The 124923-nt window shown below is 40.8% G+C and overlaps 1 protein-coding gene across 1 annotated transcript; it reads right to left on the bottom strand.

The window, feature by feature from the left end:
• Window positions 1-49993: 49993 nt before the first annotated feature.
• On the bottom strand, window positions 49994-122727 carry MALT1 (MALT1 paracaspase). Its single transcript, XM_067545465.1, has 17 exons — window positions 122355-122727; window positions 119014-119180; window positions 104961-105082; window positions 103284-103434; window positions 94108-94286; window positions 93353-93449; window positions 92504-92536; window positions 90832-90858; window positions 88462-88494; window positions 84366-84569; window positions 72895-73072; window positions 63532-63606; window positions 61605-61732; window positions 58179-58328; window positions 56471-56628; window positions 54294-54419; window positions 49994-52863 (listed from the first exon to the last, which is right to left on the bottom strand). The coding sequence occupies exons 1-17, from the start codon at window positions 122513-122515 to the stop codon at window positions 52396-52398; spliced, it is 2457 nt and encodes an 818-aa protein (XP_067401566.1). The 5' UTR covers window positions 122516-122727; the 3' UTR covers window positions 49994-52395.
• Window positions 122728-124923: the final 2196 nt, after the last annotated feature.

Below are 124923 nucleotides of genomic sequence, written 5' to 3'. Positions count from 1 at the left end.
CAGTTCCCTCAGCCACGCCTCATAAGTCATGTGCCCCAGCCCCTTAATTACTTTTGTTGCCCTCCACTGGACTTTCTCCAATTTGTCCACATTGTTTCTGTAGCGGGGGGCCCAAAACTGGAAACAGTACCCAGATGTGGCCTCACCAGTGCCAAATAGAGGGGAATAATCACTTCCCTTGATCTCCTGGCACTGCTCCTAGTAATGCAGACCAATATGCCATTGGCCCTCTCGGCAATAAGGGCACACTGTTGACTCATATCCAGCTTCTTGTCCACTGTAACCCCCTGGTCCTTTTCTGCAGAACTGCTTCTTAGCCAGTCGGTCCCTAATCTGTAGCAATGTATGGGATTCTTCCATCTTAATGCAGGACTCTGCACTTGTCCTTTCTGAACATCATCGGACTTCTTTTGGCCCAATCCTCTATTTTGTGTAGGTCACTTTGTATCCTATACCTACACTCCAGCGTATCTACCACTCCCTCCAGCTTAGTGTCATCCACGAACTTGCTGAGGGTGCAATTCACCCCACCATCCAGATCATTAATGAAGATGTTGAACAAAACTAGCCCCAGGACTGACCCTGGGGCACTCCACTTGATACCTACTGCCAACTAGACATCAAGCCATTGATTACTACCTGTGGATCCTGATGATCCAGCCAGCTTTCTGTCCACCTTATAGTCCATTCATCCAACCCATACTTCTTTACCTTGTTGGCAAGAACACCGTGGGAGACCATATCAGAAGCTTTGCTAAAGTCCAGGTATATCACATCCACTGCTTTTCCCACATCCAGAAAGCCAGTCATTTCATCATAGAAGGCAAACAGGCTGGTCAGGCATGACTTGCTCTTGGTGAATCCATGCTGAGTGTTCCTGATCACCTTCCTCTCCTCCAAGTGCTTCAAAATGGGTTCCTTGAGGACCTGCTCCATGATTTTTCCAGGGACTGAGGTGAGGCTGACTGGTCCGTAGTTCCCTGGATCCTCCTTCTTCCCTTTTTTAAAGATGGGCACTATATCTGCCTCACATGCATGAGTTACCTTCAGGTTAAAAACACACCTTTTTAGCAGTATAAATAAGACCTTAGTGGGAAAATGTGGCTCATTTTAGTGTCTTCGGTTTGCAGATGATACCCAGCTTTACATGTCCATCATTTCTGATGGGCCTGTTACTGACAAAAGGTGTCAGAAACAGGCTCAGCACCATTTAACAGCTACAGACAGTTTAAATATAAGTGCAGATGAGGACAAACTGTAGCTAAAACCAATACAGAGAAAATCTGAACCAGTTTTCTGAAATTATGCTAAATGAATTTGCAGTTAACCTGTGCATTGCTGAACCTACTGTTGAAACCAACTGTCAGCAACAGGTACTTCTAGTATAGATCAGGCTTTTTGACAAGGTCTTCTCTAGTAATAGCCACTGCCCAAGTTCATCTATCTAGTAGGAGATGGAGTGGAGGACATAGAAGGCAAGAAGAAAAGAATTATATATAATAAATAAATAAAAACCACAGCACACACACACACCCCTCAGTCAAGAGAGGCTGTAAGAATATAGCCATTAGGGCACACTCATTGCTTCTTTAATGTGTTGTCTGGTGCTTAAATACCATGGTGATCAAACTATAGATAGATTAGATAGATAGTTGAGAAATACTTTCTAACCCTTAGAGGATGCTTCTTCAAGTTACCTTGGTATAGCAGTGGTGAGTAGCTTGAAGTGCGGCCACTGCCTAAGCTGTATCTAAGCAGCACTTCCTGTACTATAGGACTTAAATGTCTAAGACTGTCCCAAGCAAACTCCAGAAACCTTTGGGGGTTTTTTTTGTTCTCTCTTAAAGGCTGGTGGCTAAAAAGAAATATGTATTCCTTTGTTATACCCACCTGCAGAAGAATCACTAGCTCCACAATATCAGAAGTAACCTGAAAACTACTATTGAGAAATGAGAAACACAAACATAGAATCATAGAAAATTAGGGTTGGAAGGGACCTCAGGAGGTCATCTAGTACAACCCCCTGCTCAAAGCAGGACCAACCCCAACTAAATCAACATTTTTCAGGAATTAAAGTCTGGAAAGAGGAGAACAAGAAAAAGCCCTGAGCAAGAGAGTTCTGGAGAAGGTTTTTGAATAATTTGTAGAATATATTCTGAGTTCAAGTACAATACGAACAGGTAAGATATGATAGTGCTTAATAATGTTTCTGTTCCAGTTGCTAACAAGAATGAGCAAACTAGCCATTACACTGAGAGATTATGCTTCGTTAATGAAGAATTGAGGACTAAAACAGCTTTACAAGGAATCCTAAGCAATAATAACTCTGCTTTTCATAATACACTTGTGACAAATATGGAAATTTCCTACTATAGCTTTGAAAAACCTGATTGAATTAAGTTTAAATATTTTTGGAGTCCAATGTATTAAATACAAAGTTTATGTATTATTGTGAGCCGGGATCAAAGGTAACCTCTCTAGAGGGGAGATGGGATGTGAATCCTGGAAAGATTCAGAAGACTATGTTAAACAGTGTGCCAGACAAGAATGGACTTTGGGGACAAACAAGGTTAAGTGATTTTCCTGGAAATCTCTCGGGAATGGTGAAGGCAGATTCCCTGCCATCAGTTATGCAAAACCCCAGCCTTTTGAAGCTACATCCTGAGGAGAGGCCCATTGCCTGCTGATTATCTCTTCCTGGAACCTGAAGATCAAAGACCCAAGCTGTATAAATGAAAGACTAACCTATTCATGGGGGTGTCAGTGCTGAGCTACGGCTGTTATGAACTTGTAACCACAAGAAAAATCCTTTGTGGGGTTTGAAGGACCGACTCCCACCAGATTCCTTGTTGGAGTTGGGGAGTGATCCCTGGTTAGCTTATTAGCATGTGTGTAGGTTCTTTTATTGTTTTTATAATGCTCTCTGTAATGCTTTCGCCTTAAGCATAAATGTTCTTGCTTACAAAGGGCTGTATGGTAACATAACTGCTGGCAATTATAGCAAAGCTCAGATGTTGGCCTGGTAAGGCAATCTGGCTTGATGGGGATATCACAGTGTAGGCAGGGAACTGCGCAGCCTGGAAAAAACCAGGCTGGGAGAAAGAGAGAGATGTGAGTCTCCACCCAAGAGAAGTGACAGCTGAGGAGCCAGGAGCCTCAAGTGGGAGCCCTTGAGGGACTACAGAGGAGGAATACACTCAGGTGCAGTTGCCCTGGACTGTGACAATACTTACCAGAGATATTAGCATTCAAGCCAACAAATGTGCTAAGCACCCTTCTTTCAGGCTAAATGGAAGGAACAATTAAGCTAATTTATGTAATGAGTTAACTGCAAACAATAGAAACCACTGCCCAAGGCAATGGGCTGCATGGCACAGCCTGATCAGAGGTTAAAACATGTGGGCTCAAGGGTTCCCTGATTGAAACACAGGAGTTGGGGGATTGTTTGGCAAGCTGTGTATATGAGAGAGGCAGAAAGCCAGCAGACAACAAGAGAATCAGTCAGGAATGTGGTCCTGCCAGGAAGCCAAGAGACAGAGCTCTTTGGGCACAGAATATGTTTTGATTGACTGAAATGGAAAAAATGGTTTTTCTGTGTGTAAATATTTCCAAGATTTCAACTTTTTGTCCTGAATCAAGACAGGACAAAATGTTGAACTTTTGAAATTGTTCTTAGGACATGAAAACTGTTTCCCATCCAGCTCTGACCATAAACACATTTAGACAGTTTGGGTCAGTGCTTTTTAACCTGTGCTTCACAGATCCATGGGGATATGCAGACTACATCTGAGATTTCCAAAGGGGTCTGCATCTCCATTCAAAAATTTTTAGGGGTCCGCAAATAAAAAAAAGTTGAAAATCACTGGTTTAGGTGATAATAATGGCATATAGATCTGTACGGTGTGTCTGATGCTAAAGCCATGCTAATAATGCTGTTCTGTTGGAAATGTACCACAGCTTTACCTATGCCAGTGGAAGGAGGCCATTCACATAACCCCAGCATTTCTGGACATAAAGAAAGGGAAAGGGATGAATTTTGTGATTTATCTACACTTAAATAGGCATTTAATCTGACCTGGAATATAACATTCGGAGTTTATTACAACATTACAGGCATTATAAAGGATTGCTAGACCAGTCATGTGATCGGACTATGACAGAACTATCTGTGTTCTATTCTATCTATCTTCTCTCATGCACTTAAATGGCCCCTTTTACTCCTTAGGCCCCATAGTACCTGAACACTTCACAATCTTTAATGTATTTACCCTCACAACACCCCTTTGAAGCAGGGAATTACTATTTTCCCCATTTTACGGATTGGGAACTGAGGCTCAGAGAGACTAAGGGCTTGTCTTCACTCACTGTAATGTTGACATGAGTTATCTACATTCAGAATAACCTAGCTTGAGTGAGAGTGGACACCCCGCAAAACAGCACTGAAGCTGCAGAGAGTGATTGGATTTGCCAGCATATAGCAGCTGAGTCCCCACAGCTCAAGCATCCATAGTACTCGAGCTTCAGCCCATGCTCCCTACCAGGCCAGCTAGCTCAAGTTTAATGCACCACTTAGGTCAAGATCGAGATTTTTGTATGTGGATGGGAGTCAGGTAGCAGCAACACTCAAGTCATACCTCGAGCTAATACTTTGGCGATGACAAGCTCTAAGTTATTTGTGTAGCATCACACAGGGAGTCTATGGCAGAGCAGGCAATCAAATCTGGGTGTCCCAAATCGCAGGCTACTGCCCTATGCACTGGATCATCCTTCTGCTAGCATCACATGCTGATGACATGGCTCCAACCACAAAGTGCAGAGCTAATGTATCTTCTCATGGGTTCTGTAGTTCTTTCTGCTTACTAATGCCTACAAATGCTGGGTCACCAGCACCTGACTCAAACCTCTGCATGGGTATCAGGCATGCACATGATTAATGCCTAGTATAACCAAGCTTTTCAGACTGGGAAATTGAAAAATGCCTTTTCTGGTCCCTTAATGTGCCATGTGTATGTTTTTGCTTCTCTTAATATTTATTCAAAGTAACTTGGATTATTGCTAAATTATTCATCATACAATATCTGATTACACTGTGGCTCACACTGCTTAATGACTGAGCCATTAGCCTCTTGCAGATGGTGCTATCATCAGCTATTTGAATGCTACATTTTCACCTGCATTTACACAGGCGTGTAAAGCGAAGGCTGCAGTTGACCTTTGTATACAGAATTAACTATTATTTACTTTAATGTCAACTGAGGCATCATATCATCTATCGAATGGTGATAGACTCACTGTCAGGCCCCTACTGTATTGCATGTGTGGTAATTATCCTGGCCACAAACATTAGAAGATGAAATTCTCTGAATCCTCTTCTCTGCCAGTCTGAACTTTTTATCCTCTCAAAATGGAGAATTCCATAGTTTGGACAAGTGAAGTGGAAAGTAAATCAATGGCACTTGTCTTCTGTTATAAACAGTCCCTGATACCTTTACACTGAAATATGCAATCATTTTGTGTGGTAGAACATGTGCAATGCTGTTCTTCAAAGAAACTGCTACATCACCTTAAACAATAAAATGGTCAAAAGTGCTAATAATTATGGTCCCGTGCAAGTATCATACCAAGCCTTTCATCTAGGGTGTCCAGATGTCCTGATTTTATAGGGCCAGTCCCAGTATTCAGGGGTTTTTCTTATAAAGGCGCCTATTACCCCTGACCCCCATCCCGGTTTTTCACACTTGCTATCTGGTCATCCTACTTTCATCCCAAAGGAACCTAAAGTGTCTTATTAAAATTTGGGCTCTTTTGTGACTTTCAAAGCCATAGTTTAGCTGCATTATGGGGAAAGAGGAGAGGACCACATCAGAAGCAGATTCCAGCTGCATTTTGGCTGCTGCTGCTGTGCTGAGACAGGCAAAATGCTTCCAGGAGCATGGCTGGAATGGCCCCCTGAGTGTTTCTTTGGAAGTGCAGTGTGTTCTTCCCCAGAAATACATGGTTTATTCTGAAAGCCAGTGCCAAAGGAGGATGCCACCCTCATCCCTTCCTGCAGCTTTTGGAAAGTCCAGAATCACTGGCAGAGCTAAGACTCCCCTCCCCTTCAACTCAAGTTCAAGGACTGCACTTGGCTTGGCACTTGTCCAGTGTTGGGGTTGGAGTCATTGTACTGTCCCTTCTTAAGATTACTCTCCTTCATTTATAGCAATCACTTTGGTATCTCTAGTAGCATTGCACACTAATGGAATAACTTTTTTAGGTTTGAGCACCTGCAACTTCCATGGATTTCAGTGGAAATATGGGAGCTAAGCATTTTTGAAAATCAGGCCTCAGTTTAGGATAGGAGCTAAGAATGTTCATACCTGCCAAACCACAGGATTTGTAGGATTTCTCAGGTCTGCCTTCATAATCTGAGGACTTTCAGTGCAGTAGCAGTGAAAATGAAATTGCATAGAATAATGCAGGGATATGGAAATAAGTCTTATTAAAACAGGCTGCAAAGAAGACACCATTTGAACTCTTGAAACATGCTGTTGTCTGAAGTCAATCAAAGTACATTATATATAATATTTTCCTGATTAGAAAAAATACCTTTCTTTTATGTCAATATTTCTTTATGTATGTCTAATGGCAAAGAAAAGCCATAGGGACAGGTGTGCAGGAACAGTCAAGATGAAAACCTCAGGCTTTTCAGTTGCCCACTTTAGGCCGGTGTGGAAATGCTGCAGTTAATTGAAACTGCAGGGATAGTTTAGGTAGGATGATTATAGTCATACATATTGGAATTTGGTCAGGAAACCAGGGTTAAATTCCTCCTGTTCTTGCAAAACAGTACATGGAATCTTAAACAGCCACACATGATCAGGACAGCTCATCCTAAAAACAAACACCAGCAGTCCCTCTACCAGTCTACATGAAAACTTGAAGTGCCTGAGTCAATTCTGTAGCTGTCTTAAAGCTAATTTAGCAATAATCAGACCAGTGCACTGGAAAAAAAGTATCAAATTAATCTATTGCATCTTGGAAGCTGGCCTGCTGTACTACTGCTTATTGCAAAAAACTATGAACACTTCCTCTAAGGCAGAGCAGGAAATGGAACAAGGGAACAGCATGGCCTGGTGTCAAAGTAAAATTAATCCTAGAAATGAAACCAAGCAAACCAAAATCCTCTGGCCATGTGGAGAGCTGTCCTTAATCAGAATGAATTATATTTTTTGCTGAGAGACTCTTTCAAGCAAATGTGCAGCAAACTGGAGATTCATCAAATTTAGGGCTAGCCTGTGATTTTTAAGCCACAAACCTGCATAGGGAGCAGCGCAGAGCTATTAGGATGTTGCAGGTTGGTCTCTCCTGCATATTAGCTCTGCCACCTTTGCTTCTGTGAGTGAGTGGAAAAAAGGAGGCTGAAGGCTGAGTCCATGAACCCATTTTCTTTCCACCCTTTTTTACAGCCTAGCTTCTCCCAGCAAGAAGTGGCCAGTGAGCAATTGTGCAGAGGGAAGCTTCTCTTGCCCGTATATGGCCATGCAGGTGCCTCACACATTTTAATCCTCAGTGTGTACTACCAACATACAGCTCCTGATAACATGAGCCACCAACAGATGCGAGAAATACACTTGTATTTTCCAAGTGCTTTTTATGGCACAAATCTCTACAATCAGGAAATAATCTGATTAGGAAGTGGCAAACAAGCAAAATGGACCAGCAATTTGGCCTAATTGCACCTACTTTACCTTTTGAGTGACAAATGGTGCAATTAGTTCTCAAATCCAAGTTCCCCATTGTTCCCAAAACCTGCTGATCCATATGGAATGTGTGATGGCTTGAATCCTGGGAACGTAGAGTGGACTCTGATTATGCAGGGCTCAGTACTTCATTAATTTCTTATCCTGGGAGAAAGGAGAGAGATAGAAGAGAAGGCATTGTACTAGGTGTAGAGCTGAGCTAATAAATGATTTTTTTTTTTGATTAGGGGGCCAGTGATGGAGTATCGAAAACCCACACTTGGTCCTAAGCGGTTACAAGGCTATGCTGGGCCCAGGTAGCCCTGCCTAGCATGCTGCAGTTGGAGGAGTGAGTTAAAAGGAGCTCAGAAGCCCAGGCAAAGGGTAATGGACAGGCTGCAGAAGAGAGGAATCCTTTTCCAGGAAGCCAGAGAGAAGGTGGAGCCTGAGAAGGGACCTCAGAGCAGATAAGGCCCTCAGGCAAAGCCTTCTCCAACCACCACTTTAAGAGCCAGCAGGTCTTGTAGGGCACTGCTCATAAGGGCTTTGTGAAGTTATCGATAGTTTGGACTATGGGGGCCATGCCCCAAACTGAAGGAGCACATAGGGAGAAAGGAGCCCAGGACAGCAGAGGGTTCCAGAGAGGGAGGGCCCAGGCCCTTCTACCATGTCTTACTTAAGGGCAAAGGCCCAGTTGGAGGCCCAAACACTCCCAACCTAGGGTCAGGAACCAGGTACTGCTACCACCACCCCGACAGAGAGACAAGGGTAGGCTAGTGGCCCTCCAAGTTTCCTATCACAGGGCCACATTTTTTTAAAAGGGGTTTTTTGATTGAGAAACGACCACAATGAAATGGAAAAAACCTGAAACAAAACATTTTTTGGAGGTGGGGAAGTGAAGGAAAAGGCTATCAGTTTGGTTTTCACCCTTTTTCCCCCCAAAAATAAATGATAGCTAAATTTTTACATGAAACGTTGTTTGAAAACAAAAAGTCTAAAAGTCGTTGTTTCAAAACAGTCAAAACAAAGTGTTTCAACTCCTTTTTTTAAAAGAATTTTCTTTCATCTGAAACTATTTGCCAAATTTGACCTGAATTCTCAAATAGTTTTGGTGCCCCAAAAAATAAATTTTTTGCACAGCTCAGTGAGATAACATCCTACCACTATATAGAATGGACACCATTAAAAGACCCAGGGTCTTAAACCGAATGACAGTATGTACACTTATCCTGGGCAGATCCTCTGACAAATACTCGAGGAGCCTGTCTTTTTTTTTTTTAAACCTTTTGGCAAAACTTGCATATCTTGTGACGCCAATAAAGCCTCATGGAACTGAATATAGTCAGGTAGCATGCTCACCGGCGTGCAGCACTCCATTAGAGATTCCTTAAGAGCCGGCTAGAAAGGCTGCCTGGCACAGAAATTGTCAGGATAAGACAACAACCTAGATACACAGAGGTCATATAGGTTACAGAGATCCTTTTCAATATGGGGGCATCTAGTATAGCCAAAACTAACATGTGCTTACTCTGCAGAAAAAAAGCTACATTTTATAATCCCAAAGTAAATGTTGTGCCTTTAGGTGATCTAGGTTTCCCTTAAAGCCTGGAAAAAGCCCAGCTCATTCATTCTCAACATCCATTTCAATAGGACATGCAAAGAGTGACATTACTTCAACCTCCTTCATACTGTTTGCCTTAGAAAACACTTTCTTCACAGATAAAGATGCCATTAACAGTCGAGGATGTCGGTGGTCGCTAATTTAAGGCTGCATGTTATGTTCTTTCTAAATTGAGAAAATGTAGAAAGAACATTTTGAAAAAAAAAAAAGGAGTTTGTCCATTTACAGCCAGAACTTCTCAGAATGATCAGAAACTTTCTTTTACCAGCATTATCTAGTGTATGATGCTAGAGGAGGGTCATCTGATTCAGCTCCCCCAAAGGTTATAAAGGATCAATCATCTAAGCTAAATGGGATCTGTGTAGAAGTACATGAGTTCTGTATTAGAGGACTTCCTTTTCTGATGCCAAAAGGATACTGCCTGTCCCTCTACTGAAACAAAACCTAATTACATAGTTTGGCTAAATACCAGCAAAGAAGGGGGTAGGGAGAATGTGATAACCATCTAAAAGCATCTGAAAACTTTAAACACCAAGAAAGGAATGGTAATTGTTTAGGAGGGGGACGTAACTAGACATAAAATAAATGATATTAAGGAAAGGAAAATGTAATTGGAATGTCAGGAAAAACTCTCTGGCAGGGACATCTATTAGGATGCAGAAGTGCCTTCCAACGGAAGTAGCTGACACCCTTGCACTTGAAACAGTTTAAACTAGGGACAAAGCACTGGGGAATCAAGATGTTGCAGGGGTTAGGCCTTCTCTGGGGGTAGGGGAGGGGAGAGGGACAGATTAGATCAGAAGTTCTCAACTTGAAGTGTGTGGACCACTAATGATCCATTAGGTACATACTAATGGTCCATAGAAAGCCTGCTGGTCAAATCATACTGGCTCGCCTCCTTTTGTCAAAATCCATAAATATTTTCCTAATATTACTTTTCCATGTAAGTGTAACCCATGCTAACACCCTGGCTCTTTGTCACTGACTAAACCACATATAGAGGTTTATAAGTCTGCTACTGCTTCTGAGCTGATGCACCTGGGGTGAGGTTCTGTGCTGCACCACAGAACTAGCAGGCCAAGAGGAAGGGGATGGAGGGAAGTGGCTTTAAGTCCCCTTTACATTTTCCCAATCCTGGGCTGTTCTACAGACCCTAGCATAATTTAGCCACCCTGGGGCCCTTGTGTCATCTACCTACTGCCTGCCAATCCCCCACTGCTTTGTATGTGTGGTGATTCTCCTGGCAACAAACATTAGGAGATGAATTTCTCTGAATCCTCTTCTCCGCTAGCCTGAACTTCTCATCCTCTCAAAGCTAGAATTCCATAGTTTGGACAAGTGAAGTGGAAAGTATATTGATGGCCAGGGCTGGATTCAGGGGCAGGCAATGCAGGTGACTGCCTGGAGTGCAGTGGTTGGGGGTACCGGGCTTGGGGTGCTGTTTTTGTTGTTAGCGAGAAAAGGGAAAATGAAATGTTAGAGGTAAAATGTTCCAGGTATTCTGTATGTGGATTCATTTTTCACTAACCTCCTAGAATGTACCGGACCTTTGTAGAATCTCATGGAGCCTTCCAGACTTTCTGAGAACTACGTTTTCCTTGAACTGCCTAAAATGTTGTCAGTATATGAAGGGGCAGGTATATGAAGGGGCAGGGCATCGCCAGTCAGTCAGTGAGATATAAGAACAAACTGAAGTGATGTGAGAGCCCAGCTGCGATATTGTGAACCTTGTTTTATCGTGTAATTGTGAAAGTGTACTTGTGTTTTAAGACTTGAAGCATGTAAGTAGCAACTAATAAAGGACATATTTAATGAGATGCCAGAGACATCTATCAAACCCCTAAGCAACAATATAAAAGAAATACCATTACTTCGTTTGCCATACTTAACACATAATGTTTGATGACTTTCTAAGACTGCAGAACATAGATTTTTGCTCTCCCTAATACTGCCTATTTTCCCCTATAGAAAATAAAAGATTCCTCCAAAGAAGCCTTCAGGAGCTCAGTATAGGAAGCAAAAAGTTCAATTGCAATCTAGATATTCAAAAGTTTAACAAATGGGGGGATGCTGAAGATGCTCCTAGCCTGGGGTGCCATCTGGTCTAGGGCCAGCCCTGTTAATGGCATTTGTCTTCTGTGCTCTGTTCTGTACTGTACCTGAAACCTTTACACTGAAATATGCAATCTTTTCGGGTGGTAGAACATATGCAATACTGTTTCTTCAAAGCATCCACCGTAAGCAGGAGAAATAAGTCCAAAATGCTAATAATTATTATCCATTACATGTGTCATACAAAGGCTTTCACCCCAAAGGACCTAAAGTGTCTTTGGGCTGTTTTGTGGCTTTCAAAGCCGTAGCTTAGCTGCATTACTGGGACAGAGGAGAGGCCCCACATCAGAAGCAGATTCCATCTGCATTTTGGCTGCTGCTGCTGCAGCACTGAGGCAGGCCAAATGCCTCCGGGTGCATGCTGGGAATGGCTACTAGGCTACCTCTTTGGAAGTGCAGCGTGTTCTTCCCCAGAAATACATGGTTTATTCTGAAAGCCAGTGTCAACGGAGGGCGCCACCATCATCCCTTCCTGCAGCTTCTGGAGAATCCGGTGTCACTGGCAGAGCTATGACTCTCACGTTCCCTTTCAACTCAAGCTCAGGGACTGGGCCTGTGCCCATGTATTGAGGGTGGAGTCATTGCCCCATCTACCACCCTGCAACATCACTGCTACAAGCACCCCAACACACTCCTCTAGACGCCCCTTACATTAGGACTTCCGAGGGAAGCCTTAGCAGGCACCTTATGTCTGTCTTCCTCAGTTTCTGACTGTCCTCCTTAAGCCCGATCTGGGGCTTTTAGAGCCCCCTTAAGTCACCCTGACTCTTTTATCCAGAATAAAGGGGCCAGAGCAGGCGTGAGGCTTTCGCCTGCCTCTTCAGCTCAAACAATAGAGGCACAGACTTTTAGATTCAGAAGACCTGGGGTAGAGCTAGTTTAAAATACACACCAGGAAATTTGTTCCTGACAATTTTAGTGCAACATTTATCCCTTTGTTTGTCAAATAAATTTCAAAATTTTTCAAACAGTTGTAGTCCCTGGTTCAATGACGATGCCTTCCTGGGATGTCACTAAATAAGCAGTTGCTCTAGTTGCCACAAGAGTGTTATGATGAAATTACGAGTGTGAAAGGAGGTGGTCCACAGACACTCTCTCTATTAAAATGTATATAAGGTTTTTGCATAGTGCCTAGCACCACTGAATCTAAGCATGTGGTCTACACTACAGAAAAGTTAGAGAACTCCTGAACTAAGAAATATAATAGACCTTTCCCCTGAAGTTCTATGATTCAGCCAAATAAAAGGTTAAATTTATGTATTATTTATTTATATATTACACTCAATGTATATTGACTTAAAACAAGATTAATCTAAAATATTTGAAATAATTTTATGTAAATGAAAAACTTAAAAGCTTTGATATTGCAAGCACCAAGTTTTTCCTAATGATTTTTTTCAAAGAAATGTAATTTATAAAATGGGTTCAGAGACATCTAATCTGTTTCAGCAATGCTGTAAAAATAAATGAGTGCTCCACCTAATACATCACATTCTGTTCTGGGTGTAAAACCTGATCTGTCTCCCCCTAGCAAACGCTAACACTAGTGTTTCAGAAAATCCAAACACTGCTGTCCTCATTGGTGTTTCTTTTCTTGATCTTTTCAGAATTTAAAATGGACTTCTGAATTGATTTCAGGATTTACATTCACTGGAAAGTGTAAACTGCAAACTCGGAATTAACTGAGACCCAGCTGTTTCAGTAACATCTGTATTGGTCATAAGAACTGCTGATAACATAGATTATAAACAGAAACATATACAACAGGGTCTTGTGATGGGGTGCATAGACCTCACACAGCAGCAAAGGATTAATGAAGAGAGCAATCACTCCCCCAGATGTGGCTGAATGACTGGTTAGCAACAGCTGGGATAAAAAGCTGCAACCTAGATAAAGTAGGGCAGCTACTGGAGAGGCTAGAAGCCACTACAGAGATGTGGAAATGATACAACCCTGAAACTGACAGGAGGAGACCTTCATCCCAAGCCCTGTCAAAGAAACCCGCATAGGAAGTTCATGACCGGCCATGGGTCACCATCCTTCCCCAAAGGGAACCAATGTTCAGTGCAGTTATCCTTAAACATGCCTACCAGTACAAAACATCCCTTACTCCCCCAAAGCTGAGACATAAACCACCTTGTCTGCTAGGATAGACTCAGAAAAGGTAGTCTGCTTCTACTATGGCAAGGAGGACCATATCAGGCAAGCCTTCCCAGAGGTTGAATGCATTTATGCCACTCACTAAGTTAGGACTGATGTAAACAGTCTATAGGGGGCTCACCAAAATGAAGATGACCAGGAACCTCAATGGGACCCCAGTGGATTCCAGCTGTGAACAGACACTGATATGTGATGGGATTCTAGCACCCAGCAACATTCACCCAGTTGATGTTCTGTCACTGGCCTGCCTCCTCAGGGACGTAGGGAAATACCCAGGCACGGAAGTCCAGTTAGCAGAGGAAGGACAAATGAATCGTGTCACCATCACAATAGTGATGTGATTACAACAGTCATGCATATTGGAAAATGTAATCCCAACTATACATACAAAAAAATGGAGTCTAAATTAACTATTACCACTGAAGAAAGAGATTGTGGCATCATCATGCATATTTCTGTGAAAACATCTGCTCAAGGCCAAAAAAACTTACAATGTTAGGAACCATTAGGAAACGGATAGATAATAAGATAGTTAATATCATAATGGTGCTAAATAAATATACAGTACACCTACACCTTGAATACTGTGTGGAGTTCTGGTCACCCCATCTCAAAAAAAGATATATTAGAATTGGAAAAGGTACAGAGAAGGCCAACAAAAATGATTAAGGATATGGAACAGCTTCCATATGAGGAGAGATTAAAAAGCCTGGGACTGTTTATTTTAGAAAAGAGATGACTGGTGGGGGATATGATAGAGGTCTATAAAATAATGAATAGTGTAGAGAAAGTGACTAAAAAAGAGTTAGTTATTTACCCGTTCACATAACACAAAAACCAATCACCCAATGGCATTAATAGGCAGCAGATTTAAAACAAACAAAAGGCACACACACACAACACACAGTCAACTCATTGCCAGGGAACATTGAGAAGGCAAAAAATATAACTCGGTTTAAAAAACATTAGATACGTTCATAAAGGCTAAGTCCATCAATGGCCATTAGCCAACATGGTCAGGGATACAATCCCATGCTCTGGGTATCCCTACCCTCTGACTGCCAGATGCTGAGACTGGATGACGATATGGATAACTCAATGACTGCTGTGTTCTGTTCATTCCCTTGGAAGCATCTGGCATTTGCCACTTTTGGAAGAGAGGATATTGGGCTATACAGAACATCCGTGTGGCCCAGTATGGCCATTCTTGTGTTCTTATGTTCAATAACCAAGAAGGACCGTGCCTGGGGCTGATTGGTTGAGACTGGCTGGATTTTTGTCAGCTCGCACAAATACTGATGGAACAAACCAGGGAAACTCTCTCGACAGTGGAGAAGACCCTGGAAGAACATTTCGCATTTACAAATGAAGACTTGTTCATACCTCAGACGAAATCCCATAAAGCCAAGCAGGAAAGGAGAGTCACCAGGCATGAAGACAAGGACCAGAAGTGGGCAAACACTGGCTCTTGTGTGGGAGAAAGTGCTAGTCCAACACAAGTGGAAGCAGGGGCGCTGGAACAATTTTTATAGTGGGGGTGCTGAAGGCACAAACCTTGTTTTTCGGGTGTTATTACTATTTCAAGTCAGAGGGAGTTGCAGCACCCTAGTTCCAGCACCTATGAATGGAAGACAACTTGGCCCAACCCCATCCAGACACCCCAGCTGTATTGATAGGTTGGGCACAAGATCCCATAGATCAGAGGTCCCCCAAACTGTGGGGCACGTCCCCATACGGGGGCATAGAGGAACGTTTGGTAGGGGGCACGGCAGGGCCCAGGCCAGCCCCCACAGGGGTGGGGAGGGAGCGCCACCAGGCCTGCTCTGCTCCGTCCCCGTCCCCCAGCCGTGGACTCGACTCCCAGCTTGGCTGTGGCCTCGGCGTCCAGCCCCAGCTCAGCTTCTGGCCCTCACCTTGGTGCCTGGCCGCAGCCTTAGCCCCCCAGCCTCTACCTCGGTGCCCAGTCGCAGTCTCAGCTCCCAGATCCCAGCCCCCACCTTGGCACCTGGTCGTGGTCTCGCCTCCCAGCCATGGCCTTGCTCCCAGCCTCGGTTCCTGGCCCCAACCACAGCCCCCCAACTGTGGCCCCACTGCCAGCTGCAGCCCCTAGCCCTGACTGTGACCACACCCTTAGCCCCATTAGTTTGGGGGGGAGGGCGCTGATAGGGCAAGGGGGTGGCACGGGGTAAGAAGTTTGGGGACCACTGCCATAGAAGTAGGGAAACTGCTGGGTTCCTCTAATCTGAGGGTGGAACAACAAAGCGAGGACTTCTTCTGTAGGACGTACGAAGAAGGAATGGCCCTCAAAGATGGTGAAGTGATCCAGCTTGGCTGGGCAGATTGTCCTTGAGCTCAGAATGGGGTATGTCTCATACTGGGTGGCTAAGGAGACTTAGAAGGCGAATTTTACACTCAGGTTATGCTGATGGACAGCTCAGACTCCCTATAACAATGAGTGCTATGTGCATGCTCCTTTCTACTCCCAATCCACCCACTTCCACCTGGCCATGCCTCCCAGCTCATCAGGTCCTGACAGGGTGGGAAGGATTGGACTGATTACATAGGCCCTATGCTGTTTCCTCTGCTGGGGGAATTGTCTCACTGTGGTTCCCTCACAGCCCTTATACACTACCAGGACAGTGTATAGAGACTGGAGCCAAGGCCAGAATCCAGCATCCAATGATTTGTACTCCCTCTGCTGGTGCCACAGCAACACATATAATTACATTTCAAAAGGAAACTAAGCAAAACAAAATAAAACAAAAAAATCTCTAAAACAAATATTATAACCCAAACGAATCCTTTTTTTTTTTTTTTTTTTTCAAAATTGATTTTTAGACTAATTAGGGTCTTTTTGAGTTTTCCAACAGGATCTTTTTGAATCATTCCATTAATATTTGATATGTTGCCACAGCTTTAAAACGGATGAGTAATTTGAGAGTTAGAGGTATAAACAGCTGACAATCATCTCGATCAGACTGCCCAACAAACTGGCAGTTTAGCACCACAGTTGGGCCGACATCCTCCACAGAGTCATGCCCAGGTTACAAAGATAGTCTTGCAACTTATCTGAGAATATTCAAGTACCACGTAGGAAGCACCAGTTCTGCCAAGTGCAGCAGGACTGAGAGTTGCTAAAAGGTGCGAAGAGGGGCTCAGTATGGTGCAGAGGTGTGAGACTAAACACAACACTGGTTGCATGCCAACAAGCAGCTGCGTTCAAGGTCTCAATCAGATTCTTAGTGCAATAACAGAAAATACTCTTCCAACGGTCATTTAATTCTTAGCAAAATTCAAAAAGGGACTGAACTTTTATATGGATAACAAGATTTTCCAGATCTATACAGGTAAATGCCAAATAAAAATATTGGAAGGGAAATAAAACCTCAATTTTAGGGTTTAAACCAATTTCTAGCTCTTTTTGGGATAGAATAAGATTATCCCACATCTGCCTTCTCTGGCATTTTTATCCCTTCCTCTGAAGCATCTGGTGTTGATCACTGTTGGAGACAGGACCCTGGACTAGCTAATCTATGTGTCTGATCCAGTCGGGCAATTACTGTGTTCTTTCCAAAACACATTAAAAGTGGGATTTTCAAAAGACTTTTGAAAGTCCATTGAACATAAATAAGAGCTGGACACCTAATTTTACATGCTTTTGAAAATCTCACCACAAAAACTTTGGGTAAGAGCAGGCACCTCAGGCTGCCACTTAGCTACCTACACAGCTTGCCTATTTTGTAGAAGAAAGCAAAAGGAAGCCTCACTGAATTAATGTATCACTGAGCCTCTGACATAAACAACAAATGTCAACTGGCTGCTGTAAATGGCCCATTAAATTAACCTGCATCTATTATCCTTCCCAATGAGCCCATCTCATTACTGAGCATTGGTTTTTAACTCCCTTTGCCTGTTCCCATCTCAGACAGGGCCAGATTTAGGGGCAGGCAACTCAGGTGACCACCTGGGGTGCTGGATTAGGGGGTGCCGGATTTGGAGTGCTGTTTTTGTTGTTAGTGACCACAGGGAAAATAGAATGTTTCAAGTAAAATGTTTCATGTATTCCGCATGTGGATTCATTTTTCACTAACCTCCTAGAATGTTCTGGACCTTTGTAGAATCTTGTGGAACCTTCCAGACTTTCTGAGAACTACATTTTCCTCGAACGTCCTAGAATGTTGTCAGCCAGGCCCTCATGAGTATATAAGGGGTGGGGCATCACCAGTCAGTCAGTGAGATATAAGAACCAAGTGAAGTGAAGTGATAGCCTAGCTGTGATATTATCAGTCTTGTTTTCTTGTGTAATTGTGAAAGTGTACTTGTATTTTAAGAGTTGAAGAGTAGTTTAATGAGATGCCAGAGGTATCTATCAAATCCCTATCTATGCAACAATATAAAAGAAATACTGCTACTTCTTTTGCAATACTTAACATGTAATGTGTGATGACTTCCTAAGACTGTGGAACACAGACTTTTGCTGACCCTATGCTGCTTATTTTCCCCTGTAGAAAATAAAAGATGGCCCTGAGGAAGCCTCAGTTATTCTTAAAATTAAAAAGTTTCTATAAGCTTAGAGAAAGCAATTTTTATTTTCTTGTATATGGCATGAATATATAAGGATTCACAGATAGTAGCGTCCAAATTTATCATGTTAAATCACGCGTGCAAATCTTGCATCAAAGTCGTGAAATGGGCTACAAATGCAATAAAAATAAGGTATTCAAAAGTTTAACAAATGGAGAGGGGTGGGGGTGCCATTTGGCTGAGGGCCAGCCCTGATCTCAGATATTTATTTCAATCTTCTTAGTGTATGCTCAACGTGCCTCGGGTAGCATGTGACAAGGATTCATCGCCAAATTTGGTCTGCTGGTTGGATCATTAGCTTCCCCAGTGTTGGCCGGGTACTAACAGGGAGTGTGACATAAACGCTGATCCATGTTCCTTTTATTTTGGTTAGTCCTACCATTACCGCTTTTGAAAAAGATGCCACGTGATGCAGTAAACATAAGCGGAAATCAAGCCCAAAACCAGCGGAAAGGCAACGAAACAAGCCAAATTTGTTGATGAGGACTCAGTGGAGAATCAAGCCTAGAACCATTTAAAATTTCTAGAGGCACGACACATTTCTTATACTTCTTTTAGTCCTTTATCAACCAGTGTTAGAACTCTGTGACTTTTTCTCTTCACTGACATAAAGGTGTTGGTTTTTTCAGAAGGAGATAACAAATATAGGATCGTTACCTTGCTGTAAAAGGCACTTGTAGTGTTTACCATACACATGCCACCCTTGGTTGACCTCACCTAGTTTACCTCACAGTAAAACTACAGTGCTTTAACTCCACCATGCTTTTACAAACAGGTAGCTAACATGTATTAGTTATCCTACAGTAAAAGCACACTGTTATTGTCAAAGCCTGCTGTGTTAGTGATTAGATTGTGTGTAATGTCCAGCTGCCTTTGGGAAACTATTGGCATACTGTGAAGATTGGTTCTTTCAGCACATATACACATTTCATATTGGTAGCTAGTCCCCTGGTTCTCAAAACAGGTCTCTTGTCTCCTTGCCCCTTTCTGCTCCCAAGAACCTCTCTATTTAGAAGCTCTTTTCTCTTCTCAGCCATGCTTAATTTGTGCCAGGGCTTGCTAGGGTGGAGGCCCAGTACCTCTAGGCTTGGCAGTTCATAGCCCTGGCACCTCTGGGAAAGTCAAAAAATTGCACCAACACTGGCACCTAATTGCTCGAGCCCTGGCCCTTTTTCATTACAAATTAAGCACTGCTTCTCAGCCACTGCTCCCTGACTAGCCAACCTCCTCAGTACACTTCACTGCTCAGTTACCTGGCTCTCATTGGATCCTAAAAAATCTCACTATTTTACTTCTTGCTCCCTCTTTTTTCCCTTGCAATTTTATTACCTGGATGAGGCAGCAAGGGAACAGACAGGCAAATGCAATCATCTCTCTTTATGTCCCAAACTATTAAGCACAAACCCTATCCAAGGGTTTGATTCCATTAGGAAATGTTGAAGCCACAGTTTTTGAGGGGATTAGAAGTCTCCACAAACACAACTCTGAAGCCTATAATGTTGGATTATTGGAGAACTTCAATTTTTACCCACATGGGGTAGGAAAAGAAAAACATCAGTTACCCAAAATAGCTTTATACAGATTTATATGAACACCTTGCCCCATATCTCTACAGAAGTACAGTGACACCTAGTGGCCAGTTTATCTAATTGTACATATGATGATTTTGGAAATCTTAAAAATAGTACTTGATGGATATAGAAAAAACCCTGTCAAGTTTCTAATAATCATTGAGAGCCAAATGCTTTGCTCTTGATTTACTCAGATTGAATTTCAAAGGAAGTTTTGTTTGACTTAGTCTTGGATAAGGATGAACTTTAGCATTGGAACAAAAAATTTTAAAATAAGAACATCAAACATTAGCTCTGCATGTGCATGCACATGCACGCACATACTTTGAAGAACATTGGAGATAGAGATACAGTTTCTCACAGATAGAACTGGGCTGAATACACTCAGACAAAACTCACACTAATATCAAAGGCTCAGGCCTGAATTTCCCCCCTCCAGCACTGATCTATCTGCCATTGAAAATGTTACTTCAAAATTCCTTCCTGATGAAAAGTACCTCTTACGCCTTTTGAACTTCATGCTTTCCTTTAATAAGTTTGTCCATAGTGTACCTACACTGATAGAAGAGAGATCTGAAGAAGATACAATACATTCCCAAGGGAGTGTGCTACTCTATATTAAAACAAACAAAAGAAAGTGTAAGTTACTGAACAAAAGAGCCATTTCAGTCTATTTTCAGGTACTCACATTCACAATCCCAAATTGCACTATTTTATTTTCTGGGTTTGCTTGAAGTAGTGATCTTAACCATCAAAGACCCCTATATGAAAAGAGATCTTTATGTGCCGTGGATTTTTTTGTTTTGTTTGTTTGTTTTTGCTACTAGCTATCTACTCAAAAGCTCCCAGTTGGAAATGGGAGACACTCAGATTCTACATAGACAAATATTATAGAAGAATATGATAAGGTTAAGATTATAATTAAATAGATTTAGATAATAATTATTTGTGTTATGCTAGCATGTCAAGATACTGAGCAATACTGAAGTCTTCATGTGCTAGGACTGTACAAACATATGGTAAGAGTCCTGGAGGCAAAGAGTTTACATCTAAATAGGCAAGACGGACAAAGGAAGAAAAGCAGGGGCACAGAGAGGTAGAGTGGCTTCCCAACATCACATAGCAGGTCAGAGGCAAAGTCAGAAATACAATATCTCATAGATTCTAGTCCCATGCCCTTATCCACTAGAACACTCTGCCCTTCTGGAAAGACAGACATCTTTGCACTCCACCTCATCTCTGCATATCATTTGCTATCAGAAATACAGCAGCCAAACTCTGAGGATACAGAACACAATAAAAGATCCTACACTATAGTTTCACTTTGATTTGTGTTTTTATTCTATTAGTTTTTGTTAGTGTCATATTATTTTGGATTAAAAATAAAGTTGAGAAAATATAATTTGCTAAAATCATATAAAATCTGTGTGGCTCAAAAGTGGTATTTTCCACCAACAGAAGTTGGTCCAATAAAAGATATTACTTCATCCACCTGTTCTCTCTAAAATCATATTAATCGGTTTCCTTTGAATATATAAATATGTAAACTATCAAGACAGCAGTGAGATTGTTATTGGCATGTAATATTTGCAGATTGATAGTAAAGGAGTACAAAAAAAATCTGAAAGGAGCTGGGTAGAACTGGCATTGTGTAATGGGAGAGTGATTAACTTGTCATTTGGTGCAAGCAGCATTTGTTTGCCAACATTTAAAAATGTCAATTCAATTTAAAAAGCATGAATCTAAGTTTAGAAACCTTTTATTTATTTATTTGTTTATTTATTTTAAAAAACCTTATTTTTGGCATTTCTGTCCATTAAACAGAGGTGAACCATTGAATTAGCGAGTTCTTCAGCTATAACAATAAAATGGTAAAATGCAGAGGACTGACCTAAATCCTATTTAGCTTATCACATCTGCAAACACATTTAAATGCCATAATATAAGCTTTTGCTAGTAGAAAAATTGGACCGACCTTTTATAAAATCGACTTCCTCTAACACCCTTCAAGAGAGGCAATAACAATTATTACAAAGTCATGGAATACAAAAAAGAGCTTGGATTCAGATAAGGCAAATTTTACAGCCTTTCTTATCTCCCTTGCATGCATGCAATAATGTATGTAACAAAATGGTGTGGACTTATAATTTCCATGACCCACATTTCTGATGACCATATTTTTATGCTACTTCTTGTTACAACTGCTTAACATTACTTTAGCACTTTAAATGGTCTTACCTAATTAACACAAACATTGCTTTGTGTTGTGTTGAAATTCTAATGACGCTTTTCGTATACCATAAAGGAGACTCTCACCCAGAGTCTAGACATGTTCAGATGTAGTGGGTTGATGGCGTTTGAAAAGAAATATATTAACAAATATTAAATTAAATTAGCCCTGTTAACTAAGTAGTTTTGGTTAGTCTGGGAATAAATTGTGAAGGCATCAAAACATATCTTCCTACTGAGCCACCTACTACTAATTAATGTGAGGAATAACTCTCTTTGATATCTCAGTATCATTTGGGTAGGTAAAAATGCTATTGATAAATATTCTTAATATATCTTTGTATAGGTACTGAAATCATTATAACAAATGATCATCAAGAAGATAAATGCAAACTTTCTGAACACTTAATAGTTTTTAATGGAAAACTCTTTTTAATTATCACTGGTTGAATCATAACAATTATTTTTCAACCAGTGCCAGTTAAAAAGCTTGTTTAAAAATTTTTAACCAAAAATTGCTTTTTGAAAACCAAAAATGTTTGGTTTTTTGGTTTAGAAATTTGAGTTTTCGGTTTCTGAAAACCAATTTTTCCACCTAAAATTCCCCCCCCCAAAAAAAGCATTTGGTGTTTTTTTAATTAAAAAATAACCTGGATCAAAATAAAAAAAATTGATTTGAGTTGCAAAGCCACTTTTTGCTCAAAAATTTTTCATTAAAAGTTTCAACCAACTCTTTTTATCACCTAGAAGTTATATAAGTTTGTTTGCATAATTTATAAAAGGACATTTCACAATTCAATTACCAACAGATAAAAATTATAAGTGAATAATTTCAATTTTCTAGTTTTATAAAAATCCACTAAAAGTTCCTAAAAATATTACATTGGGCATCAGTGTTTAAAACCAAAGGATTGAGGTGAAATCCTGACTCCATTGAAATCAATGACAAACCCCCATTGACTTCAGTGGGACAGGATTTCACACTGGGTCTTCTCCTATATTTGTAGGATAATGAATGCGTGGTCAAACCTCAGTAATTTGTCTGTAATTAGCCAGCCTTGAAAGGCCCCTACACTCATCTTGATGGCATTTCTCTGGTTGGATGTAACATGACAACTTTTGACCATCACATCTGAGCAATTTCAAAGTTTCAGGGAATCTTCTAGGCATCAATGGGCAAAACCCTGTTGATTTTGGTAAAAGTTGGAAAAACCAAAAAAGGGGAAATGGCGCCGTGGCATCTGGTTAGCAGAGCCAACAGCTTGAACCATCTCTGATTCGCTGTACAGCAAAGAAATAGTTGATGGCAGAAATTAGCACATTCCACATAAGAATACTTTTCATTTTAGCTCTGCCCATTTTCCCTCTTGTGCTTAAAATGTTAACACCCTGAAAAAGAAAGAATGGTGGGGGAGCAGAATGGGAAGACTTTAGGGGAAGGGGAGAAGGGGGGGAAGGGGGTACACAGACCCCTAAGAGGGGGAGAATGCGAGATCCTGGTATGAGGGGGAATGGAGAAGCCCTGGCATGGAAGAGAGTATGCTGGACACCCAGAACCCCTGCCATATGGGATAGAGTGGGGGGATTGCAGTGAGCCTCTGAAATAGAGGGGGTGGGAGGCTGGCACATAAGCAGTGTGTGAGGGGTGGTATAGAGAAATGCACATGAAGCCCCTGGTGTGTGCAAAAAGCTTGGCCAAGAGAAGCAACAAAGCGAGCGACCCCCCCGCAACTGGCAGATAGATTCCAACAGGGATCACATTCCCCAAATTCCATCTGAATCCCAGGACTAGTGAAAATTTCCACAGATTGCCCTGGCTTTGTACTTGTTTCTAGGTTACACTCCAGGACTTGATTCCTAGCTAAAGACTGCCTAAATCTACCCTCAGAACAATGAGACTTGCAAGAAAAATGTTAGGTAGCCAAGGATACATTTGATATGGCAAAAATGGGTCATTCAGAAGCTGCATGGTGGTGTAAGGACCTGGTGTGTCAATAGAGTGAGGAAAACACACCTGTAACCAGGAAAACAAAGCTCCAGGAAAGACTAATGGCAGTAAAGGAATACTGGCAGTGAGACGTGCCAGGAAGACCTGCAACAAAACCAAGACTGAGTAGCTCAAAAGACATGACTTTGTAGACAGTAACATGGGGCCCAATTTGGGAAACACTCACTCTCGCATGTAATCCTTACTTCACACAAGCGGCTCCATTGAAGTCAATGGGGCTACTCACATGAGTAAGGTCTGCTCATGGGTGAGGACATGCAGGAGCAAGCCCTGTGTCAGGGTGCTCAGATGGATGCTGGATGACTCCAGGAGTGGCAGGGTAACCTCATCAGAGGGATGTGGATGCAGGAGCTACCATTTCACTTGTATCAGATTCACCACGTGACAGCAAGTTCATTCATCATCCTCTGCAATCAGCTTTAGTTACGCTTTAGGCATTGATGGGGAAATTAGGGACCATGCTGGGTATTATGGAAGTGATGGCTGAGCTCCACAGGCAAACAGCTAGGCTGCCCCTATCCTTCTTGGCCGAAGGCTTGAGGATCCTCCACCCTATCAGAAATGTTTGTGGCTAACATGGCCACAAGCTGGAAACTGAGGCTAGGTAAAACAGCTCGAATTCTGACTCCCCTTTTCTGAATTTCAGCCCATTACTCTTAGCTCTACCACCCCAAATAGCTTAATCTTCACTCTTGAGGGTTACACCTTCAAATATTTGTTGTGTAATGTCACCTACACGCCTCCATTTTATCTCTATGTGGGTTGAAGACATGTGGTTGCAAATCATTAAAAAGCAGGAAAGATAAGCCCGTCATTTTAAAACCAGGCTAGAAAATGTAGATCGTATCAGCTATTGTCAGTTTGTTTTCTGTTCCCATAATGATCAATGTGCCTTTTAATTATTGAAAGTTGTGGACAGATTCACAAACCCTGGTAGTGACAGGCTCTTGCATTCTGCTATACGTCTGGACGCGAGTAAAAGTGCTATGTATCTGTGCCCATTGGAAGAGTGGGTTTAAAAGTTAATGTTTTAATCTGTGAATTTAAATGGCATGTCCCTGTGCAAATGATCAAGCTCATTAAAAAGTGTTTGCACAACATTTATGTTATGAGAAGAAACAAATAATAAAATAAATGATAGAGGGCATATTAAAAAGCAGTGAAGATGAATCAATAGGTAAAGACCGCAATCATGGGTTCCATATTCAAGAGCAGTTATAGGGTGATGATACGTACAGCAAACGAAGAGTGCTGTCATTGAACGCGAATGGCTGTTTATTTCCTATAAGCATCAGCAAATAAATCTCCAGCCCGGAGGAAAATAATCAAGTGAGTGCCCTATCCCATGCAAAAGTGAGCTGTTCTTGGGGCTATGCACCAGAGGGGTTAAACGAAAACAAATGACATTTCCAGTGACCAACCAAGTGATATTTATCAAACACTGCAGGGCACACACCTGCCATTCAGACTCAAAATGCATCTTTCCCTCTCAGAAGTCAGCCTTGTTGCTTTCCACACAAACTATGCTACTGGTGCAAGAGAAGAGCATTTTCATTTTTGAAGAAGAGATTGTGGTGGGAAAAAGAAAAGGTGCATGTTGCATAGAATTGAAGCCAGTCAGGAATTTTTCATCCAAAAATGTCAACTGGCCAAAACTAAAGAGAGCGGGAGGGAATGAAAGAGAGACCCACACCCAGAATAACCTGGTGGATATAGGAGATCCTGATCTGGAGCAAGAACTTGAACGTGGGTCTCCCATACCCCAGGTGACTGTCCTAACCAGGAGGCTATTGGCTACTGTAGGGTGGAAGTGGGGGTCTCTCAGGGTATGTCTTACAGCCCCATGGAAATGAGCCTTCCAACTTGAGTCAATGGACTTGGGCTAGCAGGGCTCACACTAGTGCTCTAAAAATAGCGGCGTAGACAGTGCTCTTACATTACAGCTTGGGCTTCAGAGCCTGAGCCCAATGTCAAGGCACTGCCTACACAGCTATTCTTAGAGCACTAGTGAGCCCCGCTAGCCTGAGACCCTGGCTGCAAAGCTTGCTGCTGTGGGCTGTATAGACATACCTCCAGTTCTTCCTGTTGGCACTGTTCCACTTTTATCTGAGTAATTAGATACTCATTGGGTGAGAGAGAGAGACTGACTCCATGGCCCTGTAGTTAGGGCATTCACCTGGGATGCGGGAAATGAACCTGGGTCACCTACATCCCAGGTGAGTGCCTAACCACCAGGCTATAGTTGGCAGGGGGAAGGAGGAGAGTCTCTCTTTCAAAATTTTCACAGGATGGAAAAACCATTTCCTGCCCAGCTTTCTATATAGTAAATAAATAATAGGCGCATGTCTTCGAAGAAGACCTTTCCAAGGCTGATGTCACTTAGATTCTATAAAGAGCACTAGGGGAAACTAGTCTAAATATTTAGGTGGTTGGGGTTTTTTTAACTGGAAAACAATAGGAAGGCTGTGCCTTGGAAGTGAATACCTTGTTTATCTATCTAAGGTACTCATAAGGCCCTCATCACACTGATAGGGCCCTGGGCTGGGACACAGTGGAGTTGGGTGGGCCTGCATCCCCCTTCCCTCTTCCCTAACCACCCTGGGAGTACTTGGCTCCTCTGAACCCACCTGCCAGAGGATACCAAGCTTACTAGTCCCGCCTGCCTGAAGGCTGGGGGCTACCGACTGCTTTGGCCTGCCCCACCCTGCTCGTGGGCCAGGGGCTACAGACTACCTTCGCCTGTCCCGCCCTGCCTGATGCCGGGGGCACCAAACCGGTTGCTAGCCCACCTGTTGGAAGGCCGGGAGCTATAGATTTCTTCACCTGCCTGAGGGCTGGGGGCACCAGACTGCTTAACACCCCCACCTGATGGAAGGCCAGGGACTATAGACTGCTTCGCCTGCCCTGCCCCACCTGAGGGCCGGAGGCAATAGACTGCTTACCAGCCCCACCTGTTGGAAGGCTAGGGTGATAGATTCCTAATCAGCCCTGCCCTATGTGAGGGCCAGAGGGCTACAAACTGTGAGGGAAGCCAGGCCCACCGGGGGCCAGGGCTAAAGACCTGTAATCAGCACTGCTTATTCCCCTTAACCAAGGCGCTGTGGCCTTCCTCGGAGCCTGGGCCCGAGGAAGGGTCGGGACGCCCTGACTGGACCATGCTACCAGCCTACAAACTCATATGTGTGTGTAGAAATCAACAATGCCCACTGTTGCATACGAAGCAGCCAATGGTGGAATCCCTGTGCGTGGTCCAAAAATTGATGTTAGAGGTCGATAGTCTGCAAAAAGTGTCAACTTCCATCCAAACAGGTACTGTGAATTTCCGAATTCCAAAAACGATACCAAATGCTTCACGTTTGATTTAAGCATAGTTAATTTCTGCCTAGCTTAAGGTGCGTGATGCAAAAGCAATGGGTCTCTCCTCTCCAGAAGGCATGTGTGGCATGAGCACTTCCACTCCTTAAAGAGAGGCATCGCAGGCCAATTGTAGAGGTAAGGATGGGTCAAAATGTGTCAGAACCTCTGAAATTAGCAATGCATGTTTAGCCTTGTTAAATGCAACATCACAGGCTTCAGTCCACTTCCAGACCTATTTTTGGCAGAGGAGTTCATGTAGTGGTTTTAGTAGTGTTGCTAACTGTGGAATAAATTTTCCAAAATAGTTCAATAGCCCTAAAAAAGAACAAAGTTGGTTCACGTTTTGAGGAGATGGAGCTTCCACAATAGTCTTGATCTTTGAAGGAGAGTTACAAAGACCAGTAGTGTCAATGACATATCCCAAATATTCAACAGAGGGCTGGAAGAATTCACATTTGTCTTTGAGGACTTGTAGGCCATACTCTTCCAGTGTTTGCAGGGCAAAATCCAAGTTCTTAGGGTGATCCTCCTCATTCTTGCCAGTGACCAGTATGTCGTCAAGATAGCACTGGACTCCTGGCAAGCCACTCAAGATCTGGTCCATAGCCCTCTGGAACAAAGCTGGAGCAGATGTTATTCCGAAGGGCAAGCGACAGTATTGGTACAGCCCTTTATGAGTCACGATAGTCAACAGCTTTTGGCACTTCTCATCAAAGTGCATCTGTAAATACACCTGACACAGATCAATCTTGCTGAACTTTTCGCCAAGCCAAGCCAGCGAAGAAGTCATTGATGCGGGAAAGGGAGTATTGCTCTGCACACAACACTGGGTTAACAGTAATCTTAAAATCCCCACAAATCCAAATGGAGCCATCTTTCTTCAATGCTGGAATGATTGGTGTTGCCCATTGGCTGTAGGTAACAGGTATTAGGACTCCATTCTTAACCAGGCACTCCAAGTCGGCTTCAACTTTTGGCCTGATGGCATATGGCACAGTTCTGGCTTTCAGACGTTTTGGTTGACTCTCAGGCTTAATGTTCAATTTCACAATGATTCCTTTCATACTTCCCAGACCCCCTTCAAAAACAGCAGCATGTTTCTTTAATACAGCTGTCAGACCTGTTTCTCCTTCAGCCATCATGTGCACTTCTGCCCACTTCAGGCTGACCCTGCAATGGGCGGTGGGAGTCTAGGTATTTCAAACCTGAGGCTTAGACCATAAGGCTATCACTCTCCAGCTGGGGGAAATCTATGGCTGAGAAGGAAAACCAAGATCCACTGCATTAAATAAACAAGCCAAGCCAAAATCTATCAAGGTTTCTTTCATTTAAAAATATAAGTTGAATATATGTTAGACTCTCACCCCAAACCATGCTCTCTGGATCAAGCTGCATTGTTCCTTTGTTTCCTGGTCTTAAAAACACCTCATTAGTTTTCTAAAAAGCCATCTCTCCATCCCCATCCCCCACCTCAGGAACTGACTATGCAGTAGATACATGTGTGTACGTATGTACATACGCACACGTGCACACACACACTCTTTATTGCTTCCCGTTCATAGCAGCTGGATTCTATTCTGACACATAATCTGTCACATTCTATTCTATTCTGGATTCTATTCTGACACATAATCCATAATCCCCTGTCACATAATCCTGTTCAGAGGATAGCTGCCTCCTATGCCAGCCGCCCACTTCACTCTTAGAGGGAAGAGAGGGCCTGTTGGAAGCAGGAAGAGGCCATGTAGATCAAAGTGCCCATTAGACCTGATCTTCCAGGGGTGTAAAATGCCACCAGTGGTGAAAGTTAGAGCAGACCCCCTGCTGCTGTAATTTCCACCAAGGCCAAGTGTCTGAGGATCAAGGAGCTTCAACTGGCTGTCTGTGGTCACCACTCTCCACTCCACCCATCCAAGCACAGCTCAGATGTAGTAGAGAATTGGGGTTTATGCATTTAGAGCAATCTCCTTTCTCAGGAATCCTCTTAGTGAACAATCACCACCTTCAACACATTTCAGGGTGAAGCGGAATAACATTCGACACAAACTACAGCTGTAACACTAAGCTGCCATCAGTCAAGAGTGGCATGCAAAAATATAACACTTGTATGATAGCTATGGTTTAGAGGACATACAGACTTTACAGAGACATACTGAAAGACGTCCAGCTCAGAGAGCAAATTATGTGAGTGCACTGCCCTCTTGTGAGCAAGTAGGAAATACCATTCCAAAACTATGTTTTGCGGAGCATTTTCCATACACGTGGCTCCAGCATTAAACAAAGCACTGAATATTTGCTTGACTTCCCCTCCTCAAGACCCAGCTGGCCTTGGAGATGCTGGAACACCAATCTTCCCTCAGGTATGGGGGATGACAAAATGTATCAAAGACTCAAAAGACGTTACAAGCTTAAAATTCTAAGTTTTAGCAAAAGTTTTGAAAGAAAATTAGATTCCCTTTAATACTCGGGGGGAATGGGGAGTGGGATAGTGAGTTAATCTTCCCTGCAACAGTGCTATGATAACAAGGCATGGATCACACATTGATTGAGAACATGCAATGAGTCAGCAGAAGAACCAAGCAATAGAACCCAAATCTTCTGTCTCCCAAGCCTGTGCTCTAAACATTAGATCACACTTTCTACATGGGTTGTTATTTTGTTTCTTTGGTTTTGAGAAAAGGAAATTCATTATTCTAACCACTAAAACTTGTTGCACCAGTGAATATATAAAGTTAGGTTCCCTTAGCCTATATTCAGACAGCTGGTCTGATTTTCAGACGTTCTTTGAATTGAATGGGAGCTTGATTGCTCTGCACTTTTGAAAATCAGACCACTTATATTTAGGAGCCTAACTTTAGGCATCAAGTTTTTTAAATCTTAGCTCAACTCTTCCCTCAGCAGCCTTGCATGAGAAAATAGCACGTATGGGAATACAGTCCAGGGTCACAGACTTAGTCTCCATTGTATTCACAGCAAATATTTTTTAAATTGCAGGCTTAAGGGGGGGACTTTTCCAAGTCAATGCAAGCTAAGGATTATCCCACTTAAACCTGATTGGACCAAGTTGCATGGCTGCAAGCTAGGCCTCACACCTCATTTGTCTGAAGACTCACCTTGTGGGTAAACTGGAAGAATTACCTGGCAGAAAATTGATGTTCCAGGATCTCCAAGGCCAGTTAAGCCTTGAGGAGGGGAAGTCAAGTCATCAACAAACAGGCTATGCCTGCTTTTGACTAGTCTCCCTGCACCTGAAGGAGGCCCACTAGTGAAAAGAGCTGTCTCAGCAGATCATCATCATCTGGCTCCTTGATCACAGTTCCTGTTCCTGCTCTCCTAGAAACTAGGAGACGGAGAGCTGAAGAGTTTGTGAAATCTCCCCCTCCCCCCCCATTATCTTAAGAATCTTATTTTACCTTTTTTTCGTCTTTTGTTTTTATAAGCGGGAAGATGTCCCAGCCTTCTTATAGTCTTTAATTTTAGGGTGTGAAGCTATGTGTATCCACGTGTGTAGGAGCACGCATAAAACAAGCATAGGGAATGTGCCAGAAAGAAAGTTTCCCAGATTTACACATCCCCGCACATTGCCTCATCAAAATATTCATTAAGGCGTGTTTGCTTTCCTGTTTAAAAGTCAAAAAAGTTGTCAAACTTCTGCTTATTAGATGCATTTTGTTAAAGTCTGGATTTGAACATCTCTGTTCTGGGGGGGGAGAGACGGTTCGCTACCACACAAGAATTGAAATCTAAAGAGGAAGCTTTATAATTGGCTCTGAGGGTGTGGTTCAGACATTACATAATAATTTGATTTCAGTATTTTAATCATCTTTGTTTTATAGGTTTGACTGACTATAGTAAAATTCTTTAATTGGGGTTCATAGTTACATGGGCTCCCTTAGAGCCCTTCTTATAAATTCTAAAGATTGTTTGTTTCTTTTTATTAATCTTAAGATTAAACTCATTTAACTTTTTAATTCCAATCCAGTACTGAGACTAATTTGCTGATGTATTGATTTTATTCTGATTTGATAGTTGTATTGCTTTATTCTTAGTTTAGTTTAATAATATTAACAATAGCTTAGCTTTGGTGAGGCGATTTTCTTGATTTTATTTTTGCTTGTTTAATAGTTTTAACAGTTTTATAAAATGGATAGTGAGGCACATTTCTTTCAGTAATTAATGGCAGGTGAGGGACCATTTGAGGACTTCTGTGGCTATCAGCTGATCAACTTAGAAGCCTGGTCTGCTCCCGCTAATTAGCCTTTGGTTCTCACACCTTTAACTATCAAAGAAAGAAGAAAACTCATGAACTGCAGGGATTCCGAGGCGAACTCCTGTACCAAGTAGTTCTTATTCATCTATCAAGCAAGAGTCAGGCACAAACCGGTGTTACGTTTATATGCCTCTAAATTGGCCCCAAAGATTATGTAAATTTATATGTAAATTAGACAACCCTCAGGCTTCTGGCAATTTGCCATCTCAGTGAGTGGCGTCAAAGTGCATGTGCTGCTGGAGTGAATAGCCACCAACTGTGCTTTTTAGATGGCTTTCAATAGTGCTCTTTCTCAGCATTGTTCTTCAGGATGTAGAGGATGCAGCTGCGTGCTCAGATCGGTGTAACTGTTGAGTTCTATGGAACTGCCCCCAATTTACACTGAGGTAGGTGAGGGCAGACTCAATCTCAGCATTTCTACTGTTCATTGTCTACCCCTTTTGCTTTTTTCCAGTTTTCATTCAGAGATTTTTCTATCCCTCCTCACTCCTTGGAATCTTGAAATCATCCTCATCCTCGATGTCAATAGTCCAGTCCGGGTCACAGCCCAACCCTGGAAGTTGGGTACCAAACACCTCTTGTGAGACGCTGAATGCCCTCCTCAATGGGAATAGACCTTACGGCATCAGGCCATCAGTTAGTAAAACTGCTTCTATTTAGCCACTAGAGGGAGCATGAATGTACGAAACAGCTTTAGTCTTTGTCCTACACACACAAACCAAAAGTGGCTATTATTTTATAGGAGGTTTACAGATTTGTCCCAGGTTACCCAGGAAATCTGTGTCAGAAATAATAGAATTCATACTTCTTGCCTCCCAGCTCTTTAACTGCATGACTTTTCTTCTAGTCTTGGCCTAGGTGTTTAAATGCTCAAATTTAATATTGGACTTAATATAGAGCTCTTTTGCTGAAGATCTGCTGAAAACAATGAAGCTAGAAACTTATATGATCTTGATATTGGAATAACTGGGCAAATGACAATGAATGGCAGCATTGTGCCAAAATTATGCCTTGCTACACAGTGAGAAGCAATAGTGAAATCTAAAGTTAATATGTATCTAAATTTGCTGCCTCTATCTACATTATTTGCATCTAACTTCCTTTTAATTTGCTTATATGCATACAAAATATACAGCTTTCATTGACATTAAAAGCAATATCAGAATGTGAAAATTAGGTGTTTCAGACAACAAATGCCAAAGAAAAGGATGGGCTGTTAAATTATACATTAGAAGATATGGAACAAAATAAATCTTTTATAGCATGTTTTTAGTGCTTGTGAAGTGTGTCAGATTGGCAGAAGGAAAAGAAGGTGCTCAGTTTAAACTCTCTGCAAATTAGACAGCGGCATGAGCTCCCCCACACTGATTGGCTCTGAACTCTGACCTGGATAGATCTGATCTCCACTTCCAGTCAATCCTTTTCCTCTTTCCTGGAGTGCCAGTTGTGGATTCTGTGATGTAGAAGCCACTCAATTAGGGCATGAAAAGAGGAAACTTACATTTCAGACAACCCACCATTAGAGCTGTCAGATGATAACTTTTGATGGCTAACAACATGAACCAGTTGTATAGGAGAAAAGCTCTGTGCATATGCACCCGTGCCAGTCCTCAGAAAATGTAGATGATTCAAGTGCGATAGTTCTCATGTTCTTTCAATTCCTTACAGTGCAGTATGCTCCAAGGCCCAGATCAGCATCAGTGCCCCATTATGCATTAATTGTACAGACTCTCAGGAAGACATGATCCTTTCCCTAAAGAGTTTACAACCTAAATAGCTCAATGCCCCACGACAATATATGTTTTACCTGAGCTGCTATGTTACCTATGTAGCTTTGCATTTCAGATTGATAGAATCATTACATGTGTTTTTCTTCTGCTACCAAAGGCTGCCTTTCAGTAGCTCAGGGAGCAAGTACTGTTTTGGGAAGCTGCTAACTTGTTCTCCAGGATCTCAGCTTTCACTGGGGAAAGGAGCAAAGGTTAAATACTAGGTTCTCCACCATGTCCAAGCTCTGTGAGAGCACAAGCGGACTGCAAGGAGGTGGCTGATGGCTTACACACCCATCCCACAGTGGCTTGCCCGGTTGTAAGTTAGAGCAGTCATTGGAGGACAGGCACAGTAGACTTCCCCTACTCCAGACACTGGGGGGAATGCAGCTGGTGCAGAAAGGAGATGGTGTGTCCTCTGCCAGTTTTACTCTAACTGAGAGTTTCCTCCACAAGAAGAATTCTCTGCTGGCCACAATACAACTACTTAGCACTGCCTGTACCACGCGAGCACCCATAGCAGACTAGAGAATCCAGCCCTAAGCCTTTAGCCTATAGAGTTGCAAACTTGATCTGTGTGTAACTGATGCAGTAACAACTTGCAGTGTCATCTCATTAGGGTCTCACTAAAGGCCAAGAACCGTCATTTAAACCTCAACATTATTAACTATTTTAATGCTGACTGAAGCACAAGAAACAAGAAAATCTGCCTAATGTACTGAGAGTGATCCCTCACTTTGGTGCCACAAGGGGGTGGAGCCTGTGCTTGTTAATAAAGCCCTTGTGAGAGCACCACAATCCCTGGCCCTCCCTTCCCCTAGATTGACCATTAGAGCCAGCAAGTCACCATGGGGTAGTCACGCTCAAAGAGCCCAGTCAAGCCAGAGAAGCATTCAAGTCTCACCATGGGGTACTCATGTTGTTAAGGACTTAATTTCCCTTCCATTATCATCCAGTGAGGAAAGAAAATGGACTGCCAACAACTTTGTTACACGAAGAACAAAGGGATAAATTTAATTTAAATCAGACCCCTTGGAGGTAAAAAATGATTGCCCTCCTTGCAGTTCAGAAACGAAGCACACTAAGAACAAGCACAGAAGTGATGGCTGTATCCATTGCAAACATAAGATTGTAGCCAGGATATAGACTGTTAAAATGTCCTGCCCCTGTAATTGAATACCACGTTGTTGATGTCCTCCAGCAGTTGTGATCATGGATCAAGACTAGGTAGCTGGCAGTTGTTCCTGTTGAGTTTGAAATATAATTTTAACACATAGTGTGAACCTCATACCATGATGCATCCTTAAAGAGAACAAATTGCTGGGCACATACACTGCATATTACTGCTGCATACTTTTCCTCTTACTGATTTTTGTTGACCACACGAACACATCACATTTTAATTTTGCTAAACACTTATAGGTGGGACATTTGCCCAGCCATTTATCTTCATTTCTAAATGAAAACTCTCAATCATCCAAAGATCCCATGCAATATCAGTATCATATTGTGATAAATGTGGAGCTACATAGGCCATCTTGCTGCACACCAGGTAACTCAAAGCAGGAATGAGGATGGAACTCAAGTCCTCCTGTTCCGAGAACACAGGCTCTTATGACAAGTAAAGGAGAATCTCTCTTTAGCAGTGTGAGGACTATGAAACACAGATCAGCAGTTCTGATTCTATCCATACACACTGCCTAGCTCATTCCAATATGGAAAATTAAGCGACACATTTCCAAAAGATTTGAGGTAAAATGTTGGGATTCTTTTTACTCAAGACGCCAACATATATTTGATGCAACTTCAAACGCTGCAATGTCAGAGCAAGCAACGCCTCAGAGAGCAGCAAATAACTTTTAAATTGAATATCTTTTTAGGCTTGCACTCCTGGAAGTCCTGGCAACTCTCTATCTTTCCCCTACAGTCCACTGGCAAAGCCAATGTCACATACATTAGAGCAGCACAGTACCCTGGAAAATAAGAGGCCAACGTTGCTATCTGTCTCTGTCTTTCTCTTGTAAAGCAGAGGAAGAATGTGCTTTAACAATAGCAAGTGTAGTATATGCAGCAATTTACTCTTAGACCAATAGAGGCACTATAACACAACTCAGCTTAAAGGTTTATCATTTTTCCATAGCATGCATTCTGTGTAGTTGGGTAGAGAATCACTGAATACATGATGGGTGTCTTATGAGATATTCCTCCCTCTCCCCCACCCCATATATTTTAATAACTAAGTTCCCATCTATACTTAGGATTCTATGGCAGCAGTCACAGCAGTATCTCTGGACATAATTATGCTGTAACTAACAGCATGTGAAGGACACATTTACCTCACTGTCGCCCCACAATGTTTCAAACAGTCCCATCTTGGGGAGTAAAGAGGGATCAAATTGTGTTTTAATCATGTTCCCAAATCATGCTATAGACTTGCTAAAAACCAACGTTAATGACTCAGAAACTCAGTTAACGTGTGGTTCACACCTGTTTATACTATCAGACCTAACCATGTTAACATGTCCAAGCAGGGCCCAAGCATAATTTGTTTGGGCCCACTACAAACTTTTAACATGGGCCCCCTCCTGTAATGGGGGTTGCAGCTTTGGCCGGGCCCCCAGGGCCTCCAGTCCCCGGTAAAGTGTACCATTCCCCCACCCCCATGGGGGCCATGTGTCCAAGGACCACCATGTTGCAATCAGGACACAGTGGATTTCTCTCTAATATACAACAGGAGTCCAACAATTGATTTTTGTGTTCCCCCCATCCTCCCTTAATCAGCAAAACCATTGCTATGATTACAACTCAGTGAATCAGTCACCTGCTGTACTCTACCTGCTGGCACAGATAAATGGCTTGGCATGAAGCATTGCTATTTTCTAATCAAAACAATCACATTATTTCCATTCAGATCAGTTCTGATAATCAAAGAGCTCTTTTGAGCAAAATGTTTTCTTTATATATGCAGTGTTGAAGTACAGTATACAATGGTCCTCCATATGTCTCACAGATAAAGCAAAATTCACAAGGCTCTGAGGATCAGCAAGGCCATATTTTATGGGCTATAGTGTTCTGTTTAAGGGGCTGTAATTAATAGTCCTTGTAAAACAGATTTAACACTTGCTGATAATCTCAATGCACTCTTCAAGCATTACTGGACTAAGCCCTGTGAGGTAGATATTGTGGATATTTCTGACATTCTACAGAGGGAAACCAAAGCATGAGAAACTAATGTCAACATTTTCAGAAGTTGCCTCTGATTTTGGGTGTTTTGATTGCCACCTTTGGACTCTCAAGGGCTGATTTTCAGAGGTGCTAAGAACTCACAGCTGCCACTGACTTCAGTTGGAAAGAGAGGTGGCTCAGAACTTCTGAAAATCAAGCCTTGGATGTCTCAAATAGAGCATCCAAAAAACTGTGGCCACTTTTGAAGATTTTGGCCTTTGTGACTTGCCCAAGGTCACACATTATCTCAATAACAAATCTCCTGACTCCTAGTCCCATGATGTTTCTTCTAGCTATTGGTTTGCCTCTAAAAAAGTAGAGCCTTCTGTCATCTTGGAAACATAACACATCGTATAAGAACACAAGCCAAATAACAGCTAACATTTACCACTCTTACAAATGGTGGGAATACGGAATTTGAAAGTTCATTAAAATTGACGTGTGAGTCTCTACTCCAGACATTTCATGTTGAATTTTTATTCAGAACTGTTGCTAAAAATAACAAGATAGAGTGTCTGGCAGACTCCAGTAGTGTGTCATCAGGAATCCATAATTTTATCTTTATTTCTTCTGCCATCATTGTAATGGGCCTGGGCACTGAAATTACTGGGTCCAAACTCATACCTGATGTATCTCAACTGAAGTCAGGAGTTTTACAACAGGGATTAATCTGGATCATTGAGAGCAGCCTGGACAGTACCTTCCAATTCTTAGTTCATGTAAAGGCACAGTCACTTGAGTGAGGTTAAAAAATTATCCATGCAACGATGCGGTCAAATTCTGCACCCAATTTCACTTAGCCTTGGTCTACACTTACCTGGCGATTCGGCGGCAGTCGACGGGAGTTACGCAAACTACGCAGAGTAGCTTGCATAACTCCCATCGACTGCTGTGCTTCACTTCTGTGCGCTGTCTTCACTGCACTGTGCCAATGGGAACCACGTTCCCGTCGACGCAGCGCTATGCTACTTGAGGGGGTGGTTTTACTCAGTTGACTTCCTGATCGATTGAGCGGGTCTACACTGACCGCTCAATCGATCCAGAAAGATCGACCTGGCAGTGGCAACTTTGCCACTGTCAGTGTAGGCATACCCTTAGTGACACCCTGGTTAACTCATTGGGGCTACATGATGTTCAAGTCAGTGCTGATTGTGTTCCATAAAGAGAAGCATTAATGTTTAAAAATGAAGCAGTAAAAAAGTACTACAGAATATTTAAACTGCTCTTGCAATGTGAGTTCTGCCATGCAGCATAGTTATATATAAAACTATAATACAATGTAAGAACATTATGAACTACTAAGGTGGGGGAGGGAAGAATATCTGTTGAAACTATCAACTCTAGTGGATGTTCCCTGCACCCACTTAAATACACACATTGACCATATGCCTGGAATAAGTGCAGAACTTCTTGGATTACAAAAGGAAAGATGAAACTAAGTAGAGGTGCATACTGCTTAAGAGACTCTTCCTCCCTCTGGCAGGCTTCCCTCCCCTTTGTGCTCAAAAGCAGACACTATATCTCAAGGCAACCTTGAAAGATGCCATATATTCAGACAGCACTTTCATTGGTTAAGAAGGGACCTGGTCTCAGAATGCCCCGTGTTACATTTTCCACATTCAAATAGCAGCCATATAGTTTCAGTCTAAACAAATTATTTAGACCAAGGGAAAACAATAACAAAAGAGAAATTCAAAGTCTTATGAGGGAGCCCTTTGCGCATGTCTCCTCTGCATGAGGCTGCATCCAAACCAAACAAAAAATGGAAGATGACTAGCAGATAACAGCCTTGTAGAAATTAAAAGGTACAGTGCACAGAAAAGCAACTAAATCCTAGTTACATAGTTATACACATCATACTCAAAAGGGAATTTGGATTCTGAGAAATGTAGCTGGGCAAGAAGTGGTTAACACTATGAGACACTGGGCCTAATTCACCTGTTACCCCATTTTATGCTGGTGTAACTCCACTGGAGTAATGCAGTCTTTTCACATTTTGAACTATTTGTTGTTTTAAGAATAATATTCTACTGAAACATTAGCAAAGCCCAGTGGTGAATGCAGATCATACAGCTCATCAAAACTTAGCACAGGAAACAATTTAAAGCAATTAGGTTCAAACACCAATATAATCATCAAATATAGCTAAGAAAAAAGGTGGAAGAAGATTGTATTATACTGTAGCAGCATCTCTAACTCTGCTGGAGTTAAATTTGTCATCACTGCCTTTAATAAATCCTTGTCACTAAATGTTCTATTTTTTTTTAAATCATTCTTTAGTTTTAGATTTAAGTAATCGTTATTTTTCCTTCACCGCATTCTGCCCTGTGGTGATCTTGCTTTGTATGTCAGGGCTTGTCTAAACTTGAAATGCTGCAGCTGTTCCAGTGTAGCTCACTGATGGTAGGGGGTTCTCTTGTTGGGGTAGGTAATCCACCTCTCTGAGAAGCATGAGCTAGGTCAATGGACGAATTCTTCTGTCAACCTAGCACTGTCTACACAGGGATTTAGGAGAGCTTAACTATGTTGCTCAGGGGTGTGGATTTTTTCACACCCCTAAGTGGCATAGCTGAGCCAATTTAATTTTCTAGTGTAAACCAGCACATAGAAAGTCTGCTTTGCTATTTGGGCATACATCCCCTATAGAAATTTCTCCATGGAGATGTTCAGTTTTGCATCTCCAAGGCACAGTCTATCTCACTATCTTTGATACTTATATGGCCCCTATCACCCAAGTATTTGAGCACCTCACAATCTTTAATGTATCTAAAATCACAACCACCTTGTGAGATGTGTAAGTGGTATTATCCCCATTTTACAGATGGAGAACTAAGGCACAGAGAGATTAAGTGACCTGACTAAGGACTGCTCTACACTAGCAAATTAGGTCAATCTATCGATATCACTCATGGGGTGATTCACACCCTTGAGAGATGTAGTTAAGCCTCAGTGTAACTGGTGCTATGTCAATGGAAGAATTCTTCTGTTGACTTAGCTACTGCCCCACAAAGGGGTGGATTTTCTACAGTGATGGAAGAACCCCTTCCATTTGCACTACAGTGCTGCAACTGTGTCACTGTAGCGTTTCTAGTGTAGACATACCCCAAAATCACAAAGGAAGCTTGTGGCAGAGCAGGAATTAGGAGACCCAGGTTCATTACGCAGGCTACTGCCCTAACCACTGGATCATCCTTACCCGCTGCCATTGTCACCATGCAGGCTTCTGTTATACTGAGCAGCAAAGATTGTCACTTGGAAAATAAACTACTAACCATACACACAATTTGTGGCAGCGACTGTAATCTTTTTCACAGCACTTCAGCTTGCTGTTCAGGGTGAGATGTTACAATGGAAGGTTCAGCCTGAAGCCTTGCAAACAGAAAATCCACTGATAATAAATAATGCTAATACTTCGGACTTGTGTAGACTGCAAAGTGTTCTACAAGGGTGGCTTAATATTACACAGATAAACTCTATTACGTGAGAAAATAGTAACTTTTTGTTTACAATCTAACAGACAACAAGGGCATGTCTACACGGGAACACTCTGGAAAGCTAAGATGAATTAACTGAAGGTGTGAGGTTAATGCGTGTTGTGTGATGCACATTAAATTCCCATGGAGGTGCATTCATTCACAAGTAAAGAGGCCTTAGTTCAGTCCTTCTTCAAAAGGGATTTAGTGCACTTTAACTTCAGCTTTAGTTGTTGTTATTTTGTGTATTACCATTGCACCTAGGAGCCCTAGTCATAGACCAGGACCTCACAGTGCTAGGTGCAATACAAACACACAACAAAAAGAGGACCAATGGGGACTACAAGCAAACAATGAGACAGTCCTGGTCAGCATGACAGGCAGTGGTCTCAGCACATCAGCTGTCAAGTGTTTTGTAGGCATAACAGAAAAGAAAAGTCTTGAGGAGCAGCTTGGAGGAGGATAATGAAGTAGCTTTGCGGATGTTTAAGGGGAGCTCTTCCAAAGCCTGAAGGCCAGCCTGGGAGAAAGCGCAAAGGTGCTATGATGCCAGCAGACCAGGTGCAACCTCATGCCATTATCCGCATGTCTCAACTGAACACTGACAAATACATAGCTGGAAACCTGCTAGTATTGTTTAAAAGGTATTAGAATTATAAGGAAGTGTTTAGACTATATTGAATGCTTGTGATCTGCTGCATGCATTAATCTCACTTGTAACATCTGGATCCCATATAGTAAGGTAGTATTTGAACAGTTGTATTTTGAGCCTTTGTGACTATGTAAGTCACCAGACATGAGAGAGGCTATTAGTGTGACAGGCTGATCTTCAACAGAAGATGTTATGCCTTGCCCAAAAGGAAAGGTCTATTGATACCAGATGATCTATTGTGGGACGTTGCAACTGGAATTTCCCTATATACCATCAACAAGAGGACAAAAGACTTTTGTTGCTCTGCCCTCTTCCACATGAAGATGAGTTGTGCAAGTGGACACCTCCCATCAACTGAGCTTGCAGGTCAGAGCACATGACAGGAGAGGAATAAAATCCCAACAAGGAAGAAGAACTGATTATGTTGCTTGGGCGCTGCGGAGCAAGGTGTTTCTAGGCGTAAGAGAGAGATCCCCAGCTGCTTAGCATGGGCTAACCCTAAAGGACATATAGAGCTTGCTGATTATAGACCCTTCTATTTTCTTTTGAAACTTAAGATAGATACACAAATGAGTTACAATGTTTACCTGTTTTAGGCTTGTAAATAACTCATTTCCTTTTCCTATTTAATAAATGGTTATGTAGTTTTATTATAGGATTAGCTACAAGCATTGTCTTTGGTGTGAGATCTAAGGTGCAATTGGCTTGGGGTACATGACTGGTATGTCACAGCCTCCCAGCCCAGGTAGACAGACTTGCACTAGCTCTGTTCAAACTAGTGCACTAACATAGCAGTGTGGCCATTGTGGCGTGGGCAGCAGTTCATGCTCGCTCGCTGAGCCCAACTCCACCTGACCCCATGGCTCCAAGCTCAGATGACAGTCCAAGCTGCTGCCCATGCTCCAATGTGCACACTGCTATTTTTAGCACACTAGCTTGGATGTGTATATCTACCTGGGCTGGGAGGCATGCTGAGAAGCAATGTAAGCAAACTTCAATGCCTCAGTTCACCCATCAGTAAAATATAATAAGGGGGGTGGTCAGGCTTAATATTTGCAATGTGCTTTGAGACCATCACGTGAAAGGAGTAACCAGTGCAGAATATTTTATTATGCCCTTTATAAGACAAGTATAGCATTACACTTCAGCTATTTTAATCCATCATCTATTTACTCCATCACCAAGCACACACAGCAAAAGAAAAGAAAATTGGAGATACCTAGGGACAGTAAGTGTTCAGGCTTCCTTTACAAGAAGGCAAATGATCCATCAAGCAAGCTGTGTATATTAGACCCCAGTCTATGCTCCCTCATCCAGTTAGGAAACTGCTGGACACACATGGCCCAATTATCAGACCCCCTCACACCACTTTGACACTGCAAAGGGGCCTTAAGGTGGGTGTTTGTTACACTTCTGTGAAGGATAAGCAGGCCCAAAGAAAAAAACTGAAAGAATATAGAATACACATGGCCCAGCCACCTCAAAGAGGAGGAGGATTAGATGGAGTGTGGGAAAGGAGTAATTTTTGCTTGTCATATATCCATCTTCTCCCCCCTTACAGAAAGGTATTGCAGGAAAGAGCAGATCCCCTGCAGAGGTGGACTTGGGCTTAGTATCCAAAGAAAACATCCCAGGATGCAAAGCCTTCCAGGTGCAAGAAACCTTGAGGTGGTGTGGAAAGCATTTGCCACCTTGTTTACCTAAGATGTAGAAGCTCAGGCCTTGCTGCCCTCATCCAGCACGCAGCTGTAGTTCAAACTCGTGAGTTGGAGATTGGATCCTCAGCTGGTATCAGCTGTCAGTTCCACTGACTTCAGTTGAGCTACAATGATTTACACAGTAGTAGTCAGGCCCTGCTAGAGTTAGGAAAAGTCAGGCTGTGAGCAGAAGTCAGGATGTTACAAAACATGTCTGCTAGCAAATTCACAGAACCTGGCAAGGGTAGGGCTAGTATTGCAAAAACACATACATTCCTAAGAAGTACTAGGCACAGGACACTCATGTAAATACATTCCAGAAGGGTGGTACCAGACTTCCCCCTGGCCCCTGATGAACTCCCTTATCTCAGGGAGTGACTGCAGTCTCCTTCCCCTGCAATCCCCTTTTGCTTTCAGCCTCTCAGCTTTATATTGCTGTCCCAGCCCTTCCCCAGGGGGGCTTCACTCTTAATTAACCCTGGCCCTCCTCCTCGCAGATGACACCAGGTAATATAATTGGTCTCTCAGGCCCTCAGTAACCCCATCAGGTCTGGTGTGGGAGGCACAACCCATCACAACTAGGTAATAATGTTTTCATTAAGATCAAAATCTGTTTAGCCAAATGGAAAACTTGAAATTATATGAAGTGCACAGGACCAAATTTCTTCCACCAAGCAGCTGAACAGAATAAAGCTCTGGCCCCAATGCAGTGAAATCACTGGCAGATTTTAAACACACACAGAAAACATACATAGGAAAGTTGATGTTTAAAAGCTTCCGATCTATGAAGCCAAGAAAATCCTGAGTTTGTGGGTCAGAGTTTGTCACTTTGTCCTTAACTTACTAAACTCTGCAGGCCTCTTAAATCCTTGTTTAGTGATCTGTATCAAAGACCCAGTGCTATCTAGTAATGACAGGATGGCTTAATTAACCAGCTAACTAGCTCTTAAGCATGATTTGGTCCTTCCATGAAAACACGTACAGCAAAGTCCAATACGACAGTTCAATCTCCAAGGCTTTCCAAATTTGTAGTGGGGTCAAGCAAGGCTGTGTACTTGCCCCAACTCTATTCGGGATCTTCTTCTCCTTGCTATTGAAACAAGCTTTTGGTTCCTCAACTGAAGGAATCAGGATCTGATAGAAAGCAGTCCAATCTTGTAATACTTAGATCTAAAACCAAGACTCGGGAAGTCCTTATCCAACACCTCCTCTTCGCTGATGACGCAGCCGTGACAACCCACATAGAAGCCCATCTCCAAAATCTCATGGACAGTTTTTCCAAAGCCTGCCATGACCTTGGGCTTACTATAAGCTTAAAGATGAACACAATATGCCAAGGAGTTGAAGAAGCACCCTCCATCAACATCAATAATTATGAACTTGAAGTGGTGAATGAGTTCTATCGCAGTCAACCTTTCAATTGAAACAGAATTCAACATCCGCATCAGAAAAGCTGCCACAACAATATCTAGACTGAGCAAGAGGATATGGCAAAACAATAAACTGACAGAACACTGACAGAAAGATCTGTGTGTATTGTGCATGTGTTATCAGTACACTTTTGTACGGGAGCGAGACATGGACCTTATACTCTCATCAGGAAAAAAGACTCAACAGCTTTCATATGCGATGTCTTCATCAAGTTTTTTGAATTTCTTGGAGGGACAGACTCATCAACACTGAGGTAGGTGCTCAAGCAGGCCAGCATACTCAGCATGAAAACACCCCTTAAACAGAGATGCCTCCACTGGCTTGGGCATGTGTGCCGAATGAATGATGGGCGCATCCCTAAGGGCATCCTCTCTGGTGAATCGGCATCTGGAAAAAGACGTAAAGGATGCCCAAAATTGGATTTCAAGGACATGCACAAGCAAGACCTCAAATGGACATGGATATGGATAACTGGGACGATCACACTCAAGATCGCAACCTTTGGAAAAAAAGAGCTCAATAAAGGTCTCCAAAGCCAAGAGAGGAAGCAGTCCAGCTTAGCAGAGGAGAAAAGAGCTTGCGGAAGGGAGAGCCCAGAGGGTCGAAACCAGGGCCCAAGCATAATTTTTGGGCCCAGTACAAACTTGTAACATGGGCCCCCACCCACACACATATCACAATCCCTCATCCCATACATACAATCTCTCATGAGACATGAAATTTTTTTTCCTCATGGTAATGGGGGTTGCAGCTTGGGCCAGGCTCCCCAGAGCCTCCGGGCACCAGTAAAGTGTACCCTTCCCCCCCCATGTGGGGGCCCTGGTCAAAACACCACCTTTAAATGTGACAAATGCGGCAGATTGTCTCTCTTGAGTAGATCTCTTCAGCCTCAGCTGCCATAAAACCAACTGAACAAATTTATTACCTCTCAGGGGCGCATACACATGGTCTCTCAAGACCGAAGGATGCCTACTACTACTACTAGCTGGTGTTCTGCACTAGTCAAAGAGACTCCCAGGTCCATAGCCTTATTCCTTGAGGGAGTGTAAATGGATGGGAGGTGGGGGAAGAAAGTTTTGCATCACTCTGCATCAGCACCTTTGGCTGCTGTGAGGCCTGGTCCATGCTGGGAAGCCCTTATGGGATCCTAAGGCCTAGTCTTCATGTGAAAATAGGGTTACCCTACATCCTGGTTTTCCCAGGTATGATGAGCAGTGTCCTCTATTTAGGAACTTGATGTATGGTAACCCTAAAGTTTTATTGGTATAGCTATACCAGCATAGCTATACTGTCAAAACCTTCCTAGTGTTTAGGTGCTTCAGCCAGTATAGCTAATACCAGTTCCCCCATGCAAAATAAGATTTATGCTGATATAACTGCATCTACATCAGGGCTTTTGTCAGTATAGAAACATTTCCCAAAAATCACACCCCTCACCAACACAACTATGCTGGCAATTGTTTTTGGCCTCAAAGTTAACGTAGATGCTGCTTGCAGCATAAGGTCATGTGATTTGGGACCTTGAAGGAAGGGACAAGGATGAGGGCAATCTTCTGTAAAGAGAGCCACTTCTCATCAGGGATCAGCTTAGAGCTTACAGGTAACTTCACTTGGCTTTGTATTTATTGCATTACTTTCCCACCTACATTCATGTTTTGGCCTATTTTCCACCCTCAAGAATAGAAGTACAAAATCAGTCAGAGCTATGCCTATTCAAGGTAGGACTGACTTAGCAAATTCAGTTCATTTGAACTGTGATAATTTTTGCCAGCTGAAGATCTCCCCCTCAGTGCAGTGGGCATGGCTCTACTATAATTTTGCATAACAATAAGCAATAATAATGATAATTTGTTCTATTACAGCATTGTTCCTCTGAGCATCTCAGGCCCTTCACACAATACTTGGAGGTAGAGAAATATTTTCAGATACACTGTGGTAGAGAGAAAGTGCCATAAAGTGCTTTTCTTCCACAAACCATATGCTGTTAAGATACAATAGTGACTCTTTCACAGTGAAGTCAAAAAGGGTTTTGACACTTGATCTCAAAACTATATCACGATTGTTGGTGCTTCATTAATACATATTACTCTAAATATACTATTACTATTTCATATATTTAAATACTTAGCAGCTGGAAGCACATTTTATAAATCTACTTAATTTTCATGTGGTATGTGCAGTATGGTACATTAGATACTGGATTAGTGACTTGTCATACTTGTTTCAATTGACGAGAAAATCGCAGTTGCCAATATGATGACTAAAATGATTTCTAAGTAAGATTGGAGGAGGAAGTCATAGTCATTTCCTCCCGCATTGTAACTCCTCCGAGAGGTAAAAGTATGAGTGGAGAACGGTTGCTGTGGTAACACAAACCCCACACTAATTGTGGTCTCTCGTGTTGGCTGTTCATGGAAACAAAAATGATGGGAAAGGGTTGTGGGTTTTTTTTTTTAAATGGCTTTTAAAATAAACCTGGTGCAGAAACTGCAGCAGCAATACAATATAAATAAGAGCCATGTAATACAACTAAGATAGAAACATGCTTACTGTATCCATAGTCAACTGCACTTAAACTAAAATAGCTAATAAACCAAATAAAAAACAGAATAAATAAATAAAGCCCCAAAGCCTACCACCATTCAGAGACAAGCTGACACATTTTATAATGTATTCTTGGAATTGGATAGATTTGACTTTGTACTATTTAAAACTGGGAGTTTTACACTGAAAGACAATATGCCCATAGTATTCAGTAATTAATGACAATATAAATATAGTTCTGATGCTAATGCATGGAAATTGCTACAACTGTTAATTGGCTGACCACAAGATGAACAAAAACAGCATCAGCAATACAGTGGAACTTGGCTCAAGCAACACAGAGGGATTTCTTAATGGAGGCAGCCTACTAAAAGGTAAGACAAAATTGTACCCAGGTCTGAGGATATTTTGGGGTAGTCTCTAAAGGAAGGAAGTTGATTAATAGTAGTGGTCACTTGCAGAAATACATAGCCAGTAAATATGAAACAAACATGCAGCTGAACCACTTTTTGCAGAGATTCAGATCAGTCTCAACTAAAGTAGGGAGAGCACTTGGATTGCAACAACTGGATGCTGCGGGAAATAGTATCAATGATTCAGAAGGCGGTACTCTGTCCTCTGACTCACTGCAGTACCAATATCCCACACTGCTGGAAGTTGTTATCTTTTGAACAAGACATAAAACTGACATCTGATCACCTGCGGCCACTAAAAATTCATAAGGTCAATGAGTTACATGGGCTTAATTGAGGACAGAATTTAGCACAATATACTTTGCTATTTTCTTCCCACAGTTTCTTTTTCTGTTTTTCAGCATCTCTAATATTAATTCATACTTAATGGTTCTGTGGCTGTGTTCTACACTGTACCATTAACTGATGCCTGGAAGTCTTATGTAAGAAGCTTCCTGGTCTCAACTGGGCCAAAGGTGAGATTAAAGCAATTCCTTAATCAGTACTTGTAACCAGACTCAACTTGAAAAAATGGGTTTTGAGTTCTAATAAAACATTCTGGATATTCAACAGATTTGCTGTGTGACAACTGTTTTGCCATCTCTACTGTATGTATTCAATAGTTAAAACCACGGTAGGAGAGATTTGTGAAGGGCAGAAAGAATCCTTCCTGTTAAACCTTCCTATAGCGCTAGAACCTTAGATGCTACTCCACAGGGGTTACAAAGAGACACATCCCATGCCCCAGAGAACTTGTCTGACTTAGAGAAACATTAAGGACATTAAGCCGAGTGACAGAGAAAGAGGCATATATAGGATTAGATGAATGTCTAATTCAGTGCTTGTATTCTGAGTTGTTATGGCCTCCGTTGGCTATTCCTCTCATGTATTAATATATACAGGAGGAGAACACTTAGTGCTGCCTCTACTTTTAGGTAAGTGCCAGCATTCCCATCTGTGGATCAGTCAAGATGTGGCCAGCATCATGAGCAAAGGCTGATGATACCTACAGTTAAAAGCCTAAACTTCATAACTCCCTAGCCATTCACTTCCAGAAAGGAAAGGAAGAAAAAAATATTCTGAGATATTGGGTTTGCAGAGTTTATGAACTCTGTCAGCTTTGCCCAAACACACTTGGATTTATTTGGTTTTCCTTAAAGCCCCTATTCTAAAACTCTGGGTGCTTACAGAAATATATATAAAATACACTTTAAAAATTAAAAAAAAAAAAAAAGCAAATACTATGACAAACTAGCCATACAAATCAGTTCCAGCTAACAAATACTTCAAGCTGAAAATAACTACCCTCTCCCCCCAATCACCAGATTGCTGAGAGTGTGGGTAGAAGCTAACAAACAAACAAATCCCACCAGAAACCCTGATTGAGGAATACATTCCTATTTAGGAAGGGGACTTAAGCACATGCTTAACTTTACATGTATACTTCGCTCCCAATTAAGTCAATGGGACTTGCACACGGATTCACAATTAAGCACATGTTGGGGATTTTGTTGTTGTTTGGGGGGCCCTTCTGCATTGTTCACTTTGAGAATCTCTTCCACTTAGCTAAGGATGTGGTCCTGGTGGATGGTTTTCTGCTGCCAAGGAAGACTTCTTTAACAGGCTTTGAGCATGTTGACTCTGTGGGGTTTAGCCATGAAACTTCCATGCTACAAGGGGGAAAGACTCAAGGCTGGTATGCTGGAGGCAGCCATGGTCCTGGGTGATTAGGTCCTGCACCATTAGAAGGGCAATTGGAGCAGCCACCAACAGGTCTGGTAGCATTGTGTACCAGTGTTGCCGGGGTCAAGTAGGGGCTATCAGTATGATAGATACTCTTTCCCTCTTGACTTTGAGAAGGACTTTGTGAACAAGCAGAAAGGGGGTGAACGCATACAGCAGGTGGTCTGTCCATGGCAGGAGAAATGCATCTGTGATTGAGCCCGGGCTGTGGTTCAGGAATGAACAAAATTGCTGATGCTTTCTGTTGAGTTTTGTCACGAACAGATCTACTTGGGGAACTTCCCACCCTTGGAAAATGCTGTTTATGATGATTTTATTGCAACAGTAGAAAACAATTTAAAAATTGTAATATGAACAACAGAACTATGGCAAACTTTCAGCTAAATACCCTACTGTATTAGATTGTATCTCAAGCTATAATTTTCATTTAAAATCAGTTACATACAAGAATCCATGTACAAATATATTTAAAAAATCAAAAAATATTTCACTATTTTATACTCCTCCAGAGGAGACTAAAAGCTCCAGTCCATTTGCATTTATGTTAAAGTTACATGTCATTTAGTAAATAAATAATATATTAATACAGAGGTAAATGCCACGAGGGAATATCCATCTTTCAACACAAGTGAATTTATAGATTTCCATTGCTTTTTCTTTAAACAGCTACACACAATAATGCCATTAACCATTTCCAAGTAGAATTAGAGACATTCATTAGTTCCATCATCATACAGAATTGCCACATGTAGAGTCTATTCAATATTCCAGCCAAAATATCAGATAACAGAAGTTGTTTTAGAATAGGACCACAGAATTACAGGACTGTCACTCCTCCCCTCTAAACTATAGCTTTGTTCAATGACCACCTCCTATCTGAAAAGCCTGGATGTGTTCCACATAAACCTGTGCAGCATTTTAAATTGAATCCTTAATGTAGCTTCCCAAGACCGATAAGCATTTATTCTTACCAGCTGTTCATCCTTTATTTTTTCCTGCCTTTTCATTTAGTGTGAAGTTCTGCAAAAATTGTACTAACAGAAATTATTTCATAATTGCACACACTGCGTAAGGGAAAAAACAAAATGCACAGTCACTCAACTTTTTAGCAACATTATTAGAGAGGGATGAGGCTCATTTATGTTCACAGACAAGAATCCATTTGAACAGCAATTTTTTGTATGTAGTTTCAAAGCACCAACGTGTTTTATTAAAAAACAAACCGAGAGTCCTGTAGCACTTTAAAGACTAACAAATTAAATTTCTGTAGGCATAAGCTTTCGTGGGCTGCAACTCACTTTGTCAGATGCACGCTTCGTCTGACGAAGTGGGTTGCAGCCCATGAAAGCTTATGCTTACAGAAATTTAATTTGTTAGTCTTTAAAGTGCTACAGGACTCTCGGTTTTTTCTGTATACAGACTAACCCGGCTATCCCTTTGGAAGATATGACAGCTTTAAAAACCTATTGCTTTAGTTCTAGGAATGTGCATGAAACCTATGACCCTGATCATACAATTCACTGAAGCAGGACACGATCCCATTGACATCAACAAAGCTACACACAGGTGTGCTAGTGCATTGTAAATTTCAAGATTGGGGCCTAACATGGAATGTTCGTGCAGTGGTGCCTCTGCAGATGTATCTCACACCTTCTGTAGCCAGAGTTGAATGAAATTCTTATCCTTCATATCACTTGGATGAGTTTGCATTAGGTAGCTGGGGATTTCACATTTGTAGGTAAGGTTTTTATTTGGAAAATAAGAAAGGAGCTAGTTTTGGCCTGGAGGGGAATGTGCAGGGCTAGTTTTGTAAAACCACAGCAGGAGTATGTATGATTCCAGAGCAGAGCCTGGAGCATGATTCATACAATTTAGCTCAAACCCTCACCCAGCCATTATACATCAGGCACAAATGACTTCTGCTTTTACCAGTTTTTGCTAGACTGAATAAAGGCCTATATGTTATATGTGTGCTCATATTAATGCTAAACAAACTTAGGGCTTAAATTTAGCCTCAGATCTCTACTCTAAAACAACAAATGAGTTAATGCTTATTTTAAAAATTTAAACTTAGACTGGTACTCCTGCAGAGGAAAAGATAATCTCTTCAGAAATCCGTTACCAACACAAGTTGTAACACTTTGGAAGAGCTTCCAAATATATGATCCAAAGGTGAAAGAAGGAGTTTCTCACCATTGTAACAATCTGTAGTGAACCATCCAGCATAATTCTGTAGCTTCATTCCATCTCAATGATTTGTGGTACAGTACCCTTAATAACTGGTGATGCTACTTTATTTGCCCTTTCCTGAAAACATTTCTTGCTTTCCTACTAACATTTCTTTTGTCTTTCCTGCATTGAGCTTGAGCCTACTGCTCTTCAGTCATCTGCTGATTTCTTCCAAGCACTGGATATCAAGGTTTCACAGAGGGATGTTCATAAATTGGAGAGGTTTCACAGAAGAGCTATGAGAATGATTAAAGCATTGCAAAACATGCCTTACTAAACTAAACTGAGCTCCTTGAGAAGGTTAAGAGATGACTTCATCACAGTCTATAAGTATCTACATGGGGAACAAATGTTTGATAATGGGCTCCTCAATCTAGCAGACAGAGGTATAACAAGATTGAATGTTTGTAAGTTAAAGCTAGACAAATTCAGACTGGAAATAAGTTGTACATTTTTAAACAGTGAGGGTAATTAACCATTGAAACAATTTATCAGATGTTATGGTAGATTCTCAATCACAGACAAATTTAAAATCACTTTTTTTTTTAAGACTACTCTAGTTCAAACAGGAATTATTTTGGGGAGGTTCTATGCTTGCATTATAAAGGAGGTCAGACTAGAGGATCACAATGGTATCCTCTAGTCTTGGAATCTATGGAGGGTACTACATGCTTTGCTTGCACATAAACATTTTAAAGAAATGGACGTTTCAATGTTTTAAATAAGTTGAAAATTGGAATGTTATACTTAGCTGATGGTGCAGGTTAGAACAGGAAAGTCTACAAAGCTATTTATCATTTAGTGATTACTATGCTATTTTTAATTACATTGATAAATTACACATATAGCTTAGTTTCATTAATGTGGACATTCCTTTTTACTGCTTTCCCTCATTACTGTTTGTCCCTTTTCCTCTCTTCTCCTCTGCTATTTTTTCCATTTTGTTTTTGCATAAGAAAACTGATCCCTTTGTCAACTAAAAATCAAGATTAGAAAGAGGTACATTATGTAAGCCTTTTTAAGACTATGTCATTATAGAGGCATGTCAGGAACAGCTGAGGAGATCCAAAGCTTCAGTATTCCTTGAAAGCCTGTGATACATGAACCAGACCTCTGTGCATTTCCCCATTTCCACAAACATGCAACCTCGTCTCAATGCTGTATGCTTGCTGCTCTGCTCTTTTGCTGACTGGAACAGTTGCAGCCAATAACTGGATGCCTGTGGGTTAGTTCCTGTGGGTCTCCCATGTACCCAGCTCACGCTTCTCTCCACCCCAGCTCTCCTGCCACCAGCTCCCCATGATTACCCCACACCTGTCTTCACTGATGAAAAAAATTCAGGAGTGAAGAGGAAGTTTATATTTCATTCTTGTCTCTTCAGATCTGTGAAGTTTCCTGGGAGAGAATATACCAATCCACACCCACCCACAATTCCCAGTACTGCATTTGTACTTTTTAACCCCCTTCTCTCAAAACACAAACACACTGCAGAGAATGTACAAGCAGCGCTGGAGTGCCTTATCCCAGGAATGATGCAGAGATCATAACTACTGCTTTTTAGATAACCTGAGGCTGTGGGAGAAGTTGATTCCCAGTTCAACAGTATCATCAGTCGTCTCTACTGGCATATTGTTCTTTCTTATGTGGGATGAGTAATTCCATGCTTCTTGTCTTGAAGTTAGCATATTCAAAGACACATTGCAATGGCATGCTTCTGACTGCCTGAAACGGTTTGAATGAGTAGAGTTTGGAAGATGAACACCTGGGTAGGAATTTGGTTGACGATGATTAGGAGGAGAGAGGTAGTATTCAGCTGCCACTGGATTGGATGCTTGGGTATGGAAAGGACCGTTACCCATGCAAAAGGTTTGGATGCTGCTATTTTTCTTGAATCCATGATGAATCCCTAATTTAGCAATAAGAGGCTTCCCAACATTAACCTCCTTCCTTTCATCCATGGAATCGTCTATTCCTGGATACTCATAATGCAGACAAACTGTGAAGATCAAGTGCTCCTGTGAATGACAGACAATAAGATTAGTTCTTCCTTCAAAAAAGCAGTACAATAAAAATGTTAAGAAGTGATTATTTGTCTGAGGTGGCAATTAACACATTTTTAAGTACAATAACTAATAAACATATAATAAGCATAATTGTTGAAGTGCTATGAGCCTTGCAGTTAAATGTATACTACACAGCCAAAGCCAAATTCTGTGCTGATTTACACTCAGTACACTCTCACTGGAATCAATGAGGCTGCAAAAGATGTAAACTCATTGCAAAATTTTCCACACTCACTTCATACTGTGTTTAAAAACATGTAAGCTTAACTCCCAGAGACCTCGTCCCAAAATTATTTTCCTGTGCTCTTCAAGATTATTTCTATCCTCTTCCCTCAACCATGTGTCAGAGCACTAGCTGCTTCTGTAACGGAAAACACTTTCCCTTGTCACTCTATGGGTGAAATTCTGTTCATGAAACAATTACAAAAGCACTGTGAGGAGTATTTCTATTCATGGATGATTTCTCTCTTCACCTCCAAGTTTCATTTGAATTTTTAGGTAATCTAATTCAGCAACATATTTCCACCACACAGGATATAAGAGTAGAAGGTGCCATTTGCACCTTGCTTGAATTAATATATGTTTTTGGATAACACTAACTCATTGGTTATCTTGATTTATAAACCTGGTGGCAGTAGGATAAGAAGGCACTCTTCAGTATGGCATTCTTCATTCCACCCACCTCCCCAAACACTCTAATTTTTTGCAGTTTCTAGAAGTGTTTGTGTTACCCTCTGGCACAATGTTTTGGAAAGCAGATATGGTAAATCATATACAGTAGAGATGCTAAAGTCATGAAGATCCTATAATACATGTCTGGTCCTTTAACACCAACATTTAACTATGCAAAGTGAGAGTGCTTTAGAACATGAAGGGTTCAAAGGCACAGGCTAGATTGTAAAGAGATTATTTATAGCGTTTCCACTTCTTACTAATGACCTCAATTTATGGCTCTGCTTTAAGGCATCAAGCTTAGTGAGCAAATAGACATGGAAACGCGTTCAGTGATATGTACAAGGTGCTGTGATTCCTTCAGAGAAGGCAATCAATCTTCTCAACCTATAGGGCACATTTTCCCGAGTTGTATTGAAAAGGGACTTGTGGAATAATATTTCATATTCTTTGGCTCTCTCTTTGGAACATATTCGTAGTCTGCCAACTATAAAACCAAGTCACTGAAGTTTGCTCTTAGCCACTCTCGCTCTAAGCAGCTAGAATAAGTGTTTAAATGAGCAATAATGCTTTGAGCAACTACTGAAAATACACATTATCCATGATATCAATTATATAGAATCTAGCTCTTTTAAAGTTGTTGTGAAGCAACACGATTAACCTGTACTGTATAAAGAAATGTGCGAGACAAAAAATAATGTATTAGCCACCTTTAGTTTCTGCAGTGAACTTAGTCTAGTGTAGAGGCAGTGTTTAGGAAGATCCTTTGATACTAAATAGCTGCCAGTTTCCTCAGGAGTCCCTTTATTTGCTTCTTTAGGATCTACATCCAGGTCCTGTTGCAAAAAAAGTAAGTGAGAACTGAATTTTAGGTATAAAAAAGTAGTTGAATATTATGGAAAGGAAAATAAAAAGGAACATTTGAATTTTATGTGAAGTAGCTTAAGATTTGAGTTCAACTTATAACTTTTAATTCTACACAATTTATTAAAAAATTTAAAACTAAAAACATTCAGTGTTTTCTTTTTCTTAACAAAAAATAATTATACATACAGATTCAGCTGATATTAGTGAGTCACCTAGGCTGCCTAACTCATCAGCAGTCACAAGTAGGAGTGGTTGTTTGTGCTTCATCTCTTGCCTTCCTAAAATATGACACAAGGCAGATTTCTTCCACATTTCTGACAATGTGTAAATTTGGTTCCCCCCGCCCTTTTCTTCTCCTTTCAAGTATTTCCTCTTCTCTCTAGTCATCATTGTTCCATTTCAAACCAAGACATAAAAACTTAGGGTGTTCTTACAAGCAACTGGACTGCTGCCTAATACCAGAGCTAGCAATATAAACAATAGAGCTTTCCTCTTCTATATTTGAGTACACTAAGATAGCATTAGAATAATGTATTAATTTTCCTTAAATGTGTCATTTTCAGAGTACAATCATGCTGAAGCTGCTATACAAATAGTAATTTTGATTAATTCAAATTAGAACACTATTGATTCCAAGATGCTCAGGTGTCTTTGTGCCCCTCTCAGGGAAGTAACAATAATACTGCCATGATGAAATAAACAAGTCAAAACAAAAAATATGGATCCCAATTAGATACACAAACTTCATTAATTAATTATCTTGGCTTTCAACTGTACCCCACTCTCTTACTTTCTTTTGTACTTTGCCTATTAAGGCCCTGATGTATTCTTTGGATCTATACAGGCAGATCCCAATGCCCAAGCTGAGCCACTGATCTCTATGGGGTTCTGAGCATGCCCTTCTGATTGCAGAATCAGGAACTTAGATTATAAGCTATTTGGGGCAGGGAACTTGTCTTCATACTCCTATAATACCAGGTGTTCTGAACACTTTGCATTATTGTATATGGTGGTACTATAGTAATAGTTCTGTAGGAGAGAAATATTTATTGTTAATTCACAAATAAGTAATTTTATTTACAATCACTATTTAGGCAGCACCAAAAGCACACCTAGGCATTTTGAAGGAATAAGAAAACAAAGCACCTTCCCTAAGGATCTTATAATTTCGGATTCCAATCCTGCAATTTGCTGCACTCTAGCTACAGTGATTTCAGTGCGGCTCCACGAGTGTAATAGGACAGTGTTTCTCAACCAGGGGTATGCATACCCCTGGGGGTACACAAAGGTCTTCCAGTGGGTACATCAACTCATCTAGATATTCACCTAGTTTTACAACAGGCTACATAAAAGACACTAGTGAAGTCAGTACAAACTAAATTTTCATAAACAATGACTTGTTTATACTGCTCTATATGTTATACACTGAAATGTAAGTGCAATATAAATATTTCTAATCAATCTATTTTATAATTATATGGTGAAAATGAAGAAGTAAGCAATTTTTCAGAAACAGTGTACTGTGACACTTTTGTATTTTTATGTCTGATTTTTGTAAGCAAATAGTTTTTTTTAAGTGAGGTGAAACTTGGGATACAAAAGACAAATCAGACTCCTGAAAGGGGTACAATAGTCTGGAAAGGTTGAGAACCACTGTAATAGGGCACCTGATAAGTGGTGACTTGTAGGAGGATGGCCTAAGGGACTGATCCTGCAAGGTACTGAGTGTTCTCAGCCCCCTCTGATTTCACTAGGAACTGCAGGCATTCATCACCTTGCAGAATCAGGCCCTAATTTAGATCCAACAAGTAACAGAAGTCAGGATTTGAAGGGAAGGGGACAAAGAGAGTTTCAACAAGATCATGGGATTTGTTTTATATATGCATCTTGCTTGGTTCAGAATTCAAATTTTAAAATTCTCCCTCCCCCCAAAAAGGTGCAGTCTGGCACAAGAGCAGAAGCAGACAGCCACTAACTTAAATAACAAGTGATCACTGAAACACAGAGAGGAAACACTTACAAGTGGGAAGTCTGTAACATAGGCTTTGCAAACTAATATTTCAGGTGGTTTCTTTACTATCCTTGTGTAGATGATCATGACGTTGGAAAACTCAGCTGCGAACCCCAGCTGAATCTGAACACCACACTTAAATTCAAGACACATACTTTCTGGAAGTTCTGCAAATAAATAGTTTGGATAAATAGGTTTAAAATATTCTTGTCAAAGCCTAACATGCGTCTGCCATTGTTTTAGCTATCTAAAAGGACATTCTCCTCCCTTCCTCTGACTATTGTTAAACATTTATATTGTGCTAGTGACTAGAAGACAACCAGGCAGGTATCTCTTTTGCTAGGTGCTGTAGAACAAAAAACAGCAAATGCCAGACCCTGGGCCGAAGAGCTACCTCTTCAACCCTCAGTTTCTGGGCTCCTTTCCAAATGGGATGTAACAAGAGAAACAACATTTTACATGGGTAGAGTAAGAATATGTCTATACTGGTGACTTATGCTGACAGCAGAGGTTTTTCTGTCAGTGTAGGAACACCACTTCCCCAACCCTTGTTGATGAAAGCCCTCTTCCATTGATGTAGCTGCATCGACACTGGAGATGCTGTTAGCATAGCTACATCAGTCATACACCTGAGTGACACAGCTATTTCGATTCGGCCTCTATACTGAAAGTGCTTGATCCAGCCAAGTTAGCGCTTAATGGCTTGTCTACACAGTAATGCTGTACCAGTTTAACTACACCATTAAAGTTAAAGCAATACAGTCCCCCTAGTGTAAACACAGTTATACTGGTATAAGCCTCCTTAGCACACTGGAAGTAGAATAAGCTTTATAGGTGTATAACAAATATATCAGTTAAAAAAGAAATCACAACCCTAACTGAAATAGGTATGTCAGCACCAAAAAAAACCACCACCAAAACCAAAAAAAACTGTTTAAACCAGGCCTATGTCTTTGTAGCTCACAGGGCTTTGTGGATATTTTCCTATGGATGGAGCAAGGCTTAAAATAAAAAGAGAAAAAATGCAGTGGACTGCCTAGAAATATGCAGAGTGACTATGAAAAAACCTGAAATCCTTGGTTCTGATGGCAGAACCAGCACATTTCTCTATTCTGGGCAGTGATTAAAAAAAAAATAGGCCCAAGAATGAAATCACTAAATCACAGAAATAAAAAGGGGAAAATTGTGAAGGCACAAATAGGAGTTAGGTGCTCAACTTCCATTGATTTTCAACAGGAACTGGGCATCTAACTAATCCGTATGCTTATAAAAGTGCCTAAGGGATTAACAGTCTGATAATTTTTTCTTTCATCTCCAATCTTCTCTTAAATGCATTACAGACAATTCAGTACCACATTCAAACCTATCAGAAAAAAAATAAAATTCTTCCTTAAAAGTAATTCAGGGATAATGTCTGAATGCTGCTCATGAAGTTACTTCACATGAAGTGAATTTAGCATTCCCTATTTTTCATAACAATTTTGTCCAGAATAAACCCATGCAAAAACCTTCACAATCTGAACAGTCCTCTGAACTTTATGCCTTGAGTCAATTTTGACTCATTATATCATACCCAATGAAGAGAGCAATACTAAGGACTAGGCACTGTGCCCACATATATTTTCAACTGAATTATTTAAACAAATCAAGTGAGATAAAGAATAATGAAATTCCCATCTTGAAAGGGATATTTTCTGGAAGAGACAGTTTACTGTACCATGAGCTTTGGCCCACTGTAAATTCCGTGCCAGGGACTCTGCAGATGATCCTGTTTGTTGAATGGGATCAGTTAATGCTCTCTTCTCAGACAAACTGCTGCGAATCTCCAAAGCTTGCTTGCCTTTGGTAAGATGACACTTGCCCATATCTAAAGACAAATGCAAATAGTTTTCTAGGAATCAAAGCTGCTGAAATTCTAATTAAAGCAGCTACCTCATTGTAGTGCAGTCATGTTATTATGGTTACAGTTGCATCAGCATTTCTATGATGAACTCATTTTCAAGGATGTTTAATGATTGGCTATTCAAATTCACTCTAGGCTGAAAGGAAGCATGCAAGATGTCTCAGGAGAACAATTTTTTCTGTAATGTGTATTTTTCAACATGCCTCCATATTTACAATAAAATTCTTCAGTATACCCTGATTCAGCAAGGTACTGAAGAACATGACTAACGTTAAGCTTATCCAGTCACATTCTTCAGTATCTTGCTGAATGAAAGCCTATTACATTTAAAGTTTGCTTTCCCCCCCCTCCAGCTGTTTTTGCTGTGTATAAGATTAAGACCAATAGCTAAAGAGTGATTTGAATTAAAATCAAGGTTTATAAATCATGAATTTGTAAATTTGAACTATTTAAGATTGGGATTAAACACACACACACACACACACACTTGAACAGTGGTCAATGTATTTTCCTTTGGAATGTAACATTTGCCACACCCGATCAGCACATCAATACATCTAGTCCAGTATGCAATCTCTGTTAATAATTAATGGCTCTATCACATTACCTGATGACATCTTTCACAGGGTCTTGACCCATACATAACCTCAGAAAAGACAGACCTCATTCTCCTCTCACTTACATGAATATGAACCCATTAACTTCAGAATAGTTATAAATTCCCACCAGCGTGAGAGGAGAACCAGGCTCTGTATCTTCATTCTATGCACCGTGTCCTCCTTTGCAGCCATATACATGTTAAAATAGTAAGTAGTAGTAATAACATTTCTGATGACAGTTAAAGCCAATCTATGATAGCGCCTTGTCAGTTGTGAAATGCTATACATTGAGACTCCTACATATTCCCCCCTACACATGCAATCAACTGCAATCTTGAAGTTTGTGATCATCATTTTAAGATTTAATAGCTAAAACTCTTATTTGTTTTGAATAGTGGTCAAGATTGTCTTATAATAATAGTCCTGTGCATGTACAAAGCTTGTGATAAAACTTAATAAAAATATTAAAACAATGACCTACCATTCCATATTTTCATATTTAGTTAAACAGAAGATAAGCCACTTAGGGAAAAAATGCAAGACAGGCCAGGAAGTAGCAATTGAAAAGAAACTATCATCTATGAATCCACACTCTAGTGGCATGGGTGAGTCATACTCAATTGGTGGTGTTAAAATTGTTAATCCTGCAGCACGTGTTTATGGTGCAGCTAGTCACACAATCATCATCATTTCCATTTTCTCCCTATAGCACTGACACGTTAAAACTGAACTGTTTTAACTTTTGTAACACCTTTTCAACAGTCTTTCTTGTCAACAGCAACCCAATTTGGCTGCATATTTAATATGGACTTTGGACTTTTGGTTTGGACTTTTCTGATTTATGAATTCTTGTCAGATACAGACACTGAGCCAAATTCTGTCTTCACTTACAACCCTGCAGCCTCACCGAGTGCAATTCACAGGTGTAAGTGACAGCAGAATGTGGCCCATTATCCAGATTTTAAGTCTCAGGCTCTAGGACATTTGGACAATATTTTTATTGAAATTTTATTTTATTTTTTATTTATTGGATTTACCTACAACTCATATCCAGCTTCTTGTCCACTGTAATCCCCGGGTCCTTTTCTGCAGAACTGGTCCCCAGGCTGTAGCAGTGCATGGGATTCTTCCGTCCTAAGTGCAGGACTTTGCACTTGTCCTTGTTGAACCTCATCAGATTTCTTTTGGCCCAATCCTTTAATTTGTCTAAGTCACTCTGTATGCTATCCCTGCCCTCCAGTGAATCTACCACTACCCCAAGCTTAGTGTCATCTGCAAACTTGCTGAGGGTACAATCCACCCCATCCTCCAGATCATTAATGAACATGTTGAACAAAACCAGCCCCAGCACCAACCCCAGGGGCACACCGCTTATTACCGGCTGCCAACTAGATATCGAGCTGTTGATCACTACCTATTGAGCCTGATGATCTAGCCAGCTTTCTATCCACCTTATAGTCCATTCATCCAACCCATATTTTTTTAACTTGTTGATAAGAATACTGTGGGAGACTGTATCAAAAGCTTTGCTAAAGTCAAGGTATATTACATCCACTGCTTTCTCCACATCCACACAGCCAGTCATCTCATCACAGAAGGCAATCAGGTTGGTCAGACATGACTTGCCCTTGGTGAATCCATGCTGACTGTTCAGATCACTTTCCTCTCTTCCAAGTGTCTCACAATGGATTCCTTGAAGACCTGCTCCATGATTTTTCCAGGGACTGAGGTGAGGCTGACTGGTGTGAAGTTCCCCAGATCCTCCTCCTTCCCTTTTTTGAAGATGGGCACTATATATGCCTTTTTCCAATCATCTGGGGTTTCCCCCAGTCACCATGTATTTTCAAAGATAATGGCCAATGGCTCTGCAATCACATCAGCCAACTCCCTCAGAACTCTTGGATGCACTGCATCCGGCCCTGTGGACTTGTGTACGTCCAGCCTTTCTAAATAGTCCTGAACCTGTACTTTCAGCACAGTGACAAGACATGACACAGGTGTTTTTAGTGACCATATGATCATCATGATACGACACAGGTGAATGTGAAGTGACCATATGATCATCTCAGAACTGTGATGAAAGTTGCATTCTCACAAAAATTCAGAATAAGCAGTATGAAAGCCATATTCTAATGGCACATCAACAGCAGAGGTATTATGTTAAGGGGTGTTTCAGAGATCAATAGTAAATATATATGCTCTGTCTCACTTGAAATAGTGAAAACGAAAGCACAATTAAATCCTAACCACATTAAAAATATTGGATATTAAACATGCTTTTTCCTTTACACATTAGATTTTCCTGAGGGAAAGCCTTAAACATGCCTCAATATGAAGCTTTTTAAGCAACAATTGAAATATAAATTCCATCATACAACAAAGTACATTTGAATGAGTAGCACCCTTCATCCCATAGGAGCTCAAACCAGTTTATAGCAGGGGTCTTTGTTAAGAGGTTTCAGCTTTTACCCAAGAGATGGCTGCATTTTGATAGTGAGTTTACAGAGTGTAGTAATAAGAATATAGAGAAGGAAGTGAAGAACACTCAGTGTATCAGAGGACTTTAGATAGGGGGGAAAAGTTTGTTTGGGGTTTTCTGTAAAATGGAAGCTAAGGAAATTAAAATGTAGGTTGGTTTCACCTTCTGCAACTTCATCAAGTAGCACAGTAATCTTCTTGTCCTCTAACATGCGTTCTTTCAAGAACTTCATGAAAATCCCATTGGCTAACCCAGAGTGCTGAATTTCAAAAGCTTCTGCTCCTTGGCATCTTTAAAGTATAATAAATATAAGAAGAAAAAAAGACAGCGATAAATTACTAATATTTTATAAGACCTGTATATAATATAATATAATATAATATAATATAATATAATATAATATAATATAATATAATATAATATAAGATAATATAATATAATATAAGACCTGTTGCTCCTTGAACAAATTATCTTGGGGGACAAAGTTCTTCAGGTCTGCCCAACAGAAGTTGGTCCAATAAAAGTTATTACCTCATCCACCTTTTCTCTCATGTCCTCAGACCAACATGGCTACAATCAGACATGACACATATGTCATAGTTCAGGGTAATTGAATCTATAGTCCAGCAAGGGCACTGACTCTCAGACTCCCCTGGCAATTACATCTCTTGGGTGGAAACATGCATCTCACTCCCTTCTGACCAGGCTATTTCCAGGTTGCACAGCTCCCTGTTTATACTGGGAATTCCCCAGCAAAGACAGATTGTTAAGCATACCTGATTTGCCTTTCTCCTCAGAGATGGTGAACCGTGCAATTGCCACAGTTCTGAGTTACAACACAGCATTTCCTAGGCAAGCCTATTTTATTTAGGTATAATCATTAAAGAAAATGTTCAGTACAATAAAAGAACTTACATGCATTTTAATAAGCTTACCAGATATCCCCCCAACTGTCTCCAACATGGGCTCTAGCAGGTGAGTCCTTGAAGTCGCCTCCCCTCGCCCTCCCAAAGGAGTCTCTTTTGTGGTCACAAGTTCATAACAGCCTTAGCTCAAAACTAGCACCCTCATGAAAAGTTTATTCCATCCTTTATATAATGCAGGGGGTCTTTGATCTGGAGTTTCCAAGAGGAGGCAATTTATAGGCAGTGGGTTTTTCTCCCTGGGTGTAGCTCCAATAGGTCTCCCTGGTACCTACTAGGAAACCCACTTCACACATGTTGCCCCAAACAGTTCTTTGAAGATCCTAGCATTTAAATTAGTCATGTCCCTAGAAAAATTGCATATATTCCTACAACACAAACAACTGCATTTTTAATACTATACTCCACGGTATAATTCAATAAAGTTCATTTTGATTCCTGTAGGAAATTGCTATCTGTCACAAACAAACATAGCAGACATTATAGGCATATGGAGTAAAATTTACTATTCTCCATAGTTTTTAATACCAAATTATTGTTTATTAGAAATAAACTGGTGCATCCCTGAAGTTGACTATTAAAGTAACTGCAGGCAAGTCATTCAGCAGTTTAGGGAGATGAGCTGTAGTGTCTACTGCTCTTGACAGGAACAGCTCACATCCGAATGGGGAACATCAAATCAGCCTATGAAAATATACATTTGATATGTCTATACTCAGGCTATGTCTACATTTAAAACGCTGCAGCTGCAACACTTTAGCAACAGGAAGGGCTCTCCCATTGCTGTAGCTAATCCAACTCCCCAAGAGACAAGACAGAAGAATCTGTTTGTCAACCTAGCAATGTCTACACAGGGTGTTAGGCTGGCTTAACAACAGTCGCTCAGGAGTGTGGATTTTTCATACCCCTGAGTGATGCATCTGGGTCAACCTAACTTTTTAGCGTAGACCTGGCCATAGCCAGTACATTTCTGGAATGTCAAGTCAGAATAGTGGCAATTTTAATCATTCATAAATAGCCCAGGAATAGCATAGGGACATATATTAGACATGAGTTACTTGTGCTCTTACACTACTGAATAGGCTATTTTTTAAAAGGTCAACTAAATGATCTTAATGGTCCCTTCTGGCCTTGAAATCTGGTGGGGTGAAGGGAAGCTTCCTTACGTTGCATATCCAAAAACGATGTTAGCTGTAACCTTCAGGGCATCCAAGATTAGAATGGTATCATCATACTCATTTCTATAATAAATGGAAACAAAAGTTTAGAACGTGACTCTGACAACGCAATCAGACAAGTGCACCAATATACACCATAGAAAACAGATAATTTTCCCACCTCAGGAATGAATCCATTAATGGATAAACAGACAGAATTAACTGCATCAACATTTTCATGAAAACAAGACTTAGACATAGCCAAATATTATTCATTGACTGTGAGGGCACCTCTTATACACTGCTGTATAATTTGGCCTCAGTCCTAGCAAGGAGAGTCTTGGAAACCATTAAAAACTCTCAGTCATTTTAGGCTAATAGAAACTTGATGGGTTTTCCTTTCAAAATGTAGCATCAACAAGGTTGAGATGTGATGCCATATTTCTTAGAGACATATTTTATACTCAGCCAATGAAATGTGATGTTAAATTGGGTCATTAGTAATGAAGTTCACAGCCTCTGGAAACACTGTAGCAGTCACGAGGAATAATCTCTCTGGTAATAACTCAGCAGGATCAGATGATATTCACTTAAGAGTTCTGAAGGAACTCAGATGTGAAATTGCAGAACCACTAATTGTAGTATGTCACCTATCGGCCTCTATAATAGCTGACTGGAGGATAGCTAATGTAATGCCAATTTTTAAAAGAGGTTCCAGAGGTGATCCTGGCAATTACAGGTCAGTAAACCTAACTTCAGTACCAGGCAAATTGGTTGAAACTATAATAAAGAACAGAATTATCAAACACACAGATAAATGCAGTATGTTGGGGAAGAGTCAACACAGCTTTCGTAAGGAAAAAAATCAATCTATTTGAAGGTCTCAGCAAATGTGTTCAAGGATGATCCAGTGGTGGTAGTGTAAGAAAGCCTTTGACAAGATACCTCATCAAAGGCTCTGAGCCAAATTAAGCAGTCATGGGATAAAAGGTAACTTGTTTTCTATCTCTTAACCAATGGTAGGAATACAGAGTAAGTTTTCACAATGGAGAAAGGTAAAGAGCGGGGTCCCCCAAGGATCTGTACTGGGACTAGTCCTGTCCAACATATTCATAAATGATCTGGAAAAGTGGGTCAACAGTAAGATGGCACAGTTTGCAGATGATACAAAATTACTCAAGATAGTTAAGCCAAAGAAAACTTCGCCACCTCACTGTTGCCCAGTCATCTAGTTTTGTGAAACAAAACGGCAGATGAAATTCAATATTGATAAATGCACAGTAATGTACATTGGAAAATCCCAACTATATATATGAAATGATGGGATCTAAATTAGTTGTTAAAATAATGAGAGTCCTGTAGCACTTTAAAGACTAACAAATTTAATTTCTGCAGGCATAAGCTTTCGTGGGATGTAAGGAACAGAAATCACATAGGAGGTATATATATACATATCCAAGGGTAAGGAACAACAATGGGGAAGGTAGATAAAAGCAAAGTCCATTCAGTTAGAGTAGTTGAGGCCTATTCACAACCATTGATTAGGAGGTGAGAATGTGTGAACAGTGACAATTACTTCTTGTAATGAGATAACCATTCCAAGTCCCTATTCAGACCCAGTTTGATTGTGTCAAGTTTGCAGATGATTTCTAGCTCAGCAGTTTCTCTTTGAAGTCTGTTTTTGAAGTTTTTTTTGTAGAAGTATGGCAACTTTCAAGTCAGTGACACAGTATCCTGGGAGATTGAAGTGTTCTCCGACTGGTTTATGGATGTTGTTATTTTTTATGTCTGATTTGTGTCCATTTATTCTTTTGTGTAGTGACAGTCCAGTTTGGCCAATGTACATGGCAGAGGGGCATTGCTGGCACATGATGGCATATATTACATTAGTAGATGTGCAGGTGAATGAGCCCCTTATGGTGTGGCTGATGTGGTTAGGACTAGTGATGGTGTCACTAGAGTCGATGTGTGGGCACAGCTGGCAATGGGGTTTGTTGCAGGGGTAGGTTCCTGGGTTGGTCTTCTTGTATGGTGTACGGTTGCTAGTGAGTATTTGCTTCAGGTTGGGGGGCTGTCTGTAAGCCAGGATAGGTCTGCCTCCCGCAGCTTGAGTGAGTGACGGATCATCTGCTAGGATAGGTTGTAGATCCTTAATGATGTGTTGGAGAGATTTTAACTGGGGACTGTAGGTGATGGCCAGTGGTGTTCTGTTGTTTTCTTTGTTGGGTCTGTCCTGTAGTAGGTGATTTCTGGGTACCTGTCTGGCTCCGTCAATGTGTTTCTTCACCTCTCCAGGTGAGTATTGTAGTTTTAAGAATGTTTTATGGAGATCCTGTAGGTGTTTGTCTCTGTCTGAGGGATTGGAGCAAATCCGGTTGTATCTTAAGGCTTGGCTGTAGACAATGAATCGTGTAATGTGTCCAGGGTGGAAGCTGGAGGCATGAAGATATGTATTGCGGTCAGTTGGTTTTTGGTATAGGGTGGTATTAATGTGACCATCATTTATTTGTATTGTAGTGTCCAGGAAGTGGATTTCTTCTGTGGTTAATAGTGGGGTGGAAATTATTGAAATTCCAGTGGAATTCTTCGAGGGACTCTTTCCCAGGGGTCCAGATGATGAAAATGTCATCAATGTAGTGTAGGTAAAGGAGAGGTGCTTGGGGATGAGTTTTGAGGAAGCGTTGTTAAATGATCTCTGAGTCATCGTGGATAGTTCTCTGAAAAAACATTGTCCCAATGTGCAGTGGCAGTCAAAAAAAAAAGCCAAAAGAATGTTAGAAACCATTATAAAAGGGATAAATAAGACAGAAAATATCATAAAGTCGCTACATAAATCCATGGTATACTGCATACACTTTTGGTCACCCCATCTCAACAAAGGCATAGGTTTTGTAGGCCCTTAAGGAATCATTTTGTTATTGGGTTGGTAAATACCAAATGGTCTTCTATCTTAGAATGGAATGCAGTAATGGCAGTCAAGTGTACACGAATGGAGCTTGAAGAGTGTCCTGAACTCTTGAGTTCTAGGATGTAGTCCAGAAGGAGTGGTAAGAGAGTATTCAGAGCTGAAACATGTTTGGTGTAGCACCAAGTCTGGAATCTTTTCCATTAGTGTAGCTAAGCATGGTAGGTGGTCAAATGCCTACTACTTAAAAGGATCTCCTTTATCTCATCCAAACAAGTCATCTCAGGAGCCTGGAATCATGAAGAAGCCATGCCTTCAGATGGAGAAATTCCAGATTCGGGTGAAGAATTTGGCCTGGATCCTGAGAAAGGAGGTGTGGAGTCAACTCTAGGGTTATTGGGGGACAAACCACCATGCGCAAGAGGTAAGGATACCATATCTGCTGGGGCTACATTCGAGCTATTGGTATGACTCTGACTCAGTCTACTTTTATCTTCTGCAGCACCTTGAATAGTAGGGGAAAGGGTGGAAAGACATAAAGGAGAGGTGCATTCCATGTGATAAAGGAGGCATCCCCCAGGGATTGATGACTCAGACCCTCTCTTGAGCAAAATCATGGACATTTGGTGGTTTTGGGTGTGGTGAATAGATCTATGTTTGGGAATCTCCAGTGGTTGAATGTTATTTGTAGGATAGCTGTCTCTCTCCCACTTGTGTTCTTGTGAGAACTTCCTGTTCAGTGAGTCTGCCGTAGTATTCTGGTGACCAGATAGGTATGCAGCAGAGATATTGATGCCATGCTGGATTCACCAGTTCCACAGTTTTAGGGCTTCGATACACAGAAATTGAGACTTTGCTCCACCTTGTCCGCTGATATAAAACATATAGGCGATGTTGTCAGTCATTACTCTTATGTCTTTGTTACTAATTACCGATAGAAAGTGGAGACGTGTTGCGGACTGCCTGTAATTCTAGAAGGTTGATGTGCAACGGGGACTCTGATGGGAACGACTTGCCCTGTACTGTGTAGTTCTGTAGATGTGCTCCCCTACCAAGGAGGGAGACGTTGGTCATCAATACCAAGGATGGTGGTGGTTGGAGGAAGGGAACTCACCTGCAGACATTCTGGGGTTTTGTCCTCCTGTCTAATGAGTCCTTGATCTCAAGTGGTATCAAGAGATTTGTTGAGGCTGTGTCTGTGTGGCATGTAAACTGTTCGAATACATCCCTGAAGGCAGCACATACGAAATCTGGCATGTTTTACCATGAATGTGGTTGTTGCCACATGACCAAGCACTTGCAGACAAATTCTGGTGGAGTTCTGTGGACTGGTTCGTATGTTGGAAATTTGGCTGACTATTGTCAAAAATCTGTAGGTTGGTAACAAGGCTTTGGCCTCTATTATGTCTAACAGTGATCCAATAAATACCAGTTGTTGTACTGGTGTCAGTATTGAATTGTGTGTTTATTTCAAGACCCAGACTTGAGAAAAGGTTCATTGTCCTTCCTTTGGCTTTGAGCGCAACACCTTGGGATGAAGCCTGTTTTAGGCAGTGATCTAAGTGATCTCCTTGTTTACAGCAGTGTGCTGCCACCACTGCTAGGACTTTGGTGAAAACTCTGGGTGCTGTGGAAAGGCCAAAGGATACTACCCTGTATTGATAATGGTCTGTTCCCAGGACAAATCTGAGGAATCTCTTGCATCAAGGGTGTATAAAGATGTGGAAGTGTGTGTCTTGGAGGTCAAGGGCCGAGAGCCAGTCCCCCTGTTCCAGTGCTGGGATTATTGTTGGTAATGTGACATCTTGAACCGTTGTAGTTTCACGAACTTCTTGAGTTGCCTCAAATCGAGGATAGATTTCCATCCACCATTTTTCTTTTGGATTATGAAGTAGTTAGAATAAAAGCCCTTCTTTCTGTGTTGGTGTGGGACTGCTCTACAGCACCCAGTCGCAGAAGGTGGCTTATTTCTTCTCATAGGAAGTGTTCGTGAGACTGATCCCTGAATAGAGACCAGGGCGGCAGGCTATGAATGGGATCAAATATCCTTTGTCGATAATTTCCAACACCCACTTGTTGGAAGTGATTGTCTGCCACGTAGGGCAGAACAGGTTCAGATGATCACCGAACTGATGGAGTACTGTTGTTTGTTGCAGCACCTGATCCAAGGGGACACATCTCAGGGCCTTGACCAAATCTTCAAAACTGTTGTTTTGAGATGGATGGAGGAGGTGCAGCTGGCTACGTTAAGATCTGCCTATGTTCAGGAGGGGGCCTCTGATGCCTCCATTGCAGATCATATTGCCGTTGGGAGCCGAAAGATGGAGGTCGAGATCTCGGGTTAGGTTGTTATCACCTTTGTCTCCTTTTTGGCACTGGTGTATAAATGCCGAGGGAGCCTTTGAGTCCTTCAGTGAATGAAGGGACTTGTCAATATGCTCAACAAAGAGCTTGGAGCCTTCAAACAGGAGATCTCCACCATGGTCTGTACTTCTTAGGGGAATCCTGATAGATGTAGCCATGAAGCCTGTACCTTGTGACTATGTAATACTTAGCAGATAGATCACATATGAGCTGAAACATTTTAAGAGTATGTGTTTTCATTTCCAGATATCAAAATGTTGCAATAATGAAGCCCACAGGTCAAAAAATTCATTGATGGAACCTTGTGATTAAATCTGTCACTATGGATCAGGCCGCTGTTGGCAGCATCCAAGGACTGCAGCGCTATACATGCCAGTAGTTACCTTCAATTACGAGTGCCTGGAACTGCTCATTCTCATCTTCTGGGATATGTTGAATAAAATAATTGCATTTGGAGTAGTTTATGTGATTATATTTAGCTATGTGCGCCTCGTAGTTAGTGATCCTAAACTGTAGCGTGACTGATGAGTATGCCTTGCAGCCAAAGAAGTCTAACCGCTTCCATTTTTTGTCATATGGGGTTGTCCTGGAATAATATTGTCTCTCCTTCTCATTGACTACATTGATGACATGGGTATTTGGAGTAGGGTGGGAGAAAAAGAATTCCATGTCTTTTGCGGGGACACAGTATTTCTTGTCCACTCACTTGAAGATAGGTGGTATAGATGCAGAGATCTGCCCACTCACCTTGCGTAGGTCTAATAAGGCCTCATTGATCAGGAGCACAATTTTTACTGAGGTGGAAGTCTGCAATATGTTGAGTAATTTATGTTGCTGTTCTCAAACTTCCTTTGGGATCTGTAGAGAGTCTGCTATTGTGTGAAAGAATTCTTGAAATTGCTTAAAATCATCCACAGACATAGGGGGTAGTGGCATGATTGCTTCATCTGGGGAGGATGAGGAGATGTTGGCTGGTGGTGTAACTTCTTCCTCCAGTTCTTCCTCATGTTCTTGAAAGGTTCTACCTCTGGGTTGGGGGGCCTGCAGACCAATGAGGAAGGATAGTGTCTGTGTCAGCCCATCAGTGGGCAGTTGAGGGAAGTGTTGCCTACATGCCGCCCACGGGTCCCTACAGGGCCAGTGCAGGGGAACAGGCATAGGGAGTGGCATCCCCAGGTGCCAGTACCAAGCACCTGTTTCGGTTCTGGTATTCTGATATCAAGGGTGCATATAGGATTCCCATTGTGCAGTCCCTCTATAAGATGTGGGGGGTGCATGGTGTAACCAAATAATCATCCTCCTCACTGGAGAAGGGGGGGCAGTTCTAGGTGGTGAGAGAAAATGTGGTGGTATTTCCATCTCTGCAGGAGAGACATGTATTATTGGCAGCTCGGTACGGAGGAACGGTGAATCCGGGGTTTCCAAAACGATGAGGTCTCTTTGGGAACCTGACCTCTGATGGTACCAGCATGATCATGATCGGCACCCTGTTGTTGTGAGTGCATCAGTGCTATAGAAAGACTAGGCCTGGGTGCAGATGTTGTTAATGCCGACGGTGCCAAGTTCAAAGTGCAGTGTGCCATGTAACCAGTAGATGACATTGAAGACTTCATCAGTGCTGAGGCACTTGGAGCTGTGTGTTTAATTGAGGTAGTCAGTACCGACTAAGATTTTTTTTTAATCTGTCTTTATCAGTTTCATGTGATGGTACCTCTTTATGCAGTCCTGCCCTCTTAGGATCCTTGGACCTATCAATAATGCCAGTACTGGAGGTACTAAGGCAATCAAACGACCCAGGACTCACTCCAAAAGATGTGTAGGCCACCCTCCTTGCTAGAGATGCCTTTTTTGGAGGTGGTTCCTTAATGGGTGAGCTCAGCTTCTGTTTCTTGTCATCCTGACAAGAGACTGTAGAGTTTCTCTAGCAGCGCACAGTGAGTGTGGGGAAGTAGATGAAGGTGCTGATGGAGACTGCTGTGCAGGAAAGGTATTGAGCTTTCCGTCATGATCAACTTTAGTTTCACTTCGTGGGCCGTTTTCAATTTGAGACAGTGGGTGCACTTCTGTGGTATGTGCCCACCTCCCAAACAACGAATGCACTGCAAGTATCCATGCTCAGGGGGACAGCCTTGTGGCAGGAGAGGCATCTCTTATATCTGGGGGAGCTGGGCATAACCCCGAGTAGGGAGAACTTCCCTGTAGGGGAGAGAACAGGAACCTATACTAAGCTAAGAAGTAATGGAGAGGGAAGAATAAAAAAAAAATTATTTTTTTTTTAGGGAGAAGAAAAATAAGGGGAGAAAGCGACTACTAACTTTCTACTTAGAATGGAAAAATGCTATTTCTAAAGGCACTAATGACCGCTATGAAGGGCTCTGCTAGAGATTCCGTCCCAGACTAAGGTCGGTTAAAAAGGAAATGAGGATGGTTGGACCGCACAGCGCTATATAAATGTCGCTTAGGGAGTGAGATGGAGAGGAGTGCATATGCGGCCCAACAGGCACTGCTTCTGAAGATCTCTGATCCCAGGTGCAGGGATGCTAGTGCACCTGAAATGGAGCACCCATGCAGATACTACTCAAAGAACTGTTTTTCAGGAGGCAAGAGAAAGCATCATCCAGTATCACTGGCATACAAGGAGTCAACAAAAATCTATTTGTCTTAAAAAATGTCAGAAATAAAGAACTTTGCATCAGTTCTATATTATCAAAGGTTTCTACATATTAACTGAAATGGCCCTTAACGCAAGATCTTCCAGCCAACTCAGAGCATTCTTATGATACAGCAGGCAGCAGCAATCTCTGCTGACTTAAAACTCTTATTCTTAGTTTTATCTAGCTAGTCTGATGCTTTAGTACATTTCTCTTTTACCTGTTGAGCGGATAGGTTGTATCCCTATCCAAAAATACAGAGTAAGCTGAATTACCACCTTCATGTTTTCACATGGGGCCTGATCCAAACCCCAATTAAGTCAATTCAAAGATTCCCAATCACTTCAATAGGCTTTGTAACAGGCTCTAAGATCTCTCAGAACCCACTGAAGCTAGAAATTCTCACCAACCTCCATCCACCTACGACTAGTATTTACAAAAACATTCATAGCACAAAGTCCAACATGTTACTCCAGGAAAAATTCTGCGCCACTGAGCTCATGCAGAATTCATGTACCACACCTTTTTTTTTTCTCTGCAGAAAATACATTCTGTCGGAGAGGCACTGCATTTACACCTTTCACTCACCAGAGTCTGAAGAGAGAGCAGCCAGCTCATGGGCCAGAGCAGCCAGCCACGGATAGGGAGGAGGAGAGGCTGCATTCCTCACAGTGCTCTGTTCCTAGGGCCAGGTGAGGAGGCCCAGGATATGGGGAGGATGGACAGTGGGACATATGGGGCTGCTGGGGGGGGGAGGGAAGAATCACACAGACTAGGATTCAGAAGGGCTGGGGGGAGGCTGAATGGGAGTAGGAGTGCAGGGCAGCAAGGGGGTGGGGGAGTTGCTGAGGGGAGATGAAAGGACACATGAGGACGGGTTATGGGAGTGCAGGGACACATGTGCCTGATTGACTGGGAGAGGCTAGGGGTCAGACAGGGTCTGCATAGGCAAGCTCTCCACCTACCTAACAATCTCCCCCTCCCCCCACATAAAAATGTTCCATACTTCTCCCATCCACACCCAACAACCAAAATAATTGAAACTGGCATGATTATATTGTGTTATTTTGACAAAAAAATATGCAGAATTTTAAAATATTGCGTGCAGAATTTTTAATTTTTTTGGCACAAAATTTCCCCAGGAATAACATGTGGTTCTAGCTTCTCCCTATTCCCTGAAGGCAGTTGGTTATTTGGGGTGTTTTTGTTTTTTGTTTGTTTTTTTTCGGTTGGCTGGTTTTTGTTTGTTTTTTTGGTTTTTTTTTTTTAAGTAGGTTCCTCCTTTCTCCACTGTTAATTTGTTGTTGCTGTGGGAAAGTTAAACTAAAGAAGAGCATTTCACACTTTATGCCTGAAAGCAATAAGATCTGTGGTCGCCCTAATCTTCTTCACCTTCCCATGAAAAAGAAACTGATTAATGCAAAGTAAGCATTTCAAGACTAGAAATCCTACCTTTTTCTACACATATCCAGTAAAAACACATTGAGCCCAGTCTCTTTTTCCTGCATCAATTTGAGTATATTTTGTACACACAGACAGTTTGCAGAACGATAGGGATTTGGAGCATCAATTGGAACCATGAAACTATTCCCATAGTTTTCATAGCCATGACCAGCATAATATAATAAACCTAAAAGGAAAAAGCAGAAATTATGATAAATATGCTATAAGCACACATTGGAGAGCCACCATTGACTGCACTGGGGCAAGAATTTAACCCACTACATCTACAGGGTGTGTTTTTGGGAGAAATTAACAGACATTTTTGCTAATCCAGGTAGAGTTTTGAATTAATATAATCAATAATTAGGCAGAAAGTCAAAATAAAAGTAGGTAATTATCAACCCTAATATGTGCAAACATAACATGAAAAGTTTGGGTAAGTAAAATTGTTTGTAAAAAAAAGACAGTAGGTTCTCATGAAATAATGTCACTTTAGATTTACAATGTACTAGAGAAATATGGTCTAGATGAAATTACTATAAGATGGATGCACAACTGGTTTAAAGACCATACTCAAAGAGTAGTTACCATTGTCAAACAGAGTATGTATCTAGTGCGGCCCCACAGGGGATCAGTCCTGGGTCATATACTATTCAATATTTTCAGTAATTACTTGGATAATGGAGTGGAGTGTATGTTTAGAAAATACGCAGATGACACCAAGCTGGGAGGGGTCACAAGCATGTTGGAGGGCAGGATTGGAATTCAAAATGACCTTGACAAATTAAAGCACTGGTCTGAAATCAACAAGATGAAATTTAATAAAGACAAGAACTATAGGTAGGAAGGAAAAATTAAATGGACAACTACAAAATGGAGAATAACTGGCTAGGTGGTAGTACTGCTGAAAAGGATCTGGAGGTTATAGTGGATCACAAATTGAATATGAGTCAACAATATGATGTAACTGCAAAAAAGCCTAATATCATTCTGGTGTGAATATTAACAGGAGTGTCGTATATGAGACATGGGAGGTAATTCTCCCACTTACTCGGCACTCCTGAGGCCTCCAATTCTGTCCACCACACTTTAGGAAAGAGGTGGACAAACTGAAGAGAGTCCAAAGGAGAGCAACAGAAATGATTAAAGGTTTAGAAAACCTGACCTCTGAGGAAAGGTTAAAAAACCAGAGCATGTTAAGTCTTGAGAAAAGACAACTAAGCAGGGAGCTGATAACAGACTTCAAATATGTCAGGGGCTTGTTTAAAGAGGATTGTGATCTATTGTTCTCCATATCCATGAAAGGTTGGAGAAGTAATTGGCTTAATATGCAGCAAGGGAGATTTAGGTTAGATATTAGGAAAAACTTTCTTACTATAAGATTAGTTAAGCTCTGGAATAGGCTTCCAATGGACGTTGTGGAATAATCATCATTGGAGGTTTTTAAGAACAGGTTGGACAAACATCTGTCAAGGACAGTCTAGGTTTATTTGGTCCTGACTCAGCACAGGGGGCTGCTGGACTTGATCACCTCTCAAGGTCCCTTCCAACCCTAGATTTCTGTCATTCTGTCGTTTTACTGACTAGCATAACAAAGATGCCCTTGAAGTCTGAATATGAATACTTGTAGTTGCTAAATGGATTTTTGCAATTATGGCTTGTCATGGGAGTTTAGTGCATAATCTACACCAGTGGTTCTCAACCTTTCCAGACTACTGTATCCCTTTCAGAAGTCTTGTGTACCCCAAATTTTACCTCACTTAAAAACTACTTGCTTACAAAATCAGACATAAAAATACAAAAGTGCCACAACATACTATTACTGAAAAATTGCTTACTTTCTTATTTTATAATTGTATGGTAAAAATGAAACAACTGAAATATAAATATTGTACTTACATTTCAATGTATAGTATATAGAGCAATATGAAATTTTAGTTTGTACTGACTTGGCTAGTGCTTTTTATGTAGCCTGTGGGAAAACTAGGCAAATATCTAGATGAGCTGATCTACCCCCTGGAAGACTTCTGCGTACCCCCAGGGGTACGCGTATCCCTGGTTGAGAACCACTGATCTACACAAAGAATTAAACCGTGCATGGGTGACCAAGTATCTGTGCTAACTTGTATAACCAGCTCTTGTGCATGCACACCTGCATATCTGAGTAAGTTCAGATTTCATATTAGACTGAAAAGGATAATACTGAATTACATAAACATACATTAAAAGTTACAAACATATTTAACGTTAAAGTGATATTGTCAACTCAAAAAGACATTCTTGTCTGAAAACTTTCCACACTACCATAAGAAACCAAAATTATATAACTAAAAGATTAGAGGAAAAATATTTCTAATTTTCCAGCTTGCTTACTCTTTGCATTTGACAACACTTTGTGTATTGTCAGTTTCACTGTATAGCCATCTTCTCCATTTGTATTTGTGAGTTTTTGTACAGTAATAGGAGAGAGAAATATTTGTAAAGTTTAGAAAAATGCAATTGTTTCATCATAAAGACTGGCAAGACTCAGAACTCGGTTTCCATTGTTAAACTATTTTAACTCTTTTTAAAACAGATCTTGTCTCTAATTCTGTTTACAAGTTCAGAATCCATGACTGCTCTGTGTGTGTCTGTTAGATAATTAAAAACAACTTTTTTCAAGTTAAATTCTTACTAGACTAGTTAGGGCAACATCTTAAAATATTTTTAAATCAAATCTGTAATAAATATTCACTTAAAATACTTTGTCTTCAAAACATTCTATAAACATTTAATCATTTTAATAGAGAAAATTTTACTATACAGTTAAAAAAAGAAAAATATTTTCTGACTGTAAAAAGTTAACTTTAGTTCAAACCTTAGATTTAGCCTATTATGAATACAAATACTTGATATCTTGCCTTGATAAGACAACCAGTTAAACCAATTTACAATAAAACTATCTGATCTCAGTATCAAAGACAAATTTTATGACAGTGAATATGATTTCTGCCTCTTGTAAATTTTTAGAGTATATTTATTTTTTATATAACTCATAGTTACAGGTTTATATAATATCGGAATTTCCCCACTGCCTCTTCCTGGTATTTCCCTAGCTTATCTATTGCAAGATCTGGTTTTGAAAGGAACTTTAGTCAGCAGTACACTATAGCCTCCAGGTCAGATCCTGAGTTGTTCTAAGTTATTGTAGGTCAATTGAAGGCAGTGGAGTTATGACAATATATGTCAGCTGTGGATCTGGCTCATAGCCCTTATGACTGGGGCTATATCCACATAAAATAAATAACTAATAATTAACGGAATTATGAGCAGTCGGAAGGTGAAATAGCATAGGTGTGTTTAAAATACTGAAATCACATATATTTAAGTCAGCTTTTATATTTAGATAGCTAAATGTACATTTTAGTTATGTGTAATGAAAGAAAAGCAACGTCAACTCAATTACAGTCCTCTGTGTTTTATCCTAGAAAAAACATGAAATTGTGAGTTTCGCTTAGAAGTGTCGTGTCAATTTCAATTATTTATAAGCTTCCAAGTCATTAACAACTATACAGAGACCTTGAAAGTTGCTGCATGAAATAAGCACAGCTCACAACTCTTAATTGAAAACCGTAAACCTAGATTCAGAGTAAAGGTAAGTGCATGAAAAGCAAATACAAGGTTATTTAGAGCTAAAAATTGTTTAAACGCCATTTGAATTGTGATGCCATTCACACCTGGCAGCATCTCAGAAACTCACAATAGCATCACTTGATTAAAAGATACATAGCTAGATAGATTCTAAAGGGTTTACAGTTGTTATAACATCTAGTTAAAACAATTTACAAAATAAACTAAATTAATAGTAAGACAATTATAAGATTCCTGTGGTTACAGATGACTGGTGAGTTCTGAGAAGTTAGAAAGCAACTTGAATGCCAAGCATCTGATTAACAGGCACTTTGGCACGATCTAAAGGGCCTGATTCAAAGCTCACTGAATTCAAAGTGACCCTTTAAATTGCTTTCAGTGTGCTTTGGTTCGGACCCTAAATTAGTAAGAGTGCATATTTAGACCTGGTTAAATAAATAATAATGTACCTAGATATCCACTCACCCCAGACCAGAAAATAATAACTGCTGAAGTACTAGTTAAAAACAGCTTATGTCCCTAATGAGCAGAGTTAGAGGAAAACCCCCTTAAAAAGAACATTGTCCCAGACTTTTCTACCCTATTGTATCAACCTATACCACCATGATAGCGGTATCATCCAAACCATTCCACAGTTTACACAACCCCCGCCTGTAAGCAGAACAAAACAATTTTAGTAATGGTCTTTGGAACAACCCTAAGAGCATATCAGATGTAACTGGGGATGGAAACATTACAACATTTCATCCCTCAACCATAAATAGCCTCCCAGGATCAAGATGTATTTTACTTCAATATTGAAAATAGCACTAATTCCACACAGACATGCTATTGAGCCTATCAATTTCCTAATCCAGTCCCAATTCAGGACACCTTCAAATTTTACTTAAGACCATTCATTAGCAGCCTACTGACTTCACTGGGACTGAAGCACATGCTTAAGGTACTTTCCTGAATAGGGACGTTTTCCTGAATGATGGCCTTAAATTGTTTACCCAACTGAACTGATAATTATACTCCTTTGTCTAGCCAATGTTACCAGTGGTTTATAAGCACCCTCTCACACTCAGCCTACTCCTACCCAAGACCAAATGGAAAGCTGAAAAATGTTCCTTGGAGGACAACTCATGGAAGTAGATATTGCTCAATATAAAACACAATCCTTGACACCACCTCATCTAGGTTCAATTCAACATAAAAATCTTTCATAGCTTTTTCTGGACACCAGTTAGATTTACAAACATAAGTTCCCAGAGATATGAGCACTTGCGTGCTTCCCATTCTCTGGTAACCTGACCACACACACAGGAGATTTTTTATTTTATTTTTTTAAATTAATGAAATTCAGAGCCTGGCATGGAAGAGAAGACACAAGAGGTCTCAGCCTTCATTAGCTTGAAGAAGCGTATCAGTCTTAGAGAGTACAAGATCACATATGGCATTCGACCTTGATCTTCCACTTGAAGTAACACAGTAGTCCTATGAAATGATCTCTGCTGCAACATACTAACTTATGTATTTAAAAGATTATTTTTAATTATGCAAATAAACATACTAGAATGAATCATTCAGTTGTGGCTATGCATGTGTACATACCAAAACTGCAACACAATAACTGTTGTGTAGGTATACATTTAAGTAAAATTAATTCTCATGATAGTTGATTAAAATACTTCTGTATATTTAAAACCAAGAGTGACATACAAATAAACCTATGTCTAAGGCTCTAAATTAATGCCTTCCTAGATTTAGGCTAGCTATATCATTTTGCAAATGCTCTCTCTGAATATGGCTGGGACCCCACAGTTAATCTGTCTGGTTTAGTAACTGATCACCAACAATAGGCATTATCTACAAACTGGCTTCTAAGGCAGAACTTAAATCACTTGACTGTGTTTGTTTGCTCAATAGACTCTGCCAGTTTATTTTGGATTGTCTTATTTTAACCAATCACTATTATGTTTATGCTAGTTGAAATGTCGGAAATTGAATGTTTGACCTTGCTTTTACAATGAAGCTGAATACCTTGATATTTGTTGCAGCATCTGTGTGTCCGATTATACTCCTGCTTTAAGGATCACAAGGTCAATGTAGATGTAAAAAAGATTAGGGGCCAAATTCTGCTCTTATTTACACCAGAGTATATGAAAGAATATCTTCTCTGATGTCAATGAAGTTACACCGTTGTGTGGAGTAAGATCAGAATGAGTCCATAGGTTTATGAAGTCTCTTCAGTTTGCTGGTATCAATTAAAAAATCAGAGCTGGTATCAATTACCAGTCACACTAGAAAGGTCTGAAATAACTGCAGAATTAGCAATTTAATTTGTACTACTTAGCCATGGCCGTGATGCAGAATGGTATTAAAACATACATACTCACTTTCAGCATCTAAATAATCCCAGTGAAGTCAATGCTTACACAGTCACAAATATGACAATATTAACATCTTGGTTCTTGGTATTTCTGGGCCAAATTTAGGCCCTATTCTGTTTAAAGGCAGTCAGCCATTTATTAATATTGGACAAATCATCAACATAGGGTTGTATTCTAACCATAGCACAGTACAAAACAGAGCATTTTATGTAGATTAATCTTGCCCAGAGCTGGGGTGATCAACACTAGAGGAGGGGTGACAGGATCAAGCAGCATTTGCACTAAAATATAATGTCTACTCACCTCACACCCTGTTGTGATTATTGGACTGTCAAAGTTACCTTATACTCTATTGTAAAAGTATGTGAAAGTTCAAAAGTTTAACAATAACCATGAAAAATAGGTCAAGTTGTTTACGACACTGAATGTTACAAACTGGGGCAAGGGAACTAGGCAGAAAACTGGATTAGTCTAAACCAAAAAGGCCACATTCACATAATCCAAGGACTGTTGAAATTATGCCTGTTAAAAACAGGTAAAGTGGAGCTAGACGCTAATGAAAGAAAATTGGAGTGTTGGATATTAGGCCTAATTGATGGACAAAATAATGAGGATAAAACATGCCTTGCACTTTTACTCCTTTTTGTTGTTTTTATTTTTGGTTGGTTGGTTTTTAAGACTTTGGGGAGTGGGGGGAGTTGGGAAGGAATCTTCTTCCCCCAGTTCACTGTCCAACCTGCCAGAACTGCAGCTCATCTTGACTCATCTAAAAGGACTTTTTTCTTGAAAGGAAGGCCAACTGGCCTTTTTCTTGTTTGTTTTCACCTGTGTAGACTCCATATTATTACTGTATCAAGACATCCAGTCCTCACAAGTGAAAGCAAAGTTCCTTAAACAAGAGCTTGGTCAGCCATCCATCCTCAGGAAGAAAGTCTTTTAGATGAGCTGCAGTGCTGGCAGATCAGGGGATGAGCTGGGGGAAGAAGGTTCCTTTCTCCCTCCCCTCGGAGTCTTTTTTATAACCCCCCCAACAGATTAAAGGCGGGTGGCCTATTTTATCCTCATTAGTTTGTCCACTTTTTATAATTCCTCCTCCTCTCCTCTTCAGAACATAGAAATAGCCACTCTGGATCAGACCGGAGGTCCATCTAGTTCAAAATACTTTCTCTGACAGTGGCCAGCACCAGATGCACAAGAAGGTGTAAGAACCCTGCAGTAGGCAGATGTCCCATATGCACCTCTTACACGTCCCATCCTTGTCTCTGATATTTAGATTGGCTTAAACTCTGAAGTACAAGGTTTAATACCCTTTCGAAAACTTGTCATCACTAATTATGACAAATCTGGATATTCTTCATAATAAATATCCTTCCTCTTGCTGCACAGTGCACAGGGAGTTTGTATTTCAAGCACTCACAACAATTCCATTCTCACTGTGCCTTTATTAAGGATGCTGGGTTTCAAAAGCCAAAAATGTCACAACAACCCAGGACAAATAAATAAATAAATAAATAAAGATAGAGAAAAAACTGTCAGACTGCTATATATTAATAGTTAGAAACATAGCAGCTAAGCTTCGGGGAATAAGGATCCTTTTTTCCAGGGTGAGTATATAGAAACAGTAAATTAGGGTACTTGTCAGGGAAGCCTGGTTCTAATCTCCTTATTATGAGCGGTAAACCACCATCTATATGATTGCAAATGTTGTCAAAGTTGGCAGACAGCAAAATGGGACCCATGTGCCAATATGAACCTCCCATAATGTATGTACAATGCATCAGATTAATCTTATTTATATTTTAGTAATGGCTTATTTATTGCCTCTGATATTTTGATTTGTTGGAAGGTTTGGCTGTAAAACAATCAAAATTTAGGAAATGCCTATATAACTTTAAACCAGTCCCCTGCATATATGCATTATACTAGTCTTTAATTACATGATCATATACTATGTTTTCCATGAGGGTAAAAAAGTAAAGTGGGCAGGAACACCATTTATCAGAGTATTTCTGCCCCAGAAAGGTTTACTTTAAAATGGTAACTGGATTTCTTTCCTGTCATTGGACAAACAATTGGGTTAAGTGTATCTGATGAGCAGTCAGCACAAGTATGTAAGATGCAATGGTTGCAAACAGTTATTGTACTAACCTCAGAATCAGAAGTAAGTATATAGAGTAAGATAACTGAGATAATCCAGGATGCCTTGTAGGAAGCATTGTCACTAACGACTTTGAGAGAATTAAAATTCTTCACAGAAATCAACATTTTAAAAGGATCTCCAGAGATTTTACTAAGAAAACAGCCAGATTGCTTTCAGTCTTTAAAATGTACGCTGCTACAGCTATTATCTCATTTATATATGATACATGCAATGCAGAATTATTGTGCTTAAGACAAAATATATTGAGGAACTAAAGTACTGAGACCACCATCACCAATTTGTTTATCAGTTCTACTCTAAGAGAACAGTATTTGAAATGCCACATTCCTGGCAGCAAGTAGTAATTACACGATGTCATGGTAAGTATCATGAATATCTGTAACAAGGTCTAAATGGGGGCAGCAGCTGTGCCTCCTATGTTTGGAGCTGTGCCCACTAAAATGCAATAAATCACTTACAATTTATCCCTGACAGCATCTTTTATATTGTTTCTGTGACACTAATAGCCACTATCCAGAATGACCATTTAAATGATAAAGTAGTTTATAAAGGTTTAGTGCTAAACTTTACTGGAAGAATGCCATGCTTTCACAGATATCAGCTAGTTGGAAAAACGAAGGTTAAACCATATAAATGCACTTTGCAAGAGCTCTCACATGGAGCCAATGTGAACTACATCAAAGTCTCTGGTCATTTCATTTTTTAAATTCATGTCAATAACTATAGTAAACAGAGAGCCTTAAAGGGAAAGTAGCTCACCCAAATGCATAACATCATCATAAGTATTTTACATGACAGGAAAATGGATGCCATACCATCAGAAAGTCTATGAACTATACTGCCACAATATATTTCCATATCATTGTGAGTCTTTGCTCTGATATATAAATGGTGAATTTTGAATGTCAGGTCGGTCAGTCCTACACATATCAAGCATCAGGTATCACATCAGTGTAAAGCCACACTAAGAAATAACTTCATGCGGGCCTGGCAGCTGTTTCAGTAAAATGCCAGATTAAGCAGTTTCTTGGCTGAGTTTAGCTAAGGGGAATTCTAGAGCCACTTGTATAGGACACATAAGTTTAGCATTCTAGTCTCTGCCCTAAATCTTTATTTTAAAAGTCATTTATACAAAAATAGCTTTTTAAAATCCAAATCTAGCTAGTCAGCAGCAGACCTTTCTTAGTACTCTGAATCAGGTAATTCAGGGTGGCCTGTTCCCCAATAAAACATGAAGGACATGGCTGAATTGATCTATTCCACTTCAAGATAGCAGAGACAGCAACTCAACTTCCCCCAGCCCAGGACCCCTTCAAGTTGAGACTTAGGAGAGGCAGATCTATTTTCCATGCCACACCACAATATACTCAATCTTCATTTGATGCCCATTATCTCACTGGGCAATGACTCACTTGTAAAGCAAGTTTTTATGACAAAAAACTACATCAGGAACTAGCACACAGTTAATTTGTGACTTAAGCCACAAACCTATTCAGGGGAAGGGGAAATTTAAGTTCACTGAGACATCAGAAGTCCAATATTCATACTGTAAACAAGTTTGCACATCAATATCATATCATGGGATATCATAATAGATTTAAACTTATAGAAGTTAGTCCTGTGTTGCAATGTAAACTTTTACTCAGTCCTGAAAAAGCTTATACTTGCCATTTTCTAACTTATTTCTCCGTCATTACCACATATTGAGCTCACATATTGTGTAGGGAAGATATATGAAGAGGCAAATCCTTCAATTTTTATTCAGGGAAAGGTTCCACTACAGGTGTTCAATAACAGTTCTGTTTGAGTTCTGTCTGAATTGGGACCTCAGGATTTAACCCTATTTGCTGATCCCTTGGCCACTCGAAGTTGCAGAAAAGCAACAGCCTCAGAAAGTTCATGGCCTATCATTCACTGGAGTTCCCAGCTTATTCCTCTATAATATGAAGGTGACTTATAAAGACAAACAAATTGGGGTTAGTGTCCTTTTTTGTTTCTTCATGATGTATAGAGAAGGCCTAAGATAGTAGTGTTAGCTTTTAAAAAAGCTTATCAGCTTGTTTTTCACATTAGAAATTCAGATTTGTCTATCCTTCTCCCCACAGAGAACAACTGCAGAACTAGCAGGACGACATCATAAGTACCAAGAAAGTGAAAACGACCCCAACTGGGGAAAGAGGGGGAATTTTTATTAACATCTATTTAATTCAAAAGCTTGACAAAAAAAGTTGGGAGGAAAGGTCTTTGTTAAAAGGTTTGATACCTTGCTCCATTTGTTTAAAATGGGGATAATATTTATTTTCTCCCAGTCTTGTCTTGTTTATTTAGATTGCAAGATCTTCAGGGCAGGGATTATTTCTTACTCTATGTATGTACAGCACCTAGTTTAAGACAGCTCCAAGTTAGGTTTAGACTTCTAGGCATTACTGTAATACAAATAAATTATTATTATTACCCATGTAATTTAAGGCTGAGAAAGCTCCCTCTCCAGTTTCCTGGTTTTCCAAAGAGACTTTCAGCCAAAAAAAGGAAAGACAGGGCCTGATAGTCTCAAAGTAAACAAACAAGCAGAAAAGGAACTTAGTTATGTGACTTGAAGAAGCAAGAAGACTTTTCCCCCATTTGCATATCATCCTTAACCTGCAGGAGTGCAAAGCTAACAAAATATAGTGAATGTAAAAAGTGGCAAATGCATACAGCACAATGACTCAAAGGGCTCGTTCATGATTTTGTAACCAGTTAGTGGCAGACACATCTAACTGGTTACAAGTAACATTGTTTCCTCACAGTTTCCTTTCTGCCATGGTAACTAGGTTTGTGCATTTACGGTACATCTGCTACACTGCTTAATTGCATTTGTATTGGTGCGTTCTTGGAAATACTATACAGTGCTAACTCTTGTTTAAGTGGTTTTCCCCGTAGATCACAAAACTTATTATGCATGTCCCTCTGCCAAAACAAGCCACACAAATGCAGCCATCTTTAGCAAGTAAATACATCTTTTTAACAAATATGAAAGTACAAGCAGTGTTTAGCAGAGCACGTATACATTTAGGTGTGGTTAAAAGAAGCTCAAAGATTTTATCTGTTTAAATAATAAAAGCAACAATAACCCTTTTAGTCAAAGCCACAGGATGTGCTGGCGGTTGTTTAACTCACATCCCCAGCCCCCATATACATGCTATTTACAGTGAAGTCTGCTTTACTATTAAGTAGGACTTGGTAATCTGTCAGAGAGGTGAAAGTTAATGTCCAAGTATTCCTGACTCAAAACATTTTTACTAAACTAGTTGGACATATCATGACTTTCTTACCATACACTCCTTTGTCCAGTAGAAGTAAAAATTCATCCACTGCAGTCCGCATTTCAGATTCAGTAAGATCCAGCAGAGAAACAACTTTGAAATCCAACTGCCTCAGCAAGTTGGTCAATTCATAGACATCCACCATTGGAGCTTTGAGCTGAGGGTGATTCCAATAGCTCATGTTTCCTATCAATAGAGCTACCTTGTCAATTGCTGCAAAGACATGAAAAAACACTTTTATACATTCTTGAGTCAAATATAATCAGTTTTTTTAAAAAGATGAGCTATTCTCAAATATAAGTGCATGTGCAGTATTTAATATATTAAAAAATAAAAAATTGAGTCTGTGCCAACTCCCCTAAGTGCCTAATTTAAAACTTCATTTATTTCCAACCACTTTCTCTGGGAAAACAAATAGGTCTTGCAGTATGTCCTGCAGGTGAACAAATCTAGGCTCTAATGCATCTAAAGCTTCTTAAACTGGCTGTCCTTTCAATAAGTCAGTCACCTATGATTCTCTGCCTTACACTCCCAAGAGTGCATCTCGAAGTGCAATACAGTAGTCTACCCTCCATAACAGTATTGAAATGTATCTGGATCAGAATTATAGAGCCTGTACCAGCAGGCAAATACTATACTCAAGTTTCCCATGCAACTGTATATTCATAGGTACATAACTTTCCAAAACATTCCCACTAAAAATCTTCCATGTTTGATCTCTCCCCAAAATGTGAAATTTGGAGGTCTGAGCATGAATTGCTATAGCATTTCTAGAGCACTGGAGAGACTCAGAGTGGGAAGAGAACCTCTTCCTCCCCATTAATAACTTGCTATATTGTTTAGACCAGAATTACATTAAAAACAGCTGAGGTTTGAGAGTTTAATTTAAAAATGGATGGTAATTATTGGAGACTGGGGCCTTTATCTGATTTGAAAAAGTATTAGTTCTGATTTAATGAAGTTTAAAGCATTTTTGTGCTGACCATGAACAGCAGATTCTCTCATTAAGACCCAGATTCCGCACTGAGAATGGCTTGAAGAATTCTTCCTTCCCCTCCCCCAAACACACACATACTGAAGTCAAGTGGGTTCCCTTGCATGCTGGGGTTACACCACAAAGAATCACTTGCAGGATCGAGCCTTAGTATGCACTTCCTAACTCAAAGGCCAATGATGCAGTATGTATGTACGTGCAGCTTGGGAAAATGTATACCTTCACAACTGTTTTGGAAGCAAATGTCTGGTTTGGTCTGACTATTGCTTATTAACCGATACCCTTTCACCTCCTCAAAAAAGATCCTCAGCATCTGTGTCTTTACATTTTTTTTTTTTTTTTTTTTTTGCTGCAGCTGAAAAGCCTCCAAGGCCTTTAGGAATTTTGATCTGTTCTAAAACCACAGACTTGCAGTCACTCCATCTGCCTAGCAGGATACCCTGCACATCTCTGGAGCCTCCAAAACAGAGAAAAGGGTTTGTTTGGGTCCACATTTCACCACATTTGTTCAGAACACTAAATAAGACAAATTTCCAGATGTGTGAATAAAAACCTAAGTAATCAGGCTCTGTGGATACCTGTTCAAGTGTGTGTGTGTGTGTGTGTGTGTGTGTGTGTGTGGGGGGGGGGGGGGGGGGGGGGGGGGGGGGGGGGGGAGCTAATTGTTCCAAAGTCGATTTACTGTTTGGGCCATTCACAGTTTTGGAATAAAAAAGAGAAACAGGTCATTTACAAGAGATGCTATAACTAGCTAAGCTACAGTATAATGAAAGTCACTTTAGAGAGAGACTTAAAAATGATTACACACTTTCAAGGCTTCAGTAACCACCCGTTTAGATATTTTGTACAATGTTGTGTCATTAACTCATATGTATTTATGCTGACAGGATTGCATCTTTGGATTGTTCTTACTTAACACTACAAAGTAGGAGCCATAAATTAGTAAAACAATTTGCATGCAATCAAGTCTAATTAAATTGCTTAAAACATACACAAGTTCAATTTCAATTTGCTAGTTTCATGGTAAGAGATTGAAAGATACTGGTCTATTATGCCAGTAAGGTTTATGAACGTCTTGGATACAAACTCAGTACTTTTACTAGAAAGGGTTTAGTGCAGGCATGTTGGAGTAAATCCATGTAAAAAGCTTCTAGTTAAGGTCATGGAATTGCTTACTGTCTCAATTGTGATTTTGATAGTAGAGGAGGTTGTACCTGGAATTTGTGTATTAGTTGCTAGTAAATTGGCTACCAGAATTAGATCCTATTATATGCAATTTAATAACTGATAAATCACACCATGCTAAACTTTGGTAGCAAGCTTTCTTAGCTCTAGCCAGTGATCATTCAAAACTGCTGATAAAAAAGATTTAAAAGGGATTGGATTGCATGATTCAACACATAACATCTGCCCAATATCTGATTAGGATACTGGCACAGGTACTGTTAACAGGGAAAACCACAAAATTTTTAATGAAGTACTAAGTTTCAACTTGTGCTGGATGTCAAGAGGTATCAGATCCATTTTATTTCCACCATGTGGATTCTTCTGTATAAACACAACTGAATTGGCTGAGGCAAAAACAGCAATATACTTCTCTCTGTAGTGACTTATTATGGCATGAAAGCCTGTCATTATGCACACAGCTTGTATCTTGCTGCGTTTACAAAATGCTTTGACCTTTTATTGTTGAGTCTATGTTTATTCCCTTCACAAGAACGGTTTTTAACCAAAGATTCCAGTTCCAGTGGAAGTTTTCAGCAAGGGTTCAAGCTATCTCAAGGCCAAATCGCATGACCTGGACGATGGAGTAAGAAATTCCCCTTGTTAAAAGAAACTCAGCCTCAAAATTGTTGCTTAACTTAGACATTAGGAATTCTTTGACTATAACAAACACAGCAGCAAAGGTACTATGATTGTCTATACCTGTATGCTATGGAGTTCTTTAGTTATCTGTTTATAGGCTTTATGATTTCTGAGAATCAAGTGCTTGAGTCATGTTGAACATTGGAGTTCTGAATAGCAGATACAGAATATGCGCTTAACACTCAAAGATAGACTATTAAGGCAAACAGACTGTGAAAAATACACAACTTAGAATGTTTGCAATAGATTTCCAGCCCAAATGCAAGAAATCCACACAAAACAGAGTACTGAATAAGGCCAAATGGCATGGTTATATTTCACAAGACACATTTTACAAGATGGAAGTTCAGATGGGCTAACATAGAAGTTTCCAGTTAATAAAAAAAAGACATGCCCTCAATTAGATAGGCCCATTGTAATGTTTAGAGATCCCCTTTCACGTTCTCTCCCCCATCACCTTTATTTTTTATTCGAAGAACAATCTCTACTTAGAAGATTAAAATCACACAATAAAGCTAGGAAACGTATTACACCTTTAGTAAAGTATGTCAAAATTCATCTAATAGTGTATTGAAACATTTACTGTGACACTCAAACACTAGGTGTGTGTTTAGTAGGTGCACACACATTTCCAGCAGAAGGCACTTGTTACAGCCAAGGTGTTCATGTAGTGATTGAGAAACACCTATTATTACTATGCTGTCACTTATTATTATTTAATTTTAAAAAAATCTTTCCACCTTAACATAAAGGCATAGGTGATCATGTAAGAGAGAGGCCGATACAAGAGAGATTCATACAGTAAGCCATTTGGTCCTTGTAAACAAATTTATAACTCAGTGTCCCATGCCAAGAAAAAAAACAGTGGAAGTGATGAAAGTTTTCACTTATTGGACAAACTGCAACCACCTTTTTGTGTGAAACAATTCTAATTCCACCATTTTAGATTGACAAAGTATTCAAATACTGCACCAACATACATGTTGAGACCACAGACAGAAGGAACTAGAAATTATGAGAACTGAAAGGCATTATACCAATTCATCTGAAATACTTCACAATATTTGCTAACCAAACCACTAATAAGATGCAGAGATTTTTCTCTCTCTCTTAATATAGCCATTAAGTATACTGCAACCTATTGCTCTAGCAGTGGTAGAAAAAGACCACAATAACTGATTTAGATTCAGATGGACATTTCTTGTCCAGGATATAAATATTTATCATAAAAATGAAACTACTCACCAGAAGGCCTGTCAGCTGATTGTTCTCGAAGATCTATTTAAAAGAGGGGGAAGACATGAATTATCAGTAGTTTCAATTGTAGTTGTGTACATTAGAGAAACAACTTGTGCATTTCTTTAATTTAAAACAGCACCCTATTTCAGCTAGTTCTTTTCTATAGCTTGGTCTGCTCTTTATAGCCTTTCTGACTTTACAGGATAAGTTTTCACTCCTAAAGCCTAGCAATATGAATTATTTGCTGTTATCCTAATTTTCCACCGTCCAGCACATTTACCCTGGTAGGATATGTATGATGGAGGGTTTTATACTGTGAACCTGAGATGGCAAGGAAGTGTGGATTTTGATCTTACAAACTAGAGGTTAGTATTTTCAATAAAATGTGAAATACAGTACATCCTCTCTAATCAGATGTGTGGCAGTGAATCAAGCACACCAGGAGTTGGGGGTATTTCCTATATTCAGTAAGGTTGAGAATTTGCTATGCGAGGAATTCTTTTATTTTTATTTCACCACTCACAGTGGTATGGCAGAGCTAACAACAACATTCAGTGCCAAATAACAAAAGATGGATGAAATGCCTATTCTTTTTGTTAACATGCATGCATCATGACAACCTTGTCGATAGATTCTCTTGGAACGTAAATTAACTCTTGGAAAAAGTAAATATGTCTTCTGTGTCCAGCACAGGAATTACATGGCCTTTGTGATGTGACATTTTTGGGAACCAAGTGTCTGGGATAATCCCTAATGGAGTAATATTTGAATTTCCAACACAAACAAATGTATATCAAATTACATTAGTTGATCTCCAACCTGAGTGACACTAGATCATCACAACCATTTTTATGTTTGGCAGCCAGACACCTTAACACAATAAGACTTCATTCTAGCAGCAGATAATCAGCTGTAGCATCACGCTGAAACATCTCAAGTACAAAGATCACATACAGAAAGCCAAAAAAATATTTATATTTTAATATTAAGTGGCTCGGTGCATTTTTGCAACAATATAAATTGATTTGCTGGATTATCTTCAAATTATACTGACTTGTTTTAGTGCCCTCAACATGACAGTGAACATTTTCAATAGATATGCATGCAACGGTGGCAACCTGGTGCCAGTTTATGCCAAGGTCCCCATGCCTCACTTGAATACAGACAAACACATAGCTGGAATAAGTCTAGTTCACCTATGTGTTACAATTGGTGAAATAGGCATTACAGTTATAAAAATATGCGTTGTGTTTAGGCTTTATTGAATGCTTGTAAATTGCTGCATGCATTAATCATCTCATTTATTGCACCTGGATCCCATATTGTAAGGTAGTATTTGAGCATTTGCATTGTAAGCCTCTGTAACTTTGTAAGTCACCAGATAGGAGAGAAACATTAACTACTGTAAAATACTAGTCTCCAACAGGATGTGTTATCTCCCACTCAACAAAGAAGGCCTATCGACACCATACTTGTGGACCATCAAAGGACAATTTTTCCCCAGGAAGAGGAGAAGTGTAAGTGAATGCCTTCCACCAGCTAAGTTTGCAACTCGAAGCAGAAGAGGGAGGCAGGGGAGAGTAATTAAAAAAAAAAAAAAAAAAAACACCTTAAAAAGGAGAAACTTGTATCTCTTTGCTGCTTGGACTGTAAGGGGAAAAGATTTCTAGACATAAACCAGGGATCTCCAGTTGCTTAGGCTGGGTTAGCCCTAACGGACATATGGAATTTCCTTATCATAGAAGCTTCTATTTACCTTTTGAAACTTAAGATTGGAACTCATTTGTGTATCTATGTTTTCCTGCTTTAAACTTGTAAACACTTATTTCCTTTTCCTATTTAGTAAATCTTTAGATAATGCTTGAGCCAATCCTATAATAAGTTGTCTTTGGTGTGATATCTAAAGTGCAATTGACCTGGGGTAAGTGACTTGTTCTTTGGGACTGGGAGTAACCTAAATATTATTGTGATTTTTGGTGTAAGGAATGACCTGTTACAAAGGCAAGCTTACCTGGGTGGCAAGATAGATTGGAGTCACCAAGAGGACTGTCTGTGACTCCATGTTAAGACTGTTATAGCGCTTGAAGAATTTACACTTGATAATTGGCAAGTAAAATCTAAGTAAAGAACTCACAACCAATTTGGGATTTGTGCCCTGCTTTTTAACAATCTGCCCGGAGGTTGGTACCCACACTCTTGAGTCGCTGCAGGACAGTTTGACAGTGTGACTAAATCAAAACCCCAGCTCTACATACACCTTAACTACGCAAATGAGACACACCAGTCTTAAATTTTGCAGCTCAGATCTATTCAGTTTTCAATATACATTTAAAATCTGAAAATAAAGCTGTTCATTTCAAAGCATGTGCTACTTACCAGGCTTTCCAAGACTACTAAACTCTTCTGTAGAGAAATACACAAAAATAATGAAATTACAGTTGACAAACAATAAGGAAAAGAAACACTGGTCATAAAAAGGATCAACTATTGTATTTAACAGAAGCTGAAGGCAAGAAAAGCAAGCTCTAAATCCTGGACAAATTATTTTAAAAATCTGTATTTTTATAATTTAGTAAACCTATCCTTTCACAAGCTCACACACACAAAACAAAAAACTACAAGTTGATTTATATCAAAATAGGAGATATGATTAGATACGGTACTCAAATTTCATTATAATTTTTATATCAGAGAATAGACACAACAGAAACACCAACAGGAAAAAATATATTATACATACTTCACCCAGTTAATCCACAGACATTCAAGCAGCTTTAATGACAAGTGAGAAAACAAACAATCACACTTTTGAAGATATTTGTTTTTATGAATGTTCTAAAATGGCAACATCTTAAACGAGAATTTTTTTTTTTTTTAAAGAAGATAAATGAAGACATTTCTGGGATGATTTTCAGACATGTCAAATGTTCACAGGACTCACTGATTTTTCATTTCAGAGATGTCAATAGAAGCTAAGGGAATTTATTTCAAGTGCTATGAGGCAGAGAAGTTTTCTAGATAGTCGGGTGAAACTCACACCAGTGCAGAGAGCCCACACCCAATCTTACACTAAAAATATTCTGTGTGATGGGCTCAATACTGCAGGGTACTTAGCACCTACATGTTCCATTGACTTTTGGCACTTGGTCCTCACAGATCAGGCCCTTTGTGCATAGGCTGAAATAGTTCACTGGGCCTCATCCAAACTCTGTACACTGGTGGAAAAATGCTTCATAATAGCTTAATGTTGCCCTCTTCCCGGTTTCTTTCAACTTGTTATTATATGTACATATTTTTAAAATTATGCTATGCCTGGTTTGACAGGAAAAGATTAATTAAAATCTCCCTAAAACCTCTAAGTAAATTTCCTTTTTGTACAGAAGCATACTATAAATAATGTATATCTTAAGTAGTCAAGGTATAATATGGACGTTAAGGACCAGATCCTTGGCTCTCAGTATATCCCCTGTGTACCATGGAGCAATGCAAAAGTGAAGTAAAGCTGCCCTAATAGGGCAGCTGGGTAAACCACTTGTGTAGGCAGAAAGCTAGTGTAGAATGGCAGAGCCAGCGCAGTGCCATTCCTAGCACAAAGGGCACACGACTGCACAGGACGCTGCCAAGCAAGAGAAGTTATGGGAGCACTGATGCTGCTTTAACTTATACTAGGTCTGAATCAGCAGCCATTGGTGCCTTGGGAGCTGTGCTTTTCCCCTTGGCATAGCTGAAGACACCCCAGCACCCTCATGTTTCATAAGAAACTGGTAACATTTTCAAGGTTTGTGTAGGCAATAGTGCAGAACGAAAATATTTTTGATGCACAAATGAAGAAAATAGCTCGTAATTTTGTTTAAAACGATAGCACCAGATGCAAAGAAGAAATGGGAAGCACATGCAGAAGTATCAAATTATGTTGCAAATCAGTGTGCTAAAGCACATTGAAGCCTTTTGTTGCACACACTATTGTAGTGATAGATCCAGCAATCTCCATAATTCCCAGCATCCAGGATTATTTTTAAAGCCACCCACAACCAAAGGTTTACTTTACCTTCAGTGCATTCCACTGCCATAGCTTTTCTTCCTTGGTTTTTAAGAGAAAAATCTGAGTATAATTCATGCTCTCAATTAGTATTAACTATCAGAAGACAACAGAGGTTACTGCCAAACTGTATTGCTAAATATGGACAACTGTTCATATTTTAAACAGCTCCATCAGTTGGTATTAGCACTGAAAAAATTTGGTTGCCAAAGTTTAGGTGTACACAATATTAGAGTGAAAACACAAAATAAATAGTTACATAGTTACAATAAGTCTAAATTCATATATACAATTCAAGTACCTATAAAGACCGATCTAGACGTTATTAGAAAATATTTTCCCCTTGTTTAGGTTTCTTGTGCATGCACATGTATACACACCAAACTGGATTACACATTTATTCTCCTTCACTGTGGGTAATTTCACTTGGTGCTATTTGTGCTTATGAAGGAAGCAAGCAACTGTAACTCAGTCACCACCACCATCAAAATCCTTCAGTGAGATCTCAATAGTCAAACAGGTCATTCTCTTGTCAAAGCACTGGCCCTACCTTCTGTTCACAAACTACATGAACTTAATGATTTTTCACTATATACTAGCATGTTCAGAAACTTGATAAATTGCACAGAAATGCTAGCAGAGGATCTCTAAGCACTTTAAAAATGGTTACGTTTCTAAAAATCCCTGAGTGTTGGCAAGTATAACTATTTTATAACTATCGGGCAAACGGGAGTTACAGAAAGGTTAAGTGACATGTCCATGGTCATGCACTGGGAGCTTTGACCAGGAATTCTAATGCCAAGTCATCTGGCTTTATTTATCAAGTTTTATTGTGTGTCATATTAACAGAATCATTACCTATCATGACTTCTATCTTCTTGCTTTCTTGATTGTCTTGATCATTAAACACACGACACCAATAGGTCCCCTGATGTTCCATGTCCACATAAGACACCTGTATAAACATCAGAACCACACATCTCAAATAAAATAAAATTGCATTTTCAGTTAAACCAATGAAAGGGAAAAGTCATGAAAATTATATCTAAACATCCTTTACAAGACTTCAGATACAAAGGCCCTGATCCTGGAGCACAGGAGTCTGTCTTCATGAAGCTTGTTGCAGGATTGGAGCCAAAGAACTGAGCTACAAATCTATCTTGCTGATTTGAGCTGAATTCAGCATCAATACTACAGCTCATATGCATTTAGAAAAATATTTGCCACATATGACATTCTTAAGCATGGGGCAGAGAGAAGATGCATTTAGTCAAAATATAATCAATAAATGCTTCCTACATTTCTTTATACCTTTCTGTTAAGTTATGTCACTCTAGCCTGGGATACAAAAGTATCTTCTACTGACTCCAACCAATTAATACCACCAGAGACATGTTTTTTCTAATTGAACTTTAGAACTCTGCACTCCAAAGGGACTCAAAACCACTATGGAAATACTAGCAAGGGGACACCGGAAAACTGAAATATGCAAGTGTTCTTTATGCTATTTCAAGGTTACACTGATTCTTATAATTTAAAGTCTCTTTAAGGCAAATAACTAAGATAAAAGTGATTAGATTATTTTCCAAACTCAGCACCCCTCAATAACTTACCATGTACACCTTTCTGTATCCATTTGTCAGCAGAAATCCATTTCTGAACCACTGGTAATGAGGAATTGGGTTTCCAACAGCACCACACTCTAAAATCAATGTGTCCCCTACCATCAGGTTTTGCGACTGGGGCTGAATGCAGATATGTATCTTGTTTTCAGGCAAACCAACCAAGCTTCCTTAAATTTAAAAAACAAACAAACAAGAATTCACTGAGATTTTTTTTTTATAACACTAACAGACAAGCCCAGGCTTTTTTACTGCTCTGTCTTAAGTAGGGGGGAGTCAGAAACAAAGAAATAGAGAGAATGTTTAGTTTGCCTTCTATATACTTCAATTTCAACATATAAGGAGGCGCCTACGCTAGTCTCTAGACCCTGACAAACTATTATTATTAATAATGTTTGTTACACAACAAACCATTAGCCTTTCTCCATACAAACCAGATCTCCAACAACCAGACTTACCTCAGCTCAGCTCCCACATCATCCTAAACACCTAAAATGAAGGCTTTGCAGCATGCCCTAACATTAGCAAATTCAGGCTATTTTGGAATGGAGAAAGGAGGAGGAAATCAAGGACCCTCACAACTGAGAGCAACTGCCTCTCTAATAAAATCAAGGACTCGAGTACCTCTGTGGATCACAACTACAGCAGTATGGCATAGGAAGAGCCTCTTTCAGGTAGGGAGGACTTGAGATATTTAGGGCTTTGTAAATCAAAACCAAAACTCGGACATCCATCCAAAACCCAAGAGGCAGTCAATGAGGGTTCCAGAATACCAATGTCATGTGCTCACAGCAAGATGCACCACAGAACTACTGCATTCTGTGTCAGTTTCTGTTTCCAAATAGATTTAAAATATAATCTAATCTTAAAGTGACAAGGGTGGGGATAACAACCGTCAGAGCTGCATCCTACTGAAAGATCTAGATCAGACAGAGATGAAAACTCATCCTGGACACTGCTCCTGTAAAATTGTCTAACAGCAGGTAGGGGTCTAATGAGACCTTTCAATCCTTCAGGCAATATGAACATTTTTCTGGCTAACTATATTATTTCCCGAATGTATCACTCTATCCTCAGCTGAAATGAGATCTCTTATCGAGATCTCTCATGAAATCAATCATGAGATCATTGAGATCTCTCATGAGATCAATGAGTAAATATGGAAGGTATATTTTCAAACATTCCCTCTTTGAAAAGACACGGTACCAAAAATTAACTTCTCTTCTCATTCATGTTTTACATTCCTAAATTTAGTCATCAAAAAGTAGTGGAAGGGGAATACACACAAGTAGGCTTACTTTCAAAGCCAACTTTAATAGCTAGCTGTTCATCACGCATAGGGCCCAATACAGCAAGCCTTCCATGAATAAAAGTCCACTGACTTCAGTAGGAATTTTGTGCAAAGGACTTGAAAAATTGGGCCCTTACACTATAATATGTTTACTGCGATTCTCTCTACATAGCACCAATGAAGACTGTTACCAGTCTATACACTAAACAATTTAAACCAATGTTTTAAAAAATGACTTGTGATTTTGGGTCCCTCCATATTTGGTTGCTGAACTAGAAGCAACTTGACAGGGTCTAATCTCCAAAAAGTGTCAAGCCTCCACCCTCTGAAAACCAGGCTTCTTTAAGGCATTTAAAGTTAGAGGCATCCAAAAATTGAGGCACCCAAAAATCACTAGACAGTTTTTAAAATCTGCATCTCCCAGAATTGGGATCAGTGATGTTAGTAACATCCAATGTTTTGTATGTTTTTACGTATATATTCTATCAGCTGCAGCTAGACAGACAAAGGATTCTTAGAGTGAGATTTAGGTAAAACAGTCTTTACTGAAGACATATTCAGGATCTAAAAGGACTGCACCACTACCGACAGTGAGTATTTCTTCAAGAAATGCCTCCTATACGTTCTGTTTACCTGAACACACAACACTATATTTACTAGTGTCAGTTGACAGCTCCCAATAATGTTATAAGCCCCAGTGACATTTTGTGATCTATTATAGGACACTAGTTCAACCACAGAATATTCAAGGCTGAATGCTCTTATGTAGGCAGCTCCTCCAATGTTATGAATTGAATGCTTGTGATGTACTGCCATCACAGCACGAAGAGATCAGAATCTTATCTCTGTAAATTTGACAGCTGCTGTTACTGGACCAGAAGCGCAATTGTTTGCCACAGAAGCTAACTGCAGTTCAGTGTCTGACACTTTTTGGTGCCCACAAAGTATATTTTCAGTGCAGTGGAGTATATTATGCTTTAAGGGTATGCTATTGTTGGCCTTCTTTGCGGGTTTTGACTTTCAATGAAACAAGAGTAAGCATTATCAGTGTAAATTATTTTGATTACAGATAAACCAAAACATAGTATTTTGTTTTTGATTGTTAAAAAAAAAAAAGCTAATTCAGGGCACAACTTGCCCACTTCCCTACATTCTTGTGCTTCAGATGAAATCAAACCCAAATCTAAACAACTATTGGTTTGTTTTTACAAGACCGCAAAACCTAGATGACATGGCTTTATATAACCAAAACCAAGTCTTCCTGTTCCATCTCCAATACTTATTTGACATAATATTTATACATTAGATGCTGCTTATCACAAAATTATAATCTGACAGATATTTAAAAATGAAGAGAGGGATTTTAAAAATAAATGGTTAACAGTGTGGGTACCTGAGAAATGCATTCTGTAGATTTCACGAGTAGTGGTTTAAATATAAAACAACAGAAGTTACACTTTTGGACTATTTACTTATCTAGCCTAACCTTTTCACCCTCTCAATGTAGGCTTGTCATTCAAGTTACAGGGAGCTGAGCACACACACAAGCAAAAATTAACCCAACAGTTGATACACTACAATGTCATCATTTTACCACTGCACCAAAATTGCCAGATTATGCTAGCATCAGGTTTTAATGAAAATTAAGTTTCTTAGTGTTTCATACTAATGTGTAGCAACCCTTTTCTAGTTGTTTCATAAAGGTGTACAAGCACATACACATCAAAGTTAACCCAGACGAGAGCACACCACACCCAAGGCCCTTTGTGTATCAGTTATATACCCACAGTGGAAGTACAGAGGGAGCCTGCTTCCTTTGCACTAGATACAAACCTCAAAGTGGTCCAAAACTCCTGCAGAAGGGCCCAGTGGACAGCAGTAGCTACTAGGAATGGTGATTGTGAAGAGTAGCATTGCAGTCCCTATGACCTGCCTGCAGGGGTGTGCATGCATGAATTAAATTCCCATCACCACCAGTTTACTTTGCTGGAAGTGAAAATTTTAAAGGGGAGAGTGAAACTGTTATTGTCATCAAGTTTGATGTATCAATATTTCCTTAATTCAAATAGTCAAGTTTGACAGTGAATCTATTAACAAAAAAACAATTCACAGGGTCTTCTATAGTATTAGAAGTGCTTTATAAACACCAGTCACCCTTCATTCTAACTCCTAGATAAAATTTCTTCCTAAAACAAGACTGTGTCCCCAAATGTATTAATATAGAAACTGCTAAAATATTGAGATTAAATATATTTCTACTGTACACACAGAAGCAACTTCATTGGGATGAAGTCAAATATGCATGGGATGTATGGTACCATTACAAAAAATCCCACCATAGCAAGTGCAGACTTCCCCAGTAAGAATATATCACGTACCTTTTAGCTCAGCTGTTGTGGTCTCTCATTTCAATGTATTTAGATTAAAGGTCCAGAATATGCAGACATATTGGCATCTAATCTGTCAATCATTTGTGGATTAAAGGCTCAGAACAATATGTATTATATGCATTGACTCCCTTTGTCCCAGACTTTCCCATTCTACAATGTCTGAGCAACACTGCACGTGTAGAGCATGATGTATTTCAGGGATCCTACAGCACATGTGCTCAAGCCAGAGACAGGAGAATTAAAGATTAACAGAAAGCTTCAACTAAATTTCACATTTTTGGGAGGAATTAAATCAGACCCTCCAATTTATTTCTTTAAGGCGATCTGCAAAGGAAAACACAAATTGCCCACTTTGAATAGTGACTGAGTACTCCATTGAAATTTCTTATGGGCATCCCAGAAGCAAGACTGAAAGAAAGGCCCAAGTCCTAGTATTCTGCATTAGAAAGTCAGATCTCATCTACTCTAATTTCCCAGGAAGCAGATGGATAACTAGGGAGCAAGCAGGATTATGGCTTCATGGGTACAAAGGAGGTAGCACTGGTTGAAAATTTACTGATAGAACCCCTTTACATCAGAAAGCATAAATTTCACAAAATTGAAACATTGCATGAGAACTGTGAAGGGGCACACTCACTTTGGTGGAGAGGAGACAAACAAGCCTTGTTCTGCCCTAAAAAGGCATACCTGTAAGGCTTGCTCCACCTGGAAGGGAGGGGAGGAGCTTAAAAAGGGAAAACCTGCCACAAGAAAAAGGCTGCTACACTTCAGAGACTGCTGACCTGAGACACAGATCAACCAAGAGGGAAATAATTGTAGGCCTCAGCCACCCCTGAAACTGCATGGCCCAGCTGTCAAGCAGGGTGCCCAAGAGGTGGTGCGCTGGAGGTAGACCTAATTAAAGACAGTAGACCAGCCAATAAGCCAAGCCTCAAAGGGTTGACCCCAGAAAGATTGCCTAAGAGACAGGCCACCTTTGCTTTCCTTTTTTTCCCCCTCTGATTTCCCTCTCTCACAAAGGAAAAAGAGAGAGAAAAGGACTTTGTTTTTGTTTGGTACAAACAGGGGGAGGATGTAAAACAAGTGGCTCTCAACCTCTCTAGACAACAGTACACTTTTCAGGAGTCTGATTTGTCTTGCATAACCCAAGTTTCACCTCACTTAAAAACTACTTGCTTACAATATCTGACATAAAAAGTGCCTTAGCACTCTACTACTGAAAAATTGCTTACTTTATGATTTTTACTATATAATTATAAAATAAATCAACTGGAATATAAATATTATACTTTTCAGTGTATAGTACATAGAATAGTATAAACAAGTCACTGTCTGTATGAAGTTTTAGTTTGTACTGACTTCGCTAGTGCATTTTATGTAGCCTGTTGTAAAACTAGGCAAATATCTAGATGAGTTGATTTACTCCTTGGAAGACCTCTGCATACTCCCATGGATACACATAGCCCTGAGCGAGAACCACTGTTATAAACAACTTGGATTGGGACTCAGGAGACTCAGGGAAGCCCCAATCCCTCACACCAATGTATTGATATCATCAAAAATTTCACAGGAAGTTATCAAAACATTTTCTTTTGACATAATATAAACAAAAGATCAATATGTTTCCTTTTGATAAGGTTAAAATGAAATATTTTTATAATATTTAGTTCCACAAAAAATTCAAAAATTGACTTTGTCCTGATTTAGGTCAAAACCAGTTTAAAAATCTTGGAATTTCCTGCAAGACAGAAATTCTGGATTTTGAGCAGCTCTGAAAGGAGGTGAAACTCAAATAATTGTGATGGAAATGGATTTTTAGTTAAACTGTTTTTATTAACTCCTCAGATTCCTGACAAACAATCAAATGCTGAGAAAGCTCCCCCTCGTTCTCTTAGAACTCCAGTAAAAGGAGAAAGGAGGACTGGCTATTCCCAAAACACAACAGAAGAACTTTTTACCCCTGTAAAAGCCACACAAACCTTCAGGCCTTCTTTATATGCCAAACGCAAAAGGAAATACAAGGGCACCGAGTAGGGTTTCTCTTTTTCAGGTCACCTTTGAAGGCCAGAGTGACTATCACTGAGGGTTCCCCATTAAACAGGGCGTGAGCAACCCTGCATCATCCAGTCTCCCCCTAAGACAAAAAAACCCCAAACATAACATCCATTGTCAAGGGACTCTCAATGGCTGTGGAGGAGGATTGGTTTCCCCTTATTCTGCACATTCTATTGCTTTTTATCCTCTCCCCTTACATAATGCAAGGCTGACTGTTGGGGAAGGAAATGGGTTACTGTGAAGGTTGGCAGGCCTAACATCCAACTTTCAACACTGGTCAGCTTTAAAACCTCCATGCATGTGGATGATATGAGGCAATACAGTCTTACCACACAGGCTTCAAGTTCTAGACTGTCGCAACCAGAGCTCAATCGCTGCAATCTGCAGCTGCAGAACTAATAATTTATCCAATCTCCCACGAAATCCAAGTCATACTGCTTCTCTAACTAGTCAAAGAATTAGTAAAGGTTAGCATCTGTTGTAAACAGATGGATTCAAAGCCTCCTTCCTGGGTGTTTATGCCCTGACTGCTCCAGGAATAAAAGAAGTGGGAGTGCAGTAAACATCCCATCCCAAGGGCATTAAAAGTTGCTGCCTCCTTCTTTGGCTTCATTATTTCTTATTTAAATTTAATCAGAGCCCAATAGATGTCACCTCAGTTTCTTAGCTTAAGAAACAGAATTGGTGCAAGGTTTGCCCTTTCTACTCTCAGGAGCAGTGTTAGGGGATGTGTAGAAGGCATTTCTTAAATAAAGTTGCGAGTATAGACTTTCAAAAAGGCCTAAGGAAATTAGGTGTCCAACTCCCATTAGCCTTTGAAAATGCCAGCTGGCAAGTATAAGGGCCACTTACATACTGAGTAAAGTCACTATATAAGCACATGGTATTATATAAGGAAGGCTGAATAAAGATCCAACTAGATTCCAGTAACCCAGCACTTCCAATCACAAGAGACTTCTTCCCAGCACGCTAGGCTCAGTTTGTTGCCTCGTTATATCTTACAATGTCTGGAAAACACAGTAATAGCACTAAATGCTAGCTTCCCTCTCCTCCCCTCAGTCTTCTTGCTTTAGACACAATACATCTGTTAATTAAAACTTTGTTGTGGCTTTAATTTAGTGGGGAGGAGGGGAAAAGAAGGTTAATGCTTTGTTGCCAATGATGTGAGACAGTGCGTTGTTTTCTTATTTGTATATATGTAGGCTTGGCAAATCTTTTTAAAATAATTTCAATGGCTATATCAATATTTATTTTGAAGCTTTTTTCATTTTTATCTATCTAAATTTTCAAAGTTCTACAAATATTATGGGTTAAACATTTTTTTCCAATTTTTATCAATTTTAATGTTCACACACCCAGGAAATTGGGGGAAGTCAGATACTATATATCTAATGACAGATATTGAGATTCTAAAAGTTAAAGCTTTATAAAGATTAAAATGCAATTTGTCAACATCACATGTCAAAATATACAAAGTAAATATCCTTAAATCAAACTCTTAAGTCCTTAAGCAGCATTCTTCTTACTTTGCCTATCTAGAAATTTCTATTATGAATGGAAACTTTTTTTGTGTACAGTGAAATGGATGTTTACTGACATTTACTGATAACAATCTAATCTCTCTAAGCCTATATATATATATATATATATATATCCATTGTCCTTTAATCATCAGAACTTGTGCTATTTAGGTGAAACTCATTTTTAGTTTCTCTCTGCAGTCTTACTAAATAACCATGACTCAGTCCACCCAACAGAGCCAATGTTACAATTAGGATGATTTAAGACCATTAAAAATAGCTGCAGGAGTGCTTTTGGTGAGGAGAGAGAAGACAATTGTTCAGGTAATATCAAACTGAGTAATGCTTTAATTTCAGATGTTAAAAAAGACTCTGTTTTAGCATTAGTCCTTGCCACATTGGTGAAAGGTTGATCAGTGTTCCCTACACCCTTCTCCTGCCTGGAGTAATGTTGTAAGCAGAACACTACTGTAGTTCAAAAAGCCTAGAGCAAAGCACCACCAATGAATTGCATAATAAAAGTAAAATAAACTCTCTCTTTACAGATTAAAGATGATTTATTTGCTTTTTTAACTTCACACATTTCATCTCATATCAGTATGTCAGTGAAATTCCAAAACTTCCAAGTAAAGCAGTAAGAAACAGTTAAAATGTTATTTGCTCATCTGTAATGTTCATTTCAAAAGTTCTGCGGATTACCCTACCATAAATAACCACCAAAACCACACAGCTTCTGAAACTGGGAACAATGAATGGTGTTAGCACAATAAGGCCTAAGAAGTGGACTGCAAATACAAGAAACACTGTACACTCTACCCTATTTTGGTACCAACTAAATGGATACAAGTGAGCAGATTTTAATCTTCTCATCTTAGTTTTCTCCTTCCCCTTTATTTATTCTTTTCTCCTTGCACTCTCATTTTTCACATTAACTTTACATACTTTATACATGATTTTCGTATTACATGGTGAAAAGTTCCAGAGGGGTAGCTGTGTTAGTCTGTATACAGCAAAAACAACGAGTCCTGTAGCACCTTAAAGACTAACAAATTTCTGCGGGCATAAGCTTCCATGGGCTGCAACCCAGACGTATCTGACGAAGTAGGTTGCAGCCCACAAAAGCTTATGCCTGCAGAAATTTGTTAGTCTTTAAGGCACTACAGGACTCTCGTTCTTTTTCCTATTACAGGTACACTTGAACAGTATCTGTTACTTAACTGAATATCTACCACCAGTATCATAAATTGTTTAGCTGCAAAACTGATAAGAATTCTATTCACACAGAAAAGACTAACTCTTTATTTTACTCATTAGTTTATAAAAGAGACAAACACTGGATGCAGCAAATACTACATTAAGTCACTTTTTTGGACTTAGCACTCCACACATATATAGTGCTTTATAGTCTCAAAGTATTGTGCATTAGGGCTAGTTCACAAGTTAATCTCCCTCTCAGTTTCTCTACTGCTCTAGAGAGGGTGTAGAGACTGTGCTGGGTCTATGCTTGGTGCACCACACACCTCGGCTGTGTACCAGCACAGCTATGCTGGAGCCTGGCCAGCATTTTGGGAGGGATAGAGTCAAGACTATGCCCATTCTTCTCCCATTATATAGCAAGCTCTGTAGAACTTGCTTTCTCTCCTTTTCTGCATGCAGTGATATGGGTAGCCAGCACAAGACAGTGAGGCATAAAACACCCCCTTCTCTAACTTGTGTTATCATGAAAGCTGGGCCAAAAAGTCTAGGCTTTTGCTAATTAAGTCATTACAACAAATCAAAGACACTCTCACAGCAGATTGCGTTTGTCAGATGAATATTTCTTTTAAGCCTATTGAACTATGATCTGGTTGATCTTCCCCACCCCCAGATCTGCACAGAGGGGACCCATTGTGAAAGACATTTGCAACTCACCATATGACACTCCCTGGAGATCACAAACGTCCAGTTGTGCCCACCGACTGAACACAAAGGAAGAATCGTTGTTCACTCGACAGATGTAAAACCCAGAATCATTTATGTTCACTGGGTTAAAAATCAACTCTGGGGAATTCCCATGTGGAACCTGTGTTATATATGAGCCACAGAAAACTTAACTTAGACTGACTGGTGCTGGTTTGGAATAAACATTAGAATATTTGTTTCTAACAAGGATAATACTCCTGACTACTATCACAGTTACTTATAGCTTATTTCAAACTGTCACAAGAGATAAGTCTTGTCCTCAGCATTTAATGACTTAAAGGCAAATTTTGATTCAAGGACAGATTGGAATTGCTGCTGTTAAGTAAAATGAGACATTAGAAATTTTCTTAGAATGAAGGTTGTTTCAGGAACTTCAATTCTGAATCTTTATGCTTCCTACAACTAGCTAGATGGGATTCCCAAAGCATTATCCCAGCCAGCTTTCATGTTATATCAGTATTGTCATAAGCAAACGTATGCAACTCTGAACTGGAAACTGTTAGAACTCTTGGGGGGCAGGGGAGTGCAACAAAAGACTATACATGAAAATAAATTTACCATCAGATCTTTATCAGATAATAATAAAAATATACAGTAAGTAGTGCATTTGTAATACACATTTCAGTAACAGACAATCTAGCTGGATCAAACTAGTTTTTTTAACATCTCTTACAGTCTAAAAGTGATCTAAAATTACATCTTCAAAATGGCCTTTAAAACCACTGCTAATGTAACATTGACAGACCTGTCATCAGTGGGTGGGATTAAACCTGGAACTGCTGAAACTGTATATGAGCCTCTACTGTATGAGCTAAAAGCCCCATGCCTCTTAGCTAAGGCTATAGCAGACTCATCAATCTCTAGCTGGACAAGGTGCCACTAGAGGGGGACACAGTGCCACACCAATATCATAAATGTTCATCAATAAACATTCCTCTTACAGGAAGATATGCCTGGATTAAAGGGGAGGGGAGTGTGCATGTGAGAGAAAGAAGTTGTGTTAGATTTTAAAGGGGGAATGATACTCAGGCTACAGAAATATCAACTCAGACCCACTTCAACAATCTATTTTATTGGTCATATTTGTGACATGCTCACTTTAAGCCTTCAGTCCTTCACTTCTAGGTGACCAGTTCCAACAGGTCCTAGTAGTATATCAATTGGAAGTTGTTATATTCCAACAGCTGTTCAATGGCCTGCATTAAATGAATTAGTGGTCTCAGTCCAGTTCTCAATGGGCAGATATCCTCTCCCATTCCCGATTGGCACCATTCTTGCAGGGTCACACAATCCATGGATCAAGCTGGATCTGTAGATTGGGCTATCCTCTAGACACTGTCACAGGCAGTTGAAGCACATGATATCAGAAGGGTGATGTGGGAAAGCTTTAATTAACATAACCTCTGTTGTATTACTTCTATGAGTAGAGTACTGAGGGTTCTGCTCTTTAGGGTTGCCAATCTGGAAACTCCACCATAAATGTTCTTTAAAATATCTTTGAGCCAGTTGGAGGGGTTGAGGGGAGGGAGAATTGACTCCAGTTTTTTGTAAGGATTTATATTCTGCAGACTACTTTTACCCAATAACTTCAGAAGGTCCTTGAGATATCCTATATTTGGTTTTTACCTCTTTTTCCTGTTTGAACCACTGATAATGCAAAAATGGATGTCCAGTTGCCCAGCAACATAACTTGACCATCTGTCCAGATAACACTGCCTTCGAGTCTGGCTGTACAACAATCTTTATACCTTTAAAAAAAAAAAAAAAAAAAAAAAAGTTAAGACATCACAACAAGAATTAACTTGCTTCCACTTACCTTTTGTAAGTTAAATATTGTTGTACGATTAGAGCTGCGCTGCTCTATTTTTGCTGTCAGTCTACCTACTACATGTAACTTTATAATTGTCTGAATTGTTTATTTTGCATACAGTGATTAAGATTAGTTATAAGCGGTACACTGAGGATTACATAAGGTTTTTTTATATTAAAAATTGCTTCCTTATTTAACTTTTTTACTGACACAATTTTAACAGAAACCTGAAGTTGAGGGTCTGTTGCCAGAGAAAGGATTTAACTTTTTGTATATTAGACAAGTTTTTTTAAATATGTATTAAACACAAAGGAATTCACAAATAACATTTACACCCATTTTAAGGCCCCAATACAGAGTGGAGTGTAGTATGAATGAGAATCAGGCCCTTTAAATGTTTTGTTCTGTTCTTGATATGTTACTGTCTGATACCTCATTTTTATTACAGCTGGTTCAATTTAGACAACAAAAATTATTTTAGTCCTAAAGGACTTTTCTAAGACCTTTTTCCCCCAAAGTTTTCTTGTTTCTGCATTTTAAGTGTACATATAGTCATTCACCTATTGGTTTTTCAGTGAGTGAGTGTGTGTGTGTTTAGGGTCTATATTCCTTATTTTGATCGATCAGTCTAGTCCCATGGTGGGAATTTTTTTCAAGATGAGGAAAGTAGACACAAAATATGGTCCAATGCTTAGGGTACTAGCCTAAAATTTGGGAAGCCAGCATCCAGTTGTCTGCTCTACCACAGACTTACTGTGATTTTGGGCATGTCACTCAGGGCTTGTCTGTATGGGAAAACTGACCAGAATAGCTACAATGGAATAGGTATTCTGCAATAGCTCCCCATCTGGATACTCTTATTCCAACATAAGCGTCCACTTTAGAGTTATTCTGGAAAAGCTAACATGCTTCAAATTCATATTAACTTATCCTGGAATAAATTACCCATGTACACAAGCTCTCAGTCTCTATGCCTCAGTTTCCCATCTGTAAAAATGGGGATAATAGCACTTTACTTCCTTACAGGAGTATTGTGAATCACAGAATCATAGAAATATAGGGCTGGAAGAGACCTCAGTAGGTCACCAAATCCATCCTCAGCACTGAGGCACAACCAAGTAAACCTAGGCCATCCTTGACAAGTATTTGTCTAACCTGCTCTTTAAAAAAATCTCTAGTGATGGGTATTGCACAAGGGCCCTTGGAAGCCTATTCCAGAGCTTAACTAACCTTATAGTTAGAAAGCTTTCCCTAGTATCTAACCTAAATCTCTCTTGCTGCAGATTACTTGTCCTGCTAAAGAACAACTGATCCCTCTTATTTATAATCGCCCTTAACATATTTGAAAACATATCAGGCCCCCGCTCAGTCTTTTCTGAGGACTAAATATGTCCATATGTTTTAATCTTTCCTCACAGGTCAGGTTTTGTAACCTGTCTACCATTTCTATTGCTCTCCTCTGGACTCTCTCCAATTTGTCCACATCTTTCCTAAAGTGTGGCACCCAAAATTGGTCACAGGACCCCAGCTGAGGCCTCACAAGTGCTGAGTAGAGCAAGACAATTACCTGTCATATCTTACTTACAACACTTCTATTAATATACCCCAGAATGAAACTAGCCTTTTCACAAATGTATCACATTGTTGACTCATTCAATTTGTGATCCACGGTAACCACAGCTCCTTTTCAGCAGTACTACCACCTAGCCAGTTATTTCCCATTTTGTAGCTGTGCAGTCGATTTATCCTTCTTAAGCAAAATACTTTGCACTCATCTTTACTTAATTTCATCTTGTTGATTTCAGACCAATTCTTCAATTTGTCAAAGTCATTTTGAATTCTATTCCTGTCCTCCAAAGTGCTCATGACCCTTCCCAGTTTGGTGTCGTCAGTAAATTTTATAAGCAAACTTTTCACTCCATTATCCAAGTCATTAACAAAAATGCTGAATAATACCAGCTGGCCCCCATGGGATCCTAGTTTGACAGGAAACAACTGATAACTACTTTTTGAGTACAGTCTTTCAAACGGTGGGGCATCCACCTTATAGTAATTTCATCTAGACCACATTTTCCCAGTTTGCGTATGAGACTGTCATTGGGAACTGCATCAAAAGCCTTAGTAAAAAATCAAGATATAATCATGTTTACTGTTTCCTCCCATCCAGTAGGTCAGTAATCCTGTCAAAGAAGGAACTTGGGTTGGTTTGGCATGATTTGTTTTTGACAAATCTATGCTGGCTATTCCTTATAACTCTATTATCCTCTAGGAGATTGCAAGGTAGTCACATTAAAGTATTGTGAGACACTCGAATACAGCAGTGATGGGGAAGTCAAAATTACTTGAGAAGTAAAACATTTAATTTTCAAATGTAAATTCTGAAAATAGTTTTTTTTAAAAGTCAATACTTCCACAGAAAAATCGGAACAAACAAGCATTAACAATGAAACATTGTCAATTTTCCAAAATTTCCAGAAATTTCTTTTAAATCAGCTCCAGTTGTTGCTAACATTTCATAACAAAAATATGTAAGAAAACCAAATTCTCTGAAGGACTAGCACCTCCCATTCTGTGGAGATATTACAGTAACACTAGCAAGTTCTAAGAAAACTGGTTTAAACATTCTTCAGAATTTAGTTTGTTTTCCTATAAACATTTATAATTTCACCTTGAAGTAAATATTTCAGCATAATACAGTTCTCTCTTATTATAAGAGAATTTTTAAGATCTAAATATTTGGCTCTATTTTGTAAGAGATTACAAATGTGTGTTACTGCTTCTTGTATTTCTTCTGGAAGATGAAATGCAGAAGTCTTAAAATGTGTTTTACCTGGAAAAGTGGCTAATACTGGTTTGTCATGGTTTCTCTGCCATCTTTCACTAATTTCTGCATAGTTTACAAGTAAAAAGATGATTTTACCCTAAGTTTCAGTTCCATGTAAACACAACCTCAACATTGTATGTATTCAGACTGAGTTGCCTGCGTTACTATGGGAACTTGAGGGGGCAAATACCTAAGCCTGAGTTTCAACCAGTATGACTCACTGAAGTTACAGAAAGTTGGGCAGTATTATTGCACACGATCTACCAATTGAACCCTTTGTCTTTCCTGGGTCGGGAGCCAGTAAAACAAGGGGAGATTGGAAAGGGAGTTTCTTCTTTGGATTTGGTTTGTTTCTGTTGATTTTACCACAGAACTCCAGGAGGCAGAATGGGCAAATGAATGACACAGAGAAAGAAAATATTGTTTGAATTTTTGTTACCCCAAAAGGGGAGGATTAGTATTTTATTAGTTTAGCTGGAGGGAAACCGAGGCAGCAGGGAGGTAATCCATTGTTACAGACACATGCAGCAATATTCTATACATGTGAAGATGATGGACAAACCTGCCCTTCTTACTGATGGTGGTGCCCAATAAGAAGATTCTGCAGGCAAAATTCTGCCCTCAGTTACACCTGTGTGACTCCATTGTCTTCATTTCACAGATGCATCATTTTCAAAGAGACTAACCCAGAGCATTAATAGTTAACATATTATTCAGACTGTGTGGATGTTCAGGAAAAATTTGCTTACGATTAAACTAAGCTTAGAAAGAACACTCTATAGCAACACTCATGATAACTAACATAAAGACAGCTATTCAATTGGGACATTAAATGATCCAGCCACCAATTTTAAAGACACATACACAACATTCAATTAAACTTATACAATCAATCTTGCTTGGGCCATTAAATCAAACTGTAGGTATTACTAATACATTTTGACCTGAAGTTCAAGGCCAATCCAAGTTACTAAAAGTAACAACCTGGATAATTATCAGGAGCTATTTTTTCTTTAAAAACACAACAAAATAACACAACCCAGGTGAATGCTACCATTTTTAAAAGCTGCTTGTTAGATTCACTCTTAACACATGCTTTTTTTTTTTTTTTTTTTAATCAAAACACACCTTGGGGTCTGAATTATCAGGGTCATTCTAAGCCAGCAAATCTAGCCAAACAACCCTTAGTTAAACAAGATATATGTGGTTACCTTTTTGATGTACTGTACTGTCCTCATTCTAGATGTACTACATATTGTCACAGGCTGGCCTATCAGCGGAGCTGTGAACGGATTCTGGAAAGGCATACCAATTTGGGTGTTCTGCTGAGTCACCAGCATAGGGATGCATTCGCTCTAGCTTCTTTCCCCCTGTCCAACTCGTGGACAGGGGACATGGCCTAGATCCTACCCATACCAGCAAGGGATCTGTGGTGTAGACAATGGCCTGAGTATGGCGGTGCTTTCAACTTGTGTTGGCTGGCCCAAGAGGGGACACAGGCAAAAGCTCAAGTGAGCACAAGTCCTCAGCTGCTCACATGACCACTCTGAAGCGTGGACACAGGCTAGCAGCACTTGAATGCCATTAGTCCTCCAGTGACTTCCCACAATTCCCCTTGCAGGCCCAGAAAGGACACACAAGTTCTCCCACATTATTCTGCAGAATAATTCATAGTGCAGCTCAGATTACTGCAGCACTGAGACCCTTTGTATATGCCACCAGAAGTTTCAGTGCTACCCACAAGTAAGTGCAGCACTAGTGTGGACATAGCAATTCAAGGGTATTTTGCAGACTAGCCACTCTCACTCAGGCTAGATTAACTCGAGAGATCTAACTTGAGAGTACATAACTTGAGTTCTCTCTGCAGTGAAGAAATACCCTGACTGAGACAAACGAAGGATTAGCTGAGAACAGTATATCAGCATCATCCAGATGGCTGCAAAAGACTAACAATTTTATTAAAATAAATTGTATTAAGGTTCTCTGTGATAAATGTTTCTGTTCATCAGCTTCCTTTGTCACTCTGTCCAAAGACACCTCCGTAGTAATTTATCAAGTTGTCCATATGCAACATCTTTTGGGGCAGGATAAGGCCACTTTTCTTTATTGCTTACTAGTCCCAATATTGGGAATAGCCTCTTGATCTTGTCCACTACAAAAAAGGATCTCCATCATCATCATTGGAAATCCCAAAGGGACATGGCATCATTGTAAACTAAGTACTACCAGGATTGATCCCTGGCAAAGCGTTTAAAGTGGTGTGGTTATATATTCAATGCATGTCCATCACTGGCAATCTTGTCACACCAAAGAAGCTTTCGATGCCTATGATCACCACCCGTGTAGTGGCATTCCTTGGCACACACACTTTGGAATTTGTTGATCTTCCATTCTAATAATATGTCCCTACCATGAAAGCTACTGAAACCAAACCAATGCTGATAGAGGTGGTTGTTGACTTTGGTTTGGAACATCCTCCTTTATAATCTTGTCCTGCCACTCGGTATAAAGCAGCTGATAAAGACATGAATCAAAAACATCAATCTGGTGTTCTTTCAGCTTTCCTCATCACCTATATTTCACTGTCATAAAACAGAGCTGGTATAACTGTGGTCTTATGGACACACAGCTTCGCAGCAAGCTTGATACCACAATATCTCAACAGAGGCCACTGAAGGGCCTGAAACTTCCCAGTAGCTACTGGTATACAAGCATCCTCCAGCATTGTCTATGACATTGCGCCCAAATATCTGACAGCCACTTGATGTTCTTTCCAGACAGGTTAATATTGAGCTGGTTGTAATATGGAGAAGGAGGTTGTTGATAATGGCCAAGGACTTAATTTTATCCAGATTAATAACTGAACCAATGCATGTTGCTTCTTGCCTGACCAGACTGGCCATAAGTTGCAGCAATTCACCAAACCGAGCCAACAAGACAATGTCATTGCCGTATTCAAGATCTCAAAGCAGAATGGCATTCAGCTCACCACCACCACCACCACCAACTGCCTCCTCAAAACTTATCCATCAATCAAAAACCAATATCAAACAATGATGATGAAAAAAAACCCGGCTACTAACCTTTGGTAACTGTTGTTCTTTGAGGCATGTTGCACATGTCCATTCCAATGTAGGTGTGTGTGTGTCCTGAGCATAGTTGTCGGAATTTTTCCCCTCAATGGTAACTATTGGATCAGCTCTAGACCCTCTCATGTCATGTTCTCATAGCAGTCGGTATAAGGGGGCCTGCCGAGTCCGTGTCCCTTCAGTTTCTTCTTACTGACCACACCAAGAGAGGGGATGGTGGGCGGGTCTTAGAATGGACATTGCAACACATCTCAAAGAATCAGAAGATTAGAGTTGGAAGGGACTTCAGGAGGTCATCTAGTCTAACCCCCTGCTCAAAGCAGGACTAACCTCAGCTAAGAACAACAGTTATAAAAGATTAGTGACCATTTTTTCTTCTTCGAGTGTTTGCACATATCCATTCCAATTTGAGTGACTCACAAGCAGTTGACCCGGAGGTTGGTTCAGAGTTTAAAGACAAATGAACTGCAACACTGTGCAGCCAAAGTAGGCACCATCTCTGGCTTGTTGGGTGATGGCATAGTGAACTGAGAATGTGTGCACTGAGGACCAGGTCATTGCCCTGAAAATACCTTGAATAGGAACCTGAGCCAGAAAAGCCACCGAAAAGGTCTGAGACCTTTTGGAAAATGTCCCTGCGATGTCTGACAATGTCATGGTAAGTAGAGAAGGACCTACTGAGGCAATCTGCGAGCTGGTTCTGTGCTAGGTAGGTAAAATGCTTTAAGGCAGATTAAATGGGCAACACAGAACTCCCAAAGACAGACAGTTTTCCGACGTGAGAGGGAAGAGTGTGCTCCATGCCCGTTGTTAATGTAGTACATGGCTGTCATATTGTCCATGAGAACTGTCTTGTCTGTGAGATGAGTCAGGAATGCTTGACAAGCCAGGTGGATTGCTCTGAGTTCTCAGATATTGATATGGAATGAAAGCTACTCTCAAGACCACAGACCCTGAGTCTTTAGATACCCCAGGTGGGCTCCAACCCAACACCGACATGTTGGAGACCAGATAAATGGACAGCCTCACAAAGGGTATTCCCGCACAGACTGTGTAACGGTTCAATCACCAAGCTACTGAGTTGAGGACTTGAGTTGGAATGATGAGTACTATGTCCAGATGCTGTCTCGAGGGAGAGTATACCATGGCCAACCAGGCCTAGAGAGGTCTGAGCTGTAGCCTCGCCTGTCTTACCCCATATGTGCATGATGCCATGTGACCCAGAAGGCTCATGCAAACCCAGACTATTGTGATCAGATGTGCCTAAAGGGAACTTATCAAAGTCAAGATTGAATGTTAAGGCCCATCTTCCCAAGGGCCGCTCACTTACACGGAGTTGAGAATTGCCCCAATGAACTCTATTTTTTGTACAGGGATAAGAGTAGATTTCTGGCCATTTATTAATAGACCTAAAGCCCTGGAGGTAGATTGTATGTGATCAATGTCTGATGCCACCTGCGATCTGGACCTGCTCAGCCAATCGTCGAGATATAGGAAAATGTAGACTCCCTTTCCTCTGCAGAAAGGACACTACTACTGTCAGATACTTTGTGAAGACCCATGATAGACCAAATGGCAGAACCGCGAATTGGTAGTGGGTCTGGTTCACCACAAATCTTAAGAAACTTCATTGGCCTTCGAAAATTGATAAGTTGAAGTATGCATCCTTCGAGTTGAGGCAGCATACCAATCCCTTGGATCCAGTGAAGGAATAATGGAGGCCAAGGATACCATGAGGAACTTTAACTTCTTGAGATAGTGGTTGAGCTGTCTCAGTCTAGGATCGATCTGAGACCCCCATTGGCTTTTGGGATTAGAAAGTAATGGGATTAGGATCCTCTTCCACGGCTCCCAACCAGAAGAGGGATTGGACTTCTTGCTCCAACAGCTGCTCGTGAGAATGGTCCCTAAAGAGAGACAGGGAAGGTGGATCATAATTGGAAGGTATACCCAAATTCCACTGTGTTTAGGACCCAACGGCCCAAGGTAATGTGGTTCCAGGCACTGAGAAAATGGGACAGACAGTTGGAAAACACAGGGCTCACTGGATCCTGAAATGAAGGGATTGATAAATTGTCCTTGAGCATCCCATCAAAACAAGTGCTTCGCTGGGCCCAAGTGATATGGGGCAGACAGCGACGGCCCCGAGGAGGAGGGCAATGGAGAGGGCCTATGCCCGAATGCTTTATTCCTTCTTCTCCGCTGGTCGTATCTGGGCAGCTGAGTGTAGGAGTGCCCTGTCTGCTGGGGCCTGTAATGCCTTCTGGATGCTGCAGACATATAAAGGCCCAGTGATTTCAGGGTTGAGTCCTTAAGGCCATGCAACTTGGCATCTGTATGCTCTGAAAAGAGCGAGGACCCCTTGAATGGGAGCTCCGGGACAGTCTTCTGCACCTCTTGCAGAAACCCTGAGGATTGTAACCACGAACTCCTGTGCACTGTGACAGCTATGGCCATTGATCTGGAATCTGTTGTATCCAAGGTTGTCAGTAGGGAAGCCCAGGCCACTGTCTTCCCTTCTTTGACAACAGAAGAGAACTCCTGTGTGGCATCTTGAGGAAGCATGTCCTTAAATTTTTGCATTGCCTCCCACATGTTAAAATCATAGCTTGCTGGTTTGCTATGCAGAGCTGCAGTCCACCTGTCGAGTAGCGTCCTTTGGTGTGGGCTCCTGCCGGTCCCTATCATTGGCAGCTGCCACAAATAGAGACCCTAGGGGAGGGTAAGAGAATAGGAATTCGCATCCCTTAGCAGGCACAAAATACTTCTGCTCAGTCCATTTGGCTGTAGGTGGGAGGAAAGTGAGGGTCTGCCAGAGCACCTTAAACATCTCCATAATCATCTCATTAAGGGGTAGAGCCATTCTTTATGGACCTGCCACTGATAAGATGTCCAATAGGCCATGAGTTGTCTCTTTGATTGCCTCAGCCTGGATGCCCAAGTTCGAGGCCACCCACTTCAATAAATCCTGGTGAGCTTTGTGCTCATCCTAGGGTGGGGATACCCCTCAGTAGTCACCAGCACCTCATCCAGTGCAGAGGAGGAGAAAGAGGCATGTAAGGCTGATAGATCCTCTGCCCTTTCCTCTGTCCTGGCTGACACCTGGGGAACACTCCTGAGATTCAGTACTGGGCTTAGTACTGGAGTCCAAGTCTGGTGTCTCATGGCACAGAACCAGAGGCGTCCTACTGTCTGAGGTTACAGAATATGAACACATCGAGACGATGCCTTTGGCCGGGGTAAACCCCCACGGGTCCAAAAAGCCACTACATGGGCGCTGGCCCTAAGGGTCCTGCTGGCCAACTGTCCAGGGGCACCATAGCACTCAATGTCCTGGCAGAATAGGGAGGGCACAGGGATTAGCATGGGGTCCTGTGGTGGGAAGAAAAGGACTCCACCTCAGATCCCAACAAGGAAGATGAGCTTCGATGAGATCATGGCAGTGCCGATCCTCTAAGTGCCAGTGAGCAATGCCACAGGGTTGCCTGCAGCGAGACCTTCAGAGGGGATTTATCCCCAGAGAGTGGTCGTGGTGCCGTTCGTAAGCCGGGGGAGGGCTCTTTGCCACTTGTTGGCGTTAGTGGTGCCGAGTCCTGCATCTCAGGGGACCCTTGTACCGGCAGCATGAGCAAGTCCCTAGCCACTGCATACGCCTCCAGGATGGATGGTACTGCAAATTGTCTGGTACGCTGACTGCTAGAGAATGGTGCCTCCCTTGCCACAGTGCGCAGAGCTGGCACGGGTGCATGTGCTGATGGGAGAGCTGCTGCAGTGCCGGAGAGGGAGAGCGGCCTGATGCAGATCTCAGTGTCTCAATCCCCCTGCCTGCTCCCTTTCAGCACCGGGGAGTGACTTTTATCTTGGTGCTTACAGTGCCTCTTCTTAGGCACCAGTGAGGAGGAGCGGTGCCATGAGTCTTTGCTGGCGGGAGGTGCGCTCTGCTCTGAAGCAGAGATGCTTGGTACCAAGTCCGATTGTGGCTCCGATGCTGGTCTCAGGGCTGCCTCCATCAGGAGGACATTCAGTCTCACTGCTCAGTCTTTCTGGGTATGGGGCTTGAATTCCCTGCAGATCTGACAATGATTCTTCTTGTGAGCTTCCCCTAAACACTTGAGAAAACTTGAGTGCGGGTCACTCAATTGCATCAACTTGCCACAGGAAGAGCAGGGCTTAAAGCCTGGTGACCGAAGCATACCCCGGCACGGGGGAACAGACAAGCCTCTCCAACAAGTGTAGAGATGTCCACCATACACTAACTACTAACATTTCTAAAACTACTTTCAAACCACAGTAGAACCGAAGAGTTACGGACACCTCAGGAATTGAGGTTGTTCATAACTGAAATATTCGTTACTCTGAACAAAACGTTATGGTTGTTCTTTCAAAATTTTGCAGCTAAACATTGACTTAATACAGCTTGGAAACCTTACTCTGCAGAAGAAAAATACTCCTTCCCCCCCTTTTTTTTTAGTAGTTTACATTTAACACAGTACTGTTCTGTATTTGTTGTTGTTGTTTCTATTGCTGCCTAATTGTGTACTTCGGTTCCAAATGAGGTGTGTGGTTGACCAGTCAGTTTGTAACTCTGGTGTTCGTAACTCTGAGGTTCTACTGTAACTGAACTGTGAGAACTATATGCAGACAAACAGAGAAGGAAACCACTGGAAAAGACTGCCTGAGCAATGAGGGAAGTTCCAGCAACCGTCACAGGAGGTAAGAAGGAACTGAAAGGACACGGGCTCAGCAGAGTCCCTTATACTGGTGCTATGACAGTGTGGCACCAGGGAGGCCAGAGCCAACCTGATGGATACCATTGAGGGAAAAGTTCTGGAAACTGAACTCAAGGCGCGCATACACCTACATTGGAATAGACAAGTGCAAGCACCCAAAGAAGAACAAAGCCTTGCACACTCCCGTGGGGATAGGAAACCACACTGTGCATCTTCCATTGACTTGAACGCAGCTTTCCATTCCATTATAAAGCTCTTCTATCAATGATGTTATCTTCCCAGAAACACTATTGGAATATGTACACTGCAATAAAAAACCAGTGGCACTGAGGCTCAAAGCCCAGGCTGTAGGGCTAAATAATGCAGTGCAGATGTTCAGGCTCAAGCTGGAACCCAGGCTCTGAGATCCACCCTCCTCACCAGGTTTCAGAGTCCAGGCTCCACCCAAGTCCAAACATCTACACTGCAATTTTTATCCCCGCAGCCTGAGTCAGCTGACCCAGGTGAGCCATGGCCATGCTATGGGTCTTTTATTGAAGTGAAGATGTATCCCAAGTCTCCTCATCAGATCCCCAAAAGATCTCTTGGAAGTTACAAACAGACCCTGCTTCATTGCATCCTGCTCAAAGGAGGCACAATATCAAAGAAAATATTTGTCTTAGATCACAGGAAGGTCTAACTCCAGGCAATTTAGTAAGTTATAGGCATGTTGATTACCACCTTAATGCATATCCCTAACAAGATAGTGCACGTTGATATGTCAATTCTTGTCTGCACATGACTGCACATTTTAGGGCCGACAGTAAGTAATCTAGAGAAAGGAATGTACAGAGCATCTATTTTTGTCTAATAGTAATAATATCCTCATGCATAGACACTCCTTACACACACAATAAATTGTTTCTATAGCTACTGTTATTGCTGAGCATGACCAGATTATTGTTTATGTTTCCACAATCATAACCAAAGGGATGAGATTTCTTTTCCTTCTTTGTACACCCAAAACAAAAGCAAAAAATAACCCAGGCTTTCACTTATTCATTACTTTATACTTTCTTTCATTCAGGCCAAATCTATACTAGAAATAGTTTGTTGCTATAGCTATACGGGCGGGCAAACAACCAACCCCCCCCCCCCCAGTGTAGACACAGCTTATAACAGCAAAAACGTGCTTTTGCCAGTATAACTTTTATTGGTTCAGTAAGCAAAACAAGGTATACTGGCAAAAGCACTTCTATGATAGTATAACGGCACTTACATTAAGGTTCTTCCCAGTATAGAAATATAGCCCCATGTCCTCAAATCACTCCCCAACCTGACATTGCTATATTTGCAAAAGTCTTGAGTGTAGATCTGGCTTTAGTATGTTCACTCAGACACACCTCCATTTAGACCATCACAAAAGTTCATTATACCTTTGAATTCTTCCCATTACCCTCCTTTTACACAATGCCACACATTGCAGTTCTAATGCTGACCTTGACAAAAGCAATAATTCAGTTGTAAAAAACTAGGCACAGTGAGTCTAAAACACCAGTGTTTTTCCTGTGTAGCTGATTTAAGAAACAGAACAGGGTAACTAATTAAATTAATTTATCTTAAAACAATTCCTGTATGAATTTTTCCCAGATTAAAGGCCTCAAACTATAAAAGCTAATATTAGGGGGCCAATTTCTATAACAAAACAGAATTTGGTCATGTGTTTTTGGAATACATTACAGGTGATAATGAAAACTCATTTATTCTCATAAATTAAGGACAAGAAGTACAAAACTCACCTATGATTCTGATTATTGCTCTTAACTTTTTCAATTTGTGAAATATAGAATTAGTTACTCTCTAGAATTCGAAACCTAATAGCATAAAAATGCAGCAAAAGACTAGATTCAGCAAGATGAACTGCTCAGTTGTAGTCTCCCTCATAGATTTGCTATTTTTGCACACAAGAACTCTGTTGAAATTTATCAGTTGCATAGCACATAGGAACTCAAATTAAGGATCAGCACCCCATGGTGTTTGCCTTTTTTTATGTAATAAAGGACAGCTGCAAACAACGAAGACTCCAACCTCAGTAATAAGTTTGCTCAAAGGATGTCTATAATTCAGCAGCACAGCTACAACACGGCAGCCATGTTGCTGAAGTGCCATAGTTTAGATACTTCCTACATCAATGGAAGCGGTTTTTCCATCAGTGCAGTTAATCCACCTCTCCAAAAGGCAGTAGCTAGGTCCACGGAAGACTCAGACCACGCCTACACCATGGGCACTATGTCGCTGCAGTGTAGATGCTTCTTTACATCAACAGAAGGGATTTTTCCACTGACATAGTAATTCACCTTCCTAAGCAGCAGTTTGGTTGATGGAAGAATTCTTCCATTGACCTAGCCACATCTTCAATGAGAGGTTAGGTCGACTTAACTAAGGGCTTGTCTTCACTTACCTCCGAGATTTGGCAGCAGTCGACCGGAGTTACGCAAGCTATGCAAAAAACCTGCATAACTCCTGTCGACTTCTCTGCTTCTTTTCTGCGCGCCATCTTCACTGCACTGAGCCGACGTGAACAGCGTTCCCGTTGACGCAGCGCCATGCTACTTGAGGAGGTGGTTTTAATATGTCCATTCTGGATCGACTGAGTGGATCTTCACTGACTGCTCAGTCGATCCAGAGAAGTCGATCTGATGGCAGCGAATTTGCCGCCGTCAGTGAAGACATAGCCTAAGGCTTTTAGGCATGTGAATTTTTCACACCTCTGAGCAACGCAGTTAGGTCAATCCAAATTTCAAGTGTAGACCAATGACAGTTCTGTTTATACACAAGACAGAAAAGAATCCACTCTTCCACACCTCTGCGTGGCACTGGCTGTAGGGCCAGTAGTAAAAAATACAAAAAACACTTTACTTTTAAATAACTAAATAAGCAAACAATCTATCTTCTCTCCCAAATATACCTATTGTCTTCACAACAGACTTTTCTGTTCTGCCCATCTGCTCAACCATTTAGCTATTCTAGATTTTTTAAAACAAAAAAACCCACCACACTCCTCAATACCTCTGTATGAATGGGAAAGACACTGAATAAACTTCCATAACCAGTTTTCAAATTGGAAGTGTAGCATTGCTAGTTTTTAACTATAAATTATTCTACCCACTATAGAACCACGCCCCCTCCCCCATAGGCTTTCCAGCATAATACATATACGATGGTGACTTTAAGAACAAAAATTAACCTGGAGGACTGATATACTGAAGAGCCTCTGTGTGTTCCAGGGCCTGTAAGAATTCCATCAATTCCACCACAGTGCAACCTCTTTCACCCATTAGTCTCAGAAGACTCCAACTGGGGCTTCCTTCTGGCTCCAGCACTTTGAGAGAACATTGTTCCAACTCCAGAGAACTGCAAAAATTAAAATAAAACAAATATAATAAGGGCATTTGAATGCATGCCAAGTGATCGATTTAAAATGGAGAAAGAGAAACCTGATCTCTGTGCAATAGTCATACCTAATTTTGCCCCCAGTGATTGCCTTGTAATGAAATATTGATAAAACTGAACATATGAAAGTAAATATTCATTTTTGCAGTGAAAATTGCAGATAGGAATCTGGTCTTCATTGTTGCAAGTACAAGGTCTTCTCAGTGCACACTTCTGCTTCCCATTAGGAGGTGAATTTATATACATCTAGCAGAGATTATTCCATTAATGTGAGATATATTCCCAGTTCTATATTAAACTGAGACATCCTTTTGTTTTCTGAAAGTATTTACAGTATATTACATATATGCAGCATCTCAGCTCAAAAGGATTCCAAAACACATGAAAAACTGTATACAAATTATACACTGCCATTTTAATTAAACTGCCTGAAATGATGGTGAACTGCACACCATACAACAGAGTATTTGTACGTATGGCGATTCTAGCCAAATTCACTAAGCAGACTCCCACACTTGTAGGCAAGACATCATTTTTCACAAACTCCTCTGAAAAAACAAATACAGAGTGCCTTTCAATTTATGGTGTGCCTACTTCAGAAGCAATAAAGGATGAGTCACCAATGGCAGGATTTGAATTGTGGTTCCAGTATTTCAGAGCTAATGCTTTCATCACTGATGTACTGCTGCTATAGTTCAAGAAAGATTAAATACTAGACATTTGCTGTTTTCAGTAACATTTACACTTCATTGCCAATCTGTAATTCCAGACGTAGACTAGCTCCATGCATTTAAACTTCAGTCTGAAGTTTTCCGAATCACTTCTAATCACTGAGCAGAGTATTATAACCTTTACTGAATAGTCTCAAAACGTGAAGAATTAGGAGAGGATCAAAGTTATGGAAAGATTATATGAAGTCATATGTCACCACAAGGAAGGTCTGTTTAGAACCCCTTTACTTAATTGCCATGTACTTGCTATTAGATTAATTAATAAGGTTGTGATGGGAAAGGCTTTTATGTTCTTGGGGAAAAGGATGTTAATGTAACCCAAGATCCACTAAACTCCAGCAGCAGATGAGTGGGAAAACATCCTGGCAGGAATACTACAAAGCTGACCAATTTAGACCAGTGTATTTTTTCCCTTACAAACACAAAATTGTTGTCTTCCCATTTGCTCTGTAAGCACATGAGATATGCCTGTTAAGAGTGTATGGTTACTTATTCTGCACAGCAGTTTCATCATTAAACTTCTTCACCAAACTGCTGATGGTGTCAGCCAAAAGAATAATTCATCTACCTTATAAAATAAGGACAGTGGGCATTTTAGCCGCAAGGATGAAACCCATAAGACAGTGCAGCCCACAAAAACAGATCATCACACATTGCACTCATCATGCCTATTGCTCATGTGAACCACTTGCCCCAAGTGGCTTGTCTCTCTGTGCCAAGACTATCTACCTTGCATGGCTCCTTAAGTTACTCCCTGCAGCAGCTGTCCAGCCCTGCACTCAGCTTGGAACCAAGTGAGAATCTGCACCAGTCACTGCTGAAGCACCCCAAATGTCTATGCCAGGTACTCTTTGACCCAGCATTTCCCTGAGCCTCCTATGGCTTCCTCGCTACATGCTCCAAAGTCCTTTTCCCATGGTGACACTGCCCCGGCAGCAGCAGCTTTCCATTGCTTGTGCCTTGGCCCTCAGCCACACCCTCACCTGACCCCACATGGCTTTCCCACTGCCTATGCCAAGTCTCCGCAGCCACCCCTTCCGCACACACTTAGCCAGCTGCGGGATCTGCAGCCAGTGCGTTTCCGAACCACGCCACGGTCACATCTCTTCACGCTCATGTTCCACACTCTCCATTTCCTCACCCTCGTGTCCTGCCCTGACACCTGTCGAGGGTGAGGAACCCCAGTGGGTCAGTCTGTACTTCACTTTGGTTTCATGACCCGCAGGGGATATTAGCTGGTGGCTCCTTCATGGAGCCATGAGCACAGGTGTGTACCTGGCACAGTTCATCCCTCATCCCAATTCCTGTCCCTTTTGCAGCGGAAGAGAGACCCTGGTGCACGTATAGCTGGAGTGTACCAGGTTGCAGCCCCTATTCCGGTTCCTCACTTCTCCCTACACCTTTCTGATCTATGCATATCCCATCCGTGGCCATAGAAAGTCACGGGACCTCCTCGTCAACCTCCTCCTTGCCTTGGCCAAGGTGACCATCTATAACACTAGGGAGAGGATGTTAGCTGAGGAGGTGCACTGCGACTGGGGGGGGCCTATTTCCACTCCCGTCGGATCACGTAACTAGGCAGAGTTCCTCTGGACCACATCCACTGATTCCTTAGCCACTTTTGAGGAGCAGTGGGCAGTATCTGGGGTTCTCTGCTCAATGTACCCTTCAGGTTCCCTTCATTTAGCCCTTTGACCGTCACGCTTGTTCCTGTTTTTTTAATTCATTGTCCCCTGTAATCAGTTGAGTCGCAGGCTCAGTAGCTCTTCCCCCTAGGCTGAGGGAGGGACTTTTAGCCATGGGCGGGCATCCCGGAACCCAAATAGCATTCTCCTGAGCCTGCTGGGGCATCCCCACTTCATGCTCCAAAGTCCTTTTCCCATGGTGACACTGCCCCAGCAGCAGCAGCTCTCCCATTGCTTGTGCCTCGGCCCCCCAGCCACACCCTCACCTGACCCCACATGGCTTTCCCACTGCCTGTGCCAAGGCCTCGAGTCTAGGGTGACCAGACAGCAAGTGAGAAAAATCAGAACGGGGGTGGGGGTAATAGGTGCCTATATAAGAAAAAGCACCAAATATCAGTATTGTCCCTGTAAAATTGGGACATCTTGTTACCCTTCTCCAGTCACACCCTCACCTGACCCCCCCAGCTCTCCACTGCCTGTGCCAGGCCCCCCCAGCCACAGCCACACCTGAGCCCCCCCAGCAGCTCTCCACTGCCTGTGCCAGGCCCCCCCAGCCACAGCCACACCTGAGCCCCCCCAGCAGCTCTCCACTGCCTGTGCCAGGCTCTCTCCGGCTGCTCGCTTCACCTGAGCCTGCCCCATGTGCCTCTCTCCCCGCCTGGCGCCAGCTCCTTCCTCCCGCCCGCTGGTGCCTCGGCGCCCCCCGGGGCTGCCCTCACCTCAGCTTGAGCCTGCCGTGGCTCCCGGCTCGCTGCGCCAGGTCCCTCCAGCCCCTGCCCGGAGCCGCGCGGTCCAGCACGCCGCTGAGCTGCCGGAGCAGCGGCTCGCCGAGCAGATTAATGGGCAGCGACCCCCGGGGGGCCGCGGGCGAGTCCGACATAACGGGGAGCGGAGACCACTGCGAGCCGAGCGGAGCCGAGCGGCCCCGCGCCTCACACGCCGTCCTGTCCCGGCACAGCGCGGAGGCGGCGCCAGCACCCGGAAGGAGCGAGCGGGGGATTCCCGGCCCAACCAGCAACAAGCCGCCGGGCAGGGCTGGGTCTCCTCTCCCGCCCGCAGCGCCCCCGTTTTCCGGGACAGCCCCGCCCGACCCCCTGCGCCTCCCCCGTTCCTCAGGCCAGGCCAGCCCCAGGCCCTCCCTGCTCTGCTCTGCTCTGCTCCCTTTGTGCTCCCTGGTCCTGTGCCAGGCCTCCCGGCCACCTCACTTAAATCTCCTCATGCTGAGGCTCCCCTTTCCCCTTGTCAGCCCTTTATGCTCTCTGCCCTAGCCTAACCCGACTGTACCTCCCACTGACCTTGTCACCTAAGCCTGAAGCTGAGCCGCCCCCCCATATCCAAGACTGTGCCAGCCCCCCAAAGCCTGTCATCCTGATCCTCACCCAGCTGTGCCTCCCGTACATACTGGGCCAGCTCCCCACAGCCGAACCCAGGGGTGCTGGAACAATTTGTTTGGCGGCGGGTGCTGAGAGCCATTGAACGAAAGCCTAGGCATCCTGAGACAGGGCTAGCTATAGAATCATAGAACTGTAGGACTGGAAGAGACCTCACAAGGTCATCTAGTCCAGGCCCCTGCACTTACGGCACAACCAAGCATTATCCAGATTATCCCTGACAGGTGTTTGTCTAACCTGCTCTTAAAAATCTCCAGTGATTGAGATTTCACTATGTACTTAGCTACCTACATGTCTGATTTAGAGAGCACCCTGTAGCCAGAGTCACAGAAGTCGTCTCAGCACAATAATCAAGAATAAAATGGGCACAGAAATAAGCCTCTTAACCCCATGCAGAGCCCTAAAGCAATATGGGGCATCATCAAATTCCAGGGGCTCCTTGTAGGGACAGGGTCTGCCTTTGTGGCACTCATTGCAGGATTGGGGCCAGAATCACAAAATAATATATCAGTTAACCATTTCATTTGAAGAGTGTGAATTTTTATATTGTGATTGTTAAAATTCACCAGACCCCATTTGCTTTCTTCAGCCCACCTTTTACTGGTGAATATATAGACGTTTCGATGAATGTGAACACTTCCAGCTGTTTTGTCCTTTGTAACTTGAAACAGGAAGTGCCTGGAATTTTCTCAATTTACTAACATTTCCCATTTAGTCTACCCAGTTTCTTAGTGTTCTCATTGACATCAATGCCACCTACTTCACATAAAAACCTACAGATGCATCACAGACTAGTGACACTAGTTCAACAAAGCATCTAAGTATATGCTTAACTTTAAGCATTCGTACTTAACAAAGCACGTAAGCACATGCTTAAGAGACTCTAAAAGCAACCCAGTACCTTAGTATGAAAACTTAAGATCAAGTCTTGATCCCACTGAAGGCCATGGGGAAATTCCCATAGACTCCTCTGGGAGCAGGATCTGGCCTCTCATAACTGAAGAACTTGCCAATACTCTCCTTCCAAGATTATTCGGGAAGAGGCACCTGCCACAGTGTGATGAAATAGACTCTCTTAAAAGACACACTTGTTATGATCAGACCCAGCCAACCAACACTGAACTTTTCAACTACCTGCAGCACAGTGGATCAAAGAGATACTGTATTTTTCAATTTTTCTTATACCATAGGATCAAGCCACCTGCCTAACCCCGCAATAGAACCCCAAGTGTAAGTAGACACATTTACAGTTTCAGTCATTAAGTTGTTTACTTGAGGTTGTTAAATAGAATGTGTGGTCATAAAAAACAAACAAACAGAGAAATGGAGCATATTTATTCTTTGGGGAATCCATTTGTACAGTAGTATATACTACTTAAATACAGAAACTGTTGTTTGTTGTTTGCTTGTGCTAACATTTAATCATTTCTGTATGGCTTGTTAAATTTTGCTAGCACTTTTTATTTTTCCCAATATTTTGGGCCAACTCCTGAAGTCCTGACCCAAATAAAATTCCCTTTGATTTCAGATGAACAAAGTAGTTTTCAAAAATGCATAAAAAACAAGCTTTACGTCCTGAAAAGCTTACAATCTATATTAGATGGGCAGAGATATTCAATATCTCTTTTCTGAGTAAATATTGCATTATTTGCTAATTGCCTTATTCCTATTCACTATGTGAAAATTCTTTAAAAATATGATTTTGTTAGCCTATGTCTATAAAACTAGACACAAAAAATTGCATGTTGAGAGTGTCCGATACTGTTACTTAACAAACATTTAAAAATAGATTAAGACAGGATCAGCATTAAGGGCTGCTGCTGTGATTGCTTATTTAACATGAGCTCTTCTTTAATTAAAGCATAGACAATCATTTATTCTTGTCACGACTAAGCAA

The sequence above is a fragment of the Emydura macquarii genome, unplaced genomic scaffold (assembly GCF_026122565.2).
Source record: "Emydura macquarii macquarii isolate MOO-44397 ecotype Brisbane River unplaced genomic scaffold, CSIRO-AGI_Emac_v2 contig_1045, whole genome shotgun sequence".
NCBI lineage: Eukaryota > Metazoa > Chordata > Testudines > Chelidae > Emydura > Emydura macquarii.
The sequence above is the reverse complement of the archived record's forward strand: the minus strand, read 5'-3'. Positions and strand labels throughout refer to the sequence as shown.

Bases quoted from the DNA above. Each gene is read 5' to 3' on its own strand.
- MALT1 (XM_067545465.1), bottom strand. From the start codon at position 122,515: ATGTCGGACTCGCCCGCGGCCCCCCGGGGGTCGCTGCCCATTAATCTG. The intron at 94,287-103,283 runs GTGAGTTGCAAA...TTTAAATTTAAG, and splicing joins TCTCCAGGGAGTGTCATATG to GAAGCTTGGTTGGTTTGCCT. The intron at 93,450-94,107 runs GTAAGTTATTGA...ATGTTTATACAG, and splicing joins GATACAGAAAGGTGTACATG to GTGTCTTATGTGGACATGGA.